At 42.6% G+C, this 110,272-nt stretch overlaps 3 protein-coding genes and 2 pseudogenes across 6 annotated transcripts in view; 4 read left to right on the top strand and 1 right to left on the bottom strand.

The window, feature by feature from the left end:
- Nucleotides 1-28,566: 28,566 nt before the first annotated feature.
- Cyp4b1 (cytochrome P450 family 4 subfamily B member 1) lies at nt 28,567-46,317 on the top strand. The gene is made up of 12 exons (XM_069987301.1): nt 28,567-28,778; nt 35,015-35,156; nt 35,329-35,373; nt 36,804-36,931; nt 37,722-37,846; nt 38,131-38,282; nt 38,424-38,530; nt 39,261-39,451; nt 44,120-44,253; nt 44,963-45,027; nt 45,118-45,200; nt 45,634-46,317. Exons 1-12 carry the CDS (start codon nt 28,602-28,604, stop codon nt 45,815-45,817), a joined length of 1,533 nt encoding a protein of 510 aa, XP_069843402.1. The 5' UTR covers nt 28,567-28,601; the 3' UTR covers nt 45,818-46,317.
- LOC138803377 (COP9 signalosome complex subunit 4 pseudogene) lies at nt 41,614-43,643 on the top strand (annotated as a pseudogene).
- A 70-nt stretch (nt 46,318-46,387) lies between the features above and the next one.
- On the bottom strand, nt 46,388-59,591 carry LOC138803376 (cytochrome P450 4A10-like). 3 transcript variants are annotated; one of them, XM_069987303.1, is made up of 13 exons: nt 59,354-59,591; nt 58,238-58,379; nt 57,587-57,631; nt 57,011-57,138; nt 55,916-56,040; nt 55,377-55,531; nt 54,836-54,942; nt 54,558-54,748; nt 54,347-54,480; nt 53,073-53,137; nt 52,856-52,932; nt 50,271-50,444; nt 46,388-46,483 (listed from the first exon to the last, which is right to left on the bottom strand). In XM_069987303.1, exons 1-12 carry the CDS (start codon nt 59,540-59,542, stop codon nt 50,276-50,278), a joined length of 1,527 nt encoding a protein of 508 aa, XP_069843404.1. In that variant the 5' UTR covers nt 59,543-59,591; the 3' UTR covers nt 46,388-46,483; nt 50,271-50,275. The 3 variants fall into 3 exon arrangements, with proteins under 3 accessions (XP_069843404.1, XP_069843403.1, XP_069843406.1); XM_069987302.1 differs by lacking the exon at nt 46,388-46,483 and adding an exon at nt 49,247-49,421; XM_069987305.1 differs by lacking the exon at nt 46,388-46,483 and adding an exon at nt 49,434-49,905.
- A 9,650-nt stretch (nt 59,592-69,241) lies between these two features.
- LOC138803528 (large ribosomal subunit protein eL6 pseudogene) lies at nt 69,242-79,614 on the top strand (annotated as a pseudogene).
- Nucleotides 79,615-102,474: 22,860 nt separating this feature from the next.
- LOC138803374 (cytochrome P450 4A12-like) overlaps nt 102,475-110,272 on the top strand; it is a 10,466-nt gene continuing 2,668 nt past the window's right edge. The window contains exons 1-11 of one of the 2 annotated variants that reach the window (XM_069987299.1): nt 102,475-102,714; nt 103,399-103,540; nt 104,740-104,784; nt 105,279-105,406; nt 106,563-106,687; nt 107,057-107,211; nt 107,617-107,723; nt 107,808-107,998; nt 108,099-108,232; nt 109,491-109,555; nt 109,706-109,782. In XM_069987299.1, coding sequence (XP_069843400.1) covers nt 102,526-102,714; nt 103,399-103,540; nt 104,740-104,784; nt 105,279-105,406; nt 106,563-106,687; nt 107,057-107,211; nt 107,617-107,723; nt 107,808-107,998; nt 108,099-108,232; nt 109,491-109,555; nt 109,706-109,782 — 1,358 coding nt within the window. In that variant the 5' untranslated portion in view covers nt 102,475-102,525. The remainder of the gene's footprint in view (nt 102,715-103,398; nt 103,541-104,739; nt 104,785-105,278; nt 105,407-106,562; nt 106,688-107,056; nt 107,212-107,616; nt 107,724-107,807; nt 107,999-108,098; nt 108,233-109,490; nt 109,556-109,705; nt 109,783-110,272) is intronic. The other variant, XM_069987300.1, reaches the window with a different exon arrangement.

The following is a 110,272-nucleotide window of genomic DNA, read 5'->3' as shown; positions in this document are numbered from 1 at the left end:
CTTCAGCTCAAGGCTAGTGCTCTACCACTTGAGCTACAGTGCCACTTCCGGCTTTTTTCTTATGTGGTGCTGAGGAATTGAACCCAGGGCCTCAGGCATGCAAGGCAAGCGCTCTACCACTGAGCCAACTTCCCAGCCCTGATCAATTAAGTTTGGTGAAGTCAAAGCAAAGCTTTGGAGGTGAGGGTAGTTGGGAGGGCCATTAGGAGGTGGCTCAGAAAATCCAGTCTTAGGATTTGACAAAGTACAGTAGAGTTTTGAGAATCTCACCCATATAGGATACTGTGTGTACTTGTGGACAGCTGTGGTTTCACCTGGTTGGCTCTGGCTATCACTGTCCACATTTCCCTGTTTTCTGCATTGGAGGTGATGTGTTTGAAGAGCAGAAAAGATTATTCCACGAGATTGGACACCAGCAGGTCCTTTCAGACTTGGTCTCTGACCTTTGAGAGATGAAACATTAAGGGCCTTAGAACAGGTTGACAAACATCAGGCCTTTCCATTGCTTCTCCTTTCCATTGCTTACACGCAGTGTCCTTCCTGTTGTAATACTCACCTGAAGTGTAACTGGTCCTTATACTACATTGAAACTCCTGAGGGAAGGGATAGCTTCTTAGATTTTCCTAGGGTCCTCATTACCCAGAATGGTGGGCAAAGGACATCAAAAGTGCTTGGTCACTAACATTTGCGGTGTAACTCAGATTTTCCAAGATGTTCTATAGGTGTAATCTTATTCAGGATTCACAGCAGGTCTGTGAAAAAATGTCAGGGATTATCACCAAGGAAACAGGCTCAGAGAAGTGAAGAATTGTTTGTAATTTCACACTGCTAGTGATTGGTGCCCTGCACATACTCTCAGTGTGTGTGTGTGTGTGTGTGTGTGTGTGTGTGTGTGTGTGTGTGTGTGAATTCCTAGTCTGGGTAGGAGGACGGAACTGTTTGGCATCTTCTCTGCCCAGTGGCATCTACCCCTTTTGGCCAGCAGAGGGAAGCACTGAAATACAGAAACTTGTAAAGCTCAGGTCTGGTTTATGCTCATCCTTGCTAAACATGATCAGAGCGTCAGCAGTTCTAAACAATTAACAATGGCAGCCATTTACCAAACATCTACTACGTACTGAATAATTATAGTATGTATTATTTGAATGCTTAACTCTGCATGCCTGGGACGACTGACACCATTTCCAGATGGAAGTCACTTGCCTGAGGCCATGGATTTGGTAAATGGTTTTCCTGGTGTTTGAATCAGGTTTTCTGCTTCCTAAGAACTTTTGATGCTTCCTTGGTAGGCATAGGACAAGTGCTGGTTGAGTGAGCTTGTGGAATGAAGTCAGGAAAGAGTCTTCCTCTCTCCTAGCCATCTATACCTCCAATTCAACACTGTATAGGGCTGGCTTCCTAGTTCAGTCCCTACTACCCAAAGTCTCTAGGTTGTTTCCCTCCCTCTCCCCCATCCACTGTCTCACTCACCTTTCCTGCAGCTGTTTCCAATACTTCTTTTCTGTACAAAGTTGGGACAGGAGTCAGATATTTGGAGGTAGAGTCTGTGATACTGAACGGGGCTGGACTTCTGGTCTTTGCCCTTGCTGATGGTCCTGGTCTTGCTGCTGCTTGTCCTGCATCCAAGTACCATTCATAAGCTTCTGTCATCTCTTACTGACTTTCCTCATTGATCTTCCATCTTTCAGCACTTTCTATGCCCACACAAATTTCCACAATATGGCCAACGTGGACCTCATTCTCTTAAGACCTCTGGCACGCCCTAGTGGCCTAGAAAAGCTCTAGTTCCTCAGGTTGGCCTGCAAGAACAAGCATAATCTGACTCTGGCCTGCTCTGCAAGCCCTTCCCTCTGTACCATCTCCAATGTCCATTGCCCTGACTTTATCCAACAACTGCCTAGCTATCCTTTGCCCGCTCACACTATGTTCATTGCTAGTAAGTGCTTGTTTTAGTTTTCAGACTCAGCTCCAGCCACCCCACTCTTGGGAAGGCTTCCATGACTACCATTTTTAAAAATTATTATTGTTATTAAGTACCATGACTTCCATTTTTACCCAGCTGTAGCACACCCCTCCTCCCTCACTCTCCCATGATTTCAGCATTGAAAATATTTGCCTACCCTAATCTGTCCTGTGTCCTTTTTCACTCATCAGTGAGCTCCTGAGAGTAGGAACCATGTCTGAGATACTTCTGTGTCTCCAGAGTGTTTCGCCTAGGCCTAGCACACATCAGTAGCTTAGTTAGTGTCTATTGAAGGCCTGATCTTGACCTCAGATAGCTTCACTGTTCAGGACCATGACTATAAGTTCCTGCTGTTATACTCTCTTCCTAGGTGATGAGAATGTGAAGAAAGAGCTAGCCTTATTGTTCTGTTACAGTTCCCTCCTTCCCTTGGATGCGCTTTCATAATTAGGGCATACCTCTTTCATGTTCACTATGGAGTTCCACAGGAAAAGATCCTGTTCTCATACCAAGGCAGAGGTGAATTCTGGCCCAAGCTTTGTAAAACATTCCATCTTCTCTTTTCCAAAAGTCTATCCTTAATTTTTTTTTTGTTTTGTTTTGTCTTATTTTGTCAGTCATAGGGCTTGAACTCTGGGCCTGGGTGCTGTCCCTTGGCTCTTCAGCTCAAAAGAAGCACTCTACCACTTGAGCCACAGTACCACTTCTGGTTTTCTGGAGATAAGAGTCTCAGGCTGCTCAGGCTGGCTTTGAACTGTGATCCTCAGATCTCAGACTCCTGAGTAGCTAAGATTACAGGTGTGAGCCACCCACACCAGGTTATCCTTTTTTTTTTTTTTTTAAATAAAAGTCTGAGTAACTCCTAGCCTGCATTATTCATGACCTATTGATGCCATTTAGAGGGAAAGGAAGAAAGTCAAGTGGGAAACTGGGAGGAGGAATAATCCCTTTATGCTCCAGGGCTCCCATGTTTTCTACCGAGTGGCAAGTTCTCCTTTTCAGCACTTCCTGCTGAGAAGGGGATGGACAACTTAGTGTGAGGAACTTCAGCATCCCCTGATGAGAGTCTGTACAGGTAGACTGTTGCAAGTGGAACCTGCAAACTTCCAATCAACTCTTGTCTCAATTATGGGAAAATGGCTTCAATGGATTATCTATTTCCCCAAACTTGGTACTGGTGCTGGGAATTTATGCTCCAAATCCTTCAGGCATGGATTTTTTGTGTATATGCTGGGGCATGAACTCAGGGCCAAGGTGTTCCCTTAGTATTTTTGCCCAAGGCGGATTCTCTACTATTTGAACCTCATTTCCACTTCTCTTTTTTACACTTTTTAATATTATTATTATCGTTATGCTAATTGGAGATAAGAGTCTCACAGACTTTCCTGTCTGGGATAGTTTTCAATTGTAGTCCTTAGATCTCAGCCTGCTGAGTAGCTAGGATTACAGGCATGAACCACCAGTGTGGTGGATTTTTGAATTTTCAAATCAAGAATTTAACTCTGAATAAAATCTGAAAATGAAGAAAATAAAAAACTAAATAGTAAGCAACAAGCAAAGTTATTATTTTTCCTGTTAATGCCTTTTCCACATAGAGGAGATGACACTTAGGTAGCTTACACTTCAAGTGTGACAAGAAGCCACAGATCTGTCTTTGCACCCCAACACTAGAACTGGAACTGTCTTCCCTAGACAACATGGCAGATGTAAAGCTGAAAAGGCATATGCTGGTAAGAGTGTGGGTGAAAAATAAACTCGCAGAAATTTAAAAAAGGGCTGGGAAGGTGGCTCAGTGGTAGATCGCTTGTCTTGCATGCATGAGGCCCTGGGTTTGATTCCTCAGCACCCACATAAGTAAAAAGAAAAAAGCCAGAAGTGGCGCTGTGGCTCAAGTGGTAGAGCGCTAGCCTTGAGCTGAAGAGCTGAGGGACAGTGCCCAGGCCCAGAGTTCAGGCCCCACGACTGGACACCCCCCCAAAAAAAGTAACTCTGGCAAATCAAAATGAAACTCAGATTTTTAAAATCCTACTACAGTCATAATGACAATCATCAAGAAAACAAACAACAAATGTTGATGGGGATGTATGGAAATGCAAATAATGAGATAACCCAATGCAGAAAGACAAATATTGCATGTTTTTATTTATATACCAGAATCTAGACCTGAAAAATATGACATGATTGTAAAATCATGTTGAGGTAGGGGGACCACAAGGAAAGAGGGTGAAAAGAAAGGGCAATGGGGGTAAATATGACTGAAGTTATATATATTATATATAACAATATTATATGTATATATTATATGTACATAACATTATGTTATTAATATAATATACTAACATTAATATATATGTATATACATATATAAATATATATGCATATATTATATATAATTTATTATATATGACATAATGCAACCCACTACAAACAGTTATAAGGTGTGGAGGGAGATGGGACAGAGATTGAGAAAAGTAATACAGATGGGATGAATTTGACCAAAGTACATTGCATGCATATATATAAATACCACAGTGAAACCCATTTGTACTATTACTATATGCTAATAAAAGTAAGAATTTAACTGATGGTAAAGACCTGCAGTGCTAACAACCAGAGTGGGAACTGAGAAGAGAGATGGAGAAGTGGCAAAGAGGCATACTGGGAAATCAATAGCATACACAGAGACCTAATCTTTTTCCTGCTCAGGTCACCCCTAACCTATGGCTAATGTCATTCATTAAAAAAGTTACCTCTTTATTGTATTTCTCTCATCCAAAGAACATTCTCTTCCTGAAAATACTTCCACCTTCTTCCTGGTCCAATTGGCTGAGATTACAGATGACTGCTTAAAACAATACTCTTCCTGTTTCTGTTACATAATGATGAAATTGCAAAACCAAGTTATGGTGGAGGACAGGCCTGGAGACCTGGGGACAGCGTTGAGGGAGGGAGTGGTTATGAGAGGGGGTTGCAGAAGGCCTCCTGGAAGAAGTGGCACCTTGACTGGAGAGAGCAGTCCAGGTGCAGGTTGTCCTGGATATAGTGAGCTGAACATGAGGATGCATTGCAGACTGTTATGGGGAGGCCCTAGGTTTATCTCAGGAGGCAGCTGTGCCAGGTGTGGGAAATTCCATTCCAAGAGGAAGAGGCATGACCCATTAGAAGTTTCTATGCAGGGCTGTGCCATAGTTTAAATATTTTCTGTTCTGCACCCTCTCTTGCTGTTTACCCATTCCATTCTCCCCACCTAAGGTACCCAGCCCTATTATTCTCTTCCTAATATGGGAAGCATTTCTCACAATGCTCAACCTTGTGCCCTGCTTCTTGCCCCTTACTTCCTGCATCTTCTCTCATCTTCAGTACAGCCTCCCTGAACTTGCAGGCTTCTGAATGCTCCCTTTCGCCTCCATACCCTAGACTTTGCCCTTGCTTTTCCTTCACTGGTAACACCTCTCCTATGCCTCTCTCTATCTGGCATCTTTTAATCATCATCTGGGTCTTGACTGTGTAGCTATCTCTCCTTATCATATCCAGATCTCTAGGATAAACTAAAACAATTCAGCCTAAAAAGAAATTTTCTCTTTTTCTTAGGCCAATTGGCTGAAATTGCAGGTGATGACTTAAAACAACACCATTCTCCTTTCTGTTACATAATCATGAAACAATAGCTGAAGCTGTGGTGGAGGCTAGCTCTGGGAACCTTGGGACAGAGACTAGGGAGGTACTAGCTGCAATGGTGACCTGCACACCATTTGATCAGAAGTTTTTCTGATCTGTTTCTTCCTTAGTATCTCAAGGGAGATGCCAACCTGACCTTTGAACTTTAGTTTAAAAGAATAGCTGAGTCGCTCCCTGGAGTGGCTCCCTTGGCAAGTAAACTTGGCCTCATTCCCAGTATCTGAAATCTGTTTCTGAACAAAGGCTATAGGTACACAGTATAATAGGATTAGTGGACAAGTAATTAGGCAGCCACAAGTGAGAGTGTGGGAGAGACTCAAATCTTATACTAGCTTCTGTAGGCCCAGCTCCTGTTTCAGAATCAGGTGATCTGGGTCCTAAACAAAACTAGCATTGATTTACTGTATAGCCCTGACAAATCCCTTTCTTCCTCTTGAGCCTTGGTTTACTTACCTATGCCAGTTGTTGTAAGAAGCCATATAGCTATGCTTACATATAAAATGAAAGGGTTGGGCCAGATCCACTGCACAAATATGTACTATGGCTGCTCTGCTGGCTGGACTGGTGGTGTACAGGTGAATTTAACCTCATCCTTGTGCTTACGGATTGTGCAATCCAGAGAGGGTGCACACACACTCAGATGGCCACTCACACTTGGATACGTCCTCACACTTGGGTTGCCCACACATATTCAGATGGATTACTCACACTCAGTGGGTCCACTTACACTTGAATGTCTCACATTTGAGTGGTTCATTCCCATTCAGATAGTCTGCTCACACTTGTCGGCTCACTGGCACTCAGATGACCGACCCATTCACACTTGGATGACCCATTCATACTCGAACAGCTCACCCATACTTGAATGGCCCACTTACAATCAGATGACTCCACTCAAACTGAGATGACTCATTTACACTTGAGTGGCTCACTAACATTCAGATGCTTTACTTACACTCAGATGTCTCACTCACACTCAGTGGGTCTAGTACCATGGCAAAAGGGAAATGAGAGGTTTTGTTTTCAGGCTTCCCTGGGCAAATGTAGGCTGAGTCACCTTGGACTACAGTATCTGAGGCTGTCTGAGCTTCAGTTTTACCTTTAGTAAAATAAGGATGAAGATTCCTGACTTTGGAAAGTGCGCTTTGGTAAATGAAAAAAAAAAAAATCGAAAGAACTTGGTGCTTAAGAGATTATTATGGGAATTACAGTCTTAAAGACAGGTCTGTGGGATTTCAGGAGGGAAGTGTTCATTCTGCTTGGTGTGTGGGTGCACTAAAGGGACTTTCTAAGCTCCATGTAAGATGAACCCCTTGAAGGAAAGCCTTAGAGGCACTGTAGGTAGAGCCTCAGAGGACCCTGTCACAAAAGCCAGGACCACCAAACCACAACAAAATTCAAATTCTTCTTAGCAACCCAAGATATTTTCTCCAAAATAAATTATGTTTTAGACCATAAGTCTTTTTTTTTTTAAAGATTATTACTGATTTATAAAAAATAAAGAACATTACAAGCAAATTGACAATATAAAGTACCTGTTGGATGAAGAAAACAAAAATGAAATGTAAGTATGACACAAATAGACATTATATAAAATCTTACTGGGTTAGTCTGTTTTGTTTAGAAGTTAGAAAATTTTAAATGTAATATGACATAAGCTTTGCCATGTTTAACTCTCTCACTGGGCAATTTACCATGTTTCTGAAACAGTAAGAGAGTTTGTTAGAATGTAATTCACAAGCACAATAGGCTTGACTTCCAAAATTGGATTCTCAGAATAGTGAGCTTGTGTCATGAATTTAAAACATTTTAATTCTCAATAATATACTTATGTGATGCCTTTTATAATGTCTATTTTACTATACATACACTAGACTAACAAGTTAGATATAATCATTTTTGCTAACAAATGTATTTTGACATGTATCATTAAAAAGATATTAGAAATGATTGCAATATTTAAAAAGCAGACGAAATTAATGATAAACTGATTTACCATAATCTTTTACCTTTTAAAGTAACAATAGTTCACCTTTATTTTATTTTTTTATTTTTTTTTCTCGTGGTTTTTTTTTAATTTAATTTTATTTTATTTGAGAACATACTGTACAGAGGGGCTACAATTACATGGGCAGGATAATGCATACATTTCTTACCAAGCATTGCAGCCTCCTCCTTTGTTTACCCTTCACCTCCCTTCCCAGCCTCTCCCCTCCCCCCACCCAATTATACCCCCCTCCCCCCCCCCACACCGACATTGTAAAGTTGGTTTTGACATGACATTTTGTACTTCTCATTGTTGCAACAGGTCCACCTGAATCCTTAAACGACTTGTTTGTCCCCATCTCCTCCACATGTTATACTGACATCAAATATAGTGAAAGCGGGGGTTACACTGTGGGGGAGGGACATACAAAGCAACAAAGAAATAATCTTATAAATGCGTTAGAAACACATGCATGAAAGAAACGAAATAGACCATAAGTCTTAAAAAATACAAGAAAGTTGAAATAGGTTTTAGTATTTTATCATATTACAACAGAATAAAACCAAAAATCAACATCAAGAGAATAGAGAATATATAAACACATGGAGACTGAACAATGGAGTTTCAGTGATCAGTGTATTTGTCACCAAAGAAATGGGTGGGGGTGTAATAAAAATTCCCGGAAGAAAATGAAAATATGACATACCAGAAGGTGAGGTACAATAAAAACGTATCTGTGAGGGAAGTTTATAGCTGTAAATATTTTTTTTTCTTTGGGTCCGGTTGTGGGGCCTGAACTCTGGGCCTGGGCGCTGTCCCTCAGCTCTTTAGCTCAAGGCTAGCGCTCTACCACTTGAGCCACAGCACCACTTCTGGCTTTTTTCTTTTTTGCTTTTGTGGTGCTGAGGAATCGAACCCAGGGCCTCATGCATGCAAGGCAAGCGCTCTACCACTGAGCCACCTTCCCAGCCCCTATAGCTGTAAATCTTGACATTAAAAAAATTAAGCAACCAAAAAAAAATTAAAAAAAATAAAAAAATAAAAAAAATTAAGCGAGATCTTAACTTGTCTTATTATGTACTCAAGGTCTTAGAAAAAGAAAGCCAATATCAGTATTAGTAGAAGGAAAAAAATCAAGATTAGCGTTGAAATCAGTGAAATGGAAACAAAAAGTCCAACACAAAGGAACACTGAAGCAAAGAAATTGTATTCCTTAATGAACATAGATGCAAATAATGTTTCAATGAAACATTAACAAACCAAGTTCAACAATACATTAAAAATATCCTACGTCATGATCAACTTGGTTGCATTTCTGGAACACATGCAAATGGATAAGTATATCAGCATATAAACAGAAGCCAAGATAAGTATCCAGTAATTATCTCAATAGATAAAATAAAAGCTTGTGAAACATTTCTTCATGATAAATACCTTGAAGAAATGAAGAATAGAAAGTTCATACTTCAGGCTGGGCACTGGTGGTTCACACCTGTAATCTTTGCTACTCAGTAGGCTGAGATCTGAGGATCCTGGTTCAAAGCCAGCTGGGGCAGGAAAGTACATGAGACTCTTATTTCCAGTTAACCACCAGAAAACTGGAAGTGGTAATGTGGCTCAAGTGGTAGAGTGCTAGCTTTGATCTAAAGAGCTGAGGGACAGCATTCAGGCTCAGAGTTCAAGCCCCATGACTGGCAAAAAAAAAGAAAAAAGAAAAAAGAAAAATAAAGTTCATACTTCAACATAAAAGCTATCTATCTATGGCAAACCTAAAGCCAACATTATAATGTGAAAAACCAAAAGTATTGCTTTTAAAATTAGGAAAGAGCTAAGGGTTTTTCCACTTCTCTGTTTTTATCCAATATAGCATTTGAATTCTCAACCATAATAATAAGGCAAGAAAAAGAATAAAAGGGATTAAGATAGTTAAGAAAGAAATAAAATTATCCATTTGTAGATGATATGATTCTACACTTAAAAAACTGTAATGATTCTCACTTGCAGACTTTTAGATCTGGTAAGCTCTTTTAGCCAATTAGTTGGATGCAAAAATCAATATATAAAAATCAGTAGCTTTCCTATGCATCAATAATGAACTTACCAATAACAAAGTAAGTAAAGCAATCTGGTTTACAATAACCTCAAAAAATACCTATGCATACGCTTAACCAAAGATTTCAAGCAACTATATAATGAAATCTATAAGGCATGAAAGAAATAAATTGTGGAACACTGGAGGATGGAAAGACCTTCCATATTTACAGATTGGTACAATATTGTTAAAATGGTTATACTATCAAAAGTAATTTGCAAGTCAATATAATACCCACAAAAATTCCAATGAGGGGCTTGGAAGGTGGCTCAGTGGTAGAGTGCTTGCCTTGCATGCATGAGGCCCTGGGTTCGATTCCTCAGCACCACATAAGCAGAAAAATCAGAAAGTGGCACTGTGGCTCAAGTGGTAGAGCACTAGCCTTGAGCTGAGAAGCTGAGGGACAGCGCCCAGGCCCAGAGTTCAGGTCCCACGACTGGAAAAAAAAAAAAAAAAAAAGAAAAAGAAAAAGAAAAATTTCAATGATATTCTTCTTAGAAATAGAACAAAAATCCTAAAATTCATATGGAAGCACAAAGACCATGAATATCCAAAGCAATCTTGAGCAGAAAGAACAATTGTGGAGGTATCATAAAACTTGAGTTCACATTACATTATAAAGCTCTAGTAACAAAACAACATTGTATTAGAGCAAAAACAGACAGGTAGTCCTATGGAACAGAATTTCCAGAAAAAGTCCAAGTGGCTACTGCTGTCTGATTCTCAACAAAAGTACCAAAAACATACAATGGAAGAAAAGTAGTCTCTAACAAATGGTGTAGTGCAACCTGGCTATCTACATGTAAAAGATTCAAACTACATTCCTGTGTCTCACTGTACAAAGATAAACTCAAAATAGATCAAAGACCTCAACAAAAGATCTGAATTGGGCTGGGAAGGTGGCTCAGTGGTAGAGCGCTTGCCTTGCAGGCCTGAGGCCCTGAGTTCAATTCCTCAGCACCACATAAGCAAAAACAAAAAAGCCGGAAGTGGCGCTGTGGCTCAAGTGGTAGAGCGCTAGCCTTGAGCTGAAGAGCTGAGGGACAGCGCCCAGGCCCAGAGTTCAGGCCCCACGACTGGACCCCCCAAAAAAAAAATCTGAATTTTTGAAACTACTAGAGGAAAACATATTCATGATGTAGGCATAGGCAATGACCTTTTGAATAGGACCCCAATAGCTCAGGAATTAAGAACAAAAATGGGCAAATTGCATTGAATCAGAAGACACAGTCAACAGAATGAAGACATAGGCTACAGAATGGGTAGAAATATTTGCCAGATATTTATCTGATAAGGTAATAATATCCAGAATATATGAAGAACTCAAAATTTGAACAGTGAAAGGACTAGGAATGCAAGCAGTAAGTGGCCAAATGACTGAACATTGTTCTCAAAGCAAGTACAAATGTCCAATAAATTACATGAAAAAATGTTGGGTAACCATAGCCCTCATAATGTGTCTTTTTTTATTGTGAAAATACTGTACAGAGGAGTTACAATTACATGGGCAAGATAATGAGTACATTTCTTATCAAGCTTTGTAGCCTCATCCTCCCCCGCCCCCCCATCCTCCCCGCGGGGGGTCCCCCCCCACGAAAGTTCGTTTTCAACATAACAACTTGTACATCTCATTGTTGCAATGGGTCCACCTGTATCCCTATTTAAACGATTTGTTTTTCCCCTTCCCCTCCACAAATTATACTGACATCAAATACAGTGAAAGCAGGGGTTATACTGTGGGGGAGGGACATACAAAGCAACAAAGAAATAATCTTATAAATGTGTTAGAAACAATCGCATGAAAGAAAAAAAAACATTTGAATACATATCTTAGGGTTCATTTCCCTAACATCACCTTATCTGACCTTTTCTGCTTGACTCAGACATATACTAGTTATTGCAAATAAGGGAAACCATGGGACCTATGTTTCTTTGGGCCTGGCTTACTTCACTTAATATAATTTTTTCCAGCCTTTCCATTCCTAACAAATGGGGCAATGTCATTCTTTCTGATGGAGGCATAGAATTCCATTGTGCTTATATATATCACATTTTCTTGATCCATTCATCTACTGAGGGGCATCTGGGTTGGTTCCATATCTTACCTATGGTAAATAATGCTGCAATAAACATAGTCATGCTGGTAGCTTTAGTGTGGTCTTGTTTGTAAACATTTGGGTAAATACCCAAAAGTGGGATTGCTGGGTCATAGAGGAGGTCTATGTGGAGTCTTTTGAGGAACCTCCATACTACTTTCTAAAGTGGTTGAACAAGTTTATACTCCCACCAGCAATGCAGTAAGGTTCCCTTCTGTCCACATCCCCTCTAGCATCTGTTGTTATTAGAGTTCTTGATTTTAGCCATTCTAACTGGGTGAGGTGGTATCTCAATGTTGTTTTGATTCACATTTCTTTTATGGCTAGGGAGGTTGAGCATTTCTTCATGTGTCTATTGGCTATCCTTCTTTCCTCTTCAGAGAAGTTTCTCTTTAAGTCTTTAGCCCACTTATTTATTGGGCAGTTGTTTCTTTGAGGATTTGTTGTCATAACGTGTCTTGTTGAAAGGGCTCAGAGAAATACAAATCCAAACTACACTGAGCTTCCATCTCATCAAGTCTTAATGGCTATCACTAGGAAAACAAACACCAACAAATACTGATAATGATGGCAGGGTAAATAAACTATGGCTTAGTGCTATGGAAATCAGTGTGTATATGTCTTAAAATGTAAAAATAGAACTATCATAATATCTTGCCATACCACTTATGAATCAGAGGCAACTTAATATAGTCAGTATTGCCATGTTTATCTTGGCCCTATTTAAAATAGCTGACATAGGAAATCATCCTAGGTGCCTATCAATGGATAAAGGAATAAAAAGAAATATGTAACGCACACACATACATACACACACACATGCACACATACACAGGAATTTTACTCAATCACTAAGAATAAAATTATACCATTTTCTGGAAAATGGATAGAACTGGAAATGGAGATCACCCTCCTAAGTGAAACAAGCGAATTCTACAAAGGCAAGTTTTCTGTGGTGTAAAGAGGAAAACACAAGATCATGAAAACAGAGGTGGGACTACTAGGGAATAGAAAGGGAGAGGGTAAAGGTTGAGGACATTGAAAAAGAGCAATGGAGAATATAATCAAAGTACCTTGTTTGCATGTATACAAGCAAACATAGTGAATCTCCTTATTATATACAACTTGCCTTATTTTTAAAAATTCCACAGCCTGGGGGAAGGCTGGGAAGGGATGTGAAGGGTAAACCAAAGGAGGAGGCTGCAATGCTTGGTAAGAAATGTACGCATTATCCTGCCCATGTAATTGTAACCCCTCTGTACAGTATGTTCACAAATAAAATAAAATTAAATTAAAAAAAAATTCCACAGCCTTATCTTTTACAACTTATGATCTACCAGAACAGGTTAGATCACAAAGAGTTGTTAACAAGCTGAAACCTGTCAGAACAGCTAATGCTTTTCTCTAATCTCTGTCCCTTGGTAAGTGTATAAACCATCAAACGAAAGCATTGTGCGTTGGCTTTATAAAGCACCCTATTCTGAATGATATGTGTGTCCTGGGCTCTCAGTTCTCTGGCCTAGCACTTACACATAGCTGCTGGCTCTCTTGCTAGCTCTCTCTTTCTCTATCTCTCTCCCTTTCTCCCTCCCCCTACTCCCCTCTTCTCTTGGCAGTTTGGACTTTGGTGATGGTATTGCGTGGCCTGTAGTTTCCCTTTGTGGTACAGCCTGACTCTTGGCTGACAGCTTGCATTTCCTGTGTTCTGTGTTCATGAATCTGAGCTCCAGATCACAACAGTTTCCTAGATCCACACAAATTCTCATTTAATTGGTGCTGGAGGAGGCCTTTGGGGACCCAAAGTACTGTCTGCTGGGTTCCAAAGGGCAAAGCCAGTACCCACAGGATGACTGACACACAGTAATTAGTTTCCTGGTAAATCCTGCTGTATTCAAATGGGGTATACTGCCTCTGAGTATGGATTCCCTCTATTCAGTTGTTAGTCTTTCAGAAATAACTTCAGGAAGTGGCGCTGTAGCTCAAGTGGTAGAACGCTCGCCTTGAGCTGAAGAGCTGAGGGACAGCACCCAGGCCCAGAGTTCAAGCCCCACGACCGACAAAAAAAAAAAAAAAAAAAAAGAAAAAAAAAGAAATAACTTCAAAGCAGGATGGAGGAGGAAAATGGCTGGTGGTAGATGCCACAGAATGAAGCTATTCCTCTCTCATCTCACTTCTTGCTTGCTTGCTTGAAATCTAGAGGGAGTAATTTACCCTCTTATAATGTGTCTTATTGAAAGGACTTTGCTGCCCTAAAGTACTGTGATTTGAGGCTTAAGAACGGTGGGAATAAAAGCTCTGGATGTGATAGGTGTGTTCATGCCTCTCTCTCTCTCTCTCTCTTTCTCTCTCTCTCTGTGTATGTAAGATGGTGAGGATGATTAAAGGTGACATTTGTATCCCCTGGAGTGTTTACCAGTTGCCAAAAGGGAAAGGTACATGACTCATTTGGAAACAGGACAAAATTATCTCCCTAGCTGAGTGTGCAACTTCACAGAATATCAAGTGTTGCAAAATGAATGAAGAGCTTTAGATTATATGATAAAGAAAGCACAGCTGTAATTCTTAGTGTCCACTTGAGCTCCTAAAAAGAAAGTACCTCCTATTCCCTGAGGCACCCAATCAAAGTGACTGAGAGAGCTCTAAGTGCAAGTGAGTTCTGTAACTTTGGGGAAAATCAGTGAGAAAACACTTTCCTGCACCTCTTTCTAGTTCATTACATAATTTCCAGACTCCTGTGTATTTCCATAGCTTCTAGGGCTGATTATCCTGAAAGAGATAGTCTGGCTCTTCTTCCAACCTACTGTTTTAGCTTTCTCTGTGTGTGATTCCTTCGCTAGTTAGATATAACCTTGGTGGAGCTAAGCTCAAGGCGTCATCAAAATGCCAAACCTTTTGAGGTGGAAGGGTAAAACATAAGTGCAGATAGACCAATCAGACGCTCTTTGTAGAACTGAAACTTTGAGTTAATTTTCCTGGCAGAATGTCTCAATGAGACTGACTACTAGGTCTTGCTATCTGGATGTCCAAAGCTACAAGTTCTTTTTGTGTTGACTCCTGACAGTTTCCCAAACTTTATTCCTGCTCCAGAAAAGTGGAGAGTAGAGAGCTGTTTACCACTGTGTGGTACACAGGAGGAGGACAATCCATTTGGTTGGGGAAAAAGAATGAATCAATACATGGAGTTTGCAATGTTTGGGAAATAGTGGAGGATATGTACACATGTGGTTCAGATTTGGGTAGAAGCAATACACTTGGGAACTATTGGAATATAGATAGGAGTGGGGAGTTGTCTTCAGAGAAAACGCAGAGGGAAATGTAGGGTGGTGGTGAGGCAGATACTGAGGCTACTGTCATGTAATGGTCTAGGAGAGAACATGATAGTTAGCTTTTAAGATGGTCTTCAATGGTCACTCTTCCTGGGGTTGACATCTTGTAGAGTTCCTGCCACATAGTACTAGAGTCATGGTTCTGACCAATAGAGTATGTCAGGAGTAACATCAAATTTGAGATAAATGATAAAAGACACCGTGGCTTCCTTTTAGCTGGCTCTCTTCTATGCTCTGTTCCTCTTTATTAGAGACTTGAAACCAAGATTTATGTAGATTGCTCCATAGATCCTAACTGTCAGCAACTATATGAGATAAGTTATTTGCTTCTTGTTGCTCAATTTTGGGATGCTGTGTTAGATAGTACTAGATAACTATTACAGAGGGGCTTGAGAAAGAATAGCCATTAGATGCTCCTGGAGAGAAGATGGTTAATTTTGTGTCAACGTGACTGGGCATGGATTGCCCAGGTATTTGGTCAAACTTATTCTGAATGTGTGAGAGAAGGCATTTTTAGATGAGATCACCAACATTTTGGGTAATATTTATTTACTTATTTAAAATTGTGCCAGATATTTTTAAAATTATCTTTAAATAGTTATACAAAGAGGTTTCAATTCAACTTATCAGTTTATAAATACAGTTCACTTTGATCAAAGTCACCCAAGATTAACATTTGAATAGTTAGACCTTCCTAAGAAAAGTGGGCCTCACCCAATGAACCAAATGTAAGTTGAATAGAAGGGAACTGCTACTGCCTGATTGCTTGAGCTCAGACACTATATTCCTGGCTTTGGACTGAAGCTGGTCTTGAGTTTAGTAGTTCTTAGACTGGAGCTACATGATCACTTTTCCTAGTTATCAGGCCGTCAGACTTAGGTTTGGAACATTGTAAGAATCAAAGTGGAGTTGTTATGTCAACCCTAAACAGAAAAAGTAAACAAGGCAGAGAAGTTACAAAGGAAAGATCTTATGCTTGATTGCCTCCTAGTAACTATTAGAAGCTTACAAAAGCCACCACAATCTTATGTTAAAAGTACTTCTACAAAGACAGCTTCCAAGAGACTTTATTCAATCTAGACGGGCACTGTTCTTGTTATGAATAACTGTGGCCAATTATTCTTTCAAAACATCTGGTATAATCTTCGTTTTTGTTTTTGATAACTTTTCCTATCTCAGTCTCTTTGAATGTTGCCTTAGTTTACCATAGCAAAAGATTTGCATTGCAGTGGTCTGCTTGCTTTTCCTTCCTTCCTTCCTTCCTTCCTTCCTTCCTTCCTTCCTTCCTTCCTTCCTTCCTTCTTTCTTTCTTTCTTTCTTTCTTTCTTTCTTTCTTTCTTTCTTTCTTTCTTTCTTTCTTTCTTTCTTTCTTTCTTCTTGAACTCAGGACCTGGGCGCTGTCCCTGATCTCTTTTGCTCAAGGCTAGTGCTCTACCACTTTGACCCCCAGTGCCACTTCTGGTAGTTAATTGGAGATAAGAAGTCTCATGGACTTTCCTGCCTTGGCTGGCTTTGAACCACAATACTCAAATCTCAGCCTCTTGAGTAGTTAGGATTCGAGGCATGAGTCACTAACACTCGGCAGCTGTTTCTAAATAAAGATAGTTATGTTCTCTCCCTCTTCCTTGCTTCCTGCCCTCTTCTCTTTCCAGGGTCTCACTACATAGCCCAGGCTGATCTTAAACTCTCTATACTCCTACCTCACCAGGTGTACACCACCATGTTTGGCTTTTAATGGTATTACTTCTTGAAAAATCTTTCTGTGTTTTTTATTTAGGTTGATCAATGGTAGCATTTGCTAACTGCAAATTTTGGGACTTACCAGTCTTCATAATTGCATAAATCAATCTCTTTGGTTTCTTTCTTTATATCATCCTTTATTAGTACTATTTCTCTGGAGTACCTTGATGACTTCAGGTTGTATCTCCCCCATGACATCAGGGTGACATGGATATAACTAGGGAAAAATATAAAGCCAATATGGGCGGCTAGTCCCCATGACCATTCCTTCCAGAAGGTCTACTGTGACAGCCAACTATCAGCTTTGTCAAGCTTTGTGAACTACAGCTCAGGTACTATTATCACCTCCCACTGTCCTCACCTGCCCATGGCTTTGTTTGAGCTAGAGGTTTGCTTTCTTCTTTGGCTACAGACTGCACCTGCTAGTCTGACCTTCAGAATGAGTGAATGCCCAGAAATTCATCCCAGAACCCTACCTACTGGGCCAAAATGCTCAGAATCCTCTGGCTATTCCTGGTTGTCAGGGCTCTTTGTCCCATGATCTCTGTTCCCTGCTGTGAGCTCCAGTACCAAATTTGCTCAGACATCTTTCCTTCCTTTTCTATGATTTCCCCTTGTACCTTCCAGCTTTGCCAGGAAACTTCAAACCTCAGTGACTGCATCAAGCTGGAGACTCAGCTTCTTTCCTCAGCTCTTGCAATAACTTGGTAGCCAAATTCCTCACCTAATCTTCTTAGCTCTGGAGCTCTGTAATTATGAAGGTGGGTAACAAGTAAACTGACCATAGATCAAATAGCTGGTGAATAAGGATAGGCTATCTTTCTGTGAGTACTTAGAGACAGAAAATTTGAGAGGAGGATCTCAGATCCTGAGGAAGACTTCAGGAAAATCATGGCAGAAAGAACTATCTTCATCCCACAGTACTGTGACTGGCAACTCTAGGCAAGGATCCCTCCCACTGCACTCCCAGACCAGGGCCTCCCTGATTTGAGGAGCTGTGAGATACTAAGAGTTTGCTAAAATGGCAGCCATGGGTCTGATGGGTATCAGCACTTTGAACTTTACTCTGACATCTGTCCAGCAACCCTCTAGCCAATCTCAATCAGAGAAAGTGGTTCTTAGCCTGAGGTCAAAGCTGCCTCCTCCTCCTCTTCCTCCTCCTCCTCCCCTTCCTCCTCCCCTTCCTCCTCCTCCTCCTCCTCCTCCTCCTCCTCCTCCTCCTCCTCCTCCCCCTCCTCCCCCTCCTTCTTTTCCTCCCCTTCCTCCTCCTCTTCCTCCTCCTCCTCCTCCTCCTTTTCCTCCCCTTCCTCCTCCTCCTCCTCCTCCTCCTCCTCCTTCCTCCTCCTTCCTCCTCCTTCCTCCTCCTTCCTCCTTCTCCTTCCTCCTCCTTTCTCTTTCTCTTCCTCTTCTTAACAATTTCCATTTGACCCAAAAGGAAAGAAGTACTACTTACTTTGTATCTCCTTATAATACTGCAGTGAGATGGATTGATTTCCCACCCTGCTAGACTTGGACTTCCTGCCACTGCAGTCAACTCTGGAAACATCCAGGAGCTTGCCGGGGTCAAAAGATCACTTCTGTTTGTGTTTAACACAGATAGAAATGGAAGAACACCACAATCATTGCCTAAATCTTGATAGACAATGTCTTCTCTGCCACCACTATCACTATGGCAACCTGTCCCTCCAATTTGAGGCTAGTCTTGCTACTGCTCCAAGACCCACCATGGATCCTCTGAACACTGCTCCTGATCCTGCTCAGGTGGAATTTTCAATTTGCATACTATATTTTCAGTACTGAGGATTGAACCAAGAGCCTCATGCATGCTAGAGCAAGTGCTCTACCACTGAGCTACATTCCTAGCTCTTAAATTTGACTTTTAAAACAAGACAAGAGGGGAGAGGAGTGTGTGTGTGGGGAGAGAAAGTGGGAGAAAACAAGGGAGGGAGTAATCCTGTTTGACAAGAAATGTAGTTATTACCTTACTTATGTAACTGTAACCCCACTGTCATCACCCTTACAATAAAATAAAATTAAAGAAAAAATGACAAAATGCTATACAAACTGAAAGTATATGAAAGGATGGAACAGAAACCAATGAACCCATAGCCAATATTTAACAGATACAAATATTTTTGTCATATTTGCTTTTTTTGGGGGGGGAGGGTCCAGTCATGGCCTGAACTCTGGGCCTGGGTGCTGTCCCTCAGCTCTTCAGCTCAAGGCTAGCGCTCTACCACTTGAGCCACAGCGCCACTTCCGGCTTTTTTCTTTTTTTGCTTATGTGGTGCTGAGGAATGGAACCCAGGGCCTCTGGCATGCAAGGCATGCACTCTACCACTGAGCCACCTTCCCAGCCCCTCATATTTGCTTTTGATGTCCTCTATTTTATTTTCTTGATGGCACTAGGGACTGAACCCAGGTCCTTATGCATGCTAGGCAAGTGCTCTGTCACTGAGCTATTCTCTTAGCCATCTCTTTCAAAAGCAATTAAATGCCAAAATACAGCTAAAATGCTACCCTAATCATCCATCTTCTGCCATTCCTCCTTCTACAAAAGTCTAAATTGGAAATAGCACATACTATTTCCATCCAGGTTTTTTATATACTTTTTTATATACTATTTTTCCTATGTATTATGTAGGCAAGTATGATACACAGTACTATTTCTTTGTGTCTTTTTTTTTTTTTAAAACTATATTGGCCAGGTGCCCGTGGCTCATGCCTGTAATCCTAGCTACTCAGCAGGTTGAGATCTGAGGATCATGGTTCAAAGCCAGCCTGGGCTGGAAAGTCTAATCTCCACCAAAACATCAGAAAAAATCAGAAGTGGTGCTGTGGCTCAAGTGGTAGAACGCTAGCCTTGAGCTAAAGAGCTGAGGGGCAGCATCCAGGCCCAGTGTTCAAGCCCCACAACTGACACACACACACACAAAACAACTATATTGTTATTATAAAGATGTACAGAGGGGTTACAGTTACATAAGTCAGGTTAAGAGTACATTTCTTTTTGGTCAATGTCACCCATTCCTTTGTTCTTCCCAGTTTTTCCATCCCATTCCCACCCACAATTGTATAATTCATTTTCTTTTTATATGTTGTTGGTCGAGAGGCTTGAACTCAGTGCTGTCCCTGAGGTCTTTCACTCAAGGCTAGAGCTCTACAACCTTGAGCCACAGCTCTACTTCCAATTTTCTGGTGGTTTATTAGAGATGAGTCACATGGACTTTCCTGACTGGGTTGGCCTTAAACTGTGATTCTCAGATATCAACCTCCTAAGTAGGTGGGATTACAGGCATGACCCAGAGTGCCTGGTGTATAGTTCGTTTTCAACAGTCTCTATTGAGTGCCACTATTACATTTGTTTTCCCCATGTCTCTCCATTTGTTTCTTTGTGTTTTAAAGTCACACAGAAGCAAAGTGCACTAGCACATGCCTGTAGTCTCCAGCTATTTGGGAGACTGAGGAAGGAGAATTGCTTAAGCCTTGGAATTTGAGTTCAGACTGGGTAACATAAGATCCTTTCTTAAAAGAATGTTGTTTTGTTTGTTTGTTGTTGTTTTTAATGTATTTACTTGCTTTTGCAACTTATTTTCTCCTCTACTCAGATTTGTTTTTGAGATTATCCATATTAGCATAAATAGATTTACTTCTTCATTCACTGTTTTATAGTGTCCATTTGTGATGGTTTGTATATGAAGAACTGCTCCACTGAACAGATGGACAGACCAAAGAAAAAGATTTCCTCAAGGAAGCCATTGCAGAGATTGGCCTGGAGCCAAATCTTCAACCCAACCTACCACCCAGCACTCCCAAATGATTCATTCTGGGGGGCCTGGTTCTGACTTGTTAATCAAAAGCCCCCAAGTCACTCTGGAAGCAAAACTCTGCTTTGCCTTACTGAGAGGCCATTTGAATGGACATGTCTTCTGAATCTCCTGACTCTGCCTGCCCTTCCCACATTCTACAGTCTTGTCCTTCTCCCTCTACTTCAAGTGTACACAGGCTCAGGCACCAACCAAGGCAGCTAGGATGACCCTGAAACCAGTCTATCTTAGTGGGGAAAGTTGCTCAGAAGACAGAGAAGCCCCAGAATCTAGTCTAAAGGTTGTCTCTGCTGTTCTCTTTTGATTGATGAATAGTTTGGAGAGTGCTGTGGGGGCGTGTTGGGATGATTGATCATCCTCTACCCAGAAACAACCTTAAGAATTGCTTGATAAGCTATTCATAATGAGTGCCTGTCACTTCATACACATTATCTTCCTTAATCTTCCAAGCAACCTTTTAAGGTGGGTACTGTTATAACCTGCTTCTGTAGATTAGTAACCTGAGTTTAGAGAGGTGAAAACACTTGTCCAGAGCTGGGCTTGCATCTCAGGCTAGTCAGAAACCCAAGGAGCTTCTGGCAGTCCCAGATGACTTGGGTGTCAGTTGAGGAGGTGGCTAACCAGCCCAAAAGTTGGGGATTGTGGATCTTGGGAGCCCTCACATGAATATTTAATTCCTTGATTCCAGGATATTTCTCAATTAATTTATACCCATGGCAGAGTGGAGAAAAAGTTATCTGGAATTCTAGAGGGAGCTATTTGCTCATCCTTCTTTCCCTTCTTTCTTCTCTTTTTTGCTCTTTCTCCATTGTCCCTCATTAAGAAGATGACTCAGTGGAGCTAGTATGATTGACACTAGACTGACTGACAGCGTGACTTCTGGCAGACAAGGCATCTGTTCTCTTCCAAAGAAAGCCAGTAGTTGGGCATGTTTTCCTATAAAGATGGGCTCTTGCCTGTGGTTTCTTTATTTTTTTTTGGTCACTCTTGGGGCTTGAACTCTGGGCTTGTGCCCTGTCCCTGTGCTTTTCAGCTCAAGGCGAGTGCTCTACTCCATTTCCAGTTTTCTAGTGGCTTATTGGAGATAAGAGTCTCATGGACTTTCCTGCCTGGGCTGGCTTTGAACTGCGATCCTCAGATCTCAACCTCCTGAGTAGCTAGGATTATAGGCATGAGCCACCGGCACCTGGTACCTATGAAATCTTAAAATGCTTCACACTGAACTTCCCTGAAGACATTATATCCATATTAAAGATCCTACAGACTGTTTGAACGTGGTTGACTAGATCATCATGATTGTGGAGAGATGGAATATTATAGCAAGAGACTCAGACTTACCTTGGCCTGTCTTTAGTCTCTCTAAATAGTTATTTACCATTAACAAATCAAAAACATTTAACTTAATGTTTTTGCATGTTGCACGATGCATCTAACAACGTTTTTGTAACTATGTGGATCAATTTCATATATCCAGAAGCTCAGCAGATCTGTAGCCTCTATTAACCCTAAAGCTGAGCATGTAATAAGGTAACATCTGAAGCTTTAGGAGAGATTTCCTGGCTTATCTGTACCCTGCCTATCTGAGGCTTCAATCAATGTATGGGTAAAGGTATTGACTTATGATGTTATGATGATCGTTTTTTTTTTTTTTTTGGGTCCGGTCGTGGGGCCTGAACTCTGGGCCTGGGAGCTGTCCCTCAGCTCTTCAGTTCAAGGTGAGCGCTCTACCACTTGAGCCACAGTGTCACTTCTGGCTTTTTTCTTTTTGCTTATGTGGTGCTGAGGAATCGAACCCAGGGCCTCAGGCATGCAAGGCAAGCACTCTACCACTGAGCCACCTTCACCTTCCACTGAGTCCCTGATGCTCGTTTTTTATAACTATAAACTTTATATAACCTTTTCCACAGAACATGTCATGTCATTTAGGGTGATTCCAATCTGTGTTCTTTGGCCATGGTCATTGATACTTGACTCAAGATAAACTGTTTTTCTTATTTCACTTAAGCAAAGACATGTTTTTATGTTTGCACTACTCTTTGTCTAATCTGTATTCCCTCCCCTTCCAATCAGTCACACTAGTTGTCTGGTACTAAGTTAACAATCTTATCACACCATCCTAGGTAGAAGGGCAGAGACGTCAGGAGAACAGGAAGTTTGAGTCGTGCACCTCTTCCCACTCATCTTGTATTCTTAGTTTTCCTTGAAGCAAAGGCATCTTTGTAGTGAACTAGAGCCCTTTGGAAGGAGGACCACATCTATGCTCTCTGGAGTCTCAACTTGGGACAGGGCCTGTAAAATAACTGACTTTGGGCAAACCTGCCTACTTCATATTTCTCATTACCCTTCCGCCCTCCCATTTCCATTTTTTTTCTGACCTTACGCTGCAAGACCAAGGTACTCAGCCACAGCTGTACAAATACAGCCCATGTTAAAGGAGCTGGGCAGACCACAAGGATCAGAAAATCCCAGATGCCAATTCAAGAAAGGGGACATCTCCCTTCTTCCTTGTTCACTCTGGGCACTGATAACCATGACTCACATGAAGCACCAGTTTACTGATTACCATGTCTCACATGAAGCACCAGCTTTTATAATGTGCATAGGCTGTTGTCACATTCCAAGGACCCTTGCAACATCCTATGAAGAAGGCTGTACTATCCGATCATGGATCACCACAGAGGACAGGGCTATGGCAAGGGTGTCAGGTATTTTAAAGCTCCAAGGTGGTTTCAGTGTGAAGCTGAGTGGAGAATACTACTCTAGTACCACTTTTCTTTTTCTGAATCACACCTGCCTGCCCTTGCCTCCATTGAGAAGTTAGTTTGACTGACTTTGCTGGGAAATGGGGATAGGGTCTCATATATTACAACCGTAAGAGGTTATAATCATAAGAGGTTACTGGGACCCAGCCACAAGAGGTATGTGTGCCCTCCAGAAGGGCATTGGTACAACATTTTCAGTGTGTTTTGCATTGATAAGAAAGCCCTTTCTTTACTATTTTCCCCTGTATCTCCAGCTATAGTAGCTAGTCCCTTCTGTATTTACTTGGTAATTAATGTCTACTGTGTGCAAAAAAGTAAAGAGGACTCTGAGTGTCTCTTGAAGATTTAAAGAGCTATGGGGGAGAGTGGTGTTATGTTGTAGATGCATGTTGGCTTTGTTTTCTTTACAACTCCGTCACTCAGTGTCTGCATAACACTCAATGAAGAGGAAGATGTCTTTTCGTTCATATACTCAATGATGGATTCATTGAATGCTGTAGCTTTTCTGTCCTGTACAAATTGAGGGAAAGATGAGCCTGGTCTCTGGCTTGCAGCAGAATGTAAGGGTTTGAGAATAAGTGGTAATTACTCAAGTCACTGCTAAAAGGGAAAAACTAAGGTGGTAGATTGTAAAGACTGGTTTCCAACCATATTTCTGGAAAGGAAAGGTTGAAAGAAGGCTTTCTATAGGACAAGAACTATTGGAAAGGACCTGGATAAAGGCAGTCTTCATCTCCATTTTCTTTAATACCGTGTTATATGACAAGAAAACAGAGAAGCCAAATGCTGAGAGGTCTAATCCAGAGTCTTTATTAGAAGGACAGCGACTGTAGGCAGACTCTTGTTGCAAAGACCTGCAGCCGCATTAATACACTTAACACGGTCAGAAAACTGAGACATGAGAGCGAGAGAGGAAAGAAAGAGCAAAAAACTCAATACCAACAAACCAGATCAACTCCAATGGAGAGCTGAAGTGGAATACCATGGTGACTGGAGAAGAGCCAGGAGACAGGACACAGGACACAGGACACGAGGCATAGCATACCTGCCCTGGGCTGGTCTGGGCACAAATAGGGTCAAGTCGGTGGCAGGGTCAAGTGAACTTGAGAGTTCAAGACTTGAGAGTTTAAAGACTGGCAGGTCCAGTAACTATTGTCCAAGTTCCCACCCTGCCTTTAGGAATTCAGACATGCCCATCACCTAGGAGGTTGGACTTTCCTGCCTCCACCATAAAGACATCTCATAGCCAAGATGATACCGGTTTGATTCAGTATCTCTACTTCACCATTCCTACCACCCAGGCTCCTCTGAGAAATGGGTACTAAAGACCTATAGATTTCTGAAAAGAAGCCTTTTAGTTTTGTTATTTATAATGGTGATGGGCTGATGGCATGTGGGAGAATGTTCTACAACCCGCTTGCTAGGGGAGACAGCCTTAATTTGTGGCATCTGTCAATTTCTGTGGTTTAAACACTCTCATGATGGCTAATTTCAAAGGACTGGAGTGATGTGACTGGACCTAAGGCTGAGAAGTGACATAAAATATGCTCTTGAGAGCTAGGTCCAATCTGTGCCAGAATACAAGATTGAGGCATCTCTCCAACATTTTATTTTGTGTAGCAGAAGTTTTTCATTGGGCCCCTGAAGGCCACATTAAGACCAGATTAAATGGAAGGTTCAGATAAGTACATTTTGGCTTCTTTGAATCATGCTGCCAAGTTTGCTGAGTCACTAGTGGGATAGGACCTGGGAGTTGGTGCTACTTAACTTCAGCCTCTGATTCTGGCCATGTTCTCACCTGTCTTTTACCATAGATGTATGAATAGCTGTCAAACTTTAGCCAGGGAGTGGAGATTAGGGTGTGCCTAAAAAATAGTGTTGGGTCACATTTCTGGCAGGAGGAGGTATACAGAACCCCCGAGGACACAAGCAACATTTACCTTATTTACCCAGCTCATCCTCTCTCTGACTTCATCTCCTTATCTGCCAAACCTGGTTGACCTTCAGCCCTTTCCACACTGTCATTCAGGATCGTGTCCTCTGTTATGTCCTTGTCTAGATTTGCCATCTTCCCAAAGGATCAACTCACTGATAGCTTCCTCTAATCTCTGGGTCTTCAGCAGCTGCCATCCTCACCATCCAGAATCTCTCACCATGAATGCACAAAATGGGTAGTCTTCCTGGAACCCTTCTGTTTTTCTGCTTAAGATTCCCTCTTTGGCTTCCTGTAAACTTGAAGACAAAGACTAGTCTCTTTGCCCTTCTGTTGGAAACTCTACATTAACTTTGTTTTTGATGCTTCAAATTTTGAGACAAATTCTGTCTCCTTTCTGTGAGAGAGAATCTGATTCTGTTGTACAGGAAGTCAATTGGTAAGAAACATTTTGAGAGGTTGACTTGGGAGTCTTTATTGGAGAGCCAGCAACTGCAGGTGGACTCCTGTCCCAATGACTTGCAACCTTGAATTGAGGCTGAACCAAGCTTTTTTCTTTTTGGGTCAGTCATGGGCCCTGAACTCTGGGCCTGGATGCTGTCCCTCAGCTCTTCAGCTCAAGGCTAGCACTCTACCACTTGAGCCACAGTGCCACTTTTGGCTTTTTCTGCTCATGTGGTGCTGAGGAATCGAATCCAGGGCCTCATGCATGCAAGGAAAGCACTCTACCACTGAGTCACCTTCTCAGCCCATAAACCAAGCTTTTAAAGACAAAACCCACGTGCTTGGGGTGGGAAACAGTCATTCTCTGGAGCAAAATTTCCCTAAGCCCAAACAGCATGACATCTACATGTTCTCTGAAACATAGCTCTCTTAGCTCTCCTGGAGCTAAGCATCTGCAATTCAAAGAATGGCTTATCCCACCTCTAGGCTTCTGAACCTGGGTGAAAAGCCTCCTTAACCCAGCTAGGTGCCAGGATGGTTGTGAGGACAGGTATATTGCTTAAACCCAGTCTCCTTATTTCAATTCTAGATAGTTTAAGTATCAGAGTTCAGGTTTCATTAGCTCTTATTGACTGACTTTGGTTATATATCTGTTGTGACAATAATCAGCTGTTGTCCGGGTGCATTCAGACGACTTTAATTATACTGCCAGAGTGACAAAGGTGGAGAGTTGGTAGAATGAAAGACTAGGAGTTGATTTAAGACCTGAGATTATCTAACTCTGAGTATATAATGACCTACCTTTGGCCCTAGAAGTTAAATAGTTTCTAATGGGAAGGGATGGAAGGGGAAACAAAGGAGGAGGCTCCAATGCTTGATAAGAAATGTACTCATTATCTTGCCCATGTAATTGTAACCGGTCTGTACAGCATTTTCACAATAAAAAAATAAATAAAAATTAAAAAAAGAAGTTAAATAGTTTCTAGATTACAGCTAAGTGATGGACATCAGGATGTGATATGTAGCCTATAAATATTGTGTGATAGCTCACATAAATATATGTCCATATTGCCATTGGAGGGAAGGCCAATATCAATGTATCCCCAAGGCACTACATTCATGGCATTGGTTAAAAAGGGGGGATTCAATAAATAGATGCTGGGAACCCTTTCACTGAATGTTCACTCCAAATCCTTATTCACTTCTGGATGAATTTGATATGGTTTGCAGTAAGCTCTGGACTGAGGCATTGACAGTTGTCACTGTCTGTGTGGACAATGCTGGAATTCCCTGGCCCCTTTCTGGGCCTAAATGGAGCCATTCATTCAAGAGGGATTGAGTTTGATTATCTTTCTCCATCATTCTGAAAGGACAATATTCTATGTTCATAAATGTACTATAGTTTTAGGCTTATAGTTGGCCTTTTCTGGCCCAGCATCTCCCTTCTGGACCTGAAGCCTTACCCCAGAAGTATTTCACAAAGAAAGACTCAAAGCATGTCATGAACCTGGCAAAAATGCAAGTCCCTTTATAAGGGTCCACATTGAAGGGTGTTAGGAAAATGGAGGAGAAAGGAAGGAAACAGGCCAGACTTGACCTTCTACAGGTGAGGACTGTTTATTGAGAAAGAGCAGCGAGGGACCCAGCCTTCCTGTGGGCTTAGAGACTGTGTATATGAGCTGGGACAAGAGCTGGGTTTTTATGCGGCCTGGGCAAGGAGGCAGAAGTTAATGAGAATGCCATTAGGTCAAGGAAAGTAGGGGCTTTTTGGTTGGGCAGGATGGAATGTTTATAGTCAGGCTTAGATCACCCTGCCAGCCTCAGGCAGTCTGCACTTATCTTTGAGAGGGTTGGTTGCCTAGTATCTGTATGCACCTGGGAGAACAGGGTGAGAGTCAATCCTTCATCTTCCATCTTTGGATACATAGAAAGAATGGGCCAAGAGGGGAAAGGCAAGTCCTTCATATAGGGTCTTTGAATACATAAAAAGAACTGGGCTGAGAAGGAAGTAACATGGAGTTATGAGAACAAAGCCGATTCCCATCAAAGGGGACAATGGAAGCTTTCTTAGAAGTAAGTACAGGCAAACTGAGCTTTAATTTCATTATCTGGAAAATGGGCATAAAGAGTGAGCACCTATGACCTCCTTGTTGTCTTGAGTCAAATGAACAATATGTAAAATTCCCTTGAACATACCAAGGTGTCTTCAGAAAAGAGTTGCTGCTATGTCACTAGTAATTGCCTTCTGTTCTCTCCTCTAAGGAACTAAAAGAGGATGTTCATTGCCTGGTTTCTTTGAAGCCCACTGCCTGGTTTTTCTTTTCTTTTTTCTTTTTTGGTCCAGTCGTGGGGCCTGAACTCTGGGCCTGGGCGCTGTCTCTTAGCTCTTCAGCTCATGCTAGCGCTCTACCACTTGAGCCACAGAGCCTCTTCTGGCTTTTTTTTTTCTGCTTATGTGGTGCTGAGGAATCGAACCCAAGGCCTCATGCATGCAAGGCATGCACTGTACCACTGAGCCACCTTCCCAGCCCTGCCTGGTTTTTCTTTAGCTGAGTTTTGGGAGAAGTCATGCAGGCTGCCTCTTCTGTTTTATGAGGTTGCTGTTTCCACCCTGTGGCACTCAGCCCAGCTTGGGCTGATGCTGGCTCCAAGAGTGACTTGGGGTGGGGCCTGGCACAGTGCCTGGGTCCAGCGTATAAAAGAACTCAAGAGCAGCGAAGACAAAGTGGAGCTCAGACACCTCAACTCTAGCCATGGGGGGCTTCCTCTCCCTGAGCCTCTTCCGCCTGGGCCTATGGGCTTTTGTAGCGATCTTGCTCATCAGTCTTTTCAAGCTTCTTCGTTTACTACTTCGAAGGCAGAAGTTGGCCAGGGCTTTGGACAGCTTCCCAGGACCCCCAACCCATTGGCTTTTTGGGCATGCTCATGAGGTATGTGGAGGGGGTTGGGGAGGGAGCCAGTTTCTTCTTTCCTTTGGAGAATCAGGCCTAATCTCCTAGGGGCAGGAGATGATATACTTACTGGGAACAGTGTTTCTTAGTGTGCTTTCCCTCACTCCTACCTTTCAAGCTATGCTAGAAATCCTGAGCACTTCAAAGATGGAGCCCCAGAAGGCCATACTGGAGCTGTCTGAGCAAACCCTTTACTCCAGCTGTCCCTTCTCCTGCCCCAGGAGAACATGGAGAGTCTGGAAAACAGCCTAGCTCTGGCCCTCCTAGCTGGAGGGCTCTTGCTTGGCAGAAAGAGAAGGGCCTGGAAGAATCAGAGAGGTGCTTTTGAGTACAACAAAGGTTTCCTGGGAAACCATCTGGCACCATCTGAATACCATTGCATTCCTCCAGGGCTTGACACCTTTGCTGTGGTTTGAGTCTACACTAGAACCTGAGAAATTGGAAGGGCAAGGTGGGTTGTTTCCCTAATGTAAGGAGGAAGATTTTGAGATTCCAAGTCAGTGAAGGGCTTACTTAACTCCATGTGGTTAGTAGACCAGAGGTCAAGTCAAAGTCAGACCCAGAAATTCTGCATTTTGTTTTAGAAGATAACCAGATATTAAAAAGCCATTACAAGTTGATTTCTACACCTGGTAAGGATGGATGTGGGATGTGGAAGAGCTGTCCATCAAAACTAACTTCTTTTCTTGTTCTAAGATTACAGTCTGGAAGCCCTGGTAGCTTGTACCCCTCACCCTACTCAATTTTTGGAGTACCTTCCTGTAAGGCAGGGACATGTCCTATTCTAGGAGCTACTCTGATATACTGTAGGAGTTCATGGTAGACCTAATCTAATCTCTGTGTGTGTGTGTGTGTGTGTGTGTGTGTGTGTGTGTGTATGTGTGTGTGTATGTGTGTGTGTGTGTATGTGTGTGTGTAAGGGGGAATGCTAGTTTCTAGTCTAAGGTAAGTTGATCCTGGAGATATCTGGGGCTCTTCTCTGGCCTTGCCCATCTCTGCAAGAGTCTCCTTGATTTTGTGTTGGATTCTAAAGACTCTTGTTCATTTTATCCACTTTTTCTTTTTTTTTTTTGTCTTTTCTTTTTTGGTACTGGGGATCGAACCCAGGACGTTGCACTTGCTAGGCAAGCGCTTTGCCACTGAGCTATATCCCAGCTCTTATTCACTTTTTCTTATCAGAGAAGTCATTCCCCCTTTGTATTTTCACTTCCTTATTGATCAAATTTCTAGGTTAGAAAAGTATCTATAGAATGGGATAAAGTGTAGAGATTTAGCAAACCACTGGGCAGACAGATACCAAATCTGACATCACTATAAGGAATTCCTAAGGCAAAATAACCTGAGATCTTTGCTTTCTTTGGTTCCTTGCTTCCAAATCAAACCCTGTCTTTGATTCTCCTTTTTCCAAGCAACTAGCATTGTCTTATCAACAGCTCTACAAAAGGTAAAACAGAGGGAATTGGAAAGAGTACAAATAGGAGGCAGAGGCCAGTGGGAAGGGCAAGTAGGGAGCTGGGACCAGGGTGGAATACGAACATGAGGTAGGGGCCAGGGTGGAGGCAATCCAGGCGGATGGATTGAGCCATGGGGAAGAATGAGTGGTAGAGTAGACCAGGTACTGACACAGTGAGAATAGGAGAGGAAGGAGATATCAAAGCCAATGCCACAAATGTGAGGGGGTCTCTGAGGTCCCTTTCATCTACTAGGAAGAGGAGATAAAGATTGCTTTTGACCTTTTTAAAACTGAGGCATCAATACAGCTGGATCAGAGCAGAATGTGTCAATGCCACATGAAGACAAAAAACAACTCTGTGAGTCACAAGGATAGAATTTGGAGGATTTTGAGCAAAAGGAAAGAATTTTTCTGTGTTTCTAGTAGAACACATGGGGCACTGAGGCCCAGCAAGAGAAGGTTAGGGAGATGGCAGCACCCATCCAGGGATCAGGCATGGAAGCCTCTGGTATTGGCTTTGGGGAGTTTTATAGCAGGAACTTCCTTTTGGGACCTGCCGCCTTTGATTCTCTTAGCTCTGCTTTACTAATTCCAATGTAGTTGCTTGGCAGGCCTGCAGTGGGGAAGGCCAGCCTCCATAGGATGTATCTCTTGATATCACTATAAACCAAGGAGAAAATCACCTCTGTTTCTAGGTAGTTTTGAGATGGGTGGTGATTCTATTCCCTAGGAAAGGAGGAAGAGAAGACTTAGGGGGCAAACATAATGTGTATAAACACATATATGAGCCCTGGAGGATATGGTATAGATGAGTGTGTAGGGGGGAGGTTGTTGACATTTGGGGGGCCCAGGAAGAAAGATCTCTTGGAAAAAGCTGTCCAGTGAGGAAGGTAGGTAACAAAAGCTGGCACAGGAGAAGGTGAAGAGCCTCCAGGGAGAAAATTCTAGTATGGGAAGATGCTAAGGGTGAGACCTAGAGGAACATCATTTTTCCAGAACACACAACGGGAAAGGAACTACAGAGGATGACATCAAGAGTCAGAAGGAGAGCAAGGAGTTGCCCAGGGCACAGCAGCTGTCAGTTGCCAAGGCTTAACACCAGAGAAGGGGGTATGCACCTCAATGGAAGCACGTGGGGGCAATCGAGGGCTGAAGTACTGAGGTAGGAAGAACTCCTTTGAGAACTTAGGTTACAAGCCAGTGGTGGTACGCAACTGGAACCCTAGCAATTGCCAGGCAAGAACCATGATCAAAATAGGCAATTCCAGGATAGCCTGGGCTACATAGTGTAACCATCTTTAAAAAAATGAAATAGTTGCTGGGTGCTGGCGGCTGATGCCTGTAGTCCTAGCTACTCAGGAGGCTAAGATCTGAGGATCACAGTTCAAAGCCAGCCCGGGCAGGAAAGTCTGTGAGACTCTGATCTCCAATAAACTACTAGAAAACCAGAAGTGATGCTGTGGCTTAAGCGGTAGAGCGCTTGCCTTGAGCTGAAGAGCGCAGGGACAGTGCCCAAGACCAGAGTTCAAGCCCCATGACCGACCAAAAAAAAAAAAAAAAAGAAATAGTTATTCTGAAGGGAGGGAAAACCAGGTGTTAGCTAAACTTGAAGGAGCTGAACCAAAGAAGTTCTGCTTTTAAAATTTTTTCTTTCTATTACTTGTAACAGACATGTTTTAAATGCAGATAGGAAGGAGTTACTAAAGAGGGTGAGATCTGAGAGGGGTAAAAGGGAGAGAGGGAGGTAGGTTGGCCTTGAGCACTTGTGGAAGCCTTCTTTACATGGAACAGGAAGGCAGATCTTGGGTTCATTCACCCAAAGAGGTTGACGAGTCCTTTTGCTCCTTCCAGTGGGCTATATAGGTTCTTTCTGTGACTTATATGGTCATATACATTGATATGTATGTTTGTGTCTGTAAGAGAAGATGGGAAAAAAGTCACTTGTCTGTCACTAGAGTGGAGAGTAAGCCACTTCTCTGTTCCTTGGGGACATTATGCATTCCATCCTCTCTCTTTAGGCTTTCTGCTCGACCCTGTAGTCGAATCTCTGATATGTTTGTGTAAGTGATACTTCAGTGATTTTGTCGGTTCTCTTATTGTTCTTGACTGGTTCTTTCTGGTAGGTATTTCTAACGTTTAAGCTTTAAAATCTTGATGCTGGCTTGCTCTCTCTCTCTCTCTCTCTCTCTCTCTCTCTTTCTCTCTCTCTCTCTCACACACATACACACAGATACACACAGATACACATACACAGACACAGACATACACACATACACACTCTGCTGTGATAATTTTGTAGTTAGAGGAGTAGGCATGATGGGAGGACATTGAAACTATGGCATACAAAGGCCCCTAGGGGAGTCCATCTTGGAGGAGAGCAAAAAGGGCTGATTTCTGCAGTATTTCTCTAGATAACAAGCCAAAGTGTCTCCAGAGAACAGAGCAGAGACTCATTGGAAAGATACCAGGCAGCTGGCTTTCAGTCCCATGATGAAGAAATCTTGTTTAGAATGTGGACAATCCAAAGAAGGCTGTTTTGAAAAGTGGTTTCTTAGCTGGGCACCAGTGGTTCATGCCTGTAATCCTAGCTACTCAGGATGCTGAGATATGAGGATCAGGGCTCAAAGCCAGCCAGGGCAAGAAAGTCCCTGAGATTCTTATTTCCAATTAACCATCAGAAACCAGAAGTGGTACTGTGGCTCAAGTGGTACAGCACTAGCCTTGAGGTGGAGAGCCGAGGGACAGTGCCCAAGCCCAGAGTTCAAGCACCATAACTGACCAGAAAAAAGAAAAAGAGAAGAAATAAAAGTGGTTTATTTTCTCCTCCTTCTCTTCTTCTTCCTCCTCCTCCTCCTCCTCCTCCTCCTCCTCCTTCTCCTCCTCCTCCTCCTTCTCCTCCTTCTCTTCCTCCTCCTCCTCCTCCTCCTTCTTTTTTTGGTCGGTTGTGGGGCTTGAACTCTGGGCCTGAGCACTGTCCCTCAGCTCTTCAGCTCATGGTGAGCAGTCTACCACTTGAGCCACAGTGCCCCTTCCGGTTTTCTGAGTGGCTTATTGGAGATAAGAGTCTCATGGACTTTTCCTGCCTGGGCTGACTTTGAACTGTGATCCTCAGATCTCAGCCTCCTGAGTAGCTAGGATTATAGGCGTGAGCCACCAGTGCCAGCTAAAAAGTGGTTTCTTATAGTTAGAGGTGTCTAGGATCCTGGAGGGAAGGATTTTCATGTTGTGGAGGTGGTGGGCCAGACATCCTGGTACTAGGAACCTGAGTATAACATGATCTCCTTTCAGGGACCCCATTATGGTAGAGAAAAGAAAATCTCTTTCTTCTTCCCTCCTCAAATGTTTGTTTTTCTAAATGTCCAACTTTGCAAGCTGATGGATTTATGTTCTTGAGCAGTCCTGGGAAAGTTGTAGCTGCAGCAGACTGTAGAAGCAGCCACACTTCAGGTCAACTGTTCCAAGGCCTGTCCAGTCTTGTTGACAGGAAGGACAGCAGGAAGGGCTTCAGTCAGTACCTCTGACCTATCCCAACTCATGTGGGAAAGTGGCTTCACTCTTCCTACCCATAAAGAGAGGTCGTGGTTCAACTAGACAACATAACATCCCTTTATTATCTGATTCTTGGAGCAAAACTCACTCAGACTCTTGGATAGTAAGAACATCCTGTTGCTTATCCCTAGCAGGGTAAACAAAGAGTATAAATGAGAGGATAACAGGGGTGGGGTGGAGAGCTCAGATCAGTGAATTATTTCCATTCTTTGCTTTCCCACTGCTTCCTTCCTTCTGGAGAAAAACAAGCTGGTCCAGACCTTAGGGCATCCGAGGACAAATCTGAGGCATCCTGTTGTGTAACCCATAGGCTCTGGGCCACAGTCACGTGTCCCCTAGAAGGATGACCTCCCAGTTCTCTCAGAGGGGCTGCAGCTCTGTAGCAGTGAGGTCAAGTGTTGTCTTCACTGCCACCATGTTCTTGGGACAGTCAGGGCACATAGGAAAAATCTAGGCATAGGGAGGCTGTGGCAGGCTGTTTGTTTTCCAAGATCAGTGTTAGTATGAGGTCAGGGTCTCCTGTCATTTTGCAGGAAATGCTGCAAAAAAGCAAGGACATGACTGGTGAAGAGGGAAGTAAGGCTCAGATAAACCAGAACAGCCAAAGGTTCCTTCCCACTCTGAGATTTTAAGGTGCTGGTTTTATTGTGACTTGGGAGAGATGGAGGGAGGAGGAGTGACAAAGGTGATCAGAAAGTTGGTAAGGAAAATCCAAGAGGACCCATAGATAATACAGAAGTGAGTATTTCCATGGATACCAGTTAGAAAGAAAGCAAGGACACCAGAAGTTTCCATCTTCCCTGTGGGGTAACATGATTTTTATCACTTTGTCTTATTTTGACATTGCCTGCCTAAGGACAATGAAAACTCTTATAATCTCCTTGGCTTGAATGAGAGATGAATCTATGGGGGAGTTTCCACCAAACTATACAGAGATCCTGGGAGGACAAGAACCCAAAGACAAAGCTAGTAGCTGGAGACCAAAGAAAGGCCAATCTCCAGGGCTCCTGAGGTTGGTGGCTTGGATATAGAGCGGTGGCTGTGGGGTTGGGGTGGGCACTGAAGCAGAACTGTTCAGGAAAGGGGTACAGGAAGAAGGAGAGAAGTTCAAGGGCTTGCCTGGGCACCACCTACCCTTTCTTGCCCAGGGACCTGGGGCCTGGATGGTGACATTGGGTTACTGAGTTCTTCTGGCCTTCTGTTACCATTTCAGATCCAGCAAACAGGGAGCCTGGACAAGGTGGTATCCTGGGCTCACCAGTTCCCATATGCCCACTCACTCTGGCTTGGACAATTTATTGGCTTCCTGAACATCTATGAACCTGACTATGCCAAAGCTGTGTACAGTCGTGGGGGTGAGGTGTTCCAAGGAGAGGGTGGGGGGCTTTCTGAGAGCACACCACTCAGGGCACAATGTGGGGAGGAGTCCAGGGACTATATCCAAAGTCTAGGAAGGGGATGCCCAGTTTCCCACCCCAGTCTCTTCTGGGAAGAACCTAGTTCCGCTGAACCATTTCTCTTCTGCAGACCCCAAGGCCCCAGATGTGTATGACTTCTTCCTCCAGTGGATTGGTAAGCACCTTGCTTTCCCTACCCTTCCCTTTAAACCCTTATGCTGGATGACCAGAGTCCTTCCCTGCCCTGTCCCAGTCAGTCAGTCATCTTATCAGGTGGACAACTTATCTGGTTCCCATGTGTTGGTCCCTATTTAAGATTAACTTCTCTGTAGGGAGACAAGGGGGAAAGGAGAGCTCTTGGCTGGCAGGGGAAGTATGACCAAGCACATTCCTTGCTGAGCCTTCATCTTCCCTCCCTTCCAGGCAGGTGCTCCGGGGACTTAGTGGAAGTAAAGAATGGCTTCATGAAGGAGGCAGTTGTTCTTACAGGAGATTTTGATAAGTGGTGCCGTCCAGGACAAGAGCATGGAAAGCTGTGGTGCTAGGACCAGAGGCTAAGAAAAGTCTGTGTGGTTGGAAGGCAGACTTTTAATTTGGAGATGAGGTTGAGCAGGTAGGAATTGGTATCAGGCTAGTTAGTATTGTGGATTGATGTTGAAGATGAATAGGAGTCAATGAGTATTCTAAAGCTGAGGTGTACATTTTCCCAAAGTCTTTCTTTCTTTCTTTCTTTCTTTTTTTTTTTTTTTGGTCTGGTCGTGGGGCCTGAACTCTGGGCCTGGGACGCTGTACCTCAGCTCTTCAGCTTGAGGCTAGCGCTCTACCACTTGAGCCACAGCACCACTTCTGGCTTTTTTCTTTTTTGCTTTTGTGGTGCTGAGGAATTGAACCTAGGGCCTCAGGCATGCAGGGTAAGCACTCTACCACTGAGCCACCTTCCCAGCCCCAGTCCAAAGTTTTTCTTTTACTCATGATCTCCAAGGCATCCACAGCAGCTCTCTGTGAGCTAAGAAAGAATGAGGCAAGAGGAAGAAAATGGTCTCAAATAATGCAAGAAAAAAATTTTCTTGGTAGATTTCAGTGCGTCTTGTTTTCACTATAACTAGGAAGGAGAGAGTAAAAGGAAAGACATATAGATTTAGGAAAATGAGAGGCAAATTTTGAAGACAGAAGTACATTTCCATCGCTGTGTACTGTGTATGTGTATAGGGTCAGGAGTTCAGGGTCCTTCCTCAAGCCATGAAGCTGTAACCTCCATCTCAGCAGTTGAAAGTTGAGGCCCAGGAAGCTTTCCTTCTACCTTACTGTCCCTAGCAGCAAATAATCTTGTGACTGAGTCTAGTGTCATCTAACACAAGGTGCTGTAGGTGCAACTGACTGGCAGTCATTGAGGAATCCATGCCAAGGACAAAGTTTACTCCCCAAGAACTATTGCCTGGGCATGGGGCCTCTGAGAGCAATACTTAGTCTTTTAGTGGCTTACTCCTGCAGAGGTCTGGGTTCAGGGAAGGGCGATAGGCCTGCTTGGTCTAATCCTGCCAGGATTAGTGCAGGAATGCCTGGACTCCCCAGTCCTTTCATCCCTTTTCTCTTCCCCCTTCCCAGGGAGAGGCCTGCTGGTTCTGGATGGGCCCAAATGGTTCCAACACCGTAAGCTGCTTACACCTGGTTTCCATTATGATGTACTGAAGCCTTATGTGGCTGTGTTCGCTGACTCCACACGCGCCATGCTGGTGAGCTCCCTGTGGCAGGTTCCTGGAGCTGTAGGCTGTAGGACCAGCCCTCTCTGTACCCTCCTTTTGCCCTGGATGAGGGCAGAAGCTGCTCTGTCCAGGGGAGGATCCCTGAGGCCCTGCACACACACATTCTGCTTGTAACAGCAGCGCCCAAGTTCTGCTATGTGACTCCCTGATGCAAACCAGGCTGATTGTACTGAAGTTCCCAGTGCCCAGTCAGCTCTGCTCCTTGTCTCTACCAGGAGGCCTGCCTCTCTTTCTTGCCCTACTAAAAGGTCTTGAGAATCTTCAATAAGTCTCCTAATAGAGCAGAATTTGAGTGCTGCTTATAGTTGAGAGCTTTTCATATTTAAAAAGTATCTTCTTTTTATTCTCTGGCTCTCACAACTGCTCACACTCATCTCTGAGAGGAATGTCAGGTCAGGACTGGAGAATTCTAGAAGTTACCTAAACTAGTCTTTCCTTTTGCAGGAAACTCCTTCCCAGCATTACTGCGGGCTCAATTGACACACATGCTATGCTGGGGAGCTCACCATCTCTGGGTCCTACTCTTCCTTACAGGCTAGCCTGTCTGGGAGAAAGTACCAACAGATTGCATAAAATCTTCCTCCTAGTCCTGTCATCTGAACCTGCCTCTCCTACAGGCTGCCAAAGTCCACATTTCACAAGATGGAGGGCAGGACTGGGAAGAGGCACTCAGTGTTGATAGACTTTAGCAGTCCTGGAGTACAATGGAGGGTGTCTAGTGCAGCTGGTCTCCATATTGTCTCCTATCTTTGGGCTCTAGGACAAATGGGAAAAAAAGGCTCGGGAGGATAGAAGCTTCGACATCTTCTGTGATGTGGGTCACATGGCTCTGGACTCACTCATGAAGTGCACATTTGGCAAAGGACACAGCGGCCTGGACCACAGGTCAGGGGCACCTCAGACTGACACCCCCAGCCTAGGTCTCAGAAGGGGGAGATAGAAGGGCTCCTTGTTGTAAAGGAGATAGGGATCTGCCCTCACCCTCCTAGCTCTTACTTGAGGTAGGGAGCCACATTTGGTGTGGGTGAGGAGGTTGAGGGGTGGGAAGAGGAGGATCAGGAACCCTCTCCTGCTGTGGTTGCATGGGATTCCTGGATGGGAGCTTCTCAGGAGTGTTTTCAGTCAATGCCTGAATTTCCCCATCTTTCTGTCCAACATCTGTTGCACAGGGACAATGACTACTACCAGGCAGTCAGTAAACTTACACTGCTGATGCAGCAGCGCATCGATTCTTTCCACTATCACAATGACTTCATCTATTGGCTCACCCCACATGGCCGCCAATTTCTGAAGGCCTGCCAGACGGCCCACAACCATACAGGTGAATCTTTCCCATAAGAATCACCCCTAGGAAGTGTGGGGTTTTCCTTTGGGACTTTCTGTGCCTTGCCCACTATAGAATCTCAGTTCCTCTTAGAGCAGAGGATGATTCCTACACAATGACATTGTGTTCCTGGCCTAGACGAAGTCATCAGGAAGCGGAAGGAAGCTCTGCAGAATGAAAAGGAGCAGGAAAAGATCCAGCAACGGAGGCACCTGGACTTCCTGGACATTCTCCTAGGCGCTCGGGTGAGTGTATGTGATGTATTTCACCTAAATGTTGGTCTCAGAAGATTCTTCAGACCATCCTCCTGGGAGAGGTCTACTGCCCAACACAAGTGGCTGACAGTCTTTCTTTTTTCCCCAGCATGGAATGGCTTCTTGTCCTATGACATGTGTCAGCGAGGGTTCAGAACTGCAGGGTGTATGGCTAGTAGTCTGTGGCTTAAAGAGGAAGCCTGGATCATGACATGGTAGCAACCTGGAGACATCTATATATTTCTAAGACCCCCTCCTTTGGCCCCCCCCCCCAAATTTTTTTTGGCCCTGTAGAATCTTGGAATTCTGTAAACTTACTGAGTGCTTCTTCCCCCATAGTAGTTCCTGTGCTAGGATGCAGAGGTTGGAAAGCACTCCAGGTGTTGATAGTCAAGTGGAAGGAAAAGTAGGCGGATATTGCAAAGATGCCTCTCTCTGCCAGGTGGTAGTCTGTTGCTGAGTAAGCAAAGCTCACGTTGGAGCTGTGAAAAGTCTTAGGCCATTTGGCCAGAAGGTCAAGGAGGACTTCCTAGAGTAAGATGCATCTAAGTTGGACTTGGAAGAAAGACAGGAATCTGGGAGAAGGTCTTAACCCCTGACCTCCCAATCTGCTGAGCAGCCTTCACTCTGGCTTTCAGTCTTGCATTTGACAGCTATTGCTCTGAGTTCTTGTGGCACCCACCTTAAAGGCTTTGAGCTGCCCTCTTGTGCTTTAATTCAGGATGAAAGTGGGATCACACTGTCAGACGCAGACCTCCGTGCTGAGGTGGACACATTCATGTTTGAAGGCCATGACACCACCAGCAGCGGTATCTCCTGGTTCCTCTACTGCATGGCCCTCTACCCCGAGCACCAGGAGCGCTGTCGGGATGAGGTCCGTGAGATCCTAGGGGACAAGGACTCCTTCCAGTGGTGAGTGAGGCTGAAGATGGACCTTCACCCTCTCAGCCAGGGAGAGGGCTAGGCCCGTCCTGTACCATCTGAGAATGACACAGCCATCTGGGAAATGGCAGCTGCTATCTTCATCCCTCCTGGGGGAGGGCTGTGTATGGGTGTATCCCTGAGCCTATTTTCCCCAAATGGAGTCTTTCTCACATAGAGAGGCATTTGCCTTCTGGGAAGGGAGCACTGGGAGAGAAAGAGGAGGAAATTGGGTATGGACAGAGATAAGACAACTAGGGGAGGGCCAGTCCCTTGCCACCTGCCTTGGGTACACAACTGTCAAACTCTACAACTCTTCCTGGTGAAGGAGAAAAGACTATTTCCAAACTCCATCACTTGAAAACTTTCCATTGTTCTTTTGTTTCTTGGCTCATGACTGAATTCTTGAATGCCAAGCAAATTGACCTCTCTTTGTTGCCTAATCCCTGGGAATTTCTTACATGTTCCCTCACCCTCTGACCCTTAAGGCCTTCGCATCCTGTCAGGCTTCTCTCCTGTGCTGCCTGTGCTGCCGCCAGGTGGGGACAAGGCACATCACAGAGGTGCAGAAAAGGCTCAGCCAATGGTGGAATTTAAAATTTACTCTAAGGGGGTGGAGTCTCCATTACTTACTTTTTAATTGGTGGAATGTTGGAAACCTTCCAGGGTATACAGCCCTGTGCCACGTGCTATGTGGGATGCAGCTGGGAAAAGAAGGAGGAGCCATAACTAGAAAGCCATAGCAAACCACAGAAAGGAGTAAGACTGATTGGCTTGGAAGTTGAGAACAAGGGATCAGAAGGAGTGGGGCTTGAATTAACTTTTTAAGGTGGATTAAAACCTCTGGAAGAGCCAGGAGCCAGTGGCTCATGCCTATAATCCTAGCTACTCAGGAGACTGAAATCTGAGGATCACAGTCCAAAGCCAGCCTGGGCAGGAAAGTCCATGAGACTTTTATCTCCAGTTAACCACTAGAAAACCAGAAGTGGCACTGTGGCTCAAGTGGTAGAGCACTAGCCATGAGCTGAATAGCTGAGGGACAGTGCCCAGGCCCAGAGTTCAAGCCCCACAACCGACCAAAAACCAAAAAAAACAGAAACAAAAACAAAGAAAAATGCAGGAAGAAACAACTAGGTAATAATGTGAACAAAGATGATCAGGGAGTTAAACATTTTTTCTTTTCTTTTTTAAATTATCTTTAAGTAGTTTTACAAAGAAGTTCCCATTCTACAAAACAGTATATGAGTACAAAGTGTCTGACAACATTGTCACCCAACTCTCTTAACCCATCCCTTCTCTCACTTTTTTTCTTTAATTGAGATTAGGTGATTACATAAATTTCACATATTTCACAGTATTGTGGAATAGTGATACTTAGAGTCACAAACAACATTTTCTTTTATTAAATGATTTTATTGTTCTCTCCTTCTCCTTCTCCTCCTTCTCCTTCTCCTTCTCCTTCTCCTTCTCCTTCTTCTTTTTGGTGATTGTGGGGCTTGAACTCAAGGTATGGGTGCACTGTCCCTGAGCTCTTTTTTTGCTCAAGGCTAGTGCTCTACCACTTTGAGCCACAGCTACAGTTCTGTTTTTTTAACTGGTTAATTAGAGAGAAGAGTCTCACAGGGACTTTCTGCCTGGGCTGGCTTTGAACCATGATCCTTAGCCCTCAGCCTCCTGGGTAGCTAGGATTACAGGTGTGAGCCACCATTGTCTACTGTGAGAAAATTTCTTTTTGGACAGTGTCACCCCTTCTTTTGCTCTTTCTCCAAGTTTTTCCCTCCCTTCCTTGCCCAAAAATTGTATAGCTCATTTTCATCTGAGTACTACTCATACAGCTGTTTACCCTTTGTCTCTCCATTTCTTTGCCCCCTGTTCCTGCCCTCCAAGAGAGTTAAACATTTTTTTTTTTTTGTCGGTCGTGGGGCTTGAACTCTGGGCCTAGCTCAAGGTGAGCGCTCTACCACTTGAGCTACAGCGCCACTTCTGGTTTTCTGGTGGTTTATTGGAGATAGGAGTCTCACGGTCTCTCCTGCCCAGGCTGGCTTTGAACCGCGATCCTCAGATCTCAGCCTCCTGAGTAGCTAGGATTACAGGCATGAGCCACCAGCGCCCAGCTGAGTTAAACATTTTTTTTAAACTTTCCACTTAACTCTATCTAAAACTTGAAGCAAATTCAAGGACACTTAGTCAAATGAAATGTCAGGACTAACGTTACTCATTTTCTCTGGGTCTGCAAGAGGCCCCCATAGCCGTGGCTGAGCTGGAAAAAAGATGGCCGCAGCTATGTGGCAGAATTTGGCTCAGCTCATGAATTCCAGTGGCTCTCATAAACATCTGGCGGGCAAGTATTGCCAGATCCTAGAAAAAGCTATTCAGTTATCTGGAGCAGAACAACTAGAATCTTTGAAAGCTTTTGTGGAAGCAATAGTAAATGAGAATGTCAGTCTTGTCATCTCACGACAGTTGCTAACTGATTTCTGCACACATGTCCCTACCCTGCCTAACAGCACAGCCAAAGAAACCTATCATTTCACCTTGGAAAAGATCCAGCCTAGGGTCATTTCATTTGAGGAGCAGGTTGCTTCCACAAGACAGCATCTTGCATCTATATATGAGAAAGAAGAAGATTGGAGAAATGCAGCCCAAGTGTTGGTGGGAATTCCTTTGGAAACAGGACAAAAACAGTACAATGTAGATTATAAACTGGAGACTTACCTGAAGATTGCTAGGCTATATCTGGAGGATGATGATCCTGTTCAGGCAGAGGCTTACATAAATCGAGCATGATTGCTTCAGAATGAATCAACCAATGAACAGTTGCAGATACATTATAAAGTATGTTATGCACATGTTCTTGATTATAGAAGAAAATTCATTGAAGCTGCTCAAAGGTACAATGAGCTCTCTTACAAGACAATAGTCCATGAAAGTGAAAGACTAGAGGACTTAAAACATGCTTTGCACTGTACCATCTTAGCATCAGCAGGACAGCAGCGTTCTCAGATGCTGGCTACTCTGTTTAAGGATGAAAGGTGCCAGCAACTGGCTGCATATGGGATTCAAGAGAAAATGTACCTAGATAGGATCATCAGAGGAAACCAACTTCAAGAATTTGCTGCCATGCTGATGCCTCACCAGAAAGCAACTACAGCTGATGGTTCTAGTATCTTGGACAGACTGTTATTGAACACAATTTGTTGTCTGTAAGCAAACTATATAATAATATTACCTTTGAAGAACTTGGAGCTCTTTTAGAGATAACTGCTGCTAAAGCAGAAAAAAATAGCATCTCAAATGATAACAGAAGGACATATGAATGGATTTATTGATCAGATTGATGAAATAGTTCATTTTGAAACCTGAGAAGCCCTGCCAACATGGGACAAACAGATCCAATCACTTTGTTTCCAAGTGAATAACTTTCTGGAGAAAACTAGACAGCACCAGAATGGACAGCACAAGTCATGGAGGCCCAGATGGCCCAGACCTCGAGGAACTTCTATGACACTACGTCCTTTACATGTTGTTCAGATTGTTTCCACTGTCCCTCTGAAGCATTTGCATCATGACCTTACACATTGAAGTCCCTTTTATGCTGGATTCCATTTAAAGAAGATAATAGAGCAAAAAGTCCAAGCATTTAAACATGTAGTTCCCATATATTCAGGGTCTGGTATCAAGCTAACTCAGATGTTTTGAAAGCTTTTTCTTTGAAATATCTGTGACTAAGAAGTTTGGGATTTGAGATAACTTTGTAGCCATGTAAAACTTAGGTGCTATGTGCCTCTCCAAATGTGGTTATTCTTATAAATGGAGAAATGAGCAAAATAAAAAAAAAAAGAAATGCCAGGATATTAGGAGGAAAAACTCAGAATTGGTGGCTCTGAAATTAGGTATTACATATGAGTTGCAGTTGAACCTCACATTAGGTCAAGGAGAAGTTTCTCTCTCTCTCTCTTCCTCTCTCTAACACACACACACACACACACACACACACACACACACACACACAGTTTATCATTGTTTTCCAAAACAAGTCTTTTTTTTAAAATTTAATTTAATTTTATTTGTGAACATACTGTACAGAGAAGTTACAATTACAAGGGCAGGATAATGCGTACATTTCTTACCAAGCATTGCAGCCTCCTCCTTTGTTTACCCTTCACATCCCTTCCCAGCCTCCCCTCTCCCCCCCAATCCCAATCCTTCTCCTTCCTCCCCTTCCCCCCCCCCCCACCGACGTTGTAAAGCTCGTTTCCAAAACAAGTCTTGAATCTTCAATCAGCATCAGCCCCTGTCCTTCCCAAACAAGATCCATAGTGGAAAAGAAGCAGAACCTAAAGAACTACTCTTTGGGGGCTTCCATAGGGTCCTGAGAGTCATGGAAGTAGAAAAGACCTTGTCTTGATGACTGGGTGAACATATGTCTCTTAGGTCTTGGTCCATCTCTCTAGTGTTGAAGATGGGGAGGGGACAGAGGCAAGTGGTTCCAGTTCACTGAGTCTTAGTGGTCACCCTTTGTCTTTTCTGGCTTGTGCCCATGGATTCCTGTGTTCCCCTGTCTTGGCTGACTGGTTGTGAGGTGGAGTTGGGTCAGAAGCTTGCCTTCTCCCAGGACTCCTCTGGTCCCTATTTGCAAGCATCCTGTGTTGTTGGCAGGGATGATCTGGGCAAGATGACCTACCTGACCATGTGCATCAAGGAGACCTTCCGCCTCTACCCACCTGTGCCTCAGGTATACCGGCAGCTCAACAAGCCGGTCACCTTTGTGGATGGCCGCTCTCTACCTGAAGGTGAGATAGGGTGGGGTTTGAGGTAGAATCAGAGTCTTATGGTGGATGCTCTCTGACATCCCCAGTGCTGTTGGTCAAAGAAGAGCTGTGGCTTTGTGTTCAGAGGGCTCTGGTTCTAAGTCCTGGATCTACAACATCTGAGTCAATTCCTTTACCCTAAACCTCTTTGTTCTTTTATGAAATGGTAGTAAGAAGAGTGAGAACCTACGTTCTAGAATTGTGGTCAAGATGAAAGAGACAATGGTCATCAAGGCTATCATTTACCAACATGAACATCAACTCCATGGGGGGTGATTGACACTGACTATGAGGCTGTGTAGTATGCAACATGTACAATTATACATAGTGGCTTTACAAAGAGTGTCTCAGGCCTGTACCTAGCCTGTACCTAGTCAACACCCAGTAACCGCTAGATTTTAACATCATGATTTTATGAATAATAACTTCCCAAAAGTTAGTTAATTGAAAATGGAAGGGCTATAACCATCCCTGTTTGTCCCATTTTGTTGTAGGGTGAGATCCCCTCTTCTTTTCCTTCATTCTACAAAAGTCTGTGACAGGTGCTGTGCTCAGTGCTGGGCCTATAGGGCCTAGGCATAGTACATTGCTGAGTGTAGTGAGATGTAAGTGAGGGAGACACTCAAGGATGTGTGAAGGTGGGCCTGGCTGCTCAGGACCTCTGGTCACAAAGCTCCTGTTTTGCCTGCAGGCAGCCTGATCTCTCTGCACATCTATGCTCTCCATAGGAACAGCTCGGTGTGGCCTGACCCTGAGGTACTCCATGTCTGGGAGGTCAGGCAGGGTGGGCTCTTTGGAGGTCATGCCAAGACCTGGTAAGAATTTAATCAAGGTCTGTCTTCTTAGGTCTTTGACCCCCTGCGCTTTTCACCAGAGAATGTGACTGGACGCCACCCCTATGCTTTCATGCCTTTTTCTGCTGGTCCTAGGTAAGAAGAGGCCCAGACCCTCCACACCCTCCTAAGGAAGGGCGGAGGACACTATGGGGGGGAAGCATCATTATGGGGTGCTCTGTGGTAAGGGGACCATGCTAGGTCCTTATTCCATTCCTGCTCCTGGGAAGTAGGTGGGCTGGCACCTAGTCATGCCTCCACCATTTGATTTTGCTGGTTGTTTTGGAGATGGAGTATAGAGTACTTTTCTGCTTGGGCTGACCTTGAGCCATAATCCTCCAGAGCTAGGATTATAGTTGTGAGCCACTGGTGTCCAGTCTCAAGATCCAGTTCTTAAGCCCAGGCCAAGCAATGCATTAGTCACTTATAGATCTAAAAAGTTACTGGTTTTTGTTGATCATTAAAAGCACTGGATTTCCTCACTCTAGACCTCCCATAGTTTCATGCTTCTTTGTGTTGCTTGCAACAGGAACTGTATTGGGCAGCAGTTTGCCATGAATGAGATGAAGGTGGTCACAGCTCTCTGTTTGCTGCGCTTTGAGTTCTCTCTGGACTCCTCACGGCTGCCCATCAAGATGCCACAGCTGGTCCTGCGCTCCAAGAATGGTATACACCTCCATCTGAAGCCTCTGGGATCTAGGTCTGAGAAGTAGGCCTTAGAGAGCAAAGGCCAAGAAAGGCCAGGTTATTTTCCACTTCCTTGGGACTTCCCTCAGACTATATGAAGGGAATTATGGCTCTGTGGCATCAAGAGGCTTATAGTTTGGGAGGGGAGTGGGTACTGATGAACAGTGCCTTGTACACATGTCTATGTTATTCATGGAGTTTTAGAGCTCATTCATCCATTCCATAAACATTGGTGAACACTCACTTGCTTTGAGAAGCTTCCTATATCTCCTGTAATTTACAGTCTTTCCGAAATGAAGCAGAAATGTATCTTAGTGAATGGAATGAAAGTTTTCCCTTGGGAAGCACAGTTACCACCAGGTAGCCTATGAGAGAAGAATAGTGCTTTTCTCCTTATTGAGATACTTCTTTTTCCCCCTGTAAATTTATGCATTCTTCATATGCGTGTGTGTTTGGAATATAATGGGCATAAAGAAAAAAATAAGTCTAAACTGTACAGAATAAAGAATTCTCAAGCAAACCCTCATCAGCGAAGTCAAATGTTTCCCTAGAGTGTCTTCTGCCCCTCCTGGGATGGATTTTGGTGCCATGCCTGTTACTCTCAGCATTGATGTCTCACAGTTGGATGATGCTCTGGACACTCAGGGTTTGACTTGGGAGAAGATGGCAGAGAGGCATCATAGTGGGATTTCCTAGAAGAAAGGAAGTGCCTCTTATACCAGGCTCTGAATTGTGGGTGTGGAATGAGGGTGTATTGAAAGAATTTTTGGGAGAGACTACCTGATGACTTAGAAGTTTTTTCTGGTAGCCTCTGTGGCAACTGCTTGATGTCTATGGGCACCTATACTTCTAGGGCTCAAGATTTAAGGCTACTAGTAGGCTCCAGTTCTGGAATTAAGACATATGTGGAATGAAGGGTATTAGAGACTAGGCTGGGAGACAGGAGAAAGGAATTATAGCCCTGGAGATCACTTGTTGATGTTTCTGTGGTGTTCTGAGGGATGTATGATCTGGACATATATCTTTCCTGCTATTGATTCTTTTCCTTTTGGAAGAAGGCAAATTTGCCACCTGCTCAGTGTTGAAGAATCAAACCTGTTAAGCCCCATTTAGATTCAAACCTCCTTGTCTCCCTGGGACTTGGATGCAGAAGACCCAACCAGAATGGGCTGTCACTCTATGCCACCAAATTCTCCTGCCCTGAAACCTGCATAGACAGTTGTCTGCACAAGTGAAAGTAACTCATCACCTGGGGAGTAAGCCTAGAGTTCATAATGACATCATACCCCTGGCTAGAAGATAAATTTAAACTGCATCCATTGTCCCATTTCAATAGTATGGAGAGAGACCCAATAGGTCATCTACAAAAAACTTGAGCTGCAGCCTCTAGACTTTGGTGTCTTTTGACTAGAACTCCATCAACAGCATGATTGTACTGAGAAATACAGCCAGGAGCTCTAGTGCAAGAGGAGGAGGGGTTGTCAAGGCTGGCACCTGTGAGCCTCACAGATGAAGTCAGCTTAATCCTTCTGCCTACTGTGATCCTGCAATTGCATGTACATGAGTGTGGGTAGGGTGGGATAGGTATACAAAAGTGGCTTAATGAATACTCTAAATATGAATTATGTATGTGTGTTTGCACACATACATATATGGATGGGCAATAGGACTGGATCTTTTCCATTGCTGGTCAGACATTAACCCCAAGTACAATTCTACAGTTAGAATATTTATCCTTGGCTGGTCACCAAGAATTCTGAGTTATTCTCGTCCTGTACCTTGAGTAAGGTCTGCATGAACCCTTCTGTGGAACTTGATGAACATTTTGTCTTGATGAACATTCTGTCCATGACATTTCCAGCTCATATTTCTGCCCCACTAATGTTCCCTTCTTTACTTGGTGAAGCACAGAATGTTTCCTCTTCAAAAGAAGACTGAACTATCCCAGTGACCTGGGAAGTCAGGAGCCCGGTAAAGTGATATTGGCTGTAGACCCATGTGGAGAAAAAACAACTTCCAGGAAACAGAACATGGCAAACCAGGGAGGACACTAAGGACCACTGTTAATGGCATCCAAGACCCTGAGCTAGGCGGGGTTTGTGGTGTGAAGGTAACCTGTACTCAGAACCAGCAAGAGAAGCAGCATCTGGTTCTGAAAGGCTATTGGAAGCAAGGACATCTATCTAGAGAATGTGTTGGATTATGTACGGGCTGGGTGCAGCCAAATTCCAGGATCAGAAGCACCAGCACTCAAAAATCCCCAGGTTGGGAGGGTTGATGACGTCATTCCTTCCTCTGGTGCCCAAACAAGAAACCAGAGGACTGTCCTAGGACTAGACGGTAGGAGAGGAATTGCTTGAGATCTGATATCTCCTCCTATTGGCCAGACCTATTTGGCCACCTAAAGCCCCTTTTGGCTGTTGTTAAACATCTGTCCACTTCACAAAGTTTCCTGAGGAACTTCCAGACCTAAGAGTGAGGAAGGCTGACTGGCAACTGTGACAGAACAGGCTGAGAGTTCCCTTGACTTATCTCATCAAGGTCGTGATGAGCAGGGACTTCAAGACCCTCATGCCAGACCAGGTCCCAAGGCTGTTCTACTCATTCCAAGAGAGTGTCTACCACTGGTGGTCCTTGAATACAAGAGAGGCCTGCTCTATTTCCCTGGCAGAAGAGAGCATCTCCTTTGCATTTACAGAGACAATCCTTTGTGAAACTTGGCTACGTGGGAGTGGGAAGGTCTGAGCTTCACAGTTATCTGGGTGATGCATCCTAGAGGTCATTTCAGGCAAAGCTGGGTTCCTGGACCACAGGGCAGACATCACCTCTTTCTCCTTCCTTAGAAGGGACTTGTCTCTTGGGCTGGGAAGGTGACTCAGTGGTAGAGCTCTTGCCTTTCATTCTTGAGGCCCTGGGTTCGATTCCTCAGCACCACATAAGCAAAAAGAAAAAAGCCGGAAGTGGCGCTGTGGCTCAAGTGGTAGAGTGCTAGCCTTGAGCTGAAGAGCTGAGGGACAGTGCCCAGGCCCAGAGTTCAGGCCCCACGACCGGGCCCCCCCCCAAAAAAAAAATAAAGAAGGGACTTGTCTCTTCTGTCTCTCTGGTGCTTTGTCTGTCTCTTTTCCCTTCATCCTTTTCCAAGGAAAGTCAGGTACAATATGAGACACTGGGAACTTTATTGCAAACAGAAGTGAAGATAGAGAGGCAGAGACCATGCAGAAGAGATTAGATGGCTAGACCAGGTGACAGAGCTACACTAAGCAGAATAATGAGCTTCTTTCTACCTCTTAACTTTGAAGCTCATGAGTATGTTACCTTGTATGTCAAAAGGAACTCTCAAGTTTTAATTAAAAATGGATATTGAAATGGAGAAATTATCCTGAGTTATCTCATGGATGTGATATAATCAGAAAGATCTTTAGAAAAGGGAAAGAAATGTAAAGACACTAAGAGAATTTTTTTTCTTTTTCTAAATCTTTATTATTTTTCTAACTAGTTTTGCACTTTGTTTGGGGTTGGCTTAGGCACCACAGATGTGTACCACCACATCTGGCTTTCCTGGTGAGATGAGGTCTCACACCTGCCAGCTCCTGAAGCTCCCACGTAGCCAAGTTTCACAAAGGATTTTCTCTGTAAATGCAAAGGAGATGCTTTCGTCTGCCAGGGAAATAGAATAGGCCTCTCTTGTATTCAAGGACCACCATTTCTCATGCTAGAATAGGGTGTGGTAGACACTCTCTTGGAATGAGTAGAACAGCCTTGGGGCCTGGTCTGGCATGAGGGCCTTGAAATCCCTGCTTATCACAACCTTGATGAGATAAGTCAAGGGAACTCAGCCTGTTCTGTCACAGTTGCCTGTCAGCCTTCCTCACTCTCACTAACTGGGATAGAATTGTGGACAGGCACGAGCCACTATACTGGGGGTGAAGAGGGAGACAGAAATTTGGAAAGATGCTAGCTTTAAAGAAGGAAGAAAAAGTTAGTTCTAAGAGATACAAAAAGTGCAGCTCTACACTGGCATGTGAAGAGGGGTTCTCTTCGAGACTTTCCAGAAGGCTGAGCACTTTAATCAGCTCGGTTTTCTTCCAGTGATAGCATTCCAAACATCTGAGCTCTTGAAGTATAAGAGAAGAATGTTCTGTTATTTCATACTGCTAAGGCTGTGGTACTTTACTACAACAACAATATAAAATTTATATAGAGGAAAATAAGAAGATAGAAAAAGATTGGAAGGCAGGCTAGTGATCAGGGTCAAATGAACATTCTCAAATGCAAGCAGTGGGACACAGTAGACAGGCAAACAGGTAGGGAGCCCCTAGAAAAGGGTGAGAGAGAGAAAAGAAGAAAGGTAGGAGACAGGATGAAGGCAGGCAGGAATAAAGATAGGTGTATAAGACATGGCAGACAGACTGGATATAGAAACATGACAAGAAAACAAAATGGTAATCAGGAGACCCTTAGAGACTTTCTTGTTCCTACCAAGGTTAGTGGAGCTTCTTGAGACGCAGGTAAATCCCATTCTTGGACTTCAGTACAAGTCGAGGTTGGAGGATGGGCATCCTGGTGGGATCTGGCAGCAGCTCAAAGCGGAGCAGAGTCAGGGCCACAGCCACTTTCATCTCATTCATAGCAAAGATCTTCCCAATGCAATTCCTGGATCAGGCAGAGACAGTGAAATGGGAACTGGTTCAGGCTGTATTCTGAGACTGGGCAGGCACTGACCACTGGCTTCCAGTCCAGGGTCCTCCATCAGGGCCCTCCCTCATGGACAAAACTTCACTCTTGTGGGGCTTGAACTCTGGGCCTGAGTGCTGTCCCTCAGCTCTTCAGCTCAAGACTAGTGTTCTACCACTTGAACCACAGCACTGTTTCCAGTTTTCTGGTGATTAATTGGAGATAAGACTTTCCTGCCCAGGCTGGCTTTGAACTATGATCCTCAGATCTCAGCCTCTTGAGTAGCTAGGATTACAGGTGTGAGCCACCAGCGCCCATCCAAAGCTTCACTCTTTCCTTTACAAGTCACACATAGACTTCTACCTTAGATGTTGGTCTATGCTTTCCTGATGTTTAACAAGGCTTCCCAGGCTTCCAGGGCTATCCTACCCTTACTCTTGATCTTAGAAGCATGAAATCTCTGTTAGGACAAGACCAGCACAGAGTCCAGTCACATGAATTTAAAGCTAACCACTGCTTAGTTCACTAACCAGTTGCTGAGTTCCTCAGAGGGGAATCATGTCAATGGGAGACCACCTAGAGAGGGAAATAGGTTGGAAATCTTCAAGTGGCAGCCTCATCTGTTTCCCTCTCAGTGGTCAGGCTCCAGAACCCCTTTACTTTCTCAGTCTACAGTGTCTGAAGCCTTCTACCCCATTTGAAATGTCCTTCTTTGCTATCTTCAGTTTCTTGTTCTCCCCGATTTCCTCCCTCCTGAAGGCTCTTCCCTTACCTTTCATCAGGTAGGACAATGTCTGATGCTCCAGTTGCATCCACGTCCTCCATGGGATGCTTGTCCCTTACTTCCTGTCTCAAGTCCATTTCCCACCTCAGCTCAAGTCTAACTACACATCTCAAAGGCTCAGGCCAAAGACCAGCTAGCTGATCCCTTCTGCCACCTGCCTCTGTCACTCTGGCCCTATTAGTGCTTTATTGAAGGATGCTCCATAGAGTCTAGACTGTGCCAAGGACATGGAACTTTCCAAAAACTGCTAAATGAGTGATTAGTGAATATGAGTGAAGGAAGAAATGATTTCTGTCTTAAGCGTGGGTATTTGTCTCTGTGGGTTATATTTCTGAACTCTTGAATGGAGTTGAATGGAATGGAACTCTTTGTGCTCCTATAACCTAGCACAAGATCTGGCTCGGAAGCTGGTTTAATAAGTTCTTGTACATTTGCATTATATTAATTAATTTCACTTGTTCTTAAAAATTGAATTGATGTAATAATCAACAAGCATAATAGATAAGAGTACAACAAAAGCAGAAATCAGTTCTGACCTGAAGATTGAGCTGCCTAATAATCTCTTGTCCTTGCAGGTTTGACTTATTGCCAATATAGGAAGGACTCCTCAATTTACCATTCGATGAATGTACAGAAATGTGGCCCCAGAAAGACTTGTTCTTCCTAATACCTGTCAAATTGCTAGTGAGTTGTGTCCCTTTGGATGTTTCTGCATCTCTTGATGAGTTTTCAGGGTAGTGATTTTAGAGTGTCCCTTTTCAGATTAATAGTTATTTTGAGTATGCTTTATATTTTACACACCAGGAATATTTTGAATGGCATGTGTTATATTCAAACAGTGTTTTTCTCTCAAAGGCAGTTTAACTACTCCCTCTTTTATGCTTTTTTTTGCCTGAAGCTGGGTCATATGTACTCTAAGTGTAATCTCAGTGTATATAGATTTTATTTCACCTGTCAGGTTTAGACAATTGGAAGTATTGTAAAGGGCCTGTGAACATTACCATACAGTAAAAATGTGTCTTAGAAGAGAATACAAACATGGAGACAAGGCACATTGGTGTAAAACACTGTTCAGGGGCTACTATAACATGTCCATGACAGGCATCCAGGCTTATTTATGCCCAGGAAAATGAACCCCTTGCTACAGTGATTCTAGGATAGAGAATTAACCAAAATAAGTGATGGGCTGGGTTGAGAATGTGTGGAAAGAGAGAAATGTCCCTTGAAAGAATTCTGGCAGCTGAGAAGCACAACAATTGAAATTTTATTTCCAGGAGAAAAGAATTTTCTCCTGGAAAAGAACTTGCAAAGCCCTACCCTTAAAGTGAAAGAAAAAGGAGAACACAATGGTGTAGACCATCTACTAACACTGGAATTTGGTGGCCACTGGGAAAGCTAGTGAGTCAATGTCACCATGGTCTGCCCTGAACTTACACATTCTTGTTGTGTACAAACATACCCAAGTGAAGAATCTTTCTCACAAACAGCAACAAACAGAGGCATGTCTGAAGATGTCATATATTAATTGAGAGTTTACAAGCATCAAAACTTTAATACAAGTATACCCTCACCTTCATTACTCCATTACTTCACAAAGATGCCTCACCTTGATCCTCCTGAGAAGGGTAGGAATGAATGGCTGTGTCGGACAGAATCGGGTGCAAACCGGAAAGGGTCAAACACCTGCAGAGGGAACAGCAGGGCCAGGAAAGGTTGGCGTCAAGTCCATGCTACAGCCTATGATGCAGGACACCCAGAGGTGAGAGCAGGAGGAGATATTGGTCTTGAGAAGTACTAGCCCTCTCCTTCCAGGGTTTTCATACCTCTGGGTCTGGCCACACCTTCGGGTTGTGATGAAGGGCATAAAAGGAGAGTGTGACTAGGATACCTGTGGGATAGAGGAGATAGACAGAAGACCGATTATATTAAAGGGATGGTGTTGTGGTCCTTCAGCCGGAGTATGCATGCATAAAAGATCTGGGTGCCACAAATCATCATTTTGAAAAGGATGATTCAGATACCAGAGAGGAAGGCAGGCTTGGCAAATACCTGAACACAACTGAGAAGCAGGAAACAAGGAATCCAAAAGAGATAAGTAGACTAAAGCACAAAGAATAAAGAATAATTTTTGAAGTAAATCAGATGAAAGCATACCTCTCTATATAAAGGATTTCCACTGAGAGGTATTAATTCATTCAGACCTTCCAACAGTATTCTAAGGAAGTCATTCTTTATATTCCCAGTTTTTCAGATGAAACAACATTTTGGAGACAAATTGCCTATGGTATCCCAGGTAAGAAGTGGCAGGGCTAGGATTTAGACATAATGAGGTATAAATTAAAGGGTCATGTCCTGCCATTGTAAGGGTTTCATATCCAGTCATCAGCTGTTCCTTGCATTAACCTGAGGGCCCCTTGGAGACTAGACCACCTATGACCCATGACATGAAATTCACTGATTTCACTCCTCTGTCCTGACCCTTGAAAAGAATCATATCCCCCTTGCACCTGTCTGATTCTCTACATCTCAGTGAATAGAAATGGCTGAAGTTATGAGCTCATGTCCACAGGCGAAGACCTCTTTGTGGAGAAGATCCCCCAAACTGAATTATATCCTGTTTATGCATCTATATAGATAAATCTTTTCATGGTAAACTAAAATTCTCATATATTATATCAAATATAGAGAATGAAAAAAAGAGGTGACAATGAGGATACACAAGGAACAGGATGGCCAAGAATCCTGTTATATTGGCATCTAGATGAGTGTGGTGTACTTAGAACCACAGGATGTCAATGCCTCTAAAGTTGGATTAACTGAAGCATCATCAGACCATAGATTCTAAGGAAAGAATGTTAGCTGAAGAACAAGAGAACCTTACAATGCTAACCACATGGAATAATAGAACTGGAAGAAACTTTATAGGCCATTTAGGCTTATAACTCACATTGGAAAATGTACTTTATGAGTAAGAAGTACTCATTTACTGACAAGGTAATGGAAACCTGGAAAAGTTCATAACTGCTGAGAAACACATGGATTTTGAGTCTCCTTCTTTCCTGGGAAGACTGGGTGAGTGAGTCTGGGAAGCTCAAACCTTTGGGTAGGGAGCGTCCATCAGGGAAGGTGACAGGTTTGCTCAGCGTTCTGACAACAGCTGGAACTGGTGGATACAGCCTCAGGGCCTCCTTGATACACATGGTGGTGTAGGGCATCTGGTCCAGATGTTCCCTGAAATAAAGTCAATCCTTAGAGCTTGAAAAGACCAGGGAGTCAAGATTTACTCACTTGCTGGAGCTCTCACTCACCAGGTAACAGAGGCTCCATCTCCCAGGAGGCTCTGGACCTCCTCCCTGCACTTCTGCTGGTGTTCAGGGTGTGTGGCCAAAGTGTACAAGATCCAGGAGAGGCCACTGGCTGTGGTGTCATGGCCCTCGAACATGAACGTGTCCACTTCGGCACGCAGGTCCTTGTCAGACAAGCTGCTTCCGTTCTCCATCTGAAAACAGCCAGAGCAAGAGAACAGGATTTGTCCCTTGTTCTGGGCTTTTGAGCAAGACCTGAGGCATTAGCCCCACAAACTCACTCTGGCAAACAGGAGAATGTCCAGAAAATCCAAATGTCTCTTCTTCTTCAGCTTATCCAACTCTTTCTCATTCTGTAGTTCAATCTTCCTTCGCTTGATCACTTGATCTGTATAAGGACAGACAGGCTTGAAATACAGCAAATCCTAAGAGGCCCAAAGGAGCCTTGCTTCAACCTGTGTGTCTGTAGAACTCAGGATGCTTGTAGAAGTTAGTGTTCCTGTGTGTGGGCAGGGTTGAGAGTCCCTCACCATCTGATGTAGGTGAGGACTCCTTTCAGAACCTCAGCCCATGGATGCTCTGCTTGGGCTGCTGGGCTGGGTCTCATTCAACATCACCAATGTGCTGGAATAGGTAACTCCTTACAGAACATCTGACATCCAAACATCTCAATTCCCAACACTTGTGCTAAGGAAGTACCCTGCAAGGAATATGGCCCAGCTGCTGAAGAGGCACCAGTGAGCCACCCTTGTGTGAGGGGTCATGGGAAGCCTGTTTGATCAGTGCCTAGTAAAGAAGGGAGACAAGAGAGATCCACAGAACCTGTGTGCTCATGGGCGATTTGGCAAGCCTTGTTGTTTGTGCGGCCATTAGTGGACAGACTGTACATGATGTCGTTCTGGTGAAAGATATTCCTCACACGAGAATGAAACAGGTCATTCAGATTTCCAATGGCCTTGATGTATGTCTGGGATTTCCTGAAGGACATGATGTAGAACACAATGAGATTGTAGGAGGAGTTCTGATTGTAAGTAGAGAGACTGTGTGTGTGGAGATTTCCCCAATGTGGGGACAGGCAATACTGAGACACCAGTAAGTTTTCTTTTATATCCTTTGTAACTTTTAGGCCTTTAAAGAATTGTCGAAAGCAGCCAAGTTTCCACCTGTGCTAGGGATCAGCAGTGCTTGGTTGGGATAAGGGTGGGTCAGGTCTAGAGTTAGAGCTTGGTCTAGGCCTGGGTCAGAAGCTAGAATTTTGTTTGCAATGGAGGTGAGCATTTAAGCTGGCCCATTTGTCTTTCAGGTGAATCCACATCAGTTAGTAAGATCATGAACCCTGTAGCTCCAGGGTTGTTACTGACCTGTCTAACTGGACACTGCCCTGATAGCTGAAGGCACATTTCATGATGGTGTCCAGGGTCATCAAGGAGATGTGTTGGAAGATCTCTAGAGGGGAGTCTTGTCCACTGAGCTTCTCCCATTTGTCCTGTGGGAGGAGAGGACACTGACTTTTCAATTTTTCCCAGATGACCCCATGTTATATTTGGCTCTTTCTCTGTCTTTAGATACTCTCTTTCAAGTCTCTCATTTAAGTGAGGAGACACACTACAAATTTTAAAGCAAATGTAAGTTAAATGACACTGGTATTCTCACAAATTATTTCAGAATTTAACAAATTTAACTGCTAGCAGTTAAGGTAAAATATTTTTTATATGACAAGCAACTTTCTTTTTCCTTTTTTTTTTTAAACAAGTAAAAAGGAAGAAGACACATTAGTGTTCTGAGTGATGAGGCTGATTTAAGAGACTAATAAAACTACCATTGAAGGAGGCAAATATATCAAGACATAAGAAAATATATGACCATTACAGGGACTTCTAATTTGTGGGATTGGCATAAAGACTTTGACTTCTGGCAAGAGTTTGTTAAGAACGATTGGATCAGAATTCAGAGCCCTGTTGAGTGGTGAGGTGTGGCAGGTTTGGCAGTGAGAATGTGGACTTGGTGTTCATTTTACTTCATAGGCTATTCAAGTGCATGCAGAAGACCTGGGCTCCAGGCTCAACTCATATTGGGTGGCTGCCTAGGGAGTCTGCACTTCCTCTGACAATGCCACTGTTCAGTTAAGACCAGTTATATAGTCCTACTGTCTGGCTGAATTGACTTCTCCTCCAGTCCACTGTGCCTTAAAAACTTGGATGTGGGAAGTAGGGCCTGGAAACATTGTAATGCTCTTTGTCTTGATAGTGAGCAAAATGATCTAGTGACTGAGTCATTCTGTCCTATGTTTGGGAAATCTATTCTCAAAGTTTTACTTAATAGTATTATTGTGTAACACACATATTTCAAAGTGGATTCTGAAAGTGCATGCTAGATATAGGTTTGGGAAGTGAGAAATGGAGGGAGACAGAAACATTGAGAGAAAGACAGAAACAGAGCCAGCCAACCAGACTCACCAGCATCACTCTGACAGAGTTTGCTGTGGTTTCCACATAGGGCTTCAGGATGTCATTATGGAAGGCTGGGGTCAGCAACCGCCGGTGCTGGAACCATGTCTCCCCATTCAGCAGGAGCAAACCATACCCTGGGCCAGAGATGGGTGTGTTGAGATGGGACTGATTTGGGAGGAACCATAGGTTGGAACTGGGAAACACAACCCTGAAGAAGGTGGAATTTCTTAGACAAGGAACACGATTTCCTAATTGGGCTTGTACGCCTGATGTGACTATAACAGCTGTGAGGTAAGAAGTTTAAAAGGAGTTGGGGGCAGATCAAGGAAGGACATAAATCAATGTCAAAATGTTTTAGGAAAGTGAGCAGAAGCTGAGCTTCAGGAGGGCTCATTCTAGCATTTGGAAGGAGTAAGGATCTGGTTAGAAAGAAACAACTTAGGCTTGATTTAGAGATAGTTCATGAAGAGTGGTGGTGGTGTTCTTTGTGAGCTAGAGAAACACTTGGAGAGACTAAGGGCAGACTAACACGGGGGAACCCTAGCTTTGGGTAGACTGTACTCCTAATTTAGATGTACATACCAAGCCAGGGGGCCAGGAATCTGTAGGCAACATTAGCCTTTGGATCTGAAAAGGAAGAAAAGGCTTAACAGGAACCAGGACAAATGAAGCAATTCTGAAGCAGCTGTGGTGGAGGTCATGCACTGCCATGAATTCCTGATGATTCTGTGAGAGGTTCATCTCATGCTTATGTCATCTCCTGCCTCCCATCCTCTTCTGGTTAAATTAGGTAGGCCCCATGTACCAGTAACTGGACATTCTCAAGACGGAGTGGATGAATTGGCAAGAAACATAAGTCATATTCTTAAGCCAAAGAATAAGCAAGGGCCTTGAATTTTTTTTTGCGTCCCTATAGGGGGTGAAGATGGCTTAATCATCATCTGACCCAAGACAAGTAAATCATTATGGATTTGGGGTTTGTGTTTTTCAGATGTGGGACAATTTACATATCAAGTTACCTCAAATCAATTAAAAGCAAAGAAAAAAGAGATCAACTTATTTGGCTCCACATAACTGTTTGATATATCTAGTATGATTGGCCATATGCTGATTGTAGATAGGAAGAGCATGCAGGGTGATGGCTGAAATCTCTCACTTGCAGAATCTGACAACCCAGGGGCATGTACCAAAGAAGGAAAAATGGTTCTGTCTGCAATTAGCTTGTACTCTCACCTGATCTCCCCAGAATCACCTTCATGTAGTCTGGGTCATAGATAGTAAAGAAAGCTTTGCTTCCCCAGAACCAGCGAGGAAAAGCACTTGGAAATTTCTGTACACATTCCATAATATATTGTACCTCCTGGTCTCCTTGGATCTGTCACCAAAGGAAATAATAGACAAGTAAAAACTTCTGTTTAGTTCTGGTTCTTAAGCTGGAATGAAGGGCAGGACAAACACAGGGACACGAGCCTCCATCTCCATCTCCTCTTAAGCATGGCTGGCAGTGCAAGGGATTGATGCTGTCCCTTCCCAACTCTCAGGCTGCTCCTTGTTTCCCTCCTGGATGATTCCACACATCTATGTCTGGCCCTATGTTTGTCCAGGGTACAGGGAGAACATGATTCATGGTTCCAAGGAGTTCAGAGAGTTGGATGTGGAGAAAAGCACAAGGAGCTGAAGAGACCTTTATAGACACCACATGCGTAACATGTCTCTGTGTCCTGCAGATATCCTGCAGCTGTCCTCTTTGCATATGTACATGATCTTCAGGATTTCAGCCTATAAATTACACATTCTGGAAATGCTCTCAGTCTGGTGCCAACCTACCAAGTCAGTCCTTCTTTCTGACATCATCTACCCACTGTCCTAGCAGGATGAGCTTTTTTTCTCCTGCAACAGCAGCTGAGAGTCATGTCTGTTGTCACCATACCATGAACCCACAGGACAAGAATCACATCACACTAATGCCATTGTTTCCAGGTTAGCTCTGAGTCTGAGAAACTATAGTCCTTAGGAGCAGAAAGCCTGATATTTGAGAAGAACTAAGGTGGGGCAGGGAATGAAGAGACTCAGGAAGACTCAATCACAGCTCTCCAAGTACAACGTTGCTAGGATAGGGTACAGATCTGCAAAACAGAGGTGTGCAGCAGATCTGAATGAACGGCAAGACAAGCTCTTTTGAGCAAATGAGCTCTGTTTCTGGGAAAACAGCCTGAACAGTAAGCTGAGTGTTTCCTGAGGTCGGGGTGGTGGGGGTCTGCATGCTTGTAACACAGCATGTGGCTTGATGATCCATGACTGACAGTCTAGGCCTCCAACCCTCCAATTTCCCTTCCCTCTCCTTCCTACCTTGTCCCCAAAGAGCCAGTGGGATGGTGGGCTTGGAAACTGCTGGAAGGCCTTGAGCAGCCATTGCCTTTGTAGATAGAACTGGACAGCCTTGAACACCAGCAGAAGCAGGACGAGCAAGGAGGCGGCTTGGAGGAGCTCAGAGATACTGGCTGGGAATATAGTGGAATTCAGTGCAGAGACACTCATGGTGCAGAAGCTTCTGGATCACTCACTGTGGTAGACTCTCTCTGTGCCCTTTAACTCCCTGCCTTTGTTCTGGGAAGATCACTCCACCCACCAGTAGGAGGGAGCAAGGTGAAGGCTGAGCTTGAGCTCAGAGTCCAGAGTCTGTCTACCTCAAAGAGAGAAATGCTTTGTCACCTCACAATGTCTGGCCTTGACTACATGTACTTAAACTCATTTATTCATTTGTCTGTTTATATACTTTTTCCTTTTCTGGATTTCCTCCTCCTCTTTTCCCTTCTCCTCCTTGACAGGCCTCTGGAGGGCAGAGGCAGCTGAGAAAATCCGCTTCCTTATACACCACCTGTCCCAATTATACACCACTTGTCCCAATCATTCTTCCAGCACAAAACTGTTCAAACTCGCAAAACAAGTTACACGCTGAAAGCTGACCCCAGCCATATGAATCCTGCTACAACCAGACTCTGCGCGATCTCTCTGATCCCAACCAGGGAGTTCGTCCAGGAGCGTACCTTAATAATCTTTTCTTTTTTTTCTTTTTTTTGGTCTGGTTGTGAGGCCTGAACTCTGGGCCTGGGCACTGTCCCTCAGCTCTTCAGCTTAAGGCTGGCGCTCTACCACTTGAGCCACTTCTGGCTTTTTTCTTTTTGCTTATGTGGTGCTGAGGAATCAAACCCAGGGCCTCATGCATGCAAGGCAAGCGCTCTACCACTGAGCCACCATCCCAGCCCCAATCTTTTCTTTCTTTACCTTTACTTCCTCCGGCGTGTTCTTTCCTTGCTTAAAACCTTACATCTGGTGCCGAAACCTGGGAAGATGGTAGTGCTTCATTTTGTTCTAGGGCGACCGACTGGCGTCTCTTCTCCCCTCCTCATTTCTGGAGGCCTCCTCCATCAGGAGCACAGAGCCGGCTGAGCTTGCTTTGGGCTAAACAGCCACCTGAAAAGACCTCATGGCCTTTGCCTCTGAAAGTGCATACCCTGTGGACAACCATCTAGTGGCTTGGGATATTATTGGTTATCTGTGTAAACCCAGCCAAGGTCCCCCCCCCCCATCTCACTCTCCCTCTTTCTCTTTCCCTCTCCTTCTCCCTCTCTCTTTCTCTCCCTCTCTCTCTCCATCAGACCAGGACCTCAGCCCGGCCTTCTGCTCATCCACCACAATTCTGATTGGGTGAGTTCCCACCTTCCCTCCCAGGGTGTCCTGGCTTGCTCTGCAGGAACTCAGCTCTTTCCATTCCGTAAAATCACAAGCTCGTGTCTGAGTCTCCCTCTGGTCTCTGGTCTAGGTGCTGAGAACGATTGAGGGACACCTGGTCTTCTCTGTCAACCCCATCTCATTTGGTAACTCTTTGGCCAAGACAGGGATGCCTTCTTCAGCCTTAGTTTTACCCCGGGCTGCCTGGGCACCATGGGAAACCAAAATCCCAAACTGGACCCACACACTCCTCTGGGTTACTTACTGGCTTAATCTCAAAACTCTAGGCCTAAGACCTGACCTTAATCTTCCGCTGTAACCGGGAATGTTCTATGCACCATGTCGATAACCAGTCGTGCTTGCCTGAAAAGATCAGCTTGTGACTTTCAATTCTGTTATACTAACCAATTTCTGCAACTTCTGTGAGCGGACAGTAAAAGTGAGCTGAAATTCCTTATGTCCCTCTCTCCGTCTCCCCTGCCCCCATCTCAAATCTTGCTCATGCAGCAAGATCCCACCAAAAACTCTCCCCCCTCGCTCCCTCTCCTGACCCTCTGACTCTCAGTTATCCTTCGCACCCTGTGGCATATCCACCACCCTAGGTGCCATCTGACTCCACTGGGCCAAGGGCCTACTATCTCACCTGGCTGAGGGCCTACTATCTCACCTGGCCGAGGGCCTACTGTCTCACCTGGCATGATCTCCATGTTATACTCTCCTTTGTTCTTGCCATGGAGGAGCATGAGCGCGTCTATTAGGCTGCCCAGGATCATGGGGATGAGATCTTCCTTACAACCATGCCCATGGGAACTGAGGCAGTCCCCAGACAGGACCCTCATTGCCAATATCAGGTAGACACAGCTGAGAGTCATGATTCAGTGCCTTTTGGCTGGATTACAGGTGGCTTCCCATAAGGTTATTGACTTTGACAAACTGCGGGAAATTACTCAACTTTGGGATGGGAACCATGCTGCCTATCTAGCTAGACTTACTAAGGTCCTGACTAAGTATACCTGCTTGGACCCCACCTCTCCAGCTGGGACAAGCCTTTTTGGCCTCTTATTTTATTCCTTAGTCAGCCCCAGACATAAAGAAAAAACTTAAAAAGGCTGAGGATGGCCCTCAAACCCCAATCAACGGGCCCTCTTACATGCCTGATATATGCAATGGAGGTAGTAAGAGGAATGAGACCCAATCCCGCTCTTAGCCTTGAAATCTAGCAAACTTCTCTATCCAAGTGGTGTCTTGAGGCAGTTCTAAGATAACCTAGTTCCACAAGCCAAAGGAAAAATGTGCAATTTTTAACTCTAGCCACAAGAGGCTCAAGGAACTGCAAAGAGGGTAATAAAGTCTTAGGAAAGGAATTGGAAAAAAAAAACACAACAGTTTCCTATAGGAAAGGGTTTGAAATTGTTTGTTCCAAAAGGAAAGAAGACAAACCTCAGAAAGTTTAAGTATGTAGCAAGTGGTATGAGCATGTCATAAAAATGGAGCTTATGAGTAAAGCTGGTATGAAATTAAGTTGGCTGTGATATACAGAGTCAGGATTGGTGCACTGAAGGGCCGGGTGAGTTGGCTCCTACGCCATGATCTCTGTCCTCACTCCAGTGCCAACTTACCTCCTAGCACCTAATCCATGACCGGCCATTTTTCCATTCCTTCCTGGTTATGCCTTCCTGTCCTACTCCCCTTATGGGGTGAGACCTACTTGTTAAGTTACATGCCACCTCCTAATTTGGCTCCAGCAGCCAAATTTTAATTCTGTTCCCTCCAATGAGCCTCCCCCCCTCCTCTCCTCCTCCTCTTCCTCCTCTTCCTCCTCTTCCCTTTTCCCCTCCTTTTCCTCCTCCTCTCCCCTACCCCCTGATTTGGTGGATCCCATTGTATGGGACACCTCCTCCCCTGTGGTGGCAACACACCATCAGCCTGTTCTTATCTGCTCCTGTCTTTCCTTGTTCTATCTCAATTTCCCATCTTGGTAAAACACGTCCAGGATCTGTTGCCCATTATTAATTGCCTTAAAAGTAAGGGTGTGGATTCACAGGGAAAAAGACAGGCCTCCTGTGATATAGTCTCCAGCCAAGGGCAGATGGTAGAGGCCCAGTGCCTCCTGGAGGGAACAACATCCCAAAAAGCTGAACTAGTGGCCCTCACTAGGGCCCTCCACCTGGCAAAAGGAAAAAGGTAACCATTTCTACTGACTCCAAGTATGCCTTCCTTATTGCCAATTGTCACACGACAATCTGGAAAGAACGGGGGTTCCTATGTATAAAAGGGAACCCTATTGTTAATGCCTGCCTAATTTTAAAACTAATTCAGGCCCTTTCCCACCCATCTGCTGTGGCTATCGTCCATTGTAAAGAACATCAGATGAATGATTCCCTTGTTTCCCAAGGTAACAATAAGTCCTAGGCAATGGTATGCCAGCTCACTCAACAATCAGCAGCTCCGGCCCCCATTTTATTTACAGGTCCCAGACTTGACCCCTCAGTATTCCCTGTCCAAGAAAAAACTTCTCTATGAGAAGGGTGATACCCATGGAGAACAGGGATGGATCTTTGTGGGAAATAAATTGGCCTTGCCTCTGGCAGGCTATAACCCTCATACAACAGGTTCATGCCTCACTTCATATTGGGCCAAAGGCACTGTTTCAGTTTTTAAAGCGCTTCTTTTATCACCCTCAGCTTTCCACCAAAGTAGAGTCTGCCTGTCGGGCATGTTTTACATGCTCCACCACCCCTCAAGGAGAACTCAGGCCAGCCTTTATAATTCACCAAATGCAGGGCTATTTGCCTGGACAAGGCTGGTAAGTTGATATCAACCATATGCCCACCCACAAAAAGGATGAGGTAACTTCTTGTCCTGGCAGACACCCTCACAGGGTGGGTTGAGGCCTTTCCAACTCCCAAAGAGACGGCAGGAGTTGTAACCTTATTTTTACTTTCAGAAATTACTCCTGGTTTTGGCCTTCCTTCTTCCCTTCAATCTGCTAACAGCCCAGCCTTTATTTCCCAAGTAGTACAACAGGTGTCTTCATCCTAGGACACAGCCTAGTCTCAGCTCAGGAATTTTCAGGTAAACTCCAGGTGGCCATGGAATCCATCTTGGTATCTCTAGCCTCACTCCAGCGCCAACTTACTTCCCTAGCACAGGTTTCTCTCCAAAACCACCTAGTCTTGGACCTTCTAATAGCTGAAAAAGTTCATCCAGAGCCACATCCAAGAAATGACCAGAGGGGCAGTTAGTCAGCTTCTTCTCCACCCGTACACTCACCTGCTGACTACCCCTTAGGTGTCCCAAACAACCGGCATAAAGCCCCATGATGCCCCTGTCCAGCAGGAAATAGCCAGATGACTATTGACACCCTATTACCAAAGACACCAGAATGACAGACCACTGGAGGGCAGAGGCAGCCAAGAAAAGCCACTTTCTTATATACCACCTGTCCCAATTATACACCACCTGTCCCAATCGTTCTTCACTAGCACAAAACTGTTCAAACTCACAAAAAAAGTTATGTGCTGAAAGCTGACCCCAGTCATATAAACCCTGCTACAACCAGACTCTGTGCAACCTCTCTGATCCTGACCAGTAAGTTCGCCCAGGAGCGTACCCCAATACATTTTTCTTTCTTTACCTTTACCTCCTCCTGCATGTTTCTTTCCTCGCCTAAAACCTTACACTCCTCACCTTTTTCTCCTTTCTATATATGTCTGTCTCTTTCAGCAATACATGACTTTTTGACTCAGTGTCTTGAACTTCTACCAGCTGAGTTTTGCCCCCATCCCTGGGCTTGTTTATTTTTTTAATTGAAAATGATTTTACCAATATTTTTTATTCATATACATTATGAGGGTACAGTGTGATATTCCAATACAAGGATACAGTGTATACTGATTGCATCAGTACTCTCCTTTATATTGGAGACATTTTATTTTAAGGAAATATCAAACAAGATTATCATACAAAATCTGACATGACATGTGAAGGGATCCTTCACATCCATCCCAGGGGACCAGGCAGAGGCAGGCACAGGAGAAGGATTATTATAAGGTTTATTAGAGGAGCCATATTTCCCCCAAGAGGGAGCACATGGCACCTGTAGCAGGTCTGGGGGCAGGAAGTGAGGTAGGTGGGAGTTCAGGTGGGTCTGGGCAGAGAGATGGGTGGTCATCTGTATGGCAGGAACTCCAGGGCTGGGAGGAGCTCAGGTCTGGGTGGAGCTGAAGACCAAAGGTGGGCATAATACTAACAACATAAAATTACTTAGTTTGACAAAGTATCTGAAATTAAAAGTATAACCTATTAAAAAAGAGAAAATTCTTCTGATAAAGTAGTTTATAGATACCATGGACCTTGTCCCAGACTTCACAGCTTATTTACTTGCTTCTGTGAGAAGTTTCTTGAGATTGCTCAGTGAGTCCAGAACCTGTACATTTTCTTCTCAATTGGTAAAACCAGAAGGTAGCAAATAATCATTTATTCTGACTGCAGAGCTTCTAAGCATCACTTCCTATGACCTCACAAGGGAGTTTATGCTTTGTAGGGTCTGGTTGCTTATAAATGTTTTACATTTCTTTCTCTGCCCCTTTTCTCATTATTCTCTTCAAAAAGTTGGCAAAGGTGCTGGTAGCTCACACCTGCAATCCTAGCTACTCAGGAAGCTGAGATCTGAAGATTGTGTTTCAAAGCCAGCCTCCATGAGACTGTTATCTCCAGTTAACTACCAGAAAACCAGAAGTAGACCTGTAACTCAAAGTGGTAGAGCACTAGCCTTGAGCAAAAGGAGCTCAGGGCCCAGACCCATGTTCAGAAAAAAAGATGTACAAAGAGGTTTCAACTTAACACGCCCAGTTATGTATACAGTGCATGTTGATCAATGTCACCCCTTTCACCATCCCCCTCAAAATCTACTCCTTCCTCATCAGTTACTCTGTTTTCTAGTTCCATTTGCATCTATATAAATGGAGTAACAAGACTCTATTCTTCTGACAGGACCCCATTCCTCTTTCAGTTCATCTGCCTGCTCTCCCCAATCAAAATATGTTTCAGCTTCCTGGTATTCATTCTGTTAATTACTGAGAGGAGTTATTCTTGCATTGTTTCTTAAAGCATTCAGCTATATCCTAAGAGGAGTTAATATTACTAGATGGATTTTGAACATGTCTGCCAGCTGGGACTTCCTTTCACAGGAAAAGTCTCAGTTTCAGATCATTGGTCATTTCTCATTTTTGCAACTACCAATAAATTCTTTTCTGTGTTTTCAATGAATGGATTAAGCCCATTTTCCATGTTTATGATTAGTAAGGTCATCAATAATATTTAGGAATCCATCATTTCTATTGCTTTAGATAAGTCTATGTTTTCTCTGTGGGAAATAGATAATATGGGCTCAGTTTTCTTTGATACTGTTTTTTTTTTCTTTCTGATTGTAGAGTCTTTCTGACTAAGTTGTTATTAATAGCAGAGTTATTCAGGTCAGGAGGGGCCATATTGTACTTTTCTAGCAACATGGACTACATGTCTACTGTTTTCCAGATCCCACAGTGATATCTGCTTTTCTGGGCTGACTGGGTTTCTATCCATGGTTAAGCATCTCTCCACTGACTTTTGAGCCATCTATTCTGGAGCCTTCTGGGTTGCTTTCTTCTCATATTGCAGCTATGGAGATTCAACTGAAGTGGGGATGCTGGATCTAGCCAGCACCATCTTGGCCACATGACAGATAGGGAATTGGGTTTAACTTGTACCATATTGTCTTCATGGTGGAGGCAGGAAAATCCTACTTCTCAGACGATGGGCATGCCTGAATTCCTAGAGGCAGAGGTGGGGACTTGCACAATAGGTCACTAGATTTGCCAATCTTGGGTTATGAACTCTAAAGCTCCTTGTGACCCTGCCCCCTGACCAGAGCCTATTTATGGTGAGACCAGTTCAGGCACTATATGCCATTCTCACGTTCCTGAGTCTCCTGTCGCCTGTCTCTCCTCTGGTCACCATAGTGTCTCACTTCAGCTGTCCACTGAGGTTAATCTGCTTTTTTTTTATTGTGAAAATACTATACAAAGGGGTTACAATTACATGGGCAAGATAATGAGTACATTTCTTATCAAGCATTGTAGCCTCCTCCTTTGTTCCCCTTCCCATCCCCTCCTCCTCCCACTCACCCAACTCTCCCCCACTACTAAAGTTGTAAATTATTTGCAATAACTAGTATATGTCTGAGTTAAGCAGAAAAGGTCAATTAAGTTGATGTTAGGGAAATGAACCCTAAGATATGTATTCAAATGTTTTTTTTCTTTCATGCGATTGTTTCTAACACATTTACAAGATTATTTCTTTGTTACTTTGTATGTCCCTCCCCCACAGTATAACCCTACTTTCACTGTATTTGATGTTGGTATAATTTGTGGAGGGGAAGGGGAAAAACAAATCGTTTAAATAGGGATACAGGTGGACCCATTGCAACAATGAGACGTACAGTCGTTATGTGTTTTGTTTTGTTTTTTGTATTTTTCTTCTCTTTCTTTTCTCTCCTGCTTTCCGTTTTCTGACAATGTTAATTGTAGTCAAGGGCATGCAGGTGTTCATTACAGGAGTCCACCTGCAGTCACTGGCCTGCCAATAAAGACTCCCAATTCTACCTCTCAAAATGTGGCTTCTCTGTTTCTTGCAACTGAGATACCTTACAACACAACTACCTTTCTACCTTGTATTATTATATGGGAATTCATTCATGAGATATAGAGAAGCTACATTTGAAAGGTCAAATTGGGCATCTTTAGTAGAAAGCCAGCAACTGCAGGTGGACTCCTGTCCCCAAGACCTACAACCCATAAAGTAGTTTGCACAAAGCTTCTAAAGGCAAAAATCACATGTGTGGAGTGGGTCCCAAACCCAATGAAAGTTATAAGCAAAGCAAACCATATAGGGGAATACTTAGGTGGTGATCAAACTAAACCATCTAGGGGAATAATAAGGAATGAGCATTCTTTGAAGCAGAACTCTCCTGGGGCTAAACAGCATGGTAATCTGCATATTCTCTGAATGGCTTTTCTCACTTCTAGGCTTTTTGGAGCTGGGTAAAAAGATCCTCCCCATCTCCTCCCTAGCAAGGCACCAGGAAGGCTATGAGGACAAGGCATGTTACTTGGACCCAGTATCCTTATTTTAGTATATTTTCTTCTGTCATTGCTGCTAACAGTCTTGAAACTGCTCTCACGAGGCTCTCCAGTGCCATTACCTGAGGAATTGGCCATTTCCCAGACCTGGGTAGGCTATGCTGGATTTAATTTTAGGTAGGACAGTAATACAATCTTTATGCCCATAGGATAGCGTAAACTGTAGGGATCTGACGGATTTACCTAACAGATGAATGCAATGTTTTAGGAGGACAGGTTCACTGGCAATTGTGAGCATAATGCATATTGGCTCTATGTGTGTGTGGGGTATCAGGTGGGTCCATAAGGTGAGGCATGGCTGACACAGCAATGGAAGGAGAGTCCAAGGCTACAGTATGAATCCAGGAAGGTGCAAAGTTTGTGCTCAGTAGTAAAAGCAGTGTGCCCGTTAGTGTCTCAAAGCTGTGTATGGACTGTGTCCTTTTGGTAGGCTTGGGCAGTCAGAACACAGCATGCCCAGAGCCAAGGGTATACTACCCTTCCCTCAGTATTTGAGGATCATGTAGGAGCATAGATGCATTAGTAGGCCCAGTCATGTTGTCAATCAGTGTTCAAGGACTATACAGGGTGAGTATCTCAGAGTAGGCTTCCCAGTTGCTTCCCAGGCATGTTAGTGGGAGGGAGGGGCCCTCAACTGCTTCCTGTGGACTTCATGGGCTGAGATGCTGAGAGAAAGCCATGTGACTGCTTCCTGGTACCTGAGGAAGTTGAGTGGGGTTGACTGTCTGGTCTGCATGGGAGGAAAGCCCCACGATGGTGCTGTTCCGTAAACTTTTGGATAGTGGAGGATACAACATGGACTGTGCTCTCTCTGAAGTAATGCAACAGTATAGATTTCTCTGGCAGCTCTGCAGATTGGGCTCAGGATCTCTCAGGGCTGCAGGCTTCTTCAGTTACAAATACTTCAGGTGTTTGCAGGTTTATTGGGAACTGCTGAGATCCTCCAGCTTATTTTCTATTGTGTGAAGTTTAAGTTTGATCTCATTCAGGAGATGTGATGCTAGATGCTATGTGCACCATTATCTTCTTTATAAAGAAATGCATTTGGGTCTCTTGGCTCTGTGTAGTTTCTATTGCCTGTTTGTTACATGCCAATGCTCTCTCTCAAAAGCTATTCCAGTGGGAATAATAATTAATGTTATTTAGATTTATCCCTGTTTGTGGAGAGAAGCTAGCAGTCTTGCTGATGACATTCCACTGAGTACTTACTGTCTTCCAGAAAGGTTAGGAGGTGTGCATGTCAGCAAGGAAAACAGACATGAACTCTAACTTAAAAAGAATTCACACACAAAAAAGAATTCACAGCTCTTTCCCATCTTGCAAGATGGTGGATGAAAAGGGTGAGAAGCCTAACAGGTAGGCATAGAAGCCTGAATCCAAGTAGGCTAGTTCCAATGGCAAGGTGAAGAAAACTACCCTATTGCTAAAAAGTCCAAGGAAGGGAGGCTCTACTGCAGTCCTAGTCTGAGGAATTGGTAAATATTCCCAATCTACCTTGTATTTCAGAAAAGCCATGGAGAAGTGGAAGTACTTGGCTGCTGAATCCAAGGTTGAAGGTAAAAGGAGAAGCTTCTTGCTACTGTTACAAAACCATTTGATAGTGACAAGAATAGTGGTATACAGGTAGTTATCCTAGTGAAGATGTACTTCAAAAGCTGTTGAGCGATGGCAAAAAGTGCTTCACTCTGTATGCATGGAGGCTGTGGGAAAGCATCACTCCAGAGACCATCCTCATCATCCTCACTGGGCACCATAGATGTAAGAGAATGGTTTTCTTGAAGTAGCTGGGCAGTGTCTTGCTTGTGACTGGAACTCTATCACTCAATCACATTCCTCTCCATACAATCCACCAGAAATTTGTTATTGCCACCTCCACAAAAATTGATATCAGTAAGCTTCAAGCCCTTAAACACCTCATTGAAAATTACTTCAAGAAAAAGCAGATCAAAGATGGCAGACTAGAGACAGAGCAATATGAGAGCTGTCTGCTCAATCAGAAATATAAAGCTCCAACCTGGAAATTGAGCTCAAGAGTAGATGTCTGGAAGAGGCAAGCAGTCAGAGGCTAGTGCCAATAAAGGAACATCAGATGTATTGATAGGAATCTGCTTTGTTCTTATAACTGATATTGCTCCCATGGCTTGGCCCAGTGACTAGCCTTCCCTCAGGAGATCTTTCCAAAATTCTCCAGCCCAGTCTCCAGCCCAGAATTTTAATCTAAATATGAAAGCCCACTTCCCTCCCCTCGCTGGTGATAGGTTCCTGAGAGGTGGGGCAGTTTTTTTTCTCAAACAATAGGTTCCCCGAGTCAGCCTGCAACTTAAACAGTCAAGACTCTTTGAGCCTCAAGTTCCCTGTGACCCATCCTCCTAACCAAGATCCTATTTAAGCCCCTACACTCCTGCTGCCATTACGCCATGCCTCTTGTCTTCTGACTCTCCTCAGGTCACCATGGCATCCTTTTCAACTCTCCATTAAAGCTGATCTGGTCTGTTGAGTTCACTTTTTGCACTTTCTTTATTCTAATACCCTAATGACTCAGTTTCCCAACACTTATAACTCAGGAAAAGGAGAAAAATTAACCAAAAAACAGGTCGGTGTAACCAGGTCCCATTGCAGTCCACTGGGCTGCAGTCTTCAGCTCTGTGGAAATCTCAGCTTGGTGTGGCTATCTGCCCAGTGAAGAGCATAGAATGAAAGCACATTTGGTGCAGACCTCTGTTTTGGAAAGCCCAACACATGGAACAGTCCTCAGCTCAGTGTAAATCTCCCACCAGCCCTCTGCTCAACAGTGATCTTTGCCCAACTCCATTTGGAGCAGCCCACCCAGCAAGACAGCAGCTGCAGTGCAACAGAGAAATGACTTCACAGGTGAAACCTGGGAAGGAGACCACCTGAACATGAAATACCATTAGTCACATGTTCACTACTACCAGGTAGCCAGAAGGAAGGGCTGGGGAGGAACTCAGCCCCTAGCTGAGAAACAGGAGAGAAACAGAGGAAGGTGGGAGAAGGAGCATAAACAGACACAATTCTGAGCTCAGGACCCAGAGACTACATAGATCACAGCCTGCACCAGCAAAGTGAGGATTTAACCTGCTTCACACTGTGTCAGGAATTTGCACTTGCAGGGAGTTTGGGACAAGGAACAAAGTTTGGTACTCAGAGTAGGCATCAGTCTCAGCCTGCACTAGGCAGCCTGCACTCAGCCTCTTGCCCAGATTGGATGTGGGCGAGCCCAGGACAATGGACAAAGCCTAGATCTCCTATTCATAGTTCACACCAGTCTTGGTCCCCACCTGTGCCTGAGGATTTAACGTCTTCCTGGCCTGGGACAAAGGGCATGGCTAAGGCTTCCCACCAAGTCCACTCTCAATACAAATAGGAACTGAGCCCATCAGGAACAGCTACAGGGAGGAACAAAAAGGTGGTGATCCAAACCAAAGTCCCACCCTGAGCTCAACTGTCAGTGCTGAGGGAAAAGCAAGCCTCCAGCAGTGCTATCTGGAACCAGAGACCAAGCCAGAAGACCCCCCAATTGCAGAGTTCCACCCAAAATTCAGCAACTAGGGCTGAGTGTAAGTGGTATTGGTCTTAGTGGGGGCTCTTGCCCCAGGAAAGGACTTAGAAGGTCCCTTAACTTCTAAACAACCATGGTAGATCTCTAACACTTGTGAGGACACAACATGGCCTCTAACCCTGGGAAAGGCCTCTGTGAGACTTCTAATGCCAGCTAGTGGACACAGAGGAGGACCTCTAAAAGCTCAGGTATGAATCTTCATATGTGAGGCTGCTAGCATCTTACTGTGGGGGTCTACCCACAGCCTTGCCCATCAGTCCATCCATGAAAGGGATGCTGCTGGCCACCCACAGCATCAGGGGTAGTGCCCACCAAACCTGACCATACACCCCTGGGCAGGAAAGTTCTGGCATTAGGGTTAGGAGGTATGCATCTAGCTGGACCCAAAAGTCTTTATGTGCACCTCACCACCTACACCATTAAGGATTTCACCTAGACCAAGAGAGCTCCCAAACCAGCCAGGGCATCCATATATGGAATGCCCCCATGCATAGCACCAAGGGTCTTTGCCTAGCTGACCCCAAAAGCCCATCCATGCTTTACCTTGCTGGATACCTTTACCCATCTGGCCTCAGAAGCCTGCCCAAGCATCCTAGTGAGGATGACAGCCCACAGCACTGTGGCTCATATCTAATTAGCACAAAAGGCTTCTCTGTGTCCCAGCATACAACACCCTTAGACATACCAGGGCTAGAGAAAACACTAAGCTGGACCCAAAAGCCTGCCCACACCTCTCCAGGGGACGCCAACTATACACTGCCCACAAGAAAGCTAGAATACCACAACCTATTACCACTGAACCTAATACTAATTTTATTTTTTATTTTTTTTTGTCAGTCGTGGGGCTTGAAATCTGGGCCTGGCCACTGTCCCTGAACTCTTCAGCTTGAGGCAAGCACTCTACCACTTGAGCCACAGAGCCACTTCCAGTTTTCTAGTGGTTAATTGGAGATAAGCATCTCATGGACTTTCCTGCCTGGGCAGGTTTTGAACCACAATCCTCATATCTCATTCTCCTGAGTAGCTAGGATTAGAGGTGTTAGCCACCGGTGCCCAACCCAATACCTAATCTTAACAACCTCTACAGACCCTGAACCTAAATGTGTAAATCACAGTGAAAAGATCACAAATTTCATGAGCAATCAAGACAACCTGCCACCCTCAAAAACCAACAACAACTCAGAAAAGGGCTCTAGTGAAAGTCAAAAAGAAGAGATGAAGAAATAAAGAACAATTAAAGCAATGATAAGAGAATTGTCTGATAAAATAAAAGGGCAGATCCAAAACCAAATAGAAGAATTTGAGGAGTAAATGAACAAGAAAATGCAAGAAATAAGATAGAAACATTACATACCTCAATGAAGGAAATGAAAGATGTAATCAATATCCTGAGAACTAACAAAGAGCTATGAGACATGAAAAACTCGATCTCCCTATTGTAAAACACAGTTGAAAGCATAGGCAACAGAACAAGGGAATTAGAAAACAGGGTATCAGGAGTTGAGGATAAAGCAGAAGTATTAGAACAAAAAATCAAAGGCAAAATCAAAGGAAAAGAACACTCAGAACATACCAAAGGGACATTCAAGAGTTGGCAGATTAAGCAAAAAGATCAAATCTACAAATAGTGTGGATAGACAAGAAGGAAGATTTCAAAATGAAAGGCATTGAAAATGTATTTAATAAAATAATAACAGAAAGCTTCCCTCAGCATAGTGAAGATATGGAACCAACCCAGATGCCCCTCAGTAGATGAATGGATCAAGAAAATATACAATGGAATTCTATGCCTCCATCAGAAAGAATGACACAGTCCCATTAGTTAGGAAATGGATAAGACTTGGAAAAAATTGTATTAAGTGAATCAAGCCAGACTCAAAGAAACATAGGTCCCATGGTTTCCCATATCTGCAATAGCTAGTATATGTCTAGGACAAGCAGAAGAGGTCAAAAGCTATATACATATGACCATATAACCTGATGCTAAACAAAATGAACCCCAAGATAGGGACACAAGAGGCTTTATCTTTGTTGCTGTTCTTTTAAATGTAATTATAATGTACTATGTGATTTTTTTTTGTTTCTTAGTATGTTCTTCCCCCATGGTACAATTTCTGTTATCACTGTATTTGATTCTGGTGTGATGAATCTTGTATATACATTTTTCTAATTTGGGGAGGGGAAGGCAAATAACACAATGCTGAAATAAGGATCCAGGATGACCCATTGTGATAATGAGATGTACAAGACAGTAAGCTGAAAAACAGGGAGGAGTTGCGGAGGTGGAGAGGGAAGGGATGGTAGGGGAAAAACAAAGGAGGGTATAACAATGCTTGAGAAGAAATGGACTCATTACCTTGCTCATGTAACCGTAACCCCTCTGTACAGTATCTTTACAATAAAAATATATATTAAGAAAAAGTAAATTAAAAAAACAAAAAAAGAATTGACAGATTTAGCAAAAAGATCAAATCTACAAATAGTTGGGGTAGATAAGAGGGAAGAATTCAAAATGAAAGGCATTGAAAATGTATTTAATAAAATAACAGAAAGCTTCCCTCAGCTCAAGAGAGAAAATCCTACCCATGTGACAGAGACATACTGAACTCCTAGCAGACAGGATCTGAGAAGAAGCACTTCTATACAAATCATAGTGAAAACTTTGGATTTAAAAAGCAAGGAATTAGGGCTGGGAAGGTGGTTCAGTGGTAGAGCACTTGCCTTGCATGCAGGAGGCCCTGGGTTCAATTCCTCAGTACCACATAAGCAAAAAGAAAAAAGCCGGAAGTGGTAGAGTGCTAGCCTTGAGCTGAAGAGCTGAGGGACAGCGCCCAGGCCCAGAGTTCAGGCCCCATGACCAGAACGCCCCCCCCCCCCCCAAAAGCAAGGAATTAATTTTAAATGCAGCAAAATCAAAGAAGGAACTTTATTACCATGAAAAAATTAAAATTACTGCAGATTTATCTACACAAACTTTGAAAACAAGATAACCTGGAGTGGTATAATTCTAGCTCTGAATGAAAACAATGCCAACCCATGACAAACAAAAGCATTCACAACTAAAAACCAAAGAATTCATGAACACTAAACCTGCACTACAAAGGATAGTAAAGGGAAGCATACAATCTGAAGAAAACAATCAAAGTCAAGGAAACACAACATTGAATAAAACTTATTAGACTAGTTTAGTAAACACAAGAAGAGGAAAGAAACACTATAGGAAAACAACAAAATGGCAAGAAACGTCATATTTATCCCTCAGAGAGCTTATACCACTCAAACAGATTGGATGATTGGATCAAAAATAAAATCCAATCATTCACTTTCTACAAGAAACTGATCTCATAGTCAAAGATAAACACAAATTCTGAGGAACATTCTCCAAAAATGATCATATCCCAGAACATGCAACAAGACTGAACAAATACAAAAGGATCGAGATAACTACTTGCATCCTATCTGATCACAATGAAATCAATCTAGTTCTCAACCACAAAGCATAGTACAGAAAAGACTCAAACACACAGACTGAACAACACACTGCTGAACAACATGGGGATCACAGAAATAAAGGAGGAAATCAGAAAGTTCTTAAAATTCAATGAAAATGAAAAGACATCATACTGGAAACTCTGAGATACTGCAAAAGCACTACACAGTAAACAGTCTCATGATGCAACTAAAGCAGCTAGAAAAATAGGAACAAACCAAACTCCAAACTACTATATATAGAGAGACAGTAAAGATTAGGGCATAAATCACTTAAATAGACTAAAAAATTATGCATAAAATCTATAAAACAAAAAGCTCTACTTTTGAAAAAAATAATAAAATTGCCAGACTACTAGTTAAATTGATGAAGAAAAAGAGAGGAGAGAATAAGAACAACAAAATCAGAGATGCCAAAGGAAACAACCAAACAGTCAAGAAATCTGAAAGGTATGAAGGACTATTTTTAAAACCTATACTCAAATTAGATGGAAAATCTAGTAGAAAAGGACAAATTCAGGCTGGGAAGGTGGCTCAGTGATAGAGCACTTGCCTTGCATGCTTGAGGCCCTGGGTTCGATTCCTCAGCACCACATAAGCAGAAAAAAGAAAGCCGGAAGTGGTGCTATGGCTCAAGTGGTAGAGTGCTAGCCTTGAGCTGAAGAGCTGAGGGACACGCCCAGGCCCAGAGTTCAGGCCCCAGGACCGGACCCCAAAAAAACAAAAAAACAAAAAAGAAAAGGATAAATTTCCTAGAGACATACAATTTGCCTAATTTGAACAAAGAAGATATGAACCATTTAAACAGCCCCTCACACACTATGAGATTGAGGAACTACTTAGCAGTCTTCCAACAAGGAAGAGCCCAGATCTTTATGGATTCATGGCTAAATTCTATAAGACTTTTAAAGTTGAACTAACTTGTCTGTGAAATAGAAAAAGAAGGATCAAATCCAAACTCAATTAATGAACCACCATCACTCTCATTCCAAAGTAGGTTTCATCCCAGAGATGCAAGGCTGATTTAACATATGTAAATAAATAAAATAATATGTCATATCAACAAAGCCAAGGACAAGAACCACATGATCATCTCAACAAATGCAAAAAAAGCTTTGGACAAAACTTCCATTCATGTTAAAAAAAAAAAAGTCTGGAGAAGCCAGGAATAGAAGGAACATGCCAGCTGGGAGCTGGTGGCTCATGCTTATAATCCTACCTATTGAGGAGGCTGAGATCTGAAGATCACGGTTCAAAGCCAGCCCCGGCAAGAAAGCCTGTGAACCTCTTTTTTTTGGGGGGGGGTCCAGTCGTGGGGCCTGAACTCTTGGGCCTGGGCGCTGTCTCTCAGCTCTTCAGCTCAAGGCTAGCACTCTACCACTTGAGCCACAGCGCCACTTCCGGCTTTTTTCTTTTTGCTTATGTGGTGCTGAAGAATCGAACCCAGGGACTCATGAATGCAAGGCAAGTGCTCTACCACTGAGCCGCCACCTTCCCAGCCCTGTGAAACTCTTATCTCCAATAAACCACCAGGAAACTGGAAGTGGTGCTGTGGCTCAAGTGGTAGAGCACTCACCTTGAGCTGAAGAGCTGAGGGACAGCACCCAGGCCCAGAGTTCAAGCCCCACGACCAACCAAAAAAAAAAAAAAAAAGGAACATGCCTCAACATAATAAAGGCCATATATGACAGGTCAACAGCCAACATCATACTGAATAGTGAAAAAACTAAAACCATTTCCTATAACATAGGGAAAAGGCAAGAATACCCTCTTCAATATAGTTCTGGAATTCCTCATCAGAGCAATAAGGCAAGATGAAGCTATAAAAGGAATTCACATAGGGAAAGAAGGAGTCAGATTATCCCTATTTGCAGATGACATGATATTATATATAAAGGACCCAAAAGACTCCATCTCTAAGCTCCTAAAGTTTATCAATAATTTTGGCAAGGTAGCAGGATACAAAATTAACTCACAAAAATCAGAAGCTGGTTTTTTTTTTTTTTTTTTTTTTTTTTTTTTTTTGTCGGTTGTGGGGGCTGGACTCTGGGCCTGGGCGCTGTCCCTCAGCTCTTCAGCTCAAGGTTAGTGCCCTACCACTTGAGCCACAGCGCCACTTCCGGCTTTTTTCTGCTTATATGGTGCTGAGGAATCAAACCCAGGGCCTCATGCATGCAAGGCAAGCACTCTACCACTGAGCCAACTTCCCAGCCCTAGAAGCTGTTCTGTATATCAACAACACACAATCAGAGAGGGAAATCAGGAAAACTACTCCATTTGCAATTGCCTCAAATAAAATAAAATAAATAAAATATCTGGAAATGTAACTAAAGACAAAGTGTTTACAGTGAAAACTATAAATATTGAAAGAAAGAAATTGAAGGCAATATTAGGAAATGGAAAGACCTTCCATGTGACCTTCTATGTTCATGGATAAGTAGAATTAATATTGTATAAATGGCCATTCTTCCAAAAAAATCATAAGTAACACAATCTCCATCAAAATCCCAATGACATTCTTTAGTGAAATAGAGAACACAATCCAAGAATTCATATGAAGCAAGTGGTGGAGAGCTTACCTTGAGTTCAGGCCCTACAACCGACAAAAAAAAAAAAAAAATAGACCCAAACATCAGAATAGAAGAACAAGAAACAAATACTTATAGTTATTAGTATTTATAAGGGAACCAATGATGTATAGTGGAAGAAAGATAACCTTTACAATAATTGCTGTTGGGATAACTGGGCATCCATATGCAGAAAACTGAAAGTTGATGCCTGCCTGTCACCATGCACTAATATTAACTCAATGGGGATCAAAAACCTCAGACCTGAAGTCTTGAAATTACTGCAAAATAGAGTAGGAGAAACATTAGAACTCATAAGAATAGGCAGAAACTTTTAGAAAATCATCACATGGACACCGCAGATAGGAGAGAGACTTGACAAATGGTATTACATCAAAAGTTAAAGTTTCTGCACAGCAAAGGACATACTACTAAACTAGAAAGACAGACAACAGACTGGGAGAAAATCTTTACCAGCAATACATCTGACAAAGGCCTAATAACCAAAACAGACAAGAAGCTCAAGAAACTAACCCCTCCCAGAGTTAATAAATCAATGACTAAATGGGCAAAGGAGAGACTTTTTAGAAGAAGAGGTAAGAAAGGCAAAGAACACATGAAGAAATGCTCATCACCTCTGGCCATAAAGGAAATGCAAATCAAAACAACTCTGAGAGTCCATCTCATCCCAGTTAGATTGACCAATATTGTGAATTTGAACAACAAAAAATGTTGATGGGGATGTGGGGAAAAAGAACCCTACTGCACTGTTTGTGGGACTGTAACTGTTACAACCAATCTGGACAGCAGTCTGGAAGTTTCTCAAAAACTAAACATAGATCTTCCTTGCAACCCAGCCATACCACTCCTAGGCATCTACTCAGAACATAACAAACCAGGATACCATAAAGACACTTGGACATCCGTGTTCATTGCTGCACAATACACATTGCATCATAAAAGCCAACTTGTGGAAACAGCCCAGATACCTTTCAATAGATGAATGGATCTGAAAATTGTGTTACCTATACACAATGGAATGTTACACAATCATTAGAAAAAATAATATTATGTCATTTCCAGGGAAATGGATGGACCTAGAACAAATCATGTTAGGTGAGGTAAGCCAAGCTCAGAGAGAGAAATGGCACATGTTTTCATTCAGATGCAGAAGCTAGATATAAAATACCCCATCATAATAAATCATACAGGTCTCCAAGTGTTCACATACAGTGAAACCAAAACAGGATACACTTAGGAGACGAACAGAAAGGCACAATGTCTATGTGCACCTGATCATAGAGAGTAATATTTCTCAAAATGAACTCTACGAAATGAAAACGAGTTTTTTTATTTTTTTGGTCCGGTCGTGGGTCCTGAAGTCTGGGCCTGGGTGCTGTGCCTCAGCTCTTGAGCTCAAGGCTAGCGCTCCACCACTTGAGCCACAGCGCCATTTCTGGCTTTTTTTTTTCTTTTTGCTTATGTGGTCCTGAGGAATCGAACCCAGGGCCTCATGCATGCAAGGCAAGCGCTCTACCACTGAGCCACCTTCCCAGCCCCGAGTTTTTTTTATTTTTACTGTCTTTGTTTTCTTGTTCTGTTTGTTCATTTATAAATCTTTGGGTGTGTAAGGGGAGGCACAGAAAAGGAGAGAGAAAGGGTAAACAAATGCAGCAATGGTATTCAGTGGACACTCTTGAAAATGAATTATAAAACTTATGGGTAGGGATGGGAGAGAAAAGCTGGAAGAAAGCAAGGGAAGAGGTGACATTGTCCAAAACCAATGTACTCTTCACCTGACTTATGTAACTGTAACCCCTCTGTAATCACCTTTATAATAACATTTAAAAATTAAGCAGCTGTGGAAGCCCAGACACCAGGAAGGCAAGATCTTTGACACAGAAAAAGAGAATTATGAGGTTACAGAGCAGGCAAGGTTGATCAGAAAGCTTTGGTTCACAAATTCTACCCCAAATCAAAGCTGTTCCTAAGCTTCAATACTACATACAATCCATTTTTGCTCTACCAAATGGAATTAATCCTCACAAACTAGTGTTCTAAACCTAGCAAGAGTCTAATTAAATCATTTATAAGTTAAGAAAAAAAGAATTTACAATCTAATATGCCAAATGTTTAATAGGAATGGCTGTTACTACATCCTTCTTTCAGTGATAAGAAATCGATAGAGAGAAAAGGGGATTCTCATAAAAGGAAAACAGCCACTCAGAGTTCATGGTGGGATTAAAATCCTTCCCTATTAGACTACAAATCAGCCTTCCTCCTAGCTTATGAAATATTTCCAATAATCTTATCCTTTGTCTTTCCTAATACTGTGGAACTCAATCCATGGGATCAGAGTTATATATTTTTTCTTCCCCCTCTCATAAATTCTGGGTCATGACACAATCTAGGGTAAAGGGGAATATAATTATTTACTCTCTATTCCACTGAACTTTCCCCTAGTTTTGTGTTTAAACTTTTCATGGTGTTTCTTCTCCCCTATCTGAGACTCTTGAACTCTGACTCTTGCCCTACTTGATGCCATACCTGTTTTTTTTCTGCACACCCTGCAAAAACTATGGATTCTAGTTTGTGACTCCTTTCTCTCTGAATCTTGAGTTCCTTAACAGTTGAGCGCACAATGTTGTAATAGTGAACATGTAGTCTTCATGGAACTATGCTCAGAGCATCAAATAGAGAATTTCACATTCTTACTTGCACAACCTATGACAAAAGAACTTTTTAAATCTCAGAATATAGATTGGGAAATCTAAGGTAGAAGTTTGAGGCTTGCCTAGGGTCACCCAGCTAAGTGCTACAGATGGATTCCAATCCAGGCAATCTGCTTGCAAGACTTTGCTGTTAATTGTTAATGTAGAGAAGATAAAGTTGGATATTTGGTCAATATGATGGCCCTCAAAATATCCAGAGAGCATTTCCTATTTGCTATGTTTCACCCATTGTTTCTAAGTAGTAGGAAGATGTGACAGAATATCTACTCCACAAATTGGCACAAATGCAGGCCTCCATATTTAGGGAAGCTCTTGTAAGAGGAGCATGCAAAACTATATGGCTAGATAGAAGTCCTGGTCTTTTCAAGTGACATTCATTGAGAACTTGGAAGGGTATGAGTAAGGCTTGTAAGAAAGCTACATGAAGGGTATAAACTATATGCAGAGAATTAACTCTTAAAAAAGTTGTGCTTTGCATCATCAAGATTTATTAGCAAAAAAGCATCTTTCCCATCCTTTCAGCATAGCGACAGCTCAACTAAGAATCTTGAAAGATTGTAAGGAGGCCTTGTGTGCTAATACTTCTCATGGCACGGAGGAGGTGTGTACCTATTGATGACATCCCACCAACACCAAGTCATTTGGTGTATGAAGCAGGAAGGGAATGAGTAAAACCCTGGCATGGTTGGATCTCTGTCTTGAACAGATCAAGTTTAGTTTGAGGTGCCATGTTTCTTTTCTGCTGTTAATTTTTAAATTTAATTTTTAAATGCTTGTACCAGGGGGTTACCATTTAATGTGTCCATTCATGTGTCCTGTGCATCTTGTTCACAGTCACCTCTTCCATTGTTCTTCCACACTTTCTTACCCCTTCCCTCTGAGTAATATCAAGTTTCCCACTTCCTTTTTCATATATGTCCATTGAGTATTATGATTGATTTGTCCCCTGTTCCCTTTCCATTCATCTACTCTCTTCCCACTAACCTTCCCATTCAAATGTTTCAGCTTCCTGATATGTATTCATTTTGTTAAGTGTTCACATGGTTTACTCCATGCAGCTTTACTTTTGTCTGTACTATAGATTAGTCAAATTGATTATGTATATATGCATTCAGGTGCCATTATTGTAAAAAAAATTAATATTTTAATTCCTAGAACTTTTTTGATTCAGTTTAAAGTAAAGCATAAGTGAGACTGTGGAACACCAACTGAGAGGTTGAAACAGATACTCCCATGCATAGATCAATCCAGGTCCTTCCTGCTTTCTGTTTGTTTGTTTGTTTGTTTTCCATTTTTGGAAGTAAGTTTCATAGTGATGAAAATTTGCATATATTGTTTACTTTTAAACCTGTATAAAGGCTGAATCTCTTTTTGTATGAATACCTTTATTTAGACATAATGGAAATGCCATATAATCTACACATTTGCCATTTTTTTAAGAGATTAGTGAATTACATGGGAATTTTTCCAATTTTTATTGTATGTTTGATGCATAAAATTTAATTGTAATTATTTAATTGTAATTAATTAAATTACAAACAATATATTACAATTAAATGTAGTTATAATTAATAATTGAAATTAATAATATTTTTTAAAATCCACTACCACTGTTTTTTTTACTTCAAGCATTTCTTCAATCAAAAGAATGAATCAATTAGGTAATAATCCTCTCCCTTCTCCCTTCCTCTAGTCCCTGGTAATTTCTTTTTTTTTTTCTTTTTCTTTTTTGTGTTAGTTTTGGGGCTTGAACTCTCCCTCAGCTCTTCAGCTCAAGGCAAGTGCTCTACCACTTGAGCCACAGCATCACTTATAGTTTTCTGGTGGTTAATTAGATATAAGTCTCATGAACTTTCCTGCTCGGGCTGGCTTTGAACCTCGATCCTCTTATCTTAGCCTCCTGAGTAGCTAGGATTACAGACGTGAGCCACCGGCACCCGTCTTTTAAACTTATTTTTAAGATTTAAAAACTTAAATAGTTTTACAACAAAGTTGTCATTTAACAAAGCAATTTATGAATACTATGCATCTTGATGAATGTCACCCCTTTCAACATTCTCACCCATCCTTCCCCAAACCACCCCTTCCCTCAGTCTTCTTAATTTTGTAGACATACATTGAACATTTTTTTTACTTCAATCTCTCTCTCTTCTGCTCTTCATTTGTTTACCCCTTCCCCCTTGGCCCCATGCCCTCTCAAGTATCTGCCTCCTACTATTGAATTTTTTTTAATTTATTTTTTATTTTTATTTTTGCCAATCCTGGACTCAGGGGCCTGGGCACCGTCCCTGAGCTTCTTTGGCTCAAAGCTAATACTCTACCACTTGAGCCACAGCGCCACTTCCGGCTTTTTCTGTTTATGTGGTGTTGAGGAATAGAACCCAGGTCTTCATGCATGCTAGGCAAGCACTTTACCATTGAGCCACCTTCCTAGCCTAGTCTGTTGAACTTTGACTTTGTCTTTCTAAGGAATTACACTATTTGACTTCTCCCTTGAACATACCTTATTTCAGTTTATATATTCTTATATACTTGCATGTCACCTAACACATTTGCTTACAATTTTATAAGCTAATTCTAGCTTTCAGATATATGGAAAATATGCATACTTAGTCTCTCTAGGTCTGACTTACCTCATTTAATTTTTTCTAGGTCTTTCCATTTCTTTGCAAATGATAAAATACCATTATTTCTCATAGATAAGTAAAACACAATTATGAATATATACACCACTCTTTCTTGATCTACTTGATCACTGACGGGCATCTGCACTATAGTAGCCATACCTTGGCTACAGTGAATACTGCCGCAATGAACATGGTTGTCCTTGTGGTTTTATTGTATCCTCACTAGGAATTTTGAATCTGTTTTCCATAATCTGTTAGTGCTCTCTGATTTTTCTATTCTACTAATAAGGAGAATTATATAATATTTATGTATGTATGTATGTATGTATGTATTTATTTATTTATTTATGTCAGTTGTGGGACTTGAACTCTGGGCCTGGGCGCTGTCCCTCAGCTCTTCAGCTCAAGGCGAGTGCTCTACCACTTGAGCTACAGTGCCATGGTTTATTGGAGATAGGAGTCTCACTGTCTTTCCTGCCCGGGCTGGCTTTGAACAGCGATCCTCAGATCTCAGCCTCTTGAGTAGCTAGGATTACAGGCATGAGCCACTGGCACCCAGCAATATTTATATTTTTATTTTTGTGCTGGTACTGAAGCTTGAACTCAGTGCCTTGTGCTCTTGCTCAGCTTTCTTCCTTGTGGGTGGTGCTCTACCACTTGTGAGTCACCTCCAGTCCAGCCTTCCCCACTTTTGTTCCTTCCAGGGTTGGAAAAAGAAAGAATGATAGCAGAGCTTGGACCTCAAAATCTGGAAGTGGTTAACTTGAAGTATCTGCTTTGAGAATCAGTGAAAGAAAATCTTCCCCTCTCAAAATTACTCACACATATTTGGCAAGCATCAAATATGTTTCAGGCAATATACTAGGGAATGTAGATGTGGACTGGATTTAAAAGTTCTTTGTCTACTTTATAAAATGTTCTAGAGTTGTGGCAACATATTATTTTTCCAACTTAGTGATGACAAACTAATTACAAACAAGTAAAGCGATGTGTTCAGAGGAAAATGACCAATGAGATTTCCAAGGATGGATTAGAATCCTTTTCTATTGGATACCCAAACTTCCTGCCTTTGAAATTTTTTTTGGAGTCTGTTAGATCTATTCTCCAGTTAAGACCCAGAGTGACTGTGTTGATAGATGGAACCCTAGACTTGGACTCATGAGGCTCAGGCTGAGTTCTGTCTCACTACACAGGTAGGAAGCAACTTATTCTCTCAATGGCTTCTTCTGTGGGGTGTTCTAATAATCCCTTTCCAAAATAACTCATAGGGTTGTTCCTTCTTTCAATCATTCTATAATCATATCTTTACCTAACAGTTTGATGAGTAAAGATTGACAGTGAAATCAGGTGGAAAGTAAACTATATTAAGGCTGCACTGAAAGAATAAAATATAGGCCAGGAAAGGAACGTCTAAAATAGAACAATGATGTCTTAAAGGATGAATAGAAGGTCACCAAGGTGAAATCTATGAAAAGTGGTCACCAATACAGTCATGTGGAGCAAGGAGAGGGGACATAGAAAATCTTCCAAGTTCTTAACTCTCCTTTTGTTCATGATTATCTCCTCAAGGTCAAATCCAATATGTCAAATGTAGAGTTTAAAAGGGTAAAGGTGATTAGGAGGAGTTCCTTCAAAGCCAAACTTTCCCAGAGGTTATGGACTTGCTCCCAACCTGAACTCTCACCTAGTCACATAGTTTTCTCAATTTCCCTTCTTTGTTTAACTTCATGGTAAGAGATTCATTATATAACTAACCTATTCTTCTTTTTTCTTTCTTTTTTTTTTTTTTTTTTGGGTCCGGTCGTGTGGCCTGAACTCTGGGCCTGGGCGCTGTCCCTCAGCTCTTCAGCTCAAGGCTAGCGCTCTACTACTTGAGCCACAGCGCACTTCCGGCTTTTTTCTTTTTGCTTATGTGGTGCCTCATGCATACAAGGCAAGCACTCTACCACTGAGCCCCCTTCCCAGCCCTAACTAGCCTATTCTTGGTATCTTTATCCCTGTGAAAATTGAAGAGCAAAGTATTTTCACCCCAAACTCTTAACTTTACCCTTGTGTTAAGGTTACTTTTGGTCATCCAATATTTGTTTAAAGAATGAATAGCTGATAGAAATAATGAGTAGCTCCCCTATCAGCTATTTAAGAAGAGTAATATTAACTTCTACAGTATCCATAACAGGGACTCTTGGATTGTGGCTCTTGCCCTTACATAACACCACACACTACTTTATCCTCAGCCCAAATGGCCATACTACAAAGGTCTATGCTAGCAGCCTGGCTTTGGTTTCTGTTTTTGACTGTTGATTTCCCTTCCTAAACCTGATCTCTTCTTTATACTTAGGTTCATAATGAAATAAAAGGTAACCTTTAGTGAATAAAGTCTGTTCAGGGCACTGAGCAAATAACTTGATGTATTTCTTTTCACTGTGAGAAAAATGTCTTTTCTATCAAAGTAGTTTGTTTTCTTTCTGCTAATCTTGAGAGAATTTCCCCCCCCCCCCCCAGGATTCCTGCCTTAATTACATCTTAGTTCCATACATCCTTTTCCTGAGCATTTAAGAGCATTTAATTAAGACATCCTGTTAGAAACTCTTTGAATTTTAATTACATCCTGCCAATTGAGCTACATCCTTTTATAGACTGTGAACCTGAACTCAGCCAATGTGAGCAGAGGGGCGGGGCCTGCTGGAAGTATCCTGCCTGCTCTGTGGGCTTGCTTGCCAGATTTTTGGCCAATGATGCTGTTCTATGTCCTTATTTCTGAAGCTATTTCTAACATCAACTCTTAACAACAACAACTCTACAAAATGTTGTTGTTGTTGTTGTTTAGTTCAGCAAAATCAAACTCCAGGAATCAGGTACTCAAAAAGGGTAGACAGGGGTCAAGGGTAAATGGATGAACAAATGAAGAGAAGGGGAAAACCAGTCAAGGATCAAGTGCATATCTTACAAAATTAACAAGAATGAGGGGAGGGGTGAGTAAAGGAGGGATGAGTGAAAGTATTGAATGGGGTGACATTGATTAAGATATATTCACCATTGCTTTGTTAAATAGAACCACCTTTGTACAACTACTTAAAGATAACAAAAAATAAAAAAATTAAGCGAATCTTTTGGTATAGATTAGAAATCAAACATAGAAAGAGGTTATATGTTTGTACAGGATCATCTGCCAGTGATAAGTGAAGGACTGACCCTCACCCTATTATACCAGGCACAAAAGGATGCCAGGTAAAACCTCAGGCATGCAGAGATGTGCTTGACACAGGCAGGGTAATCTGACCTGAGCTTTGGTGTAAACATTTTATTGTGGGCCTGGTCTGTAAGGCTCTGAGGCCAAGCTGTGAGACCTGGAAAGGGTTAAGAGGTTTGAAGACTAAGAACTGGACTCTGTGAAGGTCACACCATCAATGCAAGGCAGATGTTGAGCATTAAAAAAGCTTGACACCTTTGATATGGGAATATTTACCCTATTCTCTGCCCTCACTTGCAGTCATTCTCTATCCCTACCCCCCTGCCATGATACTAAACTCAAGTAACCTCTGTCTCCTTACTCAGACTCCATAAAACCCTGGACTCTGGCCCCACCCCAGGACACAACCTTCAAGCCCTGGGGAAGGCTGTGTCACTTGATTTCCTCAATAAACAGTTCTAGCCTATGGAAAATCGAGTCTGGTCTGTTTCCTTCTTTCCTTCTCCGTTTTCCTAACAAGAGGTACAACAAGGATTCTAACCCAGGTAGTCTTGCTTAGAGACTTTGCTATTAATATAAAAAAAAGAAGATTAGTTTGAGCTTCTAGTGCAGATGAAACTTTTTTAGAAGAAAACTTTTTAAGAAGAATTTGGTATTTACTATATTTTATCCAGTGTTTCCAAATAGCAAGATAATTTGATGGCTCACCTACTTTATATTTTGGCACATAATGGAAAACTTACCCAAGAGAGCCCTGTTGAGAAGACATGTGGCTAATCTTACAAACAGATGCAACATGGTCTTTTCAAATATTTTTCATGGAAAATGTATAGGCATATGAATCAGTTTTACAAGACAGTGATAAAAACAGAGTACAGAAATATTTAAAGAATCAAAATTTGTGACTGACACTATTAAGATGGTATTAAACACCTCTCACATCCATTTTGAATCTATCCCTGTGCCCAATTCAATGATCCTGAAATGTTGAAAAGTAGGTACAATGACTGAACAAATTTCTCCTTAAAAAAAGCTTTCTTTTGAATTGGAGCATATACGCATGTTTGGACATATTTCACTGAAGTCTATCAATGAACATGAGTCATAAATACATAAATTCAAATAAAACATTATAAGAATAAGCAGGGCTGGAAGTATATTTCAGGTGGAAAAGCACTTGCCTGGCAAGCTGGAAGTCCTGAGTTCAAAGACCAATACTGCCAATAAATAAATAAGAAATAAAAACTTATCAAAATAGAATTTTATAAATCATATCTTTAAATGTTATTAATGCCATTTGACTTGGGAAAACCATAAGTGTAAAAAAATAAAAGAATGACTTTATATATTAAACTTATATCCAGTTTCCAAATTAGTACCATCTCATCTACCTGGCAAAGGCATAGTCTCCTGGCAGACAGGATCTGAGAAGAAATGTTTCTAGGCACATAATTGTGAAAACTTTGGAATTCGAAAACAAGGAATTAATTTTAAATGCAGCAACACCAAAGAGGGAAATTTAATAAGTTGGTGGGAAGATTAGATTTACTGCAAATTTCTCTACACAAACTCTGAATGCAATGAGAGCCTGAAGTGGTATAATTCAAGCACTGAATGAAAACAATTGCCAACTCAAATTGGTATAACTAGTAAACCTAATATTCACAATGACAGCAAAACTAAAACCTTTCAAGACAAACAAAAACTAAAAGAATTCATGAACACTAAACCAGCACTTAAGAAAGGACAGTAAATGGAAGCATTCTATTTGAAAAAGACAATCACAGCCAAAAAAGCATACAATTAAATAAAAAATCACTAGAAGTCTAGTTTACTAAACACAAGAAGGGATAGGATGCAAGCTATAGGAAAACAACAAAATGGCAGGAAATATGACATATTTCTCTGTATAACGTTAAATATCAATGAGCTCAACTCCTCAAGCAAGATGCAGATTTGATCACAAAACAAGATCCAACCATTTGCTGTCTCCAAGAAACCCATCTCACAGTAAACAATAAACACAAATTCTTAGTGAAGAGATAGACAAAGAGTTTTCATGCATGCTGCAAGAAAGAGGATCTGTATATACTGTTATCCGATAAAAAAATAGATGTCTCCTTAAACTCAGTACAAAAAGACAAGGAAAGTTTTGTTTTGTTTTTGGTTCTGTTGTTGTGATTTTTGTGGTTGTAGGGCTTGAACTCTGGGCCTGGGCCCTGTCCCTCAGCTCTTCAGCTCAAGGCTAGCACTCTACCACTTGAGAGCCACTTCTGGTTTTCTGAGTCGTTTATTGGTGGACTTTCCTACCTGGCTGGCTTTGAACTGTGATCCTCCTGAATAGCTAGGATTACAGGCATGAGCCACTGATGCCCAGCAAGGAAAGTTATTACATATTAATAAATGGAATGATCCATGAAGAAGAAATTACAGTGGTTAATATTTGTGCACCAAACAATGGAACACCTAAATACATTAAACAATCACTCATAGACTTACAGAATATGATAGACCCCCTAGCACAATAATAGTGGGAGATTTTAACACTCCACTATCACCAAAAGACAGGTCAACCAAACAAAAGATCAGATCAGCGAAAAAGCCACAAAATTAGTAACAATGGACTTAAGAGATTTCTACAGAGTATTTCACCCAACAACCACAAAATTCACATTCTTCTCAGCAGCTGTGCAACTTTCTCCAAAATTGATCACAACCTGGACATTCAACAAGCCTGAAAAAAATACAAGAAGATCAAGATAACTTCTTGTATCCTGTCTGATCACAATGGAATTTAACTAGATATCAACAACAAAAGATACTACAGAAAACACTCAAACACATGGAGAGTGACCTACACATTGCTGAACAACATTTGGGTCACTGAAGAAATAAAGGAGAAAGTCAGAAAGTTTTAACTATTTAGTGAAAATTAGAACACATCATACCAAAACCCCAAAGATACAGCAAAAGCAGTGTTGAGAGGAAAGTTCATAGCTCTACACACACACACACACACACACACACACACACACACACACACACACACACACACAGAGAAAACAGAAACAGCTCATATAATTAGCCTTATGATGCAACTAAAGTGGCTAAAAAACCAAATCAAACCCCAAACTACTAGACAGAGATAGTAAAGATTAGGGCAGAAATCAATTAAATAGAGACTGAAAAAACTATTCATAAAATCAACAAAACAAAAATCTCTTAAAAAATTAATAATATTGCCAGACTACTAGCTAAATTGACGAAGAAAAGGAGAGGAAAGACTCAAATCAACAAGATTAGAGATGCCAAAGGGACCATTACAACAAACAAGATATCCAAAAGACTATGAAGGACTACTTTTATTTATTTATTTTTATTTTTTATTTTTTTAATTAAATTTAATTTTATTTGTGAACATACTGTACAGAGGGGTTACAATTACATGGGCACGATAATGCGTACATTTCTTACCAAGCATTGCAGCCTCCTCCTTTGGTTTACCCTTCACATCCCTTCCCAGCCTCCCCCATTCCCCCAATCCCAATCCTTATGAAGGACTACTTTTAGAACCTATACTCAAATAAGATGGAAAATCTAGAAGAAAAGGATAAATTCCTAGAGACATACAAACTGTCTAATCTGAACCAAGATGATATAAACAATTTAAACAGGCCCATAACACACAATGAGATTGAAGAACTTATCAGCAGTCTTCCAATAAAGAAAAGCACAGATGCCGATGGATTCATAGATGAATGCTTTAAGACTTTTAAAGTTGAACTAACATTGTTACTCCTCCAATTTTCTGTGAAATAGAAAAAGAAAAATTCCAAACTCATTTTATGAAGCCACCCTCATTCTTATAACCAAACCAGATGTAGGTCCAACAACAAAAGAGAACTATAGACCAATCTCTCTGATGAACACAGATGCAAAGCTCTTTAATAAAATGCTAGATAACAGATTCAGTAACTAATAAAAAGCACACATTTTGAACAAGTGGATTTATTCCAGAGAGCAAGGCTTGTTTAACATACATAAATCAATAAACATAATTCATCACAATTAACAGAACCAAAGACAAGAGCTACAAGATCATCTCAATAGTCATAGAAAAAGCCTTTGACAAAATCCAACATCCATTCGTTTTAAAAGCTCTGAAGGTCTAGGAATAGAAGGAATGTGCCTCGAAATAATAAAGGATACATGACAGACCAACAGCCAACATCATACTGAGTGTTGAAAAACTAAAACCATTTTCTCTAAAATCACCCCTCTTCAGAACTAAGGAACTTCAGCTGGGTGCTGGTGGCTCACGTCTGTAATCCTGGCTACTCAGGAGGTTGAGATATGAGGATCACAGTTCAAAGCCAGCCTGGGCAGGAAAGGCCATGAGACTCTTATCTCCAACTAAACACCAGAAAATCAGAAGTGGAATTGTGACTCAAGTGGTAGAGTGCTTGCCTTGAGCTGATGAGCTCAGGGACAGTGCCCAGGCCCAGAGTTCAAGACCCATGACCGACACACACACACACACACACACAGAGAGAGAGACAGAGAGAGAGAGAGAGAGAGAGAGAGAGAGAGAGAGAGAGAGAGAGAGAGAGAGAGAGAGAGAGAGAGAGAGAGAGAGAGAGAGAGAGAGAGAGAGACTGCAGAACTTATCAACAGTTTAGAAATTCCAATTCCTGGCGCTGGGAAGGTGGCTCAGTGGTAGAGCGCTTGCCTTGCATGTGGGATGCCCTGGGTTCGATTCCTCAGGACCACATAAGCAAAAAGAAAAAAGCCAGAAGTGGTGCTGTGGCTCAGTGGTAGAGCGCTAGCCTTGAGCTGAAGAGCTGAGGGACAGTGCCCAGGCCCAGAGTTCAGGTCCCACGACTGGACAAAAAAGAAAAAAGAAAAGAAATTTCAATTCCTAGCCAGAGTAAAAAAGACGAAAACATAAATGTACGAGGGATTCAAAGAAGAAGTCAAACTATCACTATCTGCATATGAAATGATGCTATATTTACAGGACCCAAAAGTCTCTACCCCCAAGCAACTAGAGCTGATCAATAATTTTGACAAAGTAACAAGATACAAATTAACCATAGAAATCAGTAGCCTTTCTGTATACCAACAATGTACAAGCAGAGAGTGAAATCAAGAAAACTACTTAATTTGCAATTGCCTCAATAAATAAATAAATAAATAAATAAATAAATAAATAGAATATCTATGAATAAACCTATCCAAGGAAGCAAAAGACCTTTGAAGTGAAACTATAAATATTAGAAGAAAGAAATCAAAGACAACATCAGGAAATGGAAAGACTTTCCATGTTTGTTCATTGATAAGTAGAATTAATTTTGTAAAAATGGCCATTCTTCCAAAAATTATAACAAATTAAATCAAACTCCATCAAAATCCCAATGACATTCTTTACTGATAGAGAACTTAATCCAAGAATTCATATGGAATAACAAAAGATCTTGAATAGCCAAAGCAACTGTAGACAAAAAAGCAATGTTGGTGGTATTACAATCTCAGACTTTACTTTCCACTAAAAAGCTATAGTGAGAAAAATAGGTTGGTACTGGCATAAAAAATAGAATATCAGTGAAACAGTCTAGAAGGCCTAGAAACAAAACTATATAATTACTTATCTGATATTTGATAAGGAAGCCAATGATACATGGTGAATAAAAGGTAGCCTCTTCAATAATTGGTGATGGTCATCCATATGCAGAAAACTGAAAGTTGATGCCTGCTTGTCACTAAGCACTAATATCAACTCAATGGGGATCAAAGACCTCAACATCAGACCTGAAACCTTGAAATTACTGCAAACAGAGCAGGAGAAACCAACTTATAAGAATAGGCAGAAACTTTTAGAAAAGCATCACATGGGCACAGCAGATAGGAGAGAGACTTGACAAATGGTATTACATCAAAAGTTAAAGTTTCTGCACAGCAAAGGACATATTACTGAACTAGAAAGACAGCCAACAGACTGGGAGAAGATCTTTGCCAGCAATACATCTGACAAAGGCCTAATAGTCAAAATATACAAGAAACTCAAGAAACTAACCCCTCCCAAAGTTAATAAATCAATGACTAAATGGGCACAGGAGAGACTTTTCAGAAGAGTTAAGAAAGACAAAGAACACATGAAGAAAAACCAACTCTGATAGTCCATCTCACCCCAGTTAGATTGACCAACATCGTGAATTTGAACAATAAAAAATGTTGGTGGGGATGTGGGGGGAAAGGAATCCTATAGCACTGTTGATGAGATATAAACTAGTACAATCATTCTGGAAAGCAGTCTGGAGGTTTCTCTAAAATCTAATATAGCTCTCCCCTACTAGCCATACCACCTCTGGGCATTACCCAGAAAATTACAAACAATGATATTATGAAGAGACTTGCAAATTAATGTCCATTTCTGCACTATTCATCATGCCCAAGTTATAGAAATAGCCCAGACATCCTCCAAAGGATAAGTGGATCCAAAACTGTGGTCTATATACACAGTGGAAATTTATATAGCTATTAGAAAGAATAATATTATGTAATTTGCAGGGAAATTAATGGACCTAGAAAAAAATCATGTTAAGTGAGGTAAGCCACGCTCTCATATGTGGAATCTAGATATACTCTGGGACATGATCAATTATACAGGACTGTACTCATTCACACACAGTGAGACCATAGGAGAATATTCTTAGGAGAGGAACACAAAGGTGCAGTTCCTACGTTCATCTGATCATATAAAATAATATTTATTGAGAACAACTCCAGGAAATGGAAACAAGGGTTTTTTTCATTGTTGCTGTTTTCATTTTCTTTTTGTCTTGTTTGTTCACTTTTCTGTCTTGGAGAGGGCAAGGGGGGGCACAAAATGGAGGGACAAAGGGTGAACAAATGCAGCAGTGGTACTCATTAGACACTATGTTGAAAATGCCCTATACAACCTATGGGTGTGGACAGGAGGCAGAAACTGGGAGAGGGCAAGGAAAGGGGTGACGTTTTCCAAAAACAAATGTACTTATTACCTGAATTATGTAACTGCCACCCTCTGTATATAACTTTTATAATAACAGCAATTTTTTTAAATTTAAAAAGCTAAGCAAGATCCCGACACCGAGTGCCAGCTCCTGTGAGGACACCCACTACTATGTGTGCATGCACCCCCTCCCTCAACACACAAGAAAACAAAAGAAAACAAAAGACGGTGCATGTGGAAGGCATTTTTCAATGTGGGATATGCAGAGATCTGCAGGAAAGGATAGGTGACAGGCTGTCTCCAATTGGAGTTATTCACCTGGTTTTCTTTTTCAAGGTCTAGGCTCTCTAGATCCATCTCAGCATTGCACAGCTTCCTCTCCGTGCCCTTTTCCTGTAGGGCTGAGAAAAGGCTGAGTGGTCAGTGCAGGGCCAAGGTCTCTAGGAAGGGAAGGAAGGAGCCACCTTGGCTCTTCCCTTCCATTTACCTTCTGGTGGCCTTGGATCCAGTGGGTGGGCAGCAGGGGAGACATACAGGTCTCAGAGCCGCTACTCTCTCCACAGGTAGAGCTTGAGGAGCTGTAGTAAAGATGATCAATTCTTAATATTTACTTTCAGTGTATTTCTAGGTGTCTATTCTTTAAGTTACCCTAAATTTAAAAAGTCCTGATTTTTTTAAGGTGTGTTTTTCTGTCACAGGTAACATGATTAGACATAAGACAAAAATGAAGCACAGTTCCCCTAGTTCAGTGATTAAAACAGAAGTGTAGTGAGTGTAATTAAATGTAAACACTTGGGTAGACCTCATCATTCCTTCCTTTTCTCATGCATCCCTTATTGAGCAGTTTGTCCCATGCTCCTGATACTGCTTCACACTTTGGAATATGGGGGATTTCTTGATAGAAAAATAAATCCCACACTGATGGTGCCTTTAGGGACAAAGACACTGGCAGAAGGAAAAGACCCTGTAGTCCTTAGCCTGAGCCTTGAGAATATGAGGCATAGCTGGAGAGGAGACATTTTCTCAGTCACCTCTCCAATGTGATCTGACATAGGAAGTGGGACTGACAGACAAGAGGTAGAGAGAGACTCAGCATGTGAAAGCGGTGGATGTCTCTGCATGCAGGGAACCCTGGCCTACTTGACAGGGTTTGGAAGGATCCGTGTGAAGGTGGGGTTGAGCAGTCCAGAGGAGTCCAGAAGAGGAAATTGAAATGACAAGCATGGACATTTCTGGAGGAGAATTAGAAAGTCACAAACACTGGTGGGCTGGGAGAAGAGGGCCTACAGCCTGACCCCTGAGTGGGATGCAGATGGGCTGCAGCTTGAAGATCCCCAGTTGCACAGAGATTCCAAAAAAGAACCAAGCAGAAATTTTGGAACTATAAAGCTCCTCCAGGAGATATCCTGATTTTTTCTGGGACTAAGATCCACACTTCCCCTGGGTGATTTTTCCACACCAGGAGCCACTCTTAATGGAGGAACTGAACTAATCACCGATTAAGTCAAGATTCATGTGATTGGACTCTGTCTGTCAGAGTGCTGGCTATGTCTGAACAGAGACTTTATGTCTCTGAGAGCAGGAGTAGGGGAAGATATCCTGAGAGTTAGCAAGGCCTTGACAGAATTCAGGAGAGTAGAAACCAAGGCCTAAGGTGTGTGTGTGGCCTATAAGAAAATAGGTCGTGCTGAAGATGGGAGATGTGAATCCTCTACTCTGGGCTGGGACTAGGGTTCAAATTCTGCCCACTTCAGAATACAGTGTGAAGCCCCTTCTCATTTCAGTGTCTGTTTAGAAATTTTCATCATGAACAGCTGGCTTTGGTCCCCCATCCTTTCAGCTGCTGCCAGATCCCAGAACTGGGAGCCATATGGATCTCAGAAAGCTTCACTAATCCTACTGGAAAATGGGAAATGGTTAGAAGGCATCCTTCCTGCCATTTTCTGACTTCTTGTCACAGCCCTTGTCCCATGTCAATATGCTCGTCTTGTTTTTGTAAATTTTACACAAACTGCCCTTCTTCCCACCTGCCTGTTACCCCACCTCCTGTCCTCCTGTGCTAATTTTTTATCTTATTTTTTCCAAGATTCCTATTTGCCTGTGTATCTACCTATCTTATCTCCTACCTGGCTACCTCTTTGAATGTTTATACAGCCCCTGTTCACTATTTACCCTCTAGCCTGTCTGCCCCTCTACCTGTTTGGTCTTTTTGTATTATTTGCCTGTGCCTGTAAGATCTTCCTGTTTTTCTAAAATGAATTCTCACTAATTTTATGGCTTAAAACAACACACATTTATAGTCTTACAGTTCTGGTGGTCAAATGTCTACAGTGACTTTCTTAGGCAATATCTAAAATTGACTAGAACTCTCAGAATTCTCTTTCTTTCATTCTCCTACTTTTTCCTCTCAAAGTATCCCAGTGATTGAACTGGCACCCTTCCTCCAGATTATCAAGGAACATCTACACTTGAAGTCAACTAATTGTACATATTACCCACAGCTACAACAACTCTTCACAACAGAACTGGACTAATACTTAAGTAACTAGGTAATTTGGACTAGGCATGCTGAATTTTAAAATGAAACCTGATCTTCAACTCTTGCAAATATGGCATACATACACACCCCCTTAAACATATTTAACTTACATCTCATTATTCACTGTTCACCCAAACCATTCTGATGTTCTTTTTAAGCTTTACAATGACAACAAATTACATTTCTCCTGACAACTACTTTGGTAATATATTATGGGAAAAACACTAACCTTCTGCCTGAAATAAAATGCAAAGTTGGGGCATGGCATTGATACTTCTCCTTGGCATTCTGTCATACCCATACTTGACATATATGTCAAATGTTATCAATATACTGATGTTAGATATGATTGTGGTAAGAAGAGGGGAAAGCCGAGTATATACACAATATTTTTTTTATAACAAAATGAAGAAGAAATAATCCTTACCATTACACTCCTTGTTTCTTCCACTTCCCACATGGTCTTTCTTCTTCTACTTGAAGGGTCACAGTTAAGTCAGAAGCTAACTTCTATCACTACCTGGTGCATATTCCTTCTGCCTGTAGCAAGCTCCTTAGTAAGTGGTGTTGTCTTTGCATGGAGGAGTGGATGAACCAAAGCTTCATCCTTGTGGCTTCTGGACCAAGTGTAGCTCTGTTGAATAGCGTTGTTGTATATTTTCCCACTTTAGATTCAGGGCAGTTAGTATTAGGCGATGTTCTGGGCTATCTTTTGAGTTCCACACATTCTTTCCTGACTAATTGATAAGGTGTCTGCCAGGTTCACTTAAAAATGAGACCAATTACTCATACAGGAGAGTAACTGATTCAGAGACATGAGGAGCCACAACTAGCCAGAGAGCAGTTCTTTTAACTTCAAAATCAATACAATAATGATGATGTTTGGATGGAAGCTTTTTTCCCACTTAATGCTAAGACCTCTAGGCCAAAAGCTGACATACTGTAAACCAGAAAGTGATTATTGGGCTGTTGGATCACTAAGGGTAATAGGCACTGTTGCTATAACCATTTTCAACCCTTCACTTCTGAACTCGGGAGCCTTGGCCAGTGCCATATCCGGGACATTCATTTACAGCAGACACAACTCCAAAGAAACACACCCAACCTTACAAGGTATTGCCACCTAGCTGATGCCGTACACCAAAGCAATTCTCAATATTTCTCTGGCTCTAGACTGGATAATTGAAATACATGTACTCAGAAATGACAAAGGAGATGCAGCAGTATTTAGAGAGTTAATATTCCTAGGTTCATCAAATCTTCTCTGTCCCCAATCCAAATATCAAGCTTCCAAAACTTCCCAGTTAATTCATTCAGTTTATCAGAAGACATATGACAAGGTTAGGAATTCAATTTGAAGCAACAAGTCATACAGGAGCCTGATGTCTGCTGAAGGAGAAGTAGGCCAAGCTGGGACAGAGTATTCCCATAGGAGGGCATAGGAAGCTCATTGATCAGATGGTAAGGAGTTGGCCACCATCTTCCCAGACTTTGGACACAGTCCCTGATCTCCTTCCCACATTGGGCTCTGAGCACTTTGCGCTCAGGAAGCCCCTTCCTCTCCTTGGGGACTCTCATTCCCTCAACATTGGTGTAGTCAGGCTCACATGACTTGCAATGAATTGTCCAAACCAGAGTGGGTGAATAAAGCAGAACTGGTGAGTCCAAGACACTCTGTGGGCCAGGTTGGTTACGAAATGGTCATAATTTCCAGGACCACTTGAGTGTCAATACCAATAGCCAGGTCCCAGGTCCTGGCTATGGCTCAAGCAGGCTGTGGGATCTCTCTCTCTCGTTCTCTCTGTGTTTTTCTCTCTGTCTCTGTCTTTCTCTCTCTCTCTCTCTCTGTCTCTTGGGCTCTCTTTATATACCCATCTATTCTGAAAAATCTGTGGCACAGTGGACATGGCAGCCCCATAGCTACTCTTGAGAGTAGTCATCTTCTCATATATTGGAGTTAGCTCAGCAATCCCAGTTGGGCATCCTGCCTCCACTTGGCAACTGCCACCAGGGAGAGATTCCTTTTCAATGTGACAAGCTCATTCATGAACATGGTAGCTGCCTTCTTATTATAAGATGCAGCAAACATCTTGAGTTCTCCCCTTCTAGATACCCACTATGCTGGTCAACAGACTTTAGTTAGGAATCAGCATGTACAAAGTTCTGTTTGAGACAGTGCGAAGCAATGGGAAAAGACATGTCCATGTTCTGTTGTTTGGTACAGAAAAGAGGGAAATTGTTTATTATGCAAGTATTATTAGACAAGTATAATATTAATATTTTTATAAAGGTTTACCTATATTTTTGTGTCAATTGAAACTTGCTAGTAAATTAACACTAGGCTACAAGCTTTTGGAAGCCCAGGACCAGCTTTTGTGGCACTGATGCAAAGATAGACTAGTCAATTCTGTGTTACTAGATGAATCTTTGTTGACTCAATGAAACTTCTTCTGGCATGATAGTGGAGGTACCTCACAATTTTCCTTCTGGTTATCTTTTTGTTTCAAATTTTTTATTGTGGTTAAGTGGTTACCTAATTTCCCAAATTTCACAGTATTGTGGGATAGTGATGCTTAGTTAAAGTCACAAACACATTCGAACTTTCATGGAGCAAATTGCCTATCATGGTCTATAACATTTATGAGTTCTATGACCTTTACTTATTAAATGTAATAATTACATGCAATAATTGGTTACTGGATTGAAATACAAATGTTGGATTGAAATAAGATGGGGATCAAAGGAACTTGTTTGTATAGAGTAACCTTGGAAGTCTTTTGTTGGAGACAACACAGTGAAACCTGAAGGATATTAATGAACTAGTTTTCTGTAGAATAAAAGAAGAACATTCAGGATCGGGGAGGAAGAGAAGAACAACAAACACAACAAATACAAAGTGTCTAGACTGGGAAAAAACCATGACATTATCCAGGAGCGGCCTTCTGGGCAGGAGAGTCATTGAGATGAGGTTTTTAAGCTCTTGGAGGGTGTTTCATAAAAGGCCACCCAAGAGTGGGAGGAAGGTCGTGGGTAAGAGCATGTCACCTATCTAGCATAGTGCTAGCATTATACCAGATAAATGGTATAACAAGGAGGGGTTTGAATTTTATAGGATGTGTCTGATTCTGACAATTATGAAAGAGAATGCTTTTTTCAGTTCTCCTGCTTGCTGACACTGTGCCGGGTGTTAAGGCCAGGGATCATCCCTTTCTCCAATCCACTTCTGCCGTATTCAGAGAAATGGTAGCACCGAATATGCCTAAAATAAATATGTTCAGCGTTCTTCTATGATCAACAAAAGCCACAAATATTTTAGTTTCTCAATGCCTACATATTTGATTTTTGCAGAAATTTAAATGTAAATGAGGAATCTAAAATTGCCTTAGTATCAAACTCAACTATCAAAACCAAGAAAGCAAGCAATGCCTATCTATAGAAGGACCCTTTACAAGACGCTGTCATGGGAATAACTAAACTCATTTCTGCTTTTGTTTCCCAAATAAAGTGAGCTATAAAACAGGCATGAATAAAAAAATATAAATGTCCCTCTTGAAATATAACACCTCAGCTGGGTGCCAGTTGCTCACACCTATAATCTTAGCTACTGAGGAGGCTGAGATCTGAGGATCATGGTTCAAAGCCAGCCTGGGCAGAAAACTCCATGAGGCTCTTATCTCCAATTAACCACTAGAAAACTGGAAGTGGTGCTGTGGCTAAAGCAGTAGAGTGCTTGCCCTGAGCTGAAGAGCAGAGGGATAGCACCAAAGCCCAGAGTTCAAGCCCCATGACTGACAAAAAAATAAATAAATAAAATAAAATATAACACCTCAATGGAACTGCATTCACTCACAATACCTAGCCATCCCTCATTTTGCTCATTCTCTTTCTCTATCTCTTACCATATTAATGTCTTGACCAGGCATTATCAATAGACTCTGGCCTCTGTTCCATGCTACAGAAATCATAAAAAATAAATATCGTCCAAGAGCCTCTGATGTGAGTGTCAGAACATCAAGAAGATGGGAAAGATGTTTACTTCTAGAAACTTTTTTTTTTTTGGGTCCAGTAGTGGGGCCTGAACTCTGGGCCTAGGTGCTGTCCCTCAGCTCTTCAGCTCAAGGCTAGCACTCTACCACTTGAGTCACAGCGCCACTTCCGGCTTTTTTCTTTTTGCTTATGTGGTGCTGAGGAATCGAACCCAGGGTCTCAGGCATGCAAGGCAAGCGCTCTACCACTGAGCCACCTTCCCAGCCCTAGATGTTTACTTCTAAAGTAGATCTTTTGTTCTAAATACAATTTTTTTCTGACATAAGCTCATACTTCAAATACATATACAGAATATTTTCCACCAAATAGACAAGATATTTTTGTCACTTCTTTCTACAACTTTCAGGCTGGATAAAACAGAAAGGAGAGTTGTGGGCTGCTACAACTCCATGTTGTGGCGGGGAGTTGGATTTGGTTGAGACGAGATGCTCAACTAAATCCTTACCTGCATTGTAATCGTGAACAGTAAACTTCCTGAAGGCAGATGGTCTGGGTTAGAATCTTGATGCACCTCATGCTAGCTGGGTGGTCTTGGATAAATAAGCTTTCTACCATAGATTTCCCATCTTTGCTGAGATTTGCTTGTTATACTATTTTATAATGTTGTGAGAGATATCAGGTAAAATTTGATCACTGCTCTGAAGATAGAGTATTTACTACTTGTTAGTGATTATAAGCACAACTATAAAGAACTTGAGATAGAAAATAACCTCAGGAGGCCTATCAATTTGAACACAAAAGGCATAAATAACTGCATGGCCCTCTGTCCTTGGGATCTCACCAGGCTCAGGATTCAGACAAGAAAGAAAAGAACTTTGCCCCTGTGAACTGATTAATGAATTACATGTCAAAATGTAGCATAACAAAAGAATGTGCTGAGCAAAAGCATTTGGATGGCATGGGTACAAATTCCTAGACCTTGGAAAAGTTGGTTTTTAAGGGATTCTCCATGAAATACCTTTTGTATTTTACTCTCTGAATTCTGTATTGAATTTTATCTTCAAGAGTCATGAAAAAGCAAGGCTGATATGAAAATAGTCTGAGACCCACCAAAGATGGTTTAAAAGGAAGGGGGTGGTGTAAGGGGGTAATCAGAGGATCTCAGAGCCAGAGAGGCATAAACAATGTATTTAAAGAGCTAAGTATTTCTCCCTCTCCAAAAAGTACTCCACCACCACCTCCTAAAAAACGTATTATGCTCCATCTCAATCAGTGACAGTGATGTGCACCCAGATACAGAAGTACAGTGACTGGGCCAGTGGTGCCTGCCTGTAATCTCCAGTGATAAGAAGAAGCACAACTAGGAGGAAACCAGGGAATAAAGTGAAACCTTACCTCAAAATTAACCAAAGCTTTCAAAAGGGAGTGGAAGCCTGGCTCAAGTGGTAAAGAATCTGCCTTAAGAGCACAAGGCTTTGAGTTCAATCCCTAGGTCTGTCTCACCCACATACACTGAGAAAGAGTAATATAAATGGGGTGAATTTGTGCCATTATTCATGATAATAGGAAACAAGGGATGAAGATATTGTAAATGAATATGTTCTACCCTTCCTTCTTTGATTACTATCCCATCACCTAGAACATTCCATCTGGGTGAACTATTCATGCTTAAAGACTCCATTCTTTCTGTTTTAGTTTCCTCCTTTCATAGAAATGTCATTCCTCCAGTACAGCATATTGGATGTACTGGCTTAATCATCTGCCTTTCTCCATTAGTCTGTGAGGTCAAGAAATTTTCATTGAATTTGTGGAATGACTGAAAGAATGGGCTGTCCTGTGGGCAGGTATATCAGAAAGAGATTATTATCCAGACTTATAAAGAAGACACTGAGATCAGAGAGGGTGAGTTCCAGACTACGTATGTAGTGATTTGATCTGGGCCTTGAGCCTTTGGAATCAAAGTCCTGGGTTCCATCCACCAGCCAAATCTTAACTGAGGAATGATATGAGGACTCAGAAAGAACATTTTATTTTATTTTATTTTATTTATTTTTGGCTCTGGTTGTGGGGCCAGAACTCTGGGCCTGGGCACTGTCCCTCAGCAATTCAACTCAAGGCTAGCGCTCTACCACTTGAGCCACAGCGCCACTTCCGGCTTTTTTCTTTTTGCTTATGTGGTGCTGAGGAATCGAACCCAGGGCCTCATGCATGCAAGGCAAGCGCTCTTCCAGTGAGCCACCTTCCTAGCTCATAAAGAACATTTTAAAGACAACTGGAAGAGGCAATTTTGGAGCCCAGTAGGAAAATATTTTAATTCCTGCACACACTTCCAGTAACTATTTCCCAGTTAACATGTCAATTTACCTCTTTGCAATAAGATTCTCATGCCTAAAATCATAGTGCTAACACCTGCACAGAAGGCTTGTTAAATTTTTGGTAAATTAGACTATAAATTCATTGCCATCAAGTCATGTGTTTTTAAAATCTGTTCCATTAATGATACTGCCTAGCACAGAGTAGGTTTTCAATAAACATTTTCAACAACCTAAGATGAGGAATGACCATCCACTATTGCATCTGTTAATGCTTTCTTTTTCTTTTTTATTATCAAGGTGCTATATACAGAGGGGTTTCAGTTACACAAGTAAGGTAATGAGTACATTTTTTGTCAACCTTGTTATCCCTTCCTAAATTTTCTCCTACTTTCCTGTCCCTCCACCCACCCCCCATACTGCTTTGATCTCATTATTTCTCAAGATGGGGCTTCCTGGTTAATCAACTCTAGACTCTGAGGTCAAGCTATGCCCCTCTTTCTCCTCCCATAGGGAGGTGGAGCAATCGTCCCAGGAAGGTTTGGGGATTCAGTCACAGTGAGGAGCAGTCAGTGATCCAGAAGCTTGTGCACCATGAGTGACTCTGCACTGAGCCACACCGGGCTCCTGGGCAGCCTCTTTGGACTCCTCCAAGTGGCCTCGCTGCTCAGCCTGCTTCTGCTGCTGTTCAAGGCACTTCAATTCTATCTGCAAAGGCAGTGGCTGCTCAAAGCCTTCCAGCAGTTCCCAAGTCCACCCTCCCACTGGTTCTTTGGGCACAAGGTAAGAAGGAGAGTGAAGGGGAGTGAAAGAGCTGGGAGGCCAGGGCTCCCAGAGACTAGTCAACAAACCAGGGAACAAAACACCAAGCCTCCAAGTGACAATATAGCTCTCCACCTGTGCTTATCCAGTAATAGGGAGCTCATTCCCTCACAGGGAGGCTGCTCTGCTATTACTCAGCTCTAGCCACATATCTTCCTTAAGCAGGTCTGATGTCTGTTCTGGCAGCCTTTTTTGTTGTTGGTGGTGGTGGCTGTGGGGCTTGAACTCTGGGCCTGGGCGCTGTCCCTCAGCTCTTCAGCTCAAGGCTAGTACTCTACCACTTGAGCTATAGCGCCACTTCCGGTTTTCTGGTGCTTTATTGGAGATCAGAGTCTCACGGACTTTCCTGCCGGGGCTGGCTTTGAACCCTGATCCTCAGATCTCAGCCTCCTGAGTAGCTAGGATTACAGGTGTGAGTCGCCGGTGCCCAGCTTGTCCTGCCATCCTTTCACCTGGAAGTCTGTAGATTTTCCTTCCAGACTTTCCTCCTCTTAGCACTAAGCACCAAGCCTCAGCTGTTATCCAAGAATCAGCCTTCTAGATGGTTTTCTGCCCCAAATTCTAGACTTCACTGAAATATTCAGAACTTGTCCCTGTGGCTACTATAAAATTACTTTTAAGCATTCATTTTTCCAATGATGTCAGGTCAAAAATGATCAGGAGCTGCAAGAGCTTCTCTCAAGAGTTGAGAAATTTCCAAGTGCCTGCCCACTGTGGCTCTGGGGAAGCAAAGCACGCTTCGTAATCTATGACCCCGACTATATGAAGGTGATTCTGGGGAGATCAGGTGAGAGTTAAGCCCTTCCCACCAACCATAGATCTTCCACTCTTAACACATACCCTGAACCTGTGAAATTACAGAAAGAAATAGCAGTTCAGCTAGCTGTGTCTAAATAACTGCCTATCATTATTTTCTTGAAGCCACAGTCTAGCATATAGCACACAGTATTTACTTATGTGCTTACAATTTATACAGTAAAACAGAAATGGGGCTCAACTGTTTTCTTTATCTTTTTTAACTAAATGAACTAGCTTCAGGCAACCAATTATGTAGATTGCCTTATATAAGAGAAACAAACAGATCCACATTGACTTGGGTGTGTAAAGTCTGATTGTCATTGACCTGGGTCATGAATGACAACCTAAACACCCACTGTATAAAAGCCTCAAAAATCTTTTTTATTCTTTAGCATTGAAGACATGGTTTATGTTTCTTTCGAAGTTACCATCCCATTTTTGGGAGTATCTAGCATCTGGAACATGAGGCCAGTCTTCTTGAGTCTAGCTGACTATCATGACAGAGACAGAGGAGGTTAGGTGGGCATTGGGAAGTAACATGGGAAATGCAAGCTGTCAACTGACAACAATAAAAATATCATATCTTGGAAACTAATGGAGGTGGGGGGAGAAAATTTTTGGAATGCATTATCAATGTGTATGTAGAGAGTACAAGACATCTCAATGAAAGTTATTAATAGAGGATTGCTATGAAAAAACAGAGAAGAGAGGGTTTTTCAGAGCAAAATAAAGCACATGCATGTCTGAAATATTATGGTAAAACCGGTTGGTACAATTAATATACACTAAAAATAAAAGAATGACAGGGGAGTAAAACAGACTCTGAAGGTAGACACCAGTAGGACTAGGGAAGATATCAAAGATGGTGAATGAGGATGAATAGGGTTAAAGTACTTATTTTGCTATTTGAAAGTAGAATAAAAAACATTTTGTTTTAAGAAGGGAAAAAGAGATCAGAGAGAGAATGAGAGAGGGTGAATTTGATAAGGATATAGTGAATGAATTTTTAGAAATGTCCCAATGAAACCACACTTGTACAATTTACATACTCTAATTTGCAAAAAAAAAAAAAGAAAAAAATACATGCAGGTAAAAAATATATCATGTCTGCCCCTGGTCAGAACATCAGTGTCTCTAATCCTATTATTTTCCCTTGTTTCCAAAGAATAACTCTCACTTACTTTTCAGACCCGAAAGCTCATGGTATCTATAAATTTGTGGCTCCATGGATTGGTAAGTATATCTTAACTAGAGCGATGGTCACTCCTCAGGTTAACCAAGTACTATCACTTGACCTTACTGAGAACAAAAGATTATCACTGTCAAAACCAATCCTTAAACACAAATTCCATTTTAATACTTCTACCTTGACCTTTACTTTAAAAAAAAAAAAAAAACTACTTCTGGTATGAGGCTCAGCGTCCTTCTACACTTCTTCCCAGTGGCTCCTAACCGTGCTCAGCCTCATATTTAGTGAAGGCTCCCCCCTGATATGCCCTCAAGTCTCCCCAACCTGTATCTGACAGCTGTTTTAATCATATCAGATATACAAGTACAATTGGAAGATTCATATTTCTGAAAGTGCTGCTGCTTATTTCCTTTATCCAAGAATTTCTGTCTTCCTGATCCACCCCCAGCACTCTCACAATCCATTTTTCTCATATCACCGTGTTGTTACTCCGCTTCCCTTTCTCACACACTCAAGCCCATATCCATCTTCTGTCCAGGCTATGGTTTGCTCCTGCTGAATGGGCAGACATGGTTCCAGCACCGGCGGATGTTGACTCCAGCTTTCCACTATGACATCTTAAAGCCCTATGTGGGAATCATGGTGGACTCCATTCGAGTAATGCTGGTGAGTCTGTCTCTTTCATGTCCACACGCCTACTCACAAAACACACTCATAGAGCTGGGCACCTGTGGCTCACACCTGTAATCCTAACTACTCAGAAAGCTGAGATCTGAGGCTCAAGGTTCAAGGCCAGCCCAGGCAGGAAAGTCTGTGAGACTCATATCCAATAAACGACTAGAAAACCGAAAGTGGCACTGTGGCTCAAGGGGTAGAGCACTTGCCTGAGCTGAAGAGCACAGGGACAGCGCCCAAGCCCAGAGTTGATGCCCCATGACCGCCCACCCCCCCACTCATTCATACTCCATTCTCTAACACAGAAACCATCAGACATAATCACAGAAATTAATGCTATCAACCCAATTGCAGTAAGAATCAGTTCCTCTGTAATAAGTGCAACAGAAAGCATCCAGGACCCAGGACTGAGCCAAATTGCTCATTGTCCTACTCAGAAGGTATCACGGTAGATACAGGCCCCTCTCCTTCTTTCTCAGCTCAGAAAAGTGGGGGAATAGAAACTCCCACCAAAAGCAAGCTACCTGTCCCTGGCTGGACTGGGAAATGACCGCATCAGTTGCCCTGGGAGCTTCTAAGGTGTCACTCAATCATCAGGGCCCCAGAGCTTATGAATGGCCATGCTGACCCATACATTGAGATGGACACAAGGCCTACATTGCCACAGACAATCCTACTTCACAATCACTTCCAACATGGCAGTGTTCTGTAAGATTTTGATGAATGAAAAAAATTGGAGTCCAAGACAGCCAACAATAGGATTGCTCCTGCAGGCTAAGCAGGCTTTCTTTTCCATGCTAACTAGTGTTTTCATATTTGGGATTTTACCAATTTTCAAGTCTACTCCACAAAACTTTCAGGAAACAGAAGCGTAATTACACTGTGGACTTTTTCATCAACCGACAAAAAATGACAGTTATTTTCAAAATTCAAAATGTGACCGGATGTATTTATGTCCAATTTTGTAATAACATTTTGTGACAAATAGGCAGACTACAAGTATTGTTCCACACACTTAATTTTCTACAAGGGCATCTGAGCCAAGGACTTAAAACAAGATAGATGGAGACACAGGAAAGGAACCTAGTCTAGTTAGCATAGATATTCCAGTGGGAAATGAGACTGTCAATGTCACCCTCCATCACAGGACCAATGGGAGAAGCTCAGCATCCAGGACAACTCTCTGGAGATCTTTGAACACATTTCCTTGATGACTCTGGATACCATAATGAAATGTGCCTTTGGCCAACAAGAGTGTGTCCAGGTGGACAGGTCAGTGACATTCATTTGCAGGGTCTTTGTTCTTACTAGCTGAGGGGGCTTACTCAACTGAGAGGCAAATGGGAAAGCGTCAATGCTCACCTCAAAAAAAAAGCAAAACAAACAAAAACCAAGATTGGGATCCAAAACTCAGGGGAACTTCAAATTCCTGACCTGACCCATTCCTTCCCAGACATACACCACTAATCTCCAACACAGGTGGTACACTGGATGTTTATGCCATCTCCATAAGGCCCTTAAAATAGAACTTAGATATTTCTCAGGGTTGTCTGTTCCCATTATTGTGGGACTCTGTACAGTGAGCTCACTCTGTGTGTGAGATTTCCCAAACCCCAGTGTGTTGTGCCTTCTGTTTCTCAGGAAATCCAAGTCCTACATCCAGGCTATCAGGGATCTGAACAACCTGGTTTTTGCCCGATTGCGGAATGTCTTTCACCAGAATGATGTCATCTACAGTCTGACCTCTAATGGCCGCACATACCATCATGCCTGCCAGCTTGCCCACGAGCATACAGGTTCTGTCTGTCCCTCCAATCTCTCTTCCTTTATCAGACTTAACCCAAATTACAGTCATGGCTCTCACACATAGATACCTCTGTTGAGCTAGAGACAAACTCTTGCAGAGTACTATGCCCGTACAAGTTATAGACACTGAGAGGTCAGGATATCAGGTACCATACAGGAATTACCAGTGCTTAGTACTGTGTTATTAAATAACACTCATGCTAGCAGTTTTCATCAGGGCTTCTGTGTTCTTTGCTCCCCACAGCTGATGTGCTAGACTTCCAGCCCTGACCCACATAGCCACCACCAAATACACCCTGTTTCCTACAGAGAATCCAGACTGGGGAAAGGGAAGGCTATTGGGAGGTGCTGTAACATTTGACTCTGCCTGCCTGGTAACTGTTGTCCTGGAACAGACAAGGTGATCAACCAGAGGAAGGCTCAGCTGCAAGATGAGGGAGAGCTGGAAAAGGTCAAGATGAAAAGGCGCTTAGACTTCTTGGATATCCTACTGTTTCCCAAAGTGAGTGCCTGTGCAGAGACCTGAGGCTTTGGGGAGAAACGCAGCCTGAGGGAAAATTTTCCCTCTTGACTATAACACCCCTAGATGGAGGATGGAAGCAGCTTGTCTGACAAGGACCTGCGTGCCGAAGTGGACACGTTCATGTTTGAGGGCCATGACACCACAGCCAGTGGCATCTCCTGGATCTTGTACATTCTGGCCACACACCCTGAACACCAGCAGAAGTGCAGGGAGGAGGTCCAGAGCCTTCTGGGAGATGGAGCCTCTGTCACCTGGTGAGTGAGAGCTCAATGTGTGGGAAACCCTACCACTCTACTGGGGCAAACTCTAGTCTTCTCAGGCCCTACCTGACCCTGAAGATGGGCTTCATTTCAGGGAGATCCTTGACAAGATGGCCTACACCACCATGTGCATTAAGGAGGCCCTGAGACTCTATACACCAGTACCCCTGGTGAGCAGAGAACTGAGCAAACCTGTCACCTTTCCAGATGGACGCTCCCTACCCAAAGGTATGAGCTTCCCACCCTTATTCACCAAGCACTCCGCAGAGCAAGGACGGAACAGAAATACATATATGCTTCCACAGTTTGGAACCCAGTGAGTCTCCCTTTCCTCGCAAGTAATTTGGATTCTTACTTTGAAGTTAGAATGAGAGAAATGCAAATGTCTAGCACAATTGAACCTCAACAAAATCTCAAAACCACTCTTCCTCCAATTCTCACTACTGTGCATTTTAAGATAGACAGAGCAGTGGAGCCTGGCTAAGTGCTATGGTTCCTTCCATAGGTGAAGGTAAATCAGGGAAGTTCAGGGATCCTATGTTAAAGGTGAAATGTATAATGTCCGAGGACCTTTCCAGTTGATAGAAAAGCAGATGATGTCTGGTTCTGAGATTTATTCCATAGTAGGAAAACATCCACTAACTCACCCCACACCCGGTATGAACTCAGTGCTGCTACGTTGAAGCTGTGAAAACACAGGATAGATAATAGATCTTGTTCAGACTCTGGAATCTCATCTTTTGTCATCAAGTAGATATCAGGCTGTGTATATGCCAGTCGAAGAGCGTGGATTATTAGGTGCTCCTGTGGTTCCATGAATAGACCATATTTTCAAGTGAGAAAAGTAGGAATAGTATAGAAAACCATGAAAGAGGTGAGAGAAAAGCTACAAAGCATAGAGAATGAGAGCAAGAGAGAAAAAAGGAACCTGTCTGCCGGGACGAGGTGAAATCAAAGTTACAAGCACAGGCAAGGAAGTAGCCCTGGGTCAGTGATGAGAATAAGGACACAGTGTCCACAGTCCTGAAATCCAGTTGGAGGACTTGGTGTGATAGCACCTTTTTCTGCAAGGCAGAAACCTCAGTATAGCTAAAGGGAACGACAACAGACACTGAAGGAAAAGAATGGAAGCACTTTATTACAGAGGTCTAGTTCTAATTCTTGAATGGTTCAATGCATGTTCTCTAAGTGTCATGGAAGATTCTTGGTTAGTGTGATTTGTCACTTCAATTCCTATTAGCACTGAGCCTCAATACTTCGTGATTTCTTGTCTGTGTCATGGTTTTCTCTCCTAAGCCATACTAGGTGCTGTTCCAAACACCACCTCTGAGGCTATCCACCTCCCATTAATGCTATAATTCTGCTCAAAGAGATTTTATTTGTCACCCATGCCATTTGTGTATACATGGCCTCTGCTGAATGAGGGACCAGACATCTACCCCACTGGCATTAATATTCTTTTCTGTCTCCCCCCCCCATCCTACAGGTGTCATAGTTACACTCTCATTTTATTCCCTTCATCATAACCCGAAGGTGTGGCCCAATCCAGAGGTATGAGAGTCCTGGGAAGAAAGGAGGGAGGGAAATTGACTCCTAGGCCTTGCACCTCCCATCAATCCCACATCTAGGCATGCTGTCCCTTCCTAGGTAGGAAGCAGGGCTTGACTCCTCTGTTTCTGGGTCCTGGTATTGTCTCTGCAGGTGTTTGACCCTTCCCGGTTTGCCCCAGATTCTTCCCGCCACAGCCACTCGTTCCTACCCTTCTCTGGAGGATCCAGGTGAGAAGCTGCCCAAAGGGTGATGGGTGTGAGAAAAGGCGAGTGTCCTGGCACCTGCCTGGTGCTCATAATTCTGCAGTTTTCTGAGTGCCATCTTCAACTGTGCCTTTCCTGGTTAATGGTTGTAGTTATATCTGAGCCCATAGGGACCTTGACCCATTGCCTTTTCCAATGACCAGACAAAACATTTTGTCAATGTTTGCTCCAAATTTCACTGTAGTGTAGCGTTTTTCCATTCTTGGAACATGCACTTTCAAAATTCTATTTTGTCATGTAAACGGACCCTTGGGTGTTGCTTTTCCTTTGTTGTCAGATACTGTAAAGTACATGTGTGTCTTTTCCATATTCTCCATGTAGTATCTCACCTTCCTTCAAAATTTTCATAGATGTAGAATCAGAAGGCCTACTGTTGAAGTCATGTATGTGAACGTTTGCAGCTCACCATAGAGGATATTTATTGAATACCAGGCAGTGTTGTCTCACACATTTG

The sequence above is a fragment of the Dipodomys merriami genome, unplaced genomic scaffold (genome assembly GCF_024711535.1).
Source record: "Dipodomys merriami isolate MVZ:Mamm:240054 unplaced genomic scaffold, mDipMer1.0.p SCAF_34, whole genome shotgun sequence".
Taxonomy (NCBI): domain Eukaryota; kingdom Metazoa; phylum Chordata; class Mammalia; order Rodentia; family Heteromyidae; genus Dipodomys; species Dipodomys merriami.
The sequence above is the reverse complement of the archived record's forward strand: the minus strand, read 5'-3'. Positions and strand labels throughout refer to the sequence as shown.

Bases quoted from the DNA above. Each gene is read 5' to 3' on its own strand.
- Cyp4b1 (XM_069987301.1), top strand. From the start codon at position 28,602: ATGGGGGGCTTCCTCTCCCTGAGCCTCTTCCGCCTGGGCCTATGGGCT. The intron at 35,374-36,803 runs GTAAGCACCTTG...CCCCCTTCCCAG, and splicing joins CTTCTTCCTCCAGTGGATTG to GGAGAGGCCTGCTGGTTCTG. The intron at 45,028-45,117 runs GTACTCCATGTC...CTGTCTTCTTAG, and splicing joins CGGTGTGGCCTGACCCTGAG to GTCTTTGACCCCCTGCGCTT.
- LOC138803376 (XM_069987303.1), bottom strand. From the start codon at position 59,542: ATGAGTGTCTCTGCACTGAATTCCACTATATTCCCAGCCAGTATCTCT. The intron at 57,139-57,586 runs GTATGTACATCT...TCTCTGGCCCAG, and splicing joins ATTCCTGGCCCCCTGGCTTG to GGTATGGTTTGCTCCTGCTG. The intron at 53,138-54,346 runs GTTTGAGCTTCC...TCTATCCCACAG, and splicing joins TGGACGCTCCCTACCCAAAG to GTATCCTAGTCACACTCTCC.